The sequence below is a fragment of the Dendrobates tinctorius genome, unplaced genomic scaffold, assembly GCF_039654945.1.
Source record: "Dendrobates tinctorius isolate UK_male_01 unplaced genomic scaffold, ASM3965494v1 ptg000074l, whole genome shotgun sequence".
In the NCBI taxonomy this organism is placed as follows: domain Eukaryota; kingdom Metazoa; phylum Chordata; class Amphibia; order Anura; family Dendrobatidae; genus Dendrobates; species Dendrobates tinctorius.
This window is the reverse complement of record NW_027361742.1, coordinates 833,469-951,711: the sequence shown is the minus strand read 5'-3', so window position 1 is coordinate 951,711 and position 118,243 is coordinate 833,469. Positions and strand designations below refer to the sequence as shown.

Below are 118,243 nucleotides of genomic sequence, written 5' to 3'. Positions count from 1 at the left end.
CGGAAGCACTTCAGCTTTTCATGGAAACTCAAATTTTAACCCCTTCCCGATGTGGCTATTTTCCGTTATTGCATTTTTGCCTTTTTTTTCCTCTCCTTCTTCCAAGAGCCATAACTTTTATTTTTTCCGGCAACATAGCCGTATGAGGGCTTGTTCTTTGCGCAACGAGTTGTACTTATGCACTGGAAAGAGGGAAAAACATTCCAAGTGCAAAGAAATTGTGAACAAAGCGCAATTCCATAACTGTGTTTTGTTTTTTTTTACTTACAGTGTTCAATTTACAGCAGAAATTGCCCAGAAATATGATTTTTTTCATGTCAGTATGATTATGGTGATACCAAACAGGCATAGTTTTTTTTTATTTAAGTGGTGGGAAAAAAATTGGGAAATTTATTTAAAAAAAAAATTTTTTTTTTGCTTGTGTCGCTATATTTTCTGACAACCGTAAAGTTATCACTTTTGTGATCAATGGGGCTGTGTGAGGGCTTGTATTTTGCATCCTGAACCGACTTTCTTATTGATACCATCTTTAGATGGATACAATGGGAGCGATTCAGCAAAGATTTTTCGGTAAAGAAATGCAAGAGTGCAACAGGGTCTTATCTAGGTTCAAAATTATGATGAATAAAGGTAAAACCTTGTAAGGTTGTGTGACACACAACACTTAAAGAAATGCAGAGATGCAGCAGTTTCCCTAGAATATCAAATAAAGGTAACCCTCTCCTCCCACTCTTGACACACTGATAGCAACACCGCAGAAGAAATGCTAGTCTAAGGGGGTCAGATTCCTTGTAGGAATGCTCAGACCTGACACCCATAATATGGTGGTGTACCATCTTGCTGGAAAAACTCAGGGAACGTGCCATCTTCAGTGCATAAAGACAGCAACACATCATCATGTAGCAATTTCACATATCCAGTGGCATTGAGGTTTCCATTGATGAAGAATGGCCCCACTATCTTTGTACCCCATATACCACACCATACCATCAATTTTGGGTGTCAGGTCCGAGCATTCCTACACAAACAGTTTCCTAGAAAGTGGATTGGTCATCGTGGGCCAGTTGAATGGCCACAAAGGTCTCCCGATCTGACGCCCTTAGACTTTTACCTTTGGGGTCATCTGAAAGCAATTGTCTGTGCTGTGAAGATACAAGATGTGCAGCATCTGAAACAACGGATACTGGAAGCCTGTGCTAGCATTTCTTCTGCAGTGTTGCTATCAGTGTGTCAAGAGTGGGAGAAGAGGGTTGCATTGACAATCCAACACAATGGGCAGCACTTTGAACACATTTTATAAGTGGTCATAAACTTGTAAATAACTCATGAAAGAATAAAGTTAAGTTAAAACCAAGCACACCATTGCTTTTCTAGTGAAATTCTCAATAAGTTTGATGTGTCACATGACCCTCTTCCCATTGAAAAAAATAAAGTTGGGTCCAAAATGGCCGACTTCAAAATGGCCACCATGGTCACCACCCATTTTGAAAAGTTTCCCCCTTCCATATACTAATGTGCCATAAACAGGAAGTTGATATCACCAACTATTCACATTTTATTTAGGTGTATCTATATACAGTCATATGTAAAAGTTTGGGCACCCCTATTAATGTTAACCTTTTTTCTTTATAACAATTTTGGTTTTTGCAACAGGTATTTCAGTTTCATATATCTAATAACTGATGGACTCAGTTATATTTCTGGATTCAAATGAGGTTTATTGTACTAACAGAAAATGTGCAATCTGCATTTAAACAAAATTTGACCGGTGCAAAAGTATGGGCACCCTTATCATTTTCTTGATTTGAACACTCCTAACTACTTTTTACTGACTTTCTGAAGCACTAAATTGGTTTTGTAACCTCATTGAGCTTTGAACTTCATAGCCAGGTGTATCAAATCATGAGAAAAGGTATTTAAGGTGGCCACTTGCAAGTAGTTCTCCTATGTGATTCTCCTATGAAGAGTGGCATCATGGGCTCCTCAAAACAACTCTCAAATGATCTGAAAACCGAGATTATTCAACGCAGCTTTTCAGGGGAAGGATACAAAAAGTTGTCTCAGAGATTTAACCTGTCAGTTTCCACTGTGAGGAACATAGTAAGGAAATGGAAGAACACAGGCACAGTTCTTGTTAAGCCCAGAAGTGGCAGGCCAAGAAAAATATCAGAAAGGCAGAGAAGAAGAATGGTGAGAACAGTCAAGGACAATCCACAGACCACCTCCAAAGACCTGCAGCATCATCTTGCTGCAGATGGTGTCACTGTGCATCGGTCAACAATACAGCGCACTTTGCACAAGGAGAAGCTGTATGGGAGAGTGATGCGAAAGATGCCGTTTCTGCAAGCACGCCACAAACAGAGTCGCCTGAGGTATGCAAAAGCACATTTGGACAAGCCAGTTACATTTTGGAAGAAGGTCCTGTGGACTGATGAAACAAAGATTGAGTTGTTTGGTCATACAAAAAGGCGTTATGCATGCGCTGTATTGTTGACCGATGCACAGTGACACCATCTGCAGCAAGATGATGCTGCAGGTCTTTGGAGGTGGTCTGTGGATTGTCCTTGACTGTTCTCACCATTCTTCTTCTCTGCCTTTCTGATATTTTTCTTGACCTGCCACTTCTGGGCTTAACAAGAACTGTACCTGTGTTCTTCCATTTCCTTACTATGTTCCTCACAGTGGAAACTGACTGGTTAAATCTCTGAGACAACTTTTTGTATCCTTCCCCTGAAAAGCTATGTTAAATAATCTTTGTTTTCAGATCATTTGAGAGTTGTTTTGAGGAGCCCATGATGCCACTCTTCATAGGAGAATCAAATAGGAGAACTACTTGCAAGTGGCCACTTTAAATACCTTTTCTCATGATTTGATACACCTGGCTATGAAGTTCAAAGCTCAATGAGGTTACAAAACCAATTTAGTGCTTCAGGAAGTCAGTAAAAAGTAGTTAGGAGTGTTCAAATCAAGAAAATGATAAGGGTGCCCATACTTTTGCACCGGTCAAATTTTGTTTAAATGCAGATTGAGCATTTTCTGTTAGTACAATAAACCTCATTTGAATCCAGAAATATAACTGAGTACAAAATACAAAATACGGAAAAATTATAGCTCTCAATATGTGGTGATGCAAAAACTATTTTTACAATAAAAAGCGTCTTTTAGCGTGCGACAGCTGCCAAAAATAAAAACCGCCATAAATAGTAAATCAAACCCCCCGTTATCACCCCCTTAGTTAGGGAAAAATAATAAAATTAAAAAAATGTATTTATTTCCATTTTTCCGTTAGGGCTAGGGTTAGGGCTAGGGTTAGGGTTAGGGCTAGGGCAAGGGTTAGGGCTTGGGTTAGGGCTGAGATTAGGGTTAGAGGTGTGTTGGGGTTCGGGTTGGAGTTAGAATTGGGGGTTTCCACTGTTTGGGCACATCAGGGGCTCTCCAAATGCAACATTGCGTCTGATCTCAATTCCAGCCAATTCTGAGTTGAAAAAGTCCTATGGTGCTCCTTCCCTTCCAAGCTCTGCCATGCGCCCAAACAGTGTTTTACCCCCACATGTAGGGTATCAGCCTACTCAGGACAAATTGCAAAACAATTTTTGGGGTCCAATTTCTCCTGTTACCCTTAGGAAAATAAAAAATTGGGGGCAAAAATATCATTTTTGTGGAAAAAAATGATTTTTTTATTTTCACGTCCGAGCGTTATAAACTTCTGTGAAGCACTTGGGGGTTCAAAGTGCTCACCACACATCTAGATAAGTTCCGTGGGGGGGTCTAGTGTCCAAAATGGGGTCACTTGTTGGGAGTTTCAATAGTTTAGGTACATCAGGGGCTCTCCAAATGCACATGACACCCGCAGACCATTCCATCAAAGTCTGCATTCCAAAACGTCACTACTTCCCTTCTGAGACCCGACGTGTGCCCATACAGTAGTTTTCTCCCACATATGGGGTGTCAGCGTACTCAGGACAAATTGGACAACAACTTTTGCGGTCCAATTTCTCCTGTTACCCTTGGGAAAATGAAAAAATTGGGGACTAATTGATCATGTTTGTGGAAAAAATACGATTTTTTTATTTTCATGCCCGGGCATTATAAACTTCTGTGAAGCCCTTGGGGGTTCAAAGTGCTCACCTCACATCTAGATAAGTTCCTTAGGGGGTCTAGTTTTCAAAATGGGGTCATTTGTGGGGAGTTTCCACTGTTTAGGTACATTAGGGGCTCTCCAAAGGCAACATGACACCCGCAGACCATTCCATCAAAGTCTGCATTCCAAAACGTCACTACTTCCCTTCCGAGCCCTGACGTGTGTCCATACAGTAGTTTTCTCCCACATATGGGGTGTCAGCTTACTCAGGACAAATTGGACAACAACTTTTGGGGTTCAATTTCTCCTGTTACCCTTGGGAAAATAAAAAAATTGGGGAATAATTGATCATGTTTGTGGAAAAAATACGATTTTTTTATTTTCATGCCCTGGCATTATAAACTTCTGTGAAGCCCTTGGGGGTTCAAAGTGCTCACCTCACATCTAGATAAGTTCCTTAGGGGGTCTAGTTTTCAAAATGGGGTCATTTGTGGGGAGTTTCCACTGTTTAGGTACATTAGGGGCTCTCCAAAGGCAACATGACACCCGCAGACCATTCCATCAATGTCTGCATTCCAAAACGTCACTACTTCCCTTCCGATCCCCGACGTGTGCCCATACAGTAGTTTTCTCCCACATATGGGGTATCAGCATACTCAGGACAAATTGGACAACAACTTTTGGTGTCCAATTTCTCCTGTTACCCTTGGGAAAATAAAAAAATGGTGACTAAAAGATCATGTTTGTGGAAAAAATACGAATTTTTTATTTTCACGCCCGGGCGTTATAAACTTCTGTGAAGCACTGGGGGGTTCAAAGTGCTCACCACACATCTAGATAAGTTCCTTGGGGGGTCTAGTTTCCAAAATGGTGTCATTTGTGGGGGGTTTCCACTGTTTAGGTACATCAGGGGTTTTCCAATCGCGACATGGTGTCCGATCTCAATTCCAGCCAAAAACGTCAAATGGCGCTGCTTCCCTTCCGAGCTCTGCCATGCGCCCAAATAGTGGTTTACCCCCACATGTGGGGTATCAGCGTACTCAGGACAAATTGCACAATAACTTTTAGGGTGCTGTTACCCTTGGAAAAATAAGAATTGAGGGTGAAAAGATCATTTTTGTGGAAAAAATATGATTATTTAATTGTACGGCTTTATGTTATAAACTTCTGTGAAGCCCTTGGGGGTTCAAAGTTCTCACCACACATCTAGATAAGTTCCTTAAGGGGTCTAGTTTCCAAAATGGTGTCATTTGTGGGGGGTTTCCACTGTTTTGGTACATCAGGGGTTTTCCAATCGCGACATGGTGTCCGATCTCAATTCCAGCCAAAAACGTCAAATGGCGCTGCTTCCCTTCCGAGCTCTGCCATGCGCCCAAATAGTGGTTTACCCCCACATGTGGGGTATTAGCATACTCAGGACAAATTGCACAATAACTTTTAGGGTCCTGTTACCCTTGGGAAAATAAAAATTGGGGTGAAAAGATCATTTTTGTGGAAAAAATATGATTTTTTAATTGTACCGCTGTACGTTATAAACTTCTGTAAAGCCCTTGTGGGTTCAAAGTTCTCACCACATATCTAGATAAGTTCCTTGGGGGGTCTAGTTTCCAAAATGGGGTCACTTGTAGGGGGTTTCCACTGTTTAGGTACATCAGGGACTCTCCAAACGTGACATGGCGTCCGATCTGAATTCCAGCCAATTTTGCATTGAAAAAGTCAAACGGCGCTCCTTCCATTCTGAGCTCTGCCATGCGCCAAAACAGTCGTTCCCCCCCACAAATCAGGTATCAGCGTACTCAGGACAAATTGCACAATAACTTTTGCAGTCCAATTTCTCCTGTTACCCTTGGTAAAATAAAAAAATTGAACCTGAAGTATTTTTTTTGTGAAAAAAAGTTAGATGTTCATTTTTTTTTTAAATATTCAAAAAAATTCCTGTGACGCACCTAAAGGGTTAATAAACTTCTTGAATGTGGTTTTGAGCACCTTAAGGGGTGCAGTTTTTAGAATGGTGTCACTTTTGGGTATATTCTATCATATAGACCCCTCAAAGTGGCTTCAAATGTGATGTGGTTCTAAAAATAAAATGGTGTTGTAAAAATGAGAAATCGCTGGTCAACTTTTAACCCTTATAACTTCCTAACAAAAAAAAATTTTGGTTCCAAAATTGTGCTGATGTAAAGTAAACATGTGGGAAATGTTAGTTATCAAGTTTTTTGTGTGCCGTATCTCTGTGATTTAAGGGCATAAAAATTCAAAGTTGGAAAATTGCGAAATTTTCAAAATTTTTGCCAAATTTCCATTTTTTTCACAAATAAACGCAAGTTATTTGAATGAAATTTTACCACTAACATGAAGTACAATATGTCACGAGAAAACAATGTCAGAATCACCGGGATCCATAGAAGCGTTCCAGAGTTATGACCTCATAAAGGTACAGTGGTCAGAATTGTAAAAATTGGCCCGGTCATGAACCTGCAAACCACCCTTGGGGGTGAAGGGGTTAATATATGGAGGGCTATGAGGAGTGTATTATATTATATGGAGGACTATGTGGAGTGTATTATATCATATGGACGACTATAGGGAATGTATTATACTATATGAAGGACTATGGGGCACATTCTATTATATGGAGAACTATGGGGTGTAAACTGTAGATGTGCTGCTGATAAGATGATACTGTATGGTGATCTATGGTGATCCATTACTGATTGTTCTGTCCCCATCATTCTTTCTCAGACGGTGGAAAGAGGCCGGGAAACAAGTGTTGAATGACTTCAATATTGTTGATCACACTCATTTAGCGTCCTGAACTCAGCGCATGTACATACAACTGAAATGCTTCTGTGTGATGTGCAATATGTTGCAGGGGCAGCACGGTGGCTCAGTGGATAGCACTGAAGCCTTGCAGCGCTGGAGTCTGGGGTTCGAATCCCACCAAGGGCAACATCTGCAAGGAGTTTGTATGTTCTCACCGTGTTTGTGTGGGTTTCCTCCCACATTCCAAAGACATACTGATAGGGAATTTAGATTGTGATGATAATGTGCGCAAACTGTAAAGCGCTGCGGAATATGTTATCGCTATATAAAAATAAAGATTATTATTATTAATATGTTAGCATTTGGGGCCCCATTTTAAACTTTGACTAGGGCCCCACTTTGCCTTAAACCGGCCCTGCCTGCAAACCTGGACTGTAATTGCCTGTACTGCAGTAGCTGGGAAGAAGAGGTAACCTGTGAGGGAAGCTGAGTCTGTGTTTCATGTACAAGAGGCCAGAGTGTCTGAGGACTGTGTTTTGTGGGTGAGCTCAGTCAGGACTACCACCCCAGTCGCTACTCTAGGTAAGCACCTGTTCAGATCTGATTTATGTTTGGATGTTCTGGTCAGTTTTTTTTATATTTGTATTAGCCTTCTGACTGAGCAATCCGCCCCTTAGCCTCATGTGTTTTTAACTGCAACAGGATCATACCCCTCCATTGAGATATAGACTTCAGTCTAGGAGAGGATTCACATTAGGTTCCCAGAAGAAATGTAGACTGTGTGAGGTAGCGCTGTCATTCAAGGTTGGGGACAGTCACTTGGCAGCCAAATAATCAGATCTGGCACGGATTTTCCATAAAACTATAACAGTCCATGCGGTTTATTCAGGCATCATAGACCCACAGCAGCAACATAAAGTTCATATCCATAGCATAACGTTCATAACAGAGCTTCCCTCTGTTATCCCTGTGGTCACACAGGTTATGCAATGTCCAGTACTCAGGCTCTTCAGCCTCACAGTTATCTCACCCCATCAGGGTTACCTCATGGTTGCTTCAGACTCCAGACATTCATTCCCTCCCCTAGGAACCCTCAGATACTGGCAGCCATTACACACAGCCACTTCACGTGCTGTCAGGCAGGAAGCCCCATCTCCCAGCAGGACCTTCCACAACGGACCAACCGGGTCCAAACATTCACCCATGTGACCTACCTTGGCCACCTTATATGGTCCGTAGCCACGCCCACCGGGTCACATGGCTATGACCGCATCACAGGTCCTTCACACTCACATAGTCTTTTACTACGAGCGTTTTCAGACACACCCCTGGGTGGATTTGTAGGTAGCTGGTCCTGCCCGTCTCTCCAGCTACCTGAAGACTTCCCTAAGACATTGACACGGAACCTCAGCAGTATCACTGCTGATCAACACATACACAAGTCTTCATCTCAAGGCCACCCACCTTGAGATACTTTACGATCATTCAGCATCCTACTCCTATCAGGACACTGGAAATGCTTATACGCCTGTCCTGGACCACCCACACAGCTCCCCCTAGCGGACACAGTGGTCACTACACCAAAACTGTCAAAGAGAGGATTGGCATTAGGTCCTGGCAAATGAGAATCACCTTAACCTTAACGTGGCTGCCAGGTACACATGAATTGGCCCGTTTATGCTCTAAGCATTCTCAATTTTTCATATTTCCAGTGCAGTAATGCAATTCAATTTCCATATTTCATGTTTGTATGCTATAGCACTACAGAGTGCTGCCTTATTTGTTAAGCACCTTTTCAGACCTGATTTATGTTTGGATGTGACGGTCAGTTTTTTTTAATACATCATATCAGGTGGAGACCATCAAATTGTGTAGGGGCTGTCATACTGTGCAAGGCTGTGTGAACCATCATACTGTGTAGGCCATCATACTGTATGTAGGGAGTGGGTTGCTTTGGGAACAATCATACTCTGTGTGAGTCTATGGGGTACATCATGCTGTGTGTGGGGTGGCTGTAGGAGCCAATCTTACTGTGTGGGAAGCTGTGGAATTATCATACTGCATAGAATGCTGTGGGTGCCATCATACTGTGGTTGTTTTTCCAGATGAAGGAGTTTGTCAACTCTGAAGCGTGTAAATTAAGAAAACTGCTCAACACCATCATCTCCATTGGATATCTTCTTGACCAGCAGCACAGCAGAATAAGGGCTCATACTCACTTGCGAGAGACTCGCACGATTCTCGTGCGAGTCTCTCGCATGAAAACCTGGCACTGCCGCCGGCACTCTAACCGGAGCATGCGGCTACATGTATTTCTATGCCGCCGCACGCTCTGGTCCGAGTGCCGGCGGCAGTGCCATGTTTTCATGTGAGAGACTCGTACGATTCTCGTGCGAGTCTCTCGCAAGTGAGTACAAGCCCTAAGAGTGAGTCTCCACGGTCCGTATTGTCGGCGCTTTGGACGGAAAGGAAACTCCGCTCCGCCCAAAGCGCCACCCCCTTCTGTACGCGCAGTGATTCCGGATGTTCTTGCACAATTTGGAGGTGTGCTTTGGGTCATGGTCCTGTTGTAGGATGAAATTGGCTCCAATCAAGCGCTGTCCACAAGGTATGGCATGGCAATGCACAATGGAGTGATAGCCTTCCTTATTCAAAATCCCTTTTACCTTGTACAAATCTCCCACTTTACCAGCAACCCCAAACCATCACATTACCTCCACCATGCTTGACAGATGGCATCAGGGACTCGTCCAGCATCTTTTCAGTTGTTCTGCGTCTCACAAATGTTTTTCTGTGTGATCCAAACACCTCAAACTTGGATTCATCAGTCCATAACACTTTTTTCCAATCTTCCCCTGTCCAATGTCTGTGTTCTTTTTGCTCATATTAATCTTTTCCTTTTATTAGCCAGTCTCAGATATGGCTTTTTTTTGCCACTCTGCCCTGAAGGCCAGCATCCTGGAGTCACCTCTTCACTGTAGACGTTGACACTGGCATTTTGTGTGTATTATTTAATGAAACTGCCAGTTGAGGACCTGTGAGGCGTCGATTTCTCAAACTACAGACTCTAATGTACTTGTCTTGTTGCTCAGTTGTGCAGCGGGGCCTCCCACTTCTCTTTCAACTCTGGTTAGAGCCTGTTTGTGCTCTCCTCTGAATGGAGTAGTACACACCATTGTAGGAAATCTTCAGTGTCAGAGACACCGCACTACACTTGCTCATAGAGCCAGTGCACGTGTCCTGAGTACAGAAGCAGTGCTAAGAGTTACCTGGGGAGCAGGGCAGCAGAGGTGACAAAGTGTGCTACAAGCTAATAGTGTCAGGGTCCAGTCAGCGCTGGAAAGTAAAGAGGCACGGGACCTGCGGACACTGAAAATGAGCAAGCTTGCACAGGACCTATGGTCATGTGACTGCAAGGGGGCGGGGCTTAGCATCAGAGAAGCCAGAGAACTCAGATTATGGCAAAGCAGAAGTCATGCACAGTACAGACCAGCGAGGTACAGGAGGGATAAACAGACGGGAGGTCAGACAAAGCAAAAGGTCATACACAAGATATCAGTACAGTACCAGGGAGGAGACAGAGCAGATAATCAGGGCCAAGCAGAGATCAAAACCAAACAAACATAGGAGGTACCAGGCAGAATCCAAAGCGATATCCAGGGAACAGACCGAGTCATACACAGAGAATCAAGTAACCAGAACACAGCACTAACACACTCAGGGGTCACCACACAATGCCAAGGGCGAAAGTATAACTGACAGGGATGGGAGCGTCCTGAGGCTATAAGAAGCCTCCCCCAGAACCAGGGAGAGGCCACAATCATAGCCCCAGGTGTGCAGGTAAGCCTGCACCGGGATCACAACCTTTAACCCCAGAAATGCCAGTCATCAGCACTGGTTCCAGACATTAACCCCACGTGTGCGAGTCAAACCCGCACTGAGATCATGACAGTACCCCCCTCTCAACGGGGGGCCTCTGGACCCCCAGGCTTGCCCGGGTACCTAGCATGGAAAGCACACACCAGGCGATCAGCATGCATCAACCGGGCCGGTCCCCAGGACCTGTCTTCCGGTCCATACCCCTTCCAATGAACCAGGTACTGTACCGACCGCCGTACCAACTTGGAATCTACGATATGACCAACCTCATACTCCACCAGCCCCTCGACCAAAACAGGAGCAGCAGACTCGGAGTCTCCCCGGACTGCTTCAAAAGGTTTCAGTAGAGATTTGTGGAAGACGTTAGGGATCTTGAAAGAGGGTGGAAGGCACAGCCTATACGCCACTGGATTGATTTTTTCCACAATCTTGTACGGGCCAATGAATTTGGGTCCCAACTTGGCTGACGGAATCTTTAACTTAATGTTTCGCGTGGAGAGCCAAACTTTCTCTCCCACCCGAAACATGGGACCAGGTGTTCGTTTCCTGTCCGCGAAAAACTTATACCTGCCTTGAGACCTAGATATACTCCGCTGAACTTCTGCCCATGTATCTTTTAACTGCTGAACAGAGTCCTCAGCCCCGCGACACCCCGAATCCAGACGAGAAAACTCACCAAAATGAGGACTGAACCCATAGTTAATCAAGAAAGGGGACCTACCAGTGGATTGACTCACCCGACTATTGAAGGCAAATTCAGCCAACGGCAGTGCATCGCACCAGTCATTCTGTCTAGCAGAGGTTAGACACCTGAGGATCTGTTCCAGGGACTGGTTAGTGCGCTCCGTCTGCCCATTGCTCTCAGGATGGTATGCAGATGAAAAGGACAGAGACATATCTAATTTTTTGCAGAAAGCATGCCAAAACGTAGCCACAAACTGCACACCACGATCAGACACCACATTCAGGGGTACCCCATACAACCGGACCACATGCTGCACAAACAACCTGGACAACGTCTCAGCTGACGGTAGTGCGGACAGGGGTACGAAATGAGCCTGCTTAGAAAACCTGTCCACCACTACCCATACCACTGTATTACCCTTAGATGGAGGGAGATTGGTAACAAAATCCATGGATAAGTGAGTCCATGGCCTTTCGGGCACTGCCAAGGGTATCAGCTCCCCTGCCGGCCGGCTATGAGAGCTTTTAGAACGAGCGCAGACCCCACAACCAGTAATGAATTTTTTTATGTCCGAACCAAGGGTAGGCCAACAAAAGATCCTAGCCACCGCCAGACGTGTGGCTGAAATACCAGGGTGAGCACTCAGCTTGGATTCATGGAACTCCTGCAAGAGTTTCAGACGAAGTTGCTCTGGGACAAACAACTTCCCCTCCGGCTTGGCCGCCGAGGCATGCGACTGGGCCCCCTGAATCTCCCGTTCCAATTCAGATGAGACGTCTGCTATCACAACCCCAGGGTGAAGAATGGAGGACGGTGGCTCAGGGGGCGACACCGGCTGAAAACTGCGTGATAAGGCATCAGCCTTGACATTCTTGGACCCTGGACGAAATGTAATCGTAAACTGAAAACGGGAAAAAAAAGTGACCAACGGGCCTGTCTGGGCGTTAGTCTTTTAGCAGACTCAATGTACGACAAATTTTTGTGATCCGTGATTACCGTAACCGGGTGACTGGCCCCCTCCAAAAAGTGCCTCCATTCTTCAAACCCCAATTTGACCGCAAGAAGCACTCTATTGCCTATGTCGTAATTTCTTTCCGCAGCAGAGAACTTCTTGGAAAAGAAAGCACATGGCCTGAGGTTGGTTAGAGTGGCAGGCCCTTGGGACAACACCGCCTCCACCCCCACCTCAGAGGCGTCCACTTCCACGACGAATGGTTTGGACGGATCTGGCTGCACTAACACAGGAGCAGACATAAAACATTTTTTCAGCGTTGCAAAGGCCTCTTTTGCGAGCGAGGACCAATTTCTCACATCCGCACCTTTGCATGTTAGATCTGTGAGAGGTTTGACCACTTGCGAAAACCCCCGGATAAATTTGCGGTAATAATTGGCGAACCCCAAGAAGCGCTGAAGACCCTTAAGATCTCGGGGTTGCACCCAATCCGCAATGGCCTGCACCTTCTTGGGGTCCATGCGAAAACCCTCACCGGATACAATTAACCCCAAAAAGGACAACTCTTGTACACAGAATACACATTTCTCCAATTTGGCATACAAATGATTTTCTCTAAGCCTTTGGAGCACAGTTCGTACATGTTCCAAATGAGAATACTTGTCGGGGGAATATATCAAAATATCATCTAAGTAGATAACGACAAAACGACCAATGAGATCCGAGCACTAACACACTCCTTTTTTTTTTTTTTCCTTCAGAAAAAGAAAAACTGAAACGGTCAGTTATAATGTCAAGGGCGAAAGTATAACTGACAGGGATGGGAGCGTCCTGAGGCTATAAGAAGCCTCCCCCAGAACCAGGGAGAGGCCACAATCATGGCCCCAGGTGTGCAGGTAAGCCTGCACCGGGATCACAACCTTTAACCCCAGAAATGCCAGTCATCAGCACTGGTTCCAGACATTAACCCCACGTGTGCGAGTCAAACCCGCACTGAGATCATGACATTCAGTTTCTTCTCTATATCTCGCATGGAATAGCCTTCATTTCCAAGAACAAAAATAGACTGTCAAGTTTCATATGAAAGTTCTTTTTTTTTGGCCATTTTGAGAGTTTAATAGAACCAACAAATGTAATGCTCCAGATTCTCAACTAGCTCAAAGGAAGGTCAGGTTTATAGCGTCTCTAATCAGCCAAACTGTTTTCAGCTGTGCTAACATACTTGCACAAGGGTTTTCAAGGGTATTCTAACCATCCATTAGCCTTCTTACACAGTTAGCAAACACAAAGTACCATAAGAACACTGGAGTGATGGTTGTTGGATATGGGCCTCTATACACCTATGAACATATTGCATTAAAAACCAGACGTTTACAGCTAGAATAGTCATTTACCACGTTAACAATATATAGAGTGTATTTCTGAATCATTTAATGTTAGCTTCATTAGAAAAAACTGTGCTTTTCTTTCAAAAATAAGGAAATTTCTAAGTGACCTTAAACTTTTGAACGGTAGTGTAAACAGACATGCTGCGGTCTAAAAAGACGCACCACATGTCCGGTTTGGCGGGTGTGTCACCCACGTATTAAGACGCATAGTGGAGATGGGATTTCATAAAATCCCCTCCATTATGCTGTAACATCAGGAAACTGCGGATTAAACGCTGCGGCTGGATGTAATACTGATCGTGGAAACATACTCTTATCCAAATATACCTTTCTACTATTGTATTTACTGCTGATTTTATTCCAGAAATGGAGCAGCAGCACCGGATATCTACATTTGCATAGGAGTTGTGACTGACACAACCCGGCCAGGTGAGTAATACCATACTATGTACAATGCTTACTGCCCTGGTGATGACCGAATGTGCACTTTTTTGTCACTTTTTAGCCAAACTATGCTTTTGTAGAATGAGTTGTGTGCTTTAGATTGTTGTCTTGCTGCCTTACCTACATTTTCTTGAGATTCAACTTGTAGACAAATATCCTTAAATTTTCCTTTAGAATTTGCTGGCATAATTCCAAATTTCTTTGTCCATCAATTATGGCAACCTGTCCTTGTCCAGACGCAGAAACATAGACCCAAAAACATGACAATACTGTAAGAGGGGGCCAGGACGGTAGTCGTAGCCGAGGACACCGGGGCTCTGCTGTCCTGGCCTCCTCCCACAGAAAAAGAATCAGCTTCTACCGGTGTACCCGTTTGGGGTGCTGGTCCACGGACAGGGATTCCACTGCGGTATGACCCAGCTCCTGCACACTTGGTTCCAGTGCTCAGAGTTTAAATAACATAACGGACACAGATACCGGTTCTGATGCCAAATCTACGATTTTACTTTCGTCTGCCACGGTCCCTGACACATCAATTACATTACAGTCCACACAGCATTCCTCCTGCGCTTTCCTTTGCTTACTTTCTGTATCCTCTCACGTATTACGGGGTAGTAGCGCCCTTGGCTTCATCCGCTTCGCCCTGGAATTTTCAAGCTTCAGCCCTATTAAGGATTTGCCATATGGTGAACACTCTGCGCCCTGCACGACTTTTGGACCACTTCTTCCTTTCAGTTCCTGCTGCTGTCATAAACTGCAATTTCCCCGGGTGCTCCGGTCTTATCCAGCACCCATTTGACTGTGCCCATGCTTCTCTTCTTAAAAACAATGTTGCGTAGCTGCTATGGCGTCCTGGGCTCAGAGCCCTTGTGGACTTGTCGGGCGTGCTCTCCCTTCTGACTCATTCCTATAACCAACACTTGCTTAACCCACAGCAGTACCTCCTGCAGTTAACCCTTATGTGAACTACCTATCGACTATACCTAACAAGGCCCCAAGTATACCCCCATGTAGTGGCCCATAACAAAACTTTGTTACCCAGTCTATGGAAATATATACTAACAGTGTCCTCCACTATTGAACCCGAAGGATGCAATAGCTTACTCTAATCTAAGCATTAATATACAGCATACAATACAATATAATGCAATATATTACATCATGGTAGCACATAATGTGGCAGTACCAATGAACAGGAGGTAATACACCGTAGTGTTGCAGTACCGAAGAATCATAATATATGTACATTTATAATATATATTAATATCAGAACTCCTTAAAGGGGAGGTGGTATTAAAGGGATATTCTGCTCCATCCCCTACACTACCACGGGAGTTCAGATGGTATGAGATTTTTATGTTGTAATGCAGTGTTTTTCTTTCTCCAAATATAACGATTTTCCTAAAAAGCTTAATTTTTGTCTCATGCATAACAAATCTTTGTTCCAATATCCTTGTGTCTTGTCCAGGTGATTTTTTTATTTACACAGCTTAACATTATAAAATTCTGTGAAGCACCCGAAGGGTCAAGGTGCTCAATACACCTTTAGATAAATTCTTTGAGGGGTGTGGTTTTCAAAATGGGGTCACTTGTGGGGGGTTTCCATTGTTTAGGCACAGCTTGGGCTCTGCAAACGCAACATAGCATCCGCTATCTATTATAGCCAATTTTGTAATCCAAAAGGTGAATGAGGCTTCTTCCCTTCCGAGCCCTGCCGTGCATCCAAACAGTAGTTTTGTACCACTTATGGGGTATCGGTGTACTTAGGAGAAACTGCACAAGGATTTTTCCCTTTTGAAAATGCAAAATTTTGGGCTAAAGCAATATTTTTGAGGGAAAAAGTCACATTTTCATTTTTTTCCCTTACAGGTAGCTTTAATTCTAGTGAAGCCTCTAAAAGGTTAATAAACTTTTTGAATGTGGTTTTGAGTCATGCAGTTTTTAAAATTGTGTCATTTTTGGGTATTTTCTGTCACATATAGACTCCTCAAAGTCACTTCAAATGTGATATGGTCCCTAAAAAAATGGTTTTGTAAATTTTGATGGAAAAAATGAGAAATTGCTGATAAATTTAACCCTTCTAATTTCCTAACAAAAAAATGTTTCAAGACTAATGCTGATGTGAAAAGTAAACATGTGGGAAATGTTACTTATTAACTATTTATGTACCAAACAGATCAAGGAAGCATATTGCCATAAAATACACACTGCTTTATTGAAATACGTACAAAAGAAACAGACAATTGTAAAAAGAGATGGATATCCAAATAGATATCACAGGTACATATGTCTTCATAAAGTATTAAAAATACACCAAGGGGTACAGATCATGTATCAAAAAGTCATAGTATAGTACACCTAGTATAGGACATAAGGGGCACAAAAAACATATAACCTATGCAAGGTGTGCACTGCAACAAATATCACCAACATGTGTGTCACCAGCATGGAGATATATAAGTAAATGAATCATAGGCAGAAAGAGAGGATATAATGCACTGCATTGGCAATGATGCTAGGCCAGAGTGCTCTAATGGCATCAAAAGTGTAAAACACTGTGTTTTAAGAATTAAATTTGGCCAGAGCAATGAACATTGAAATAAAGATAAGAAAACTCTCTGCAATCTACGTAAGCATGTCACTAGATTCAGTCTGTATAACTAAATAGATTATGAGCAGAGAGCATATAGTGCAATACACTAGCAATTAATGCTAAGCCATAATGATCTAATGACACAGAAAGTGTCTAACAGTGTGTGCTCAGAGTTAAATGCTGCCAGAACAATACACATAGAGATCATCATTGGTGCTCACATGGCATCAGTCCCCCTGTCCCAAGTGTGTTACAGCAACCCCTAAGAAGTAAGAAATGAGCATATGACCTGTGATACTGCAGTCCCCGACGCACGTTTCGCCTTAGCTTTGTGCTGGGAGGTAAGTGAATGAGGCTACAAGGTACATATGGACATATATAATGGCATAATTACGGAAAATCTCTTACATGTGTAAGATCGCGCAGCGCCCGGCGTGTGACGTCATCATGGCGCACGCCTCCCGGCCATTCAGCCGCTCCCCCATCAGACACGTCATGATGTGGAGGCGGCAGGGTCAGGCCAGGGAGGACGTGTTACCAAGGCGATGCACCACGCTGCAGGATGACGTCGCGGACAGGCAAGCCACTCCTTCGCCCGGCGTGTCAGGGCAGAGAGGCGGTCTTAGCCCATCCAGCGAACGTGTCCACGCAGAGTGTGCACAGTACGCTGAGTGCATTGAGGGAGGGTGTTAGCGTGGGTGGTCAGGAGCGGGAGCTCCGAGAGTGGACCCTCTGGACCGTGGCACCGAGGGACCCCGGGCGAGCTGCCAGGTGGAACCGACCCCTATACAGGGACCGTTAGGAGCAGGCCCAGGGGTTCGAGTACCACGGTAGCCGGTACCGAGAGGGGCGGCTCAGGATGGACCGGAGTAAGACTGAGACTGGAGTAGGACGGCAGGAGCACTGAAGACGGGACTGGAGTAGGACGGCAGGAACACTGAAGGCAGGACTGGAGTAGGACGGCAGGAACACAAGGCAGGGCTGGAGTAGGACGGCAGGAACACTGAAGGCAGGACTGGAGTAGGACGGCAGGAACACAAGGCAGGACTGGAGTAGGACAACAGGAACACGGGTAGCAGGACTGAGAAGCTGCTGTGAGGAGCAGCCGAGACAGGAACTGCAGGAGCAGAGTGTGCACGATGGAGCGAGGCCAGAGTGTCAGGAAACACAACGATCAGGCGCCTCCCTCAGGGGGAAGCAGCCTGATATGGCTCCGTCTGGTCAGCCATTGGTCCAAATGTGCTTCCGGGTCAGGGCACAGCCGGAGCATAAGGAGCAGGAAGGAGGCGCGGCCGCGGCCTATGGCGCATGCGCATAGCATGCAGGGAAGGCATCGGTCGCGGATCTGTCTCAGGTGACCGCCGCGGCCGTCGGGTGGAGAGAGGCTGCGGCGTGGGAGCGGAGGCCAGGTGAGTATGGCGGAACGGTGTAACAGTACCCCCTCCCCTAAGCCGTCCCCCCCGGAGATTAACAAGAAACCTCTTGAGGATACGGGGAGCATTAATATTCTCCCGAGGCTCCCAGGATCTCTCCTCAGGACCAAAGCCCTTCCAATCAACGAGAAAGAAAGTCCTACCTCTAACCCTTTGCACAGCGAGGATGTCCTGCACTTCAAAAACGTTGTCGGCACCCACCGGCTGAGGACCAAGATCAAGCGAGGAATGGAAACGATTCAGCACCACAGGCTTCAGGAGAGAGACGTGAAAGGTGTTCGGGATCCGGAGCGAAGCAGGCAGCCTCAATTTGTAGGCAACTTCGTTAATACGTCCCAGAATTTCAAACGGACCGATGTAGCGTGGACCCAACTTGTAGGAGGGCAGTTTTAGTCGGACGAATTTGGAGGAGAGCCAGACCTTGTCGCCAACACGATACGGAGGAGAATCCAACCTCTTTTTGTCTGCATAGTTCTTCATCTGATCAGCGGATCTCTTGAGTGATGTGTTGGTCTCAGCCCAAATCTTAGAAAATTCCGAGGACAAGGCATTGGCCGCGGGTACCTCAGAGGCAGGGGTTATCGGAAGAGGGACACCAGGATGTCTGCCAAAAACAATGAAAAACGGAGACTTGGCCGAAGACTCACCAGCATGGTTGTTATAAGCGAACTCTGCCCAGGGGAGTAAGTTGACCCAATCGTTCTGGTGGGCGTTAGAGAAGTGGCGTAAGTATCCCGTAAGCGTCTGGTTGGTACGCTCTACTTGTCCGTTGGACTGTGGATGGTAGGCCGAGGAGAAGTCGAGGGAAACGTTCATAAGCTTACAAAGCGAACGCCAGAACTTGGAGGTAAACTGAACCCCTCGGTCAGACACAATGCGTCGAGGTAGTCCATGAAGCCTGAAGACTTGATGAATGAAGATCTCGGCCAGCTCTGGCGCTGAGGGAAGACCGGGCAGAGGGATGAAGTGAGCCATCTTGGAAAAACGATCCACCACCACCAGAATGACTGAGCAGCCCGCAGAGCAGGGTAGGTCGGTGATGAAATCCATGGCGATGTTCTCCCAAGGAACCGTAGGGACAGGCAACGGAAGCAACAAGCCAGACGGAGATCTCCGTGGTACCTTGTTCTTTGCACAGGATGGACAAGAAGCCACAAAATCGAGTACATCTTGGCGAAGCGAGGGCCACCAGTAGTGACGTTTGATAAGATCAAGGGTCTTCTTAGTTCCGGCATGGCCGGCCAGTTTGGAGGAGTGCCCCCATAGAAGAACCTTTTGCTTGAGATTCTCTGGCACAAGCGTCTTGCCAGGCGGAGGAGTAAGCCAGTTCACTGGAGCCACGGTGATCATCCTAGTGGGATCAATGATATGTGACGGTTCCTCCGTGGATTCGTGTGGTTGGAAGACCCTGGACAGGGCGTCGGCTTTGGAATTCTTGTTGCCGGGACGGAATCGGAGCTCGAAATCACATCGGGCAAAAAATAAAGACCATCTGGCCTGGCGAGGGTTTAGTCTCTGGGCAGACTGGAGATAGGCCAGATTCTTGTGGTCCGAGAAGATGACAAAAGGATGGACAGCTCCTTCCAGGAGGTGGCGCCATTCCTCCAAGGCCAACTTGATGGCCAAAAGTTCCCGGTCACCGATCGAGTAGTTACACTCGGATGGAGAAAAGGCCTTCGAGAAGAAGCCACAAGGGTGCAGGCGACCGGAGGCGGTTCTCTGGGACAGCACCGCCCCGGCACCAGTCGAGGAAGCGTCCACCTCGAGTACAAAAGGTCGATCGCTCTCAGGGCGATGCAGGACCGGAGCCGTGGAGAAAGCCCGTTTTAGGGACAGAAAGGCCTCCTCTGACTCAGGAGACCAATCCTTGGAAGTAGACCCTTTACGGGTGAGCACAGAAATGGGTCTTGTGATCGCGGAGAAGTGGGAGACAAATTGCCGGTAATAGTTGGCGAACCCGAGGAATCGTTGTATCGCCTTTAATCCGACGGGGCGAGGCCATTTGAGGATGGCAGACAACTTCTCGGGATCCATCCTTAGACCAGCGTCGGAGATAATGTATCCCAGAAATGGCAGAGAGGTCTGTTCGAAGAGACATTTCTCGATCTTTGCATACAGACGGTTCTCCCGAAGACGCTGAAGCACCAGGCGGACACTCTTTCTGTGGGACGAGAGGTCCGGCGAGAAGACGAGGATGTCGTCTAAGTACACGACCACACAGGAGTACAAGAGATCCCGGAAGATCTCGTTGACGAACTCTTGAAAGACTGCAGGAGCATTGCAAAGACCGAAGGGCATGACCAGGTACTCGTAATGGCCATCTCGAGTGTTGAAAGCGGTCTTCCACTCGTCACCTGCATGGATACGGACCAGATTGTAGGCTCCTCTGAGGTCCAGCTTGGTAAAGACCCGAGCCCCTCTGAGACGATCAAACAGTTCCGGAATGAGTGGAAGAGGGTACCTGTTCTTGATGGTAATCTCATTCAAGCCCCTATAGTCAATGCATGGCCGTAGAGTCCCGTCCTTCTTTTTGACGAAGAAGAACCCGGCTCCCGCGGGCGAAGAGGATTTCCGTATAAAGCCTTTGGCGAGGTTCTCTCGGACGTACTCGGACATGGCGGTGGTCTCCGCGGGAGACAGAGGGTAGATTCTGCCCCTTGGGGGGGTTGAACCAGAAACAAGTTCAATTGGGCAGTCAAACGGCCGGTGTGGAGGGAGGACCTCCGCTTCCTTCTTATCAAAAACATCGGCGTAGGAGCTGTAAGCTGGAGGAAGACCCGGGAGGTCTGGAGGTGACCGTGGAGCGGCCGCCAGGCGGACAGGAGTCAGACAGCGAGCTTGGCACGGGTGCCCCCAGCGGAGTATCTCCCCAGAAGACCAATCGAGAACAGGCTGATGAGTCCTTAACCATGGAAGACCGAGTAGAATGGCGTGAGAGAGCTTAGGTAAAACGTAAAAGGCTATCTTCTCTCGATGTAAGGCTCCGATTTGCAATTCCACCTCTTCAGTGACCAAGGTGACGGTCACCTGTAGCGGTTTGCCATCCACGGTGGCAATCTGAATTGGGTTAGATAGAGTGACTACAGGAATTTGGTATTTGTCTACCTCTTCCGGCCGAATGAAGTTACCCGCTGAGCCCGAATCCACGTAGGCCACCTCGGAACCACGCCTCCCTCCTGAAACCAAAAGCACAGAAATTGTAAGGGGTTGAGAGGAATCATCATCATCACCTAGGAAGGCCTCTCTTACCTGACCTAGGTGGAGTCGTTTCCCTGTCTCTTAGGACAGGTGCGGATATAGTGTGACGAATGACCGCAATAGAGGCACAGACCTTGTGCCCGTCTCTCTCTCTGACGTAACTCGGCCAACCTGAGATGATCTATCTGCATGGGCTCACCCGAAGAGAGGGAAGAAGATCCGACTGAACGTGAGCTGGCCGAGTGAGTGAAAGGAGAAACTGACCTGGAGGAGCGCCTGTCTCTCACTGACTCCCGAGCGCGCTCCAGGAAGCGCAGGTCAATGCGGGTAGCCAGCGAGATAAGGTCCTCTAAGGTGGACGGGGTATCTCGACCAGCGAGTTCATCCTTTATTTTACTAGAAAGACCGCGCCAGAATGCCCCCACCAAAGCTGCGTTATTCCAGCCGAGCTCAGAGGAAATAGTGCGAAAGCGAATAGTGTACTGTCCGACCGTGAGGGAGCCCTGGTGTAAGTTAAAGAGTGACTCAGTGAGAGAGGCTAACCGGCCCGGCTCATCGAAAACCTTACGAAACGTATCCAGGAAAACCGGGAGACTCGAAACGACCGGGTCGTCACGTTCCCAGAGCGGGTTTACCCAAGAAAGGGCCTCTCCCTCCAGATGGGACATGATGAAGGCCACTTTGGCCCGGTCCGAGGGATATTGCTGCGGCAGCCATTCAAAGTGGAGACTACACTGATTTAAGAACCCCCTACAGAGCTTGGGATCCCCGGTGAAACGAGGCGGCTTGGCGAGGCGGGGCGTCGGATGAGCAGCAGACACAGGGGGAGGAGTCGGCACTGCAGCGGCAGCCTGGAGGGCCGACAAGCGACTATCAAAGGAGGCCATGTAGGACAAAATGTGGGTTTGAGTATCTTGCTGCTGACCCAGCTCCTGTTGGAGACTGGCCAGCTGAGTGGCATTTCCAGGATCGGCCACCTGTAAGGCCGACAAACGGGTGTCCATCGACTTCATGATTGACATAATGCGCCCCTGATTCTCCCGTAGGAATAGCAACTCTTTCTGGGTAGCAGCCGTAGTACCGGCGGAGTCCAAGGCCTGATCGTACTGTTAGCGTGGGTGGTCAGGAGCGGGAGCTCCGAGAGTGGACCCTCTGGACCGTGGCACCGAGGGACCCCGGGCGAGCTGCCAGGTGGAACCGACCCCTATACAGGGACCGTTAGGAGCAGGCCCAGGGGTTCGAGTACCACGGTAGCCGGTACCGAGAGGGGCGGCTCAGGATGGACCGGAGTAAGACTGAGACTGGAGTAGGATGGCAGGAGCACTGAAGACGGGACTGGAGTAGGACGGCAGGAACACTGAAGGCAGGACTGGAGTAGGACGGCAGGAACACAAGGCAGGGCTGGAGTAGGACGGCAGGAACACTGAAGGCAGGACTGGAGTAGGACGGCAGGAACACAAGGCAGGACTGGAGTAGGACGACAGGAACACGGGTAGCAGGACTGAGAAGCTGCTGTGAGGAGCAGCCGAGACAGGAACTGCAGGAGCAGAGTGTGCACGATGGAGCGAGGCCAGAGTATCAGGAAACACAACGATCAGGCGCCTCCCTCAGGGGGAAGCAGCCTGATATGGCTCCGTCTGGTCAGCCATTGGTCCAAATGTGCTTCCGGGTCAGGGCACAGCCGGAGCATAAGGAGCAGGAAGGAGGCGCGGCCGCGGCCTATGGCGCATGCGCATAGCATGCAGCGAAGGCATCGGTCGCGGATCTGTCTCAGGTGACCGCCGCGGCCGTCGGGTGGAGAGAGGCTGCGGCGTGGGAGCGGAGGCCGGGTGAGTATGGCGGAGCGGTGTAACAGAGGGACAGTGTGCAAAGGGCTCAATGTCACTATATAATTATACCAACAGATGGAGAATTCTCATACACGGATACATAACATGCACATATGTGTAAGGCACATAAATCACCTTACCATGGTATATAGGAAATCCATACAACCAGTGATCCACCAATTATCAATATATTAAAAAATCTTATCATATAATGTGGCATGGTATAGGGACCAATTCCTGCAAGATTCATATGTGCAATATATATGTTGGAATCCCAAAAGGATAAATTCAATGTTATTATTTCGTTTATGCCAATAATTAAGGATCTCTCCTACATGAGAAATTAATCACATAAACAAGATATATGGGAAATCATTGCAGCCTAAGGTATCCACCGACCCTCAATATATTGCAGACTTCTCAGCACATAATATAACAAAGTATAGGGGCCAATCCCTCCAAAAGATGTACAGTATACATATTAAAGACCCAAAGAAGCAAACATACAAATATATGGAGGTTTCCAATTAAAGATCTCTTGCATTTATACATATAGGGATCCAAAGAAAAAGGCTGCGGATCAATCAGGTTTTCTCTCGATTCCTCATGGATATAGATCAATTCCTTTTGGATATTGTCCAATATGTGATGACACATAGCGATTTCTCCATTGACTTGCTTGAGTCACTGGCATCCCAACCCGTTGTCCATGCATACCATGTAACGATAACAGAATGATAAAAGACGATACACTAAAATGAAACCACAAATAAAAAAGTTAAAAACATGTAGACCAAAAACATACACTTACAGACATCTTACAGAAACAGGGCAAAGCTCAAAACCTCATTGAGTCCTTTTGGTTGAACTGTTCCCAATTTGTATATCCATTCAGTAACCTCGAGATGCAAATCTTAGTGTTAAGTCCTCCACTTGCCCCGATATGCTTCTTCACTTGAACATATACGTTTTGCCCTAAGGAATTGTCCAGTTGGAATTCCTTCCACCAAGGGTTTAGGATGTGAGGAAGCAGTGTGCAGAATAGAATTTACCGCTGTTTCCTTCCGATACATATCAGTGTGTAAAAACCCATCTGGTCCTTTGAAAATTTTGATATCCAAAAAATCAATGTCAGACTGACTGTACTTGCACGTGAGCCTGACATTGATAGAGTTGTTATTAAGTATGTTCAGTCAGCTAAGACAGTCCTGTTCTGTTCCCTGCCATATCATCAGGATGTCATCTATATAGCGGGCCCAGAACAGGACCTTCTCAATAAAGGCAACGGGGCGGGTGAAGAAGATGTCTCTTTCCCACATGCCCAAATATAAGTTGGCGTATGAGGGGGCAATCGCCGCCCTCATGGCCGTTCCTTGTTTTTGCAAATAGATGGTCTGTTTGAACATAAAGTAATTACGTTCAAGGGCAAATCTTAATAGAGTCACCAATAAACTGACAAATTTCTCATCATAATCGGACATCATCAAATATGACTGGCTAGCCCATATACCATCCTGATGTTGAATGGATGTATACAGGGATTCGACATCGAAGCTGACAAGCCACATATCGTCTTCAATAGGAATGCCCTCAATTTTTCTAAGAACGTCACTCGTGTCTTTCACATAAGATGGGAGATCAGAAACCAAGGGTTTTCAATGAAAGTCAAGATACTTTGATACAATCTCGCACAAACTTCCATTACCCGATACAATCGGTCGTCCTGGTGGAGTAGTGCAGTTTTTGTGAATCTTCGGTATAAAATATATGCATGCCACCTTAGGGAATTCAGGTACGAGATTGTCCCTAAGCTCTCGACTAATCAACCCATCCAAAAAGGCTCGTTCCAAAATTGTTTTAATTTCTTGCTGGTATGCTGAGGTAGGGTTGAAGGTCATTTTTTGATAACAACTACTGTCCCTTAGCTGTCTCAAAGCTTCCCTCTCATATGATGTAACGGGCCATACCACCGTCTGTTGGTATAATTACATAGTGATATTGAGCCCTTTGCACACTGTCCCTCCCTCATAGCACTCAGCGTCCTGTGCACACTCTGCGTGGACACGTTCGCTGGATGGGCTAAGACCGCCTCTCTGCCCTGACACGCCGGGCGAAGGAGTGGCTTGCCTGTCTGCGACGTCATCCTGCAGCATGGTGCATCGCCTTGGTAATGCTTCCTCCCTGACCTGACCCTGCCGCCTCCACATCATGACGTGTCTGATGGGGGAGCTGCTGAATGGCCGGGAGGCGTGCGCCATGATGACGTCACACGCCGGGCGCTGCGCGATCTTACACATGTAAGAGATTTTCCATAATTATGCCATTATATATGTCCATATGTACCTTGTAGCCTCATTCACTTACCTCCCAGGACGAAGCTAAGGCGAAACGCGCGTCGGGGACTGCGGTATCACAGGTCATATGCTCGTTTCTTACTTCTTAGGGGTTGCTGTAACACACTTGGGACAGGGGGACTGATGCCATGTGAGCACCAATGATGATCTCTATGTGTATTGTTCTGGCAGCATTTAACTCTGAGCACACACTGTTAGACACTTTCTGTGTCATTAGATCATTATGGCTTAGCATTAATTGTATAACAGCAAGTAAGATAAAATATAACTTTTAATACATAACTCTAAAAATTATCAAACCTAAAGTGTCACCAAAAGTGACTAAAACGAGATGCCCATACATTGGGTAATCCCCAAAGGATAATTGAATGCACCCAAAAGCATCAGATAGGAGTATAGAATGCAGTTAATGTAATAACCAAGCAGCAATCTATATATATTGGATACAGCATAAAAAATAGCAAAATGCCATAGCCAATTGCACTCATATGTTTATATACTGGCTAAACCAAGGAAAGGGGGAAGAGGTTCATAGCCACAAATAGATGAGAATAATAATAAAAGGAACAATCTCACCAATATTTTGCAGACGGTCAGGAGTCTCCAGGGATACTCATCATACATATGGATAGGCAGCAGTGGGAGTACAATACCCTGTCACAACCCTCATAAGCTGACCATTATCTGATCCCCAGACTCCTGCCCTGACAAGGGCAGTCCACAGCTAGCCCTAAATTGTCTGCCAGATAGTATTGAGAGCAGGAGGATGTATCTCTTAGCTTTAGCACTGTGGCACTTTTGAACAAGTTAGTCCCCTGAAGAATTACTTGGATGAAACGCGTTGGGACGCTCCTTGAAGGGAAAGTGTAGGGCTTGTGCAATTTAGGGCTAGCTGTGGACTGCCCTTGTCAGGGCAGGAGTCTGGGGATCAGATAATGGTCAGCTTATGAGGGTTGTGACAGGGTATTGTACTCCCACTGCTGCCTATCCATATGTATGATGAGTATCCCTGGAGACTCCTGACCGTCTGCAAAATATTGGTGAGATTGTTCCTTTTATTATTATTCTCATCTATTTGTGGCTATGAACCTCTTCCCCCTTTCCTTGGTTTAGCCAGTATATAAACATATGAGTGCAATTGGCTATGGCATTTTGCTATTTTTTATGCTGTATCCAATATATATAGATTGCTGCTTGGTTATTACATTAACTGCATTCTATACTCCTATCTGATGCTTTTGGGTGCATTCAATTATCCTTTGGGGATTACCCAATGTATGGGCATCTCGTTTTAATCACTTTTGGTGACACTTTAGGTTTGATTATTTTTAGAGTTATGTATTAAAAGTTATATTTTATCTTACTTGCTGTTATACATTATACATTGTTGGGTGAGAATTCATTGTCAATCCCTGATTACTATTGGCATTTTTGCTGTATACTGACTTAGCATTAATTGCTAGTGTATTGTACTATATGCTGTCTGCTCATAATCTATTTAGTTATACAGACTGAATCTAGTGACATGCTTACGTAGATTGCAGAGAGTTTTCTTATCTTTATTTCAATGTTCATTGCTCTGGCCAAATTTAATTCTTAAAACACAGTGTTTTACACTTTTGATGCCATTAGAGCACTCTGGCCTAGCATCATTGCCAATGCAGTGCATTATATCCTCTCTTTCTGCCTATGATTCATTTACTTATATATCTCCATGCTGGTGACACACATGTTGGTGATATTTGTTGCAGTGCACACCTTGCATAGGTTATATGTTTTTTGTGCCCCTTATGTCCTATACTAGGTGTACTATACTATGACTTTTTGATACATGATCTGTACCCCTTGGTGTATTTTTAATACTTTATGAAGACATATGTACCTGTGATATCTATTTGGATATCCATCTCTTTTTACAATTGTCTGTGTCTTTTGTACGTATTTCAATAAAGCAATGTGTATTTTATGGCAATATGCTTCCTTGATCTGTTTGGTACGTATATTTGTTGGGAAGTGCCATTTTCTTCAGGCCCAAATTGTGGAAATATATTTGTAATTGGTTCCTGTACTTTGTTACAGTGCTGTGTGGCCACTATGGATACTAAAGCTAGAGATCAATGCTGGTTAACCTTTATGGATACTGTTTTTAATGGAGATGGTATATCCAATAGCACTACAGAGAATGGGCAAAGGTCAGACCTCAAAAGTTCTATAAAAATTCTGTTAAAGAAAAGAACCAGGATGTGGTGGACAAAGGCATCATTAGAGAATTACATGTCGAAAAATCTTATACCTCGAGGTTTAAGAGTTAGGATTATGCCATCATATCTAGTGGAGGATTCCACTTTTCGTACAAGATGGGAAGATGCCTGCAATATATGCTCAAGATCCCTCATAGAATTACTTATCGGTGTCATGATCCCAGTGCAGGTTTTTGAGCTGCACACCGGGGGTTAATGTCTGGAGCTCTGTGCAGGTTTTGACCTGCACACTTGGGGTTAATGATTGTGGCCTCTTTCTGGTTCTGGGAGAGCTTCATAAACCACTGGGAAGCTTCAATCCCTGCCAGTTATACTTTTGCCTTTAGCCTAGTGTGCTGACCCCCGTGTGCCTGTTTGTTGCTATAGCTTGTTTATATGGTTGTGACCCGGCTCTGTTTCCCGTTGTGAGTTTGCCTGTTGATTTTGTACTGCGTTATTATCCGTGTATGACTCATTGCCTGTGACCTGACTACTCTCTGCTCGCCCCCTTTGGTACCTTGCAGCTATCTCTGTGTGTGACCCATTGGCTACGTCTTGACTATTCTCCCTGTCTATGCCCCCTGGTAACTTTGTCTTGCAGTTACTCTGCTAGGAATTGTCTTGCAGCTCCTAGCTCTGTGGAGTTTAAGCCACGCCTCTAGCAGTCACGTGCTTCAGGTCCTGCGGCTCTGAAGTACGCATCTACTCGACTGCTGCCCGCTCCACAGGTAGCTTTGAGCACGCTTTCGCTTTACTCAGGACACGCGCACTGGCTCAGTGAGCAAGTTCAGTGCGGTGTCTCTGACATTATAACTGGCCTACAATTTTTTTTTTCTCTCCTCACTTCTGCAGCATGGACCCAATGTGTGCTTTATCTGAGCAGCAATGTGTGCTTTATCTGAGCAGGTGAAATGCTTGACTCAGTCGCTGCAGAAGCTTAGTTTGGAACACCAAGCTCTGGCTCAGTCCCAACGGCGGGTTGAGGACTCAGTTCAGGGGGTGCTTTCCGCAGGCTTCCAGCAGGTGGGGAATAGAGATGTCATTTTAGTCCCACCTGAATCCCCGGTTAAATTGCCAGTTATATTTTCTGGTAACAAGGATGATTTCAGGGCACTTATGGAAGGCTGTAAGCTTTTTTTTTCTTTGAGACCCCGCTCCTCTGGGGATGAGAAAAAGAGGGTGGGGGTGGTGATGTCTCTGCTTAGGGGGTCCCCACAAGCCTGGACATTCTCGCTTTCCTCTTCTGCCCCTGAGAGAATGTCTGTGGATGCATTTTTTGAAGCCTTAGGGCTTATTTATGATGAGCCTGATAGAGTGCGTTTGGCTGAGGACAAAGTGATGAGTGTCTGTCAGGGGGAGCACTCGGCCGAATGGTTCTGTACTGAATTCAGACGTTGGGCAGCGGAGATTTCATGGAGTGATGCCGCCCTTCAGGGGCTATTCCACAGAGGCCTGTGTGAACGTCTGAAGGATGCTTTGGCACTTCATCCTCCGCCTGACTCCCTGGAGGATGCCATGGACCAAGCGGTTCGCATGGATCGCAGGCTGTGGGCTAGAGGCATTATGCAACAGGAAACGCCCTTATTCTTCAGTGGAGATGAGACCCGGACTCTTCCTATGGCTATGGAGGTGAGCGCTGTCACCTGTGAGGGAAAGGAAAGAAGACGCCGCTGGGAAAAGCAGTTGTGCTTCTATTGTGGGGAATCTGGACATTGGAAGAAGGACTGCCCCTCCTGTCCGCCATCCTCCAAGATGGCGGGAAACGACTAGGTCTGGGTAGTAATCGAGGAGGCTACCCAGACCTTCAGGTACAATTTTCCTCATGTGCAAAAATGGTGCTGCAGGTGGAACTGGAACTTGGTTATGGTCCTGTTCAGACTACTGCTTTTATTGACTGCGGTTCTGCTGTGAACCTGATTGATACCAAGGTTATGACTCTTAATAAGATAGGGACAGTCAGGCTTCACGATCCTGTTAAACTTGTGGCAATTGACTCATCTCCTCTTACCCAAGACGGTATCTGTTGCAGGTCTGAACTTTTTTCTCTAAAAGTGGGTTCCACTCATGTGGAGAAACTAAGTTGTCTGGTGCTAGATAACTTGCCTGCAGGACTGGTACTGGGGATGCCTTGGCTTCAACGCCATAATCCTACCATTGATTGGGTTACAGGGGAAATCACTCAATGGGGATGCAATAATAAATGTGGTAACCGGGGACATCTTGTTAACGCTGTTAAATCCGTGTCTGTGTCGTCTGTCGATCTGGAAGGTATTCCGGAGTACCTGAAGGATTTCGAAGACGTTTTTTCCGAAAGTGAGGCTGAGGCGCTGCCACCACATAGACCCTATGATTGTGCCATTGATTTAGTACCCGGAGCCAAGTTACCTAAGGCTCGATTGTTCAATTTGTCTGGGCCTGAGCGCCAAGCCATGAAGGGTACATAGCTCAGAGTCTCCGCAAAGGGCATATCAGGCCTTCTGTGTCACCTGTGGCAGCAGGGTTCTTCTTTGTGAAGAAAAAAGATGGTGGTTTGTGGCCGTGCCTCGACTTTCGGGAACTGAACAAGATAACAGTTAGGAACTCTTACCCGCTTCCCCTCATCCCAGACTTATGTAACCAGTTAGCTGGGGCCCAATGGTTCTCCAAGTTAGATCTGTGGGGGGCCTACAATCTGATAAGGGTTCGGGAAGGGGACGAGTGGAAAACGGCATTCCTCACATCAGAAGGACTCTTTGAGAACCTGGTAATGCCATTTGGGTTAACTAATGCACCCGCTATTTTCCAAAATTTCATCAATGTTGTGTTTTCTGATCTGATAGGCTGTTTTGTTATTATTTATTTGGATGATATTTTGGTGTATTCCCCGGACAGTCAATCTCACTTGCAACATCTAAAGACAGTTCTCCAGAGACTCAGGGAGAACCAATTGTTCGCTAAATTGGAAAAATGTTCGTTTTTTGTACAGGAGCTGTCTTTTTTGGGGTTGATTGTGTCCTGTGAGGGGTTTCGTATGGATCCTAAGAAGGTGCTGGCGATCGCTGACTGGGTTCAGCCTCGAGATCTCAAGGGGCTCCAGCGCTTCTTAGGATTTGCAAACTATTACCGGAGATTCATTAAAGGTTTCTCACAAGTGGTTAAACCACTCACGGATCTTACCCAGAAGGAAGCTGATGTAAAAAATTGGTCTGTACTCGCTAAGGAATCCTTCTCAGCGATTAAAAAATGTTTCATGTCTGCCCTGGTGTTGGTGCAACCTGACCCGTCCAAACCATTCATTGTGGAGGTGGATGCTTCTGAAGTGGGGGTGGGGGCTGTGCTGTCCCAGGGTCCGGCCACCCTTACCAATCTCAAACCCTGTGCCTTCTTCTCCAAGAAGTTCTCTTCAGCTGAGAAAAACTATGATGTAGGCAATAGAGAACTTCCTGCGATCAAGCTGGCGTTTGAGGAATGGAGGCACTTTTTGGAAGGGGCGGCTCACCCTATCACGGTTGTCACGGATCACAAAAATTTGGCATACCTTGAATCTGCTAAGAGGCTTACTCCTAGACAGGCCCGTTGGTTACTTTTTTTTTCACGATTTCAGTTCTCAATTACTTTTCGACCGGGGTCCAAAAATGTTAAAGCGGATGCCCTGTCCAGAAGTTTTGATCCAGTGTCTCCCCCTGAGCCGCCGTCCTCCATTCTTCCCCCAGGGGTGGTAGTGGCGGGGGTCTCAACTGAGTTGGAACAAGAAATCCTAAGGGCTCAGGCCCTAGCTCCGGCAACCAGGCCAAGCGATAAACTGTTTGTTCCAGATTCATTGCAGCCTAGATTTCTGCAGGAGTTTCATGATTCTAGGCTGAGTGCTCATCCAGGTATCACGGCCACTAGAGAGGCAGTAGCCAGGGGTTTTTGGTGGCCTTCATTAAGATCTGATGTCATGGAATTTGTTTCTGCTTGTGGCATGTGTGCCCGTTCCAAAAGCTCGTATAACCGACCGGCTGGGGAACTCATACCTTTACCGGTTCCTGATAGGCCATGGACTCATCTTTCCATGGATTTTATTACCGGCCTTCCACCTTCCAGGGGCAATACCGTGATCTGGGTGGTGGTGGATAGGTTTTCTAACCAGGCCCATTTCATTCCCTTGGCAGCATTACCTTCAGCAGAAACATTGTCAAGGTTGTTTGTGCAGCATGTGGTCCGATTGCATGGGGTACCCCTGAATGTTGTGTCTGACAGAGGTGTGCAGTTTGTGGCCAAATTTTGGAGGGCGTTCTGTATGAAATTGGGCATCTCACTCTCCTTCTCGTCGGCATATCACCCGGAGAGCAATGGTCAGACAGAACGCACCAATCAATCCCTGGAACAAATTCTCAGGTGTCTGACCTCCGCCAGACAGGAGGATTGGTGTGATGCGTTACTGTTGGCTGAATTCGCTTTTAACAACCGGGTGAGTCAGTCCACCAACATGTCCCCATTCCTGATTAACTATGGCTTTAATCCACATTTTGGGGAGTTTTCTCGGGTGGATTTCGGTTGTCCAGGAGCTGAGGGGTCCGTTCAACGGTTAAAAAACCTCTGGGCTGAAGTCCGGCGTAATATCTCTCGGGCCCAGGGGAGATACAAATATTTTGCGGACAAAAAGAGAGCCTCGGGAGACATGTTTCAGGTGGGAGAGAAGGTTTGGCTCTCCACGCGTAACATCAACTTAAAGGTACCATCAGTTAAGTTGGGACCAAAGTTCATTGGTCCGTACGAGATTATGGAGATAGTCAACCCTGTGGCATATAGGTTGCGTCTCCCGCCTCCTTAAAAATATCTAATGTGTTCCATAAGTCTCTGTTGAAACCAGCAGGATCTGTCAAAGAGAACTATGAGACTGTTGTTCCTCCAGTGCTGGTGGAGGGTCAATTGGAGTATGAGGTCGGACATATTGTGGACTCTCGGCGGGTGCGCCGCTCTTTGCAGTACCTGGTCCACTGGAAGGGATATGGACCAGAAGAGCGCTCATGGGTCCCTGCTCGCTCGGTACATGCAGATCGCCTGGTTCGGGCGTTCCATGCCAAGTGCCCGGGGAAGCCTGGGGGTCCAGAGGCCCCCCGTTGAGAGGGGGGTACTGTCATGATCCCAGTGCAGGTTTTTGAGCTGCACACCGGGGGTTAATGTCTGGAGCGCTGTGCAGGTTTTGACCTGCACACTTGGGGTTAATGATTGTGGCCTCTTTCTGGTTCTGGGAGAGCTTCATAAACCCCTGGGAAGCTTCAATCCCTGCCAGTTATACTTTTCCCTTTGGCCTAGTGTGCTGACCCCCGTGTGCCTGTTTGTTGCTATAGCTTGTTTATATGGTTCTGACCCGGCTCTGTTTCTCGTTGTGAGTTTGCCTGTTGATTTTGTACTGCGTTATTATCTGTGTATGACTCATTGCCTGTGACCTGACTACTCTCTGCTCGCCCCCTTTGGTACCTTGCAGCTATCTCTGTGTGTGACTCATTGGCTACGTCTTGACTATTCTCCCTGTCTATGCCCCCTGGTAATTTTGTCTTGCAGTTACTCTGCTAGGAATTGTCTTGCAGCTCCTAGCTCTGTGGAGTTTAAGCCACGCCTCTAGCAGTCACGTGCTTCAGGTCCTGCGGCTCTGAAGTACGCATCTACTCGACTTCTGCCCGCTCCACAGGTAGCTTTGAGCACGCTTTCGCTTTACTCAGGACACGCGCACTGGCTCAGTGAGCAAGTTCAGTGCGGTGTCTCTGACAATCGGTAACAACAAAAAGAGTCTGGATAAAATAGATTCTGAGATTGAACAGATTCAAATTAAATTACTTGAAAAACTATCAGGATCAGAGGTGGAAACCTTTAACAAGGAGATAGATGCCCAATTGAACATATGGGAGAAAGAAGTAAAAGATACAAAAGCTAAGAAGTTCCAGAGGGATCTAAATGACTAAAAGTGGTCAGATCTACAGGTGTCAATCAGCTACCAGAGATGGATTGGAGACCTCCAGGTCATCTTCTATATCTTCCATCTCTTCCAGAGAAGATGAGAATAGATCTAGCAATCGGGTATATAATTTAAGGTAAAATATCAATAAGAGAAGAAATGAATATTAGAGAAAGGGACAAAAGGATGGATACATTGACATCCTCCAGACTTCAGGTAATAAACCTTTCTGAGTTACAACTAACCCAACCACAGATGGAAGTTTTAAGTTTAGGACTCTCTTTTTCACCTACGGCTCCATTTAATTGTTTTACAGCAATAAAAGACCTTCTGTTGTGAGCTCATTTTCGGGTTTGCCTCTGGCTTCCGGTGAGGGTTATGGAGCTGGCTGTGCTGACAGAGGAGTAGTGAGTTCTCTATCTGGACTCCCTCTGTTGGTGAAGGGAGGTAATGAAGCTGATCTAAATGGCAGAGATCGGCCACCTGAGGAAGAGGACTGCGATTGAACATAAGGAGTTTCTGATTGGATTTAAGACAGCCGACTCCCTAGTTTCTTGCTGGTGATTTTTCCTGACTGTGGCTTCTGGTTTCCAGTTTGGTTCCTGCCTTCCTAAAGCTAAGTTTTCTCTGCTATTGTTCATATGAGTTTTGTCTGGTTTACTTAGTTTTTGTGTTCAGCCAGCCCTGGCTGGGACTGGGCTGAATCCCTATTTTGTCTCTGATCAGTTGATCTCTTTTGCTCTGTCTTCAGAATATACCTGAGTGCTAATATAGTGATTTGAAGTCTAGCGACTTCAGGGCCTTTTTCTATCAGACGTGTTGGACATTTTTTTGGCAGCGTTTTTTGCGTGATTGCAGACAGCAGCTTTTCTTTCCTGTCCTTTCTAGTTAGTGAGGGCCCCATCATTTGCTCAGCCTATCTTTCTATCTGTGTCTGTGTTTTCATCTTGTTTCACCGACAATACATGTTGGGGGCTGTCTATTGCTTTGGGGTCTGCTCTGGGGCAGTTTAGATTTTCCCTTTCTTTCTTTAGGCTTATTTAGCTCTCTGGCCATGACGAGGCGTCTAGGACCACCGTAGGCACGTTTCATGGCTACTGCTAGTTGTTGTGGATAGGATCAGGGGTCTGCAATCCGCTAGTTACCAACCTCTCCGGTTTTCTGGGCTTAGAATGCTTTTTGTTTTTTCCTCCTCGGTGACTCATTCATAACAACTTCACTTGTTTGCGTGAAAATTAATACTTAAAAAATTACATGATAAGGGTAATAATGGAGACATATGGAGTCCTAAAGAAATGGATGCCATTGCCATCTTGGAGGAACTTATTGAGGAAAATAAAGGACCTGCCAATAGGGGTAAGTTCAGACCTCCTGTGCCAAAAAAATCTCCCCCTTTTAACCTATACTCGAATGTCCGATTAGTTACTGATGAATTTTGAGACACATCTCACATGGTAATCTTTCCTTTGCTCAAAGGGAAGCGCTCAAAGAACTCAGTAATCTTAAAGAAGTAGTGATAAAACCTGCGGACAAAGGGGGAAATGTTGTGGTATGGCCCATTACATCATATGAGAGGGAAGCTTTGAGACAGCTAAGGGACAGTAGTTGTGATCAAAAAATGACCTTCAACCCTACCTCAGCATACCAGCAAGAAATTAAAATAATTTTGGAACGAGCCTTTTTGGATGGGTTGATTAGTCGAGAGCTTAGGGACAATCTCGTACCTGAATTCCCTAAGGTGGCGTGCATATATTTTATACCGAAGATTCACAAAAACTGCACTACTCCACCAGGACGACCGATCGCATCGCGTAATGGAAGTTTGTGCGAGATTGTGTCAAAGTATCTTGACTTTCATTTAAAACCCTTAGTTTCTGATCTCCCATCTTATGTGAAAGACACAAGTGACGTTCTTAGAAAAATTGAGGGCATTCCTATTGAAGACGATATGTGGGTTGTCAGCTTCGATGTCGAATCCCTGTATACATCCATTCAACATCAGGATGGCATATGGGCTAGCCAGTCATATTTGATGATGTCCGATTATGATGAGAAATTTGTTAGTTTATTGGTGACTCTATTAAGATTTGCCCTTGAACATAATTACTTTATGTTCAAAGAGACCATCTACTTTCAAAAACAAGGAACAACCATGGGGGCGGCGTTTGCCCCCTCGTACACCAACTTATTTTTGGGCATGTGGGAAAGGGACATCTTCTTCACCCGCCCCGTTGCCTTTATTAAAAAGGTCCTGTTCTGGGCCCGCTATATAGATGACATCCTGATGATACGGCAGGGAACAGAACAGGACCTTCTTAGCTGACTGAACATACTTAATAACAACTCCATCAATGTCAGGCTCACGTGCAAGTACAGTCAGTCTGACATTGATTTTTTGGATATCAAAATTTTCAAAGGACCAGATGGGTTTTTACACACTGATATGTATCGGAAGGAAACAGCGGCAAATTCTATTCTGCACGCTGCTTCCTCACATCCTAAACCCTTGGTGGAAGGAATTCCAACTGGACAATTCCTTAGGGCAAAACGTATATGTTCAAGTGAAGAAGCATATCGGGGCAAGTGGAGGACTTAACACTAAGATTTGCATCTAGAGGTTACTCTAGACGCAGTATCAACAGAGGAATGCGAAAAGCCAGTCGGGCAACCAAAGGTTGGAGACCACCAGAGACCCCATCTGCCTGTATGTCCTTATTCATTCTTTTTTCTGTCCGATTTTAAGAATTTCCAATAAATGATGAATTTTTAACTGAAGTCCAGCGCTGGAGATTCCATCCTTTAAAAACTAGAGTAAGAGAACATTACAGGGACATTAAAAATGCCTCTGAAACTGAGGATAATACCACTCTGAAACCAGTTCCGAGACATTTTAAGTTGTTCCATGAGAGTAATCCAAAATTACTAAGGGTCTGTGGTATAGATAAGGTCCATATTGACCAGCGTGGTGGAAATTGGAGGAAAAAACTGGCCCAAATAGAAGCGGAATGGATATACAAGTTGGGAACAGTTCAACCAAAAGGACTCAATGAGGTTTTGAGCTTTGCCCCGTTTCTGTAAGATGTCTGTAAGTATGTTTTTGGTCTACATGTTTTTAACTTTTTTATTTGTAGTTTCATTTTAGTGTATCGTCTTTTATCATTCTGTTATCGTTACATGGTATGCATGGACAACGGGTTGGGATGCCAATGACTCAAGCAAGTCGATGGAGAAATCACTATGTGTCATCACATATTGGACAATATCCGAAAGGAATTGATCTATATCCATGAGGAATCGAGAGAAAACCTGATTGATCCGTGGCCTTTTTCTTTGGATCCCTATATGTATAAATGCAAGAGATCTTTAATTGGAAACCTCCATATATTTGTATGTTTGCTTCTTTGGGTCTTTAATATGTATACTGTACATCTTTTGGAGGGATTGGCCCCTATACTTTGTTATATTATGTGCTGAGAAGTCTGCAATATATTGAGGGTCGGTGGATACCTTAGACTGCAATGATTTCCCATATATCTTGCTTATGTGATTAATTTCTCATGTAGGAGAGATCCTTAATTATTGGCATAAATGAAATAATAACGTTGAATTTATCCTTTTGGGATTCCAACATATATATTGCACATATGAATCTTGCAGGAATTGGTCCCTATACCATGCCACATTATATGGTAAGATTTTTTAATCTATTGATAATTGGTGGATCACGGGTTGTATGGATCTCCTATATACCATGGTAAGGTGATTTATGTGCCTTACACATATGTGCACGTTATGTATCAGTGTATGAGAATTCTCCATCTGTTGGTATAATTATATAGTGACATTGAGCCCTTTGCAAACTGTCACTCCCTCATACCACTCTGCGTACTGTGCACACTCTGCGTGGACACGTTCGCTGGATGGGCTAAGAACGCCTCTCTGCCCTGACACGCCGGGCGAAGGAGTGGCTTGCCTGTCCGCGACGTCATCCTGCAGTGTGGTGCATCGCCTTGGTAACGCGTCCTCCCTGGCCTGACCCTGCCGCCTCCACATCATGACGTGACTGATGGGGGAGCGGCTGAATGGCCAGGAGGCGTGCGCTATGATGACGTCACACGCCGGGCGCTGCGCGATCTTACACATGTAAGAGATTTTCCGTAATTATGCCATTATATATGTCCATATGTACCTTGTAGCCTCATTCACTTACCTCCCAGCACAAAGCTAAGGTGAAACGCGCGTCGGGGACTGCAGTATCACAGGTCATATGCTCGTTTCTTACTTCTTAGGGGTTGCTGTAACACACTTGGGACAGGGGGACTGATGCCATGTGAGCACCAATGATGATCTTTATGTGTATTATTCTGGCAGCATTTAACTCTGAGCACACACTGTTAGACACTTTCTGTGTCATTAGATCATTATGGTTTAGCATTAATTGCTAGTGTATTGTACTATATGCTCTCTGCTCATAATCTATTTAGTTATACAGACTGAATCTAGTGACATGCTTACGTAGATTGCAGAGAGTTTTCTTATCTTTATTTCAATGTTTATTGCTCTGGCCAAATTTAATTCTTAAAACACACTGTTTTACACTTTTGATGCCATTAGAGCACTCTGGCCTAGCATCATTGCCAATGCAGTGCATTATATCCTCTCTCTCTGCCTATGATTCATTTACTTACAGTATATATCTCCATGCTGGTGACACACATGTTGGTGATATTTGTTGCAGTGCACACCATAGGTTATATGTTTTTTGTGCCCCTTATGTCCTATACTAGGTGTACTATACTATGACTTTTTGATACATGATCTGTACCCCTTGGTGTATTTTTAATACTTTATGAAGACATATGTACCTGTGATATCTATTTGGATATCCATCTCTTTTTACAATTGTCTGTGTCTTTTGTACGTATTTCAATAAAGCAATGTGTATTTTATGGCAATATGCTTCCTTGATCTGTTTGGTACATATATTTGTTGGGAAGTGCCATTTTCTTCAGGCCCAAATTGTGGAAATTTATTAACTATTTAGTGTGACATAATTATCTGGATTAAGGGCAGATTCAAAATCTGAAAATTGCAAATTTTCAATATTTTCATAAATAAACACAAATCATATCAACTAAAATTTACTAGTAACATGAAGTAAAACGTGTCACAAAAAAAACAATCTCAGAATCACTGGGATATGTTAAAGTGTCAAACAGTTATAACCTCATAAAGTGACAATGGTCAGCATTGAAAAAAAATTGACCTGGTCAGGAAAGTGAAAACCGGTTTGGGTATTATTTTATTATTAGCTGTGAAACCGTTAAGCTTGCATCTGTCCAAATTGGAAGCATTAGTAGATTGGACGCCAGGAGTAATTTGTTCCATTGTAATGATAGTCATAAATCTGGTGGCCCAGAGGCATGACACAGGCCTGAGGAGGGCTGTCCAAAGTATTTTTCCGCTTTACAGGGCCAATCTCTAAGAAGTGAGGAAGTGAATTGTTTGACTGCTCCACTGTCCAAGGTCTGGAGGGCTGATCGGAGAGGATAGTAGGCGAACAAGTGGCAGCCTGTAACTAGCATGTATGGAGGCCGGCTGTTGCGGAGAGCGGTTTATAGAATATTGTCCCCAATTCATCATTGCCTTTGCGACAATTTTTTTAATCAAATTTTGGGTATTTTTCACTTTTTCTTGGTTGCACCCAATTCATTATTTTATGTCTAATTTATATATGATCGCCTCTATTTTTCTGCGATGCGAGCAGAGGTTGTGATGAGCGTCAGCTTACGCTGAGTCGTTTTCCTTTTGAATAAGTGGAACCTCTGGGCCGTGGCACCCACCCACCTAGGGCGAGCTGATCTAGTGAGGAACCACCCCCTATACAGGGAGTGTCAGGGGCAGGAGCGAGGAATTGGACTCCAGAAGACTGGCAAGGGCTGACAGGGTCCAGGCATCAGAGTGTAGACATCTGGCTCTAGACCTCCGGCAGTAGTCAGCTGGCTTCAGGAATCCGGAAGACAAACTAGGAGACAAAACAGGGTGCGTGCAAGGAGGCACGCCAGGATCAGATTCACAGAACAGAGACCTGCGCATGCCGAGGGGCATGCCAGGGACGGGTACAAGGACAGAGGCCTGCGCGTGCGAGGGCACGCCAGAGAGGAGCACAAGGACAGTGGCCTGCGCGTGCGAGGGCATGCCAGGGACGGATTCAATGGCATCGGAATCCGGGGTGCTGGCATCGACCAACAGGGTCCAGGAATCAGGCTACGGACATCAGCTCCGGACATCAGGCAGCAGTCATCTAGGTCTGGACCTCTGGCAGCGGTCGGCAGGTTACGGAACCTGACAGGCAAACTAGGATTCAGAGCAGAGCAAAAGAGGCAAAAGGCTTTGTGCAAGAGTAGGAAGGAAAGGGACGTGCGAGAACCAGCGTGCGTACAAGGGAGCATGGAAACCACGACTGAGGCACCGGCAGGTGGTACCGACGGTGGCATAAGCAGGCGGGCACGACTAGAGGCGGCACCGCTGTGGCTCACGCAGCCAGTAACCACTATAGCACTGGACGGGGGCACGGCTGAGGCACACAGGCGAGCATGGCTAGAGGCGGCATGGCTGAAGCACACCAGGCAGGCACAGACGACCAGGCACGTGCACGGAGGCACGGAGCCACAAGGCAGGGCTAGACAAAGATACAGGACACAGACGCGTGCAGACACCACAGCAAAGCCTAGTACGAAAAGTGCAAGAGCGCACGAAGTATCAGAGACAAGGCATAGAGTAGTAGACAGGACCCTGCGCATGCAAAGGACATGCCAGGGGCAATGTACAAGGCAAGGCCTGCGCGTACTGAGGGGCACGCCAGGATCAGAGCACAGAACGGAGGCCTGCACGTGTAGACAGACACGTCAGGGACAGAGTCTAGCAGTGGAGCGTAGGCCGAAGCCCAGAGCCGGGCCAAGGGAGAACCTTGGGACTAGACAGGGTACAGAGCGGAGGCCTGCACGTGTAGGGAGACACGCCAGGGACAGGGTACAGAACGGACATAACAAGAAGACATAGCGAGGACAAACAGAGCACAACACGAGACAAAGCACAAGTCAAGAGACGGAATACGAGCACGGAGCGTGTGCAGAGACGCACGACAGAGCAGAGTGCAAGGGCACAGAATAGAGGGAGCAACCCCACAGACCAAGCAGCCATGCAGAGAAGCAACACAATACTCAGGCCCTGAGCATAGGAAGGGGCGGTCTGATATAGGGCATAGCACCACCACTTCCGGGTCAGGACCAGGGAAGAGCTTCCAGTTCAGTCCTCTAGGATCACAGAGCGCAGTCACATGATCAGGATTCCAGACATGCAGGGATGATTGCAGAATCGGACAGTGCAGGATCCTAGGAAAGGTCACATGATCAGGGTTTCAGACATGCAGAAACGATTGCAGAACCGGACAATGCAGGATCCTAGGAAAGGTCACATGATCAGGGTTTCAGACATGCAGAGACGAATGCAGAACCAGCCTATGCTGGAACATAGGAAGGACACATGATCAGGGATTCTAGACATGACGAGATGATCACAGAAGGCAGAGCAGAAACGCAGGCATCCTGCAGCTCAACAGACATGAGGTGAGTGTGTATACTGCTCTAGGGAACATGCAGGATAGCAGACACGTGATGTGCATGCACACCGCTCCAGGGGTTCTTGAGGCAAAACAGACAAGGCAGACATGGCGGACATGAGAGACATGGTGAGCCTGACAGAGGTTAACTATTTCACTACAGCCTGCATTTGTATATTTATTTCCTATTGCTATGAGGTGCTTGTCAATTTCTTTTTTTCATTTACATTATTTCTGTTTTGCTTCAGCACAGTGAAGCTTTTATCTATACCAACCTTTATAGTGAGCGGATAATAGCTATAGCTGGTGTAATGTGGGAAATCACCCCAGGTGCTTCCTGTACATTGAGCATAGCTAGAATCGTGCCATTGTTTAGAAGTAACAGAGATCAAAAATTATTACTTGTGTGTCCTATATATGAAATGTCAAACTTCCCAGAAATGTCCTTTCCTTTAGAAAACAAATGTAAATGGAGCAATAAAACAAAAGCACCTGAAACAAGATATTCCACATCTCCCCCCTACTAGTTGGTATAATATCTGGTATTTGCCTAAAAATCCCCAATATCGAATACAAGGGCGAAGGAAGGCAACACTAATGTGACATCATGCAACTAGGTTTATTTCTGCAAACTACAAAACATTTCTAAAAATTTCCAATACAGCTTTGAACCAACTCGACAAGACTTTATTTGACTCTTCATGGTTTGCTAAGTGATGAATTAGGTGTAAATGTGCATTAACGGCATATAAAAACAGAGCGTTCCGGTAATAAAATAGTGCGGTCAAGGTCAAATGACACACTTACTTTAGATTAGAATCAATGGCCAAAGCTGCAGTGATCTCCAGGATTAGGGAATGTGTCATCAGGAAATCACCTAATCAGTCAATCAAGTTTTTATGTTACAGTAAATGGTTTTTTTTCTTACATTTTTCAAAAAAAAAAAAATTTTTATGTATCACGATCTATATTGCATATAGAAAGTATACACATCCTTGTTAAAAATGGCAGGTTTTTGTCATGTAAAAAAAATCATACAATTGTTTCAGAACATTTTCCACCTGTCACCTATAATCCGTGCAATTCAAATGAAAAACATAAACTGAAATCTTTTAAATAACCCTTAAACTATGGTAATAGTTTTTGAAGTACCCTATGAATTTAAGTAAACATTCTGTCTTATTGGGTAGACGTTTATCAGCACAGCACATCTAGAATTGGCAATCTTTGCCCACTTTTCCTTGAAACAGCGCTCCAAATCTGTCAGATTGTGAGGGCATCTCCTATGTATCTTTAGGTCAATCCACAGAGTTTTAAGAAGATTTAGGTCTGGGCTTTGGCTCATTAAAATAAAATTCTGACGTCTTTGTTTTTGTAGAATTATCTGACAAAAATTATTAAGATATTATGGGTAATACATTCCCTTAAAGTCCTTCTGCCTCATGGATGAGGATCCAGATGCAGATTTTGCATGGTGTCTATGATGGCTCCAGTTAGGAATATGCAAGCAGATTAAGACTCCTCTGTGACGGTAACTTTATTGATCTGTGTGATCCATGCTATCCAATATTTATAGTGGTCAATACCTTACACTCAATCTGAAACCATCTACAATTACATAACCATGATCAAGGCCAATATAATGTTGCTCCAAACGGTTTTTGAACATGCTGCTGCTGCGCCATCTCTGCACATTTATCCATACTGTTGTATATGTATTTGTTTTCCGTGTCCAGCTTTGTTCATAAGTTCTATAATGGAAATAACATGAAGATCTGGAAAATAAAAGAAAAGAATGTCAGTAACTCCATCACATTGATAGTGTTTATGTAATAAAAACATCAAGAAGGATACACTGTCCTCGCATTATTTTATGCCGCACTACAGCTTTTCCATATTATTCCACTTTTATCTGTTTTAGTGGTACTATTGTCAGTGTTATAAAAATGACACAACCAACCTACACACAATATCAAACATGAGAGACGGTGTGTATATGTCGCAGGACCGAGTCCAGCAGCCATATCATTGATCTGCTGCCGCCAGATGGGAACCAGGTGAACCGCCTATACCTGATCGCCTGGCCTGGCGTAATGTCATTGTCATTGTGTGAGGCACAAGCAAAGTCACACCTGGCTGGTTAATTAAAAGAAAAGCCACTGATACTGGCAGGTAAGGAGCGATTTGCAGAGCTTCTTCCAATGGCCACAGAATACCGATTTGACAGCTGGACTGGGTCCTGCTAATCAATTGTCACCATCTCTGTTAAAGGGAATCTGTCAGCAGGCTTTTGCTGTGCTGTTGCTTACTTGCACTGAAGGTTTTATTACCTTGTGATTATCATTGTCCGGACTACCTCTTGGTCCAACTCCGCCCCTTTCTGTGATAAGCAGCTCACTGTCTATAGCCACTGTATATACTGAGCATGGTGGGGGGCGGGGTTAGCTTTCTCAGCTCTGCTGCAATGCTAAATGTAAAAATTCTGATTGTGTCAGAACAGCTGCACCCAGTAATCTAAGCGATACATCGTTGGATTCAGGGTCTCTTTGCCTTCATCATGCTGTTCTCATATGAGGTAGCAAACACCTACTGACAGAATCCCTTTAAAGACCATTGCCTGAATAAGTTCTGTATATACATTGGGTATGGAAAGTATTCAGACCTCTTTAAATTTTTCACTCTTTGTTTCATTGCATCCATTTGGTAAATTCAAAAAAGTTCTTTTTTTTCTCACTAATGTACACTCTGTACCTCATCTTGACTGAAAAAAAACAGAAATCTAGACATTTTTGCAAATTTATTAAAAAAGAAAAACTGGAATATCACATGGTCATAAGTATTCAGACCCTTTGCTCAGTATAGAGTAGAAGCACGGTGTACAGTGAATGTTGGTGGACAGCCATTTTCAGGTCTCTCCAGAGATGCTCAATTGGGTTTAGGTCAGGGCTCTTGCTGGGCCAGTCAAGAATGGTCACAGAGTTGTTCTGAAGCCACTCCTTTGTTATTTTAGCTATGTGCTTAGGGTCATTGTCTTGTTGGAAGGTGAACCTTCGGCCAAGGCTAAGGTCCAGAGCACTCTAGAAGAGGATTTAATCCAGGATATCTCTGTACTTGGCCGCATTCATGTTTCCTTCAAATGCATCCAGTCATCCTGTCCCTGCAGCTGAAAAACACCCCTATAGTACGGTGCCACCACCATGTTTCACTGTTGGGATTGTATTGGGCAGGTGATGAGCAGTGCCTGGTTTTCTCCACAAATACCGCTTAGAATTATCACCAAAAAGTTCTATTTGTTGACTTTGTGGAACTTTCTCCCATCTCATATTGCATCTGTGGAGCTCAGCCACAATGATCTTGGGGTTCTTTACCTCTCTCACCAAGGCTCTTTGTTAGGGCTGGTGGAATGCACCAAATATTAAAAGATGGTAATAAGGTGCGTTCGCAGCCCGGGGTCCACTGTGCAGGGGTGGTAAACTGCTGCTCAGTAATGGCGGACACTATATGGCAGTATAATTGAAAAACACACGTGGGTTATCGTCACCCAGTGTGTACAGGGGCGGACTCCGTTGCTTCACAGAGTCGCACTACCGCAGAACATAAATGCCAGAGCCTGTTTAAAGCTCACAGAGCTCGGCAAGGGAGCGCACAGAATGCGGTCACAGAACTCTGCCACAAGGACACAGGGTCAGAGTCCCTCTATACCTTCTGGGCGCGTGGCGTCGCACCTGTGGACACCACTATAGACGCTGACTATGGTGGAGTGTCGAGCATGTGCACCGTGGCGTACAGAGCCAGTGGTGGACACTGATGCCAGTCTCAGACACTGCCTCTATCTACACCTAAGCCTGGTTGCTTAACAGGCTAGGCTGCACAACATATGCGTACCAAGGGTAGGGGTTTCTTAATGAGTCATTAACCAGAGACATTCATACATGCATACAACACTCACTCCTCATAGTCTGGTAATGCAGTCTATACTAGCGCATGGCCGAGCGGCCATGCGAACCTTTTATAGCAGCGTCCTTCCGGGACCTTCCTGACCTTTCTGATGGTCCAATCCGAGCTGGAGAAGGACCTGAGCATGTGACCTCCGATCTCCAATGAGAGATCGTCCCACGGGCATGCTCAGTGGACCGAAAGGAGGACTTAGTCCCTGGAGTAGCTCGCTGCTGACCAGCATGCGTTGCTATAGCTGGACCAGAGGTGGCAGCAGCCACCAAACCTACAGAGCAGGTCTGAGCAGAGCGCCGGGATCGACGAGTCTGCTGAGCAGCCTCCTCTGCGGCCGGAGAGGAATGGGAGACTGCCGAATGCAAGGCTCGGGATTCCTGCTGTGCAGCGACAAGAACCCGACGCTTAACATTACCCCCCCTCCTAGGGCCCCCTCCTCTCTGAGCCTCGCTACGCTCAAATGCCACAATGAGTAGTGGAGTGCGGATGTTCTCCACTGGCTCCCAGGTCCGAGCCTCTGGACCATGACCCTTCCAGTCCACCAAATAACATTTTTTACCACGCACCACCCTGCATCCCACAATGGCATTAACCTCAAACTCGTCCGAGGACAGGTCAGATGTCTCGGCAGATGACTCGGAGAATCGGGAGGACAGGCTTAAGGAGGGACACGTGGAAGGTGTCAGAGCTAGCCAAATGTAGTGGAAGGGCCAGACGGTAGGCCACAGGGTTGATCTGCTCAAGGAACTTGAAGGGGCCAATGTAGCAAGGTGCGAATTTTGTGGACTCGACTCGCAGCCTGATGTTACGGGCGGAGAGCCATACCAAGTCACCAGAAGCAAAGGTTGGAGCGGGGTGCCGGTGCGTGTCGGCGAAGGCCCTCATTCTCGCCTTGGAGGCCCAGATAGCATCCTGAGTGCGATCCCAAATGTCACGTGCCTCCACCGCCCAGTCTGCCACCCTGGAATCGGTGGACGACACGGGCATGGGCACAGGGACGCGCGGATCCTGGCTGTAATTTGGAGGAATGGGGTCTGGCCGGTGGAGCCGGCCACAGCGTTGTTCAAAGCTAACTCCGCCCACAGCAGCAAACATGCCCAGTTATCCTGCCTGGCCAAGACAAAATGTCGTAGATATGTGACCAGGGTCTGGTTAGCTCTCTCTACCGACCCGTTCATCTCGGGATGATAGGCCAAGGAGAGATTTAGCTCAATGCTGAGCAGGCTACAGAGCTCTCTCCAAAACTGAGACGCAAACTGGGAACCCCAGTCGCTGACAATATTGTCCGGCATGCCGTGCAGGCAGAAAACGTGCTTAAAGAACAATGCTGCCAGGCCCCGTGCAGAAGGTAACCGGGAGAGAGGTACCAGTTGCACCATCTTGGAGAAATGGTCAGTGACAACCCAAATGACCGTGCTGCCACTGGACTTGGGTAGCCCCACCACAAAGTCCATACCGACCATCTCCCAGGGCTTGTCAGCTACCGGGGGGGGGGTAAAGTAGCCCAGCGGGCCACTGCCGAGAGGACCTATTCTGGGCGCAAGAGACACACGCCTGAATATAGTCCCTGACGTCACGGGCCATATGTGGCCACCAGTACGTCCTCCCCTGAAGCTCAGACATCCGTTTTGTCCCGAAATGTCCACCCAACCTGGACGAATGAGCCCAAGAGAGGACCTCCGGTCGCAGACGGGCAGGGACAAATGTCTTGCCAGGAGGTACTGACTCAAGGGCAACCGGAGTCACAGTCCTCAGGCTCTCGGATGGGACGATCAGCCGAAGCTCCTCCTCCTCTGATGACACCACGGAGCGGGAGAGAGCATCGGCCCGGACGTTCTTCTCCCTGGAGAGAAAATGGAGGGTGAAGTGGAACCGGGAGAAGAACAAGGACCATCTGGCCTGGCGAGAATTTAGCCGCTGGGCTGTTTGCAAATACACCAAGTTCTTGTGGTCGGTGAACACCTGGAAAGGGTGGCGAGCCCTCTCCAGGAGGTGTCTCCACTCCAAGAAGGCCAACTTCATCACTAGCAACTCCCTGTCCCCGATGGAATAATTCCTCTCCGCCGGTGAGAAGGTCTTGGAGAAAAAGAAGCATGGGTGCTTCCGACCTTGCGTGTCCCTCTGAAACAGGACCGCTCCAACACCGACGGAAGAGGCATCCACTTCCAGAATGAAGGGTTTGTCTACATCGGGGCGATGTAGAATGGGAGTGCTAGTGAAATGGGACTTAATGGAGGAGAAGGCCTTGGAGACAGGTTCCGACCACAACTTGGAATTTGCACCCTTCTTGGTGAGGTCCACCAAGGGGGGCTACCAACGTCGAAAAGTGGGGGATGAATTGGCAGTAATAATTTACGAACCCCATAAAGCGCTGCACCGCTTTGAGAGAATGGGGCTCCTGCCAATCCATCACTGCCTGTAGCTTGGCAGGATCCATGGCCAATCCCTGGGCGGAAATGATATAGCCCAGGAAAGGCAAGGACTCCTGCTCAAACACACACTTCTCCAACTTGGCGTAGAGGGAGTTTGCCAGTAGGAGGTTGAAAACTTTGCAAACATCTCTCCGGTGAGAGTCAATATCTGGAGAGTAGATGAGGATATCATCCAGATAGACTATAACTGAGGTGGTGAGCATACCCCGGAAGATGTCGTTTACAAAGCCTTGGAAGACAGCTGGAGCGTTACAGAGCCCAAAGGGCATCACCAGGTATTCATAGTGCCCATCCCTGGTGTTAAAAGCTGTCTTCCATTCATCCCCCTCACGGATGCAAATCAGGTTGTAAACCCCCCGCAGATCAAGCTTAGTTGACACTCTCGCTCCCCGTAGCCTATCGAACAGTTCCAATATCAGGAGCAGATGATACTTATTCATAACGGTGATGGCGTTAAGACCCCTGTAATCGATGCAGGGACGTAATTCTCCATTCTTCTTCTGGATGAAGAAGAATCCCGCCCCGCTGGTGACACCGATTTCCTAATGAATCTTCTTGCCAGATTCTCCCTGATATACTGAGACATGGCCTCTGTCTCCGGGAGAGATAGGGGATAGACTCGACCCCGGGGAGGCTCAGCAGCAGGCAAGAGGTCAATAGGACAATCGTAGGGGCGGTGAGACGGAAGGGTTTCCGCCGCCTTCTTGGAGAATACGTCTGCATACTGTCGATAGCATTTGGGGAGAGAGGAAAGATCTGCGGGGACTTCAGTGGAGGCAACCTGAACGCACTCCCTCTGACATCTACCCTCACAGGATTTACTCCACCCAAGAATTCTCCCTGAGGACAACTCTATATGGTGAGAGTGATGACGCAACCAGGAGACCCCTAAGAGGACCTGGTCGATACCCTCGGGCATGACAAGGAGAGATAGGGTCTCCTGATGGGGAGGAGACAGCAAGAGTATCAGCGGGGTGGTCTGGAAGGTGATCTGAGAGGGTAGTGTCGCTCCATTCACCACTCTGATGGTGACTGGCTGAGGTAGTACAACCAGAGGAATAGCGTGCCGTTGGGCGAAGGCAGACTACATGAAATTTCCCTCCGCCCCGGAACCCACACAAACCTCCACCGTCAGAGTGGAAGAGCCAAACTCAAGCGTGCTGTAAGGACTGGGACTGTGTACCTGTTATATCTGCTCTTGCCCTTAGTTCGGTTGGATTCTACCCTTAATCAAAATGGAGATGCTGGCTTCACGGGGGCCATCTTGTTTCCTGTCTGATACTCCTTGTTTTCCTGTCTGCTGTATATATAAGGGAACTCTGCACACTATGCCTTGCTTGTGTATCTTGTTCTTTACTTGCTGCCAAGCTGGAAGGACTAGCAACCTGCTTGCCTCTTCTACTCTTCGGGATACCCCGCTTGTTTCTGGAACTACGTACCACGGAAGGACTCTGCTGCTATACCTGCTCTGCACCCACCTCTGCTACGGTCTGCCCTCCCTTAGGAGCCGGCCCGGGCTCTGGGTCCTGGATTCCGCATTGCTGGACTGGTATTCGCACCCTCGGTCTGTGCTACTACTTGTGCATACTACTGAGACTGTCTTATTGCCTGCTTTGCATCTGTCAGCTGAAGTGCATATTTCTTCAATAGATATATACATCTTGAACTGTGATATACCATGTTTTGTCTTCATTTCTGACCCACGTCATCGGGCTTCATAGAACTCTAGTATAAACTTATAACACGTGCCCTCAAAGGACAGCTTGGAGGAAAACGTTGCAGTATCTAGTAGGCCTCCTCCAACAGCCACTAGATGCGAGCATTTTCCTGGCCGCTGTGGGCACCTGTTGACAGGGTGACCAGACTGCCGGCAAATGCGACAGATCACAGGTGCTCGCGCGGACCGGGACCTGGATCCCACGCAAGAATTCCCCATGGCCTCTTGGGGATCGGACGCCCGATCGTGAGGTTCCGGAGGTTTAGTAAAACTAGGTGCCAAGCTAAACATCTGCCTACACTGGGACCGCTCCAACCTTCGCTCCGAAAAACGAAAGTCTATGCAGGTGGAGATGATGATAAGCTCCTCCAGTGTGGCGGGAATCTCCCTGGTGGCCAGGGCGTCCTTTACATGGCCAGCCAGACCTCTCCAGAACCCTGGAATGAGGGTCTTATCTGACCACTCCAGTTCTGAAGCCAGCGTCCAGAACTGGATGGCATAATGGCTGACCAGAGACGAGCCCTGCGATAATGCCAACAGCTGGAGCACGGTATCATGGGTGACTCGTGGTCCCAAAAAGACCTGCTTCAGAGTGCCCAAGAACCGTGATTCACTCTGCACCACATGATCACCACGTTCCCACAGCGGTGTGGCCCACTCCAGAACCCTGCCCGACAAGAGGGAAATAACAAATCCCACTTTAGCCCGCTCGGAGGGGAATCGTGCAGCTAGCAGCTCCAGCTGTATGGTACACTGGCTCATGACACCCCTACAAGAAGCACTATCGCCCAAGAACTTTTTGGGCAATGGGAGGCGGAACAAAGTCGGGGCAGGGATGGCAGGGGACACACGGGAGACAGCCTCTGTGGCTGCCTGAACAGCGACTGCGGTAAAATCCACAGCTGAGGCTGAGCGCTCAAGAGCCGCCAGCCTACCCTCCAGCTGCTGGATGTACCTCTGCAGTCGTTCTTCGTCCGCCATTACTAGCTAGACCCTGGCGCTAGTATAATGCTAGGGCTGGTGGAACCAAATATTAAAAGATGGTAATAAGGTGCTTTCGCAGCCCGGGGTCCACCGTGCAGGGGTGGTAAACTGCTGCTCAGTAATGGCGGAGGCTATATGGTGGTATAATAGAAAAACACACGCGGGTTAGCGTCACCCGGTGTGTACAGGGGCGGACTCTGTTGCTTCACAGAGCCGCACTACCGCAGAACATAAATGCCGGAGCCTGTTTAAAGCTCACAGAGCTCAGTAAGGGAGTGCACAGAATGCGGTCACAGAATCTCTGCCCCAAGGACACGGGGTCAGAGTCCCTCTAGACCTTCTAGGCGCGTGGCATCGCACCTGCGGACGCCACTATAGACGCTGACTATGGTGGAGTGTCGAGCACGTGCACCGTGGCTTGCAGAGCCAGTGGTGGACACTGATGCCAGTCTCATACTCTGCCTCTATCTACACTTTAGCCTGGGCGCTTAACAGGCTAGGCTGCACAACACATACGTACCAAGGGTAGGGGTTTCTTAATGAGTCATTCACCAGAGACATTCATACATGCCTACAACACTCACTCCTCATAGTCTGGTAATGCAGTCTATACTAGCGAATGGCCGAGCGGCCATGCAAACCTTTTATAGCAGCGTCCTTCCGGGACCTTCCTGACCTTTCTGATGGTCCAATCCGAGCTGGAGAAGGACCTGAGCATGTGACCTCCGATCTCCAATGAGAGATCGTCCCACGGGCATGCTCAGTGGACCGAAAGGAGGACTTAGTCGCTGGACTAGCTCGCTGCTGACCAGCATTCATTGCTATAGCGGGACCAAAGGTGGCAGCAGCAACCAAACCCACAGAGCTGGTCTGAGCAGAGCGCTGGGATCTAGAAGTATGCTGAGCAGCCTCCTCTGCGGCCGGAGAGGAATGGGAGACTGCCGAATGCAAGGCTCGGGATTCCTGCTGTGCAGTGACAAGAACCCAACGCCTAACACTCTTCTAACACGATTGCTCAGTTTGACTGGATGGCCAGGTCTAGGAAGACTTCTGGTGGTCCCAAACTTCTTCCATTTAAGGATTATTGAGGCCACTGTGCTCATAGGAACCTTGAGTACTGCAGAAATTCTTTTGTTACCTTGGCCAGATCTGTGCCTTGCCACAATTCTGTCTCTGAGCTCCTTGGCCAATTCCTTTGACCTCATGATTCTCATTTGGTCTGATATGTACTGTGAGCTGTGAGGTCTTATATAGACAGGTGTGTGCCGTTAAATATCAAGTCCTATCAGTTTAATTAAATATAGCTGGACTCCAATGAAGGAGTAGAACAATCTCAAGGAGGATCACAAGGAAATGAACAGCATGTGACTTAAATATGAGTGTCTGAGCAAAGGGTCTGAATATTTACGACCATGTGATATTTAAGTTTTTATTTAATAAATTTGCAAAAATTTCTACATTTCTGTTTTTTTCAGTCAAAATGGGATGCAGAGTGCACATTAATGAGAAAAATTAACTTTTTTGAATTTAACAAATGGCTGCAATGAAACAAAGAGTGTAAAATTTAAAGGGGTCTGAATACTTTCCATACCCACTGTACAATAATTTATGTAAGTAATAGTTAAGTATTGGTATGTTTAGGAAAGCACAAAGAAGAGTCAAGCCCATCACTGAAGAAGAACAGAGCCAGCATTGACAACAAGAACAAACCGGGGAAGATATCAGGGCTCATCGGGCATTGTCAGCTGAATACTATGACCCCGATTCATCAAGGTGTTTATGCAAGGGATCTTCCATAAAGTCCTCAGCTCTTTCTATTAAATATTTTCCCTGAATCCATATCCAAGAGATCCATTAGATTGCTTTTACATATGTTAACAGCAGCACCCTTGATTGCCTACCATTGAAAGCAAACCTCTCCACCTTCCGAAGGTAGATCTATGTTCTCGTATCAAGGATATCAGGAACTTTGAATACCGGGCACTTGGCGGGCAGCCCTTAATGACAATACTGTAGAGAGATTTAACCTTGTTTGGTCTCCTTGGGATTCCTTTTGGGCCATTTTAAATATATGACCTCTATGAGATGGCTATAACTAGGTCATACAGCTAAAAGAGAAAAAGCGCAATAGGGTCTTACCCGAGTAGAGATTGATATAAATCAGATCATTAAACTCACCTTATGCAGGGGAGATTCAGACATATAGGAACAGAAAGTCAGGCTGCTGCACATCCAAATGGCCACTCCGTGACCACGAATCATCAGATTACAAAGGAGAAGGTTTATGGATTGAACGTGCGCTGCTTGACAGATCACTCCTTCCAGATTGTGTTTAATAGTACTTTAATTTCCCAACGCGTTTCGAAGTTTACACTTCTTCCTCAGGGGATGACATGTACAGGTTTTTTACCTGCGGAAAAGCTGCAGGTTTTTTTCCGCAGCATGTCGTTTCTGCGGATTCTACTGCGGTTTCACACCTTTAACATGCTGCTGCTCTTTCATACGGGGGACTACACTTCTCTCATACCCCAAGATCAGACAATAGAGCAGGTGGAGGCGTTGATCTGCTCCTATCATCAAAATGTACCTTTCAGGTTATCCCTCAAGTACCCTCACTTGTCTTTCCTTCTTTTGAGGTCCATGCCGTCAGACTCTACACCCCCTTCTCCATGCGAGTGGCGGTGGTATATCGTCCTCCCGGCCCCTCCCATCAGTTCCTGGATCATTTTGCCACTTGGCTTCCACATTTTCTCTCCTGTGACATCCCTACCCTCATCATGGGCGATTTCTCCATCCCCATTGCTCTTCCACTCTCCCCATCTGCTACTCACCTTTTATCTCTAACCTCCTTGTTTGGCCTTTTGCAGCTTACTAATTCTCCAAGGCATGAAGACGGGAACTCCCTCGACTTGGTCTTCTCTCAGCTTTGTGCAGTGGATGATTTTGCTAACTCCCCTCTCCCGCTCTCTGACCACAACCTTCTTTCATTCTCTATCAAGAACTGCCAGGCTGCTCAGGTCACCCCCACTGCCCATATTTATAGAAACATACAGGCCATTAACACCCAGAAACTTATGAAGAACTTGCACACTTCATTGGCCCCTATCTCCTCCCTTTCATGTCTTGATTCTGTATTGAAGCATTACAATGAAACACTTCAAAGTGCCCTGGATGAATTTGCTCCTCCTATACATAGAACACCACAACACAGACGGCGACAACCCTGGCACACCCTCCAAACACGTTTCCTGCAGCGGTGCTCCAGGTGCGCCGAACGTCTGTGGAGAAAAGCCAACCTACCCGAAGATTTCATCCATTATAAGTTTATGCTTCGAACATACAACACTGCCCTTCACCTCTCAAAAAAACCTATTTCAACACCCTCATCACCTCACTGTCCAATAACCCGAAACGTCTCTTTGACACTTTTCATTCTCAATTCAACCCAAGAGTGCGGGCCCCTACCATGGAGCTTCGAGCTGATGATCTGGCCAATTACTTCAAAGAAAAAATTGACCAGATCCGACAGGAAATTATCTTCCAATCACCTCATACCATGCACTGTCCTCCCTCCCCCACTGCATCTAGCTCACGCTCTGACTTTGAACCAGTCACAGAAGAAGTAAGCAGGCTCCTTGCATCTTCTCGCCCAACCACTTGCACCAGTGACCCATTTCCGTCACATCTACTCCAGACCCTTTCCCCTGCTGTCACCCCTCACCTAACTAAAATATTTAACCTCTCTCTCTCTTCTGGTATCTTTCCCTCCTCATTTAAGCATGTCATCATACATCCACTACTTAAAAAAACATCCCTCGACCAAAACTGTGCCGCTAACTATAGACCTGTTTCTAATCTTCCCTTCATCTCTAAACTCCTGGAACGCCTGGTCCACTCCCGTCTTATCCGCTATCTCTCAGAAAACTCTCTTCACTACCCTCTCCAATCCGGTTTCCGCTCTTTACATTCTACTGAAACTGCCCTCACTAAAGTCTCTAATGATCTACTAACAGCTAAATCAAATGGTCATTACTCCATGCTAATTCTCTTGGATCTCTCTGCAGCATTCGACACTGTGGATCATCAGCTCCTCCTCACTATGCTCCGTTCTATTGGCCTCAAGGACAACGTTCTCTCCTGGTTCTCCTCCTATCTCTCTGACCGCTCCTTTACTGTATCTTTTGCTGGCTCCTCCTCCTCTCACCTTTCCCTTACTGTTGGGGTTCCTCAAGGATCAGTCCTAGGCCCCCTCCTCTTCTCTTTGTACACTGCCCCTATTGGTCAAACAATCAGTAGATTTGGTTTCCAGTACCATCTCTATGCTGACGACACCCAATTATACGCTTCCTCTCCTGACATCACTTCAGCCTTTCTAGAAAACACCGGCAATTGTCTAAACGCTGTGTCTAACATCATGTCCTCACTATATCTGAAACTGAACCTGTCAAAGACTGAACTCCTTGTGTTTCCTCCCGCTACTAATGTACCTATACCCGACATTGCCATTTCCGTGTGTGGTTCTACTATTACTCCCCGGCAACATGCCCGCTGTCTTGGGGTCATACTTGACTCTGAGCTTTCCTTTGTCCCCCACATCCGATCACTGGCTCGCTCTTGTTATCTGCACCTCAATAACATTTCTAGAATTCGACCTTTTTTTACTTTTGACTCTGCAAAAACTCTTACTGTTTCTCTTATTCATTCTCGTCTCGACTATTGTAACTCCCTTCTAATCGGTCTCCCTCTTACCAAACTCTCCCCCCTCCAATCTGACTTGAATGCAGCTGCCAGGATCATATTCCTCGCCAATCGTTACACCGATGCCTCTACCTTGTGCCAGTCATTACACTGGCTATCCATCCACTCCAGAATCCAGTACAACCTTATTACCCTCACCCACAAAGCCCTCCATGGCTCAGCACCACCCTACATCACCTCCCTTGTTTCAGTATACCATCCTACCCGCGCCCTCCGTTCTGCTGATGACCTGAGGTTAGCATCCTCAATAATCAGAACCTCCCACTCCCGTCTTCAAGACTATACACGTGCTGCGCCAATTCTTTGGAATACACTTCTCAGGTCAAAACGATTAGTCCCCAATCCCCACAATTTTAAGCGTGCCCTGAAAACGCATTTATTCAGACTGGCCTATCGCCTCAACATATTAACCTAATCTATCCCTGTGTGGCACAGCCAAAAGTCTTTTTACCATAACCAGGTTCCCCGCATCATGTTCCCACATGCTTTATGCATCCATTAGCCCTCTGCATCCGTACTGTTACACACTTATTATGGCTGGTCCATACAATCAGGGCAACTGTTACCACCCACCTTTCGTGTCTCCCCTTTTTCCTCATAGATTGTAAGCTTGCAAGCAGGGCCCTCATTCCTCTTGGTATCTGTTATGATCTATGTGATTATTGTTATGCTGTAATGTATATTGTCTGTACAAGTCCCCTCTGAAATGTAAAGTGCTGCGGAATATGTCAGTGCTATAGAAATAAAATTTATTATTATTATTATTAGATAAGCCCCCTATGGAACCTGAAAGAGAAGAAAAACAAGTTTGATTATACTCACCCAGGGGTGGTCCGGTGCGGTCCGGGTCCGATGGGTTTCGCAGGTCCGGGTCCGGCGCCTCCCATCTTCATGCGATGACGTCCTCTTCCTTGCTTCGTGCCGCGCTCCTGCGCAGGCGTAATTCTCTGCCCTGTTGAGGGCAGAGCAAAGTACTGCAGTGCGCAGGTGCCGGGAAAGGTCAGAGAGGCCCGGCGCCTGCGCACTACAGTACTTTACTCTGCCCTCAACAGGGCAAATTAGTTTGCCTGCGCAGGAGCTGCGACAGAAGGAAGAGGACGTAATCGCATGAAGATGGGAGGCACCGGACCGGGACCTGCGACACCCATCGGACCAGACCGCCCCCCAGGTGAGTATAATCTAACTTGTTTTTCTTATCTTTCAGATAACATCGGGGGCTTATCTACAGGATTATAGAATGCTGTAGATAAGCCCCTAATGGCGGTGGCCGCAGCTTATATGCGAAAAATGAGGTGACAGATTCCCTTTAACCTACAAATGATAGTGAAAAATCTAAAATGCCTAATTATTTTTCTTTTCCTGTAAAATTTGAAAAATTTCAATAAAAATTACAATTTTAAAAAAAGTGTATATGATAGAATTTAGGCATAAAACACCCTGAAAAGTCACTTTCAGCTATCTCCACCAAAGTGAACAGATGGGGAGGAGCCGCGGCAGGACGGAGTGTGGCAAGACCCGCCTTGTACATTCATCAAAAGAGGCGGAGTACATTACAGGAGAAATTATGTCCTGTTTGAGAACGGTGATGGCAATTTCAAGGCCTGAGTTGGTCTCTGTTCTCATTGTTTACAGCGTTCTCTCCTTTTCAATGCGCACTGACAATGTGCTCTCTTGATGGCTAGTCACTTCTCTTTACACCCAGAAGGGAAGTGCTATGTCAATGCACATTAAAAGAAATATCATGCAGGAAGTGCATCCTGACCATTCGTCGGAATGGACAACCGGTTCATTCCAAGTAGACTAGGGACTAGCCCAGCCCCTGAAACGGAGGTCACTGATGAGACTTCGTTTCAGGGTGGTTCAGCAGCTGCAGCAGTGACTGCAGCGCCAGCCCTCTGATGACATCCCATTTGAGAATCGCCAATGCACGCTGAGGTACAGGAAGTAGGGTAGAGAGAGAATGGTAGGGAATTTTTAATTGAGGTACCTCAGTGAAGTGGTTACATTAACAAATTGGTGTGGTATGGCACTTTTTTAAATTTTGGATTCAGAAAAATTATGACTACTATGAAATAAAATGTAGTCTGCATGTGATTTACTTACCTAGATAGAGAATGTTCATTATTTTATGTGATGCTTCTCTTTCCTCTATAGATCACTGATAAAAAATCATGAACAATATAACTTTTTTAGTTTGACATCGGCGTAGCATACAAGGTGTTTTTTTTGGCGAAATGAATTGCACTTTTGAAAAAACAGCAATCATTTTTATCATGCAATGCACTGAAAACAAAAAAATTGCAGCAAATAACTGAAAAAACTGCAATTTTCCCTCCATGAGTCTCCAGGTCAGTATGATTACTGCTATAGAAAACGTATCATTTTTTTAATATTATCTAAGTGGTTAAACTAGTCTAGAACTTTATAAGAAAGATAAAATTTGGTTTGTGTCCCCATTACATCAGATTCATACTTCTTCATTTTATCTGAATAGAGCTGTTGGAAGACTTAGATTTTGGAGTGATGAGGTTTCGTTTTTATGGGTACTATGCGGGGTTAATACCATTTTCAATTGCAAGTTTGGGGGAGGAATTTTGGAGAGCCTGAAAAAATACAATTCTGGAGTTAGTTTGTTCGTTATGATATTTATCCTATCGGATACATAATTTTCTACACTGATTGCTCGCCAGTTTTGTGGACATGGTGATACAAAATATGTTTTTTTCTCTTCATTTCTTTATTTTAGCTGGAAAAAGGGGTGTGATTAGAAGTTGAATTGAGGTGGGTTTTTTATCTTCTCTTTTTTTTTTTTTAAAAGGAATGGTACACTTTATTTTTTTAGTCTCATTAGACAACTTGAATCTGTGTCTAGGCTTCTCAAGAGTATCAAGATGGTGGCCATAGGGTCCTTCAGCAGGTCCATTTGCACCCAGGGACCAAGGGGGGCGGTAGATATCCGAACATGGATCCTGAGACATTAATACCATTTTCAGAGACTGACTGTGGCATCTAAGGGTGAGTTTCCACATAGCGCATTCCTTGCGCTTTGGATGGAGCGGAAAGCCCGCTCCGCCCAAATCCCTGCCCCCTTCTGTACGCGCGGTGATTCCGGATGTGCTCATTGAACACATGCGGTATCACCGCATCGTATACATAGAGTAGGCTATTTACTCGGCAGAGACTGAGCATCTCCGCAAGGTAAACAGACATGCTGTGTTCTAAAAAGACGTGCCGCATGTCCGGTTTCGTGGGTGTGTCACCCGCGTATTAGGACGCATAGTGGAGACGGGATTTCATAAAATCCCCTCCACTATGCTGTAATATCTGGAAGCTGTGGATTAAACGCTGCGGCTATACGCAGTGTTCAATCCGCAGCAAATCCGAATGTAATACGCCATGTGGAAACATACCTTAAGTGGTTCAACAGTGATTAACAGTAACTTGGATCACTGCTGTTAGAGGCAGGCGCTTGCTGTATAACACAGCCAACTCCTGACCTGTGGAGACGGCTCAGCAACTGAGCCAACTAAATACACCCATATCTCTCATGTTGGAAAGGGATAAAATAAAGAATGGCAGCCAACAGACCTCTTACAATATGTTTAAATGGGCAGCTTTTTTTCATACTAATTTCTGTGACGGTTCCCGATACCTGAATAGGGATTGTAAAATTATCGACGTGCAGTACCAAACACTTCATTCAGATATGTGGAATTGATTTTCAGTTGTGGAATCTGAAGCAGAATACAGCTGCTCAGCTGATGATCCAGTTACATTTCTTTCATGCCAAACAGTCTGAAAAACTATATAAAAAGGCGTCTTACCCATTCCGAGAGAGCTGCCCGAGCATGTAACTGGAATATAATAGGGGAAGCATTAATACATGCTATAAAGGTTCTACCTAAAAGTGTATAAATATGCTTAGTATGTACAGTATCTCTGCTGCCTTATAGATAGTATCATGTCAAACACATCCCAATTAAATGATTATTTTGATGGTAAAAGAGGATCCATTGCACAAAATTAATTTTAAAATAAGTTTATTGAATCATATTAAAATAATGTTAAAAATTCAAGCAGATAGAACATTAGTGGCTTACTTACAAAAATTGAGTGAATGCATCCTGTATAGAGCCTTCATATTAGGGCAGAATATTTAATATTGCACTATCCTAGATTCCATACTACAAAGCTGTTTAATCATAAATGTATGAAGAGGCTAATATAAAGTGCAAGTGCATAATTCATAAGGCTATATAAAGTCAAAGTGCTTCAGGCATTTAGAATAGAGTGCATCGTTTTAGGTAAATCAAGCCACAAAGAGCAAACATACTTACAAAGTGCCCAGTGCTTTTAGGTATAGGTGCATTAAGCCACCACCCCTGACAACGCTGTTTCACCAAATGCTTTCTCAAAAGGTGCCTGAAGCACTTTGACTTTATATATAGCCTTATGAATTATGCACTTGCACTTTATATTAGGCTTTTAACTATCATGTGGGTCGCCCTCCCAGGGCCGTGGGGTACTCGGTACCAGGCCGGTATCGGTGGGACGTGTCACAGCGGCGGTGACCCGGACCGTGGCCCTGGGCACCCAAGTAATAGGAAGATGTGTATGGTGGAATGTAGTTGAATGAATAGTTCGTGACGCCACCTGTGGTGTTCGGCAAGGGAGGTGTTAAGCCGACGCTGCAGACAGATCTTCCGGGACAGATGGTGTGGTGCAGCAATGATGCTATAGCCCTCCACAGGCAGGGCTGTTGTCCCAGGGCAGTGTAGATGTGGAGACATTTAGATGGTGTAGTGTTTGGCGCAGGGGATGTAGCAGTGCCAGGTGGACGGACGCAGGAAGGAATGGAGGACACCAGGGCATGTAGTTCCAAAGCTTTACTCACAGTCTGTAGTGCCCGCTTCTGTGCCGTGTCCTCCGGGTCAGGGACTCAGTCAACCTCCAGGCAAGATGGAATGTTCCCTTCCACACTCCGCCAACTTATGTGCCTTTTCTGAACGTCTCCTCTATAGCGCCTTTAAGTGTGAAGATCTCCTAGTACTGTGTTACACTGGAGTTCCTCCTGACAGATGTTCCCAAGAACTCTACTTGCACGGCAGACAGCTGTAGCCTGCTTCGGGGACTCTCTACTCCTAAGTCCCGGCTCTCTATCCGTGTTGCTGTTGTGCCCTCAAGTCTTAGATGGAAGTAGTGCATTTACAGTCCACTACTCCACCGGTGCAGTCTGCTGCAGAACCATTAGTGTTCATACAACCTCGGGGACCGGGCCCCGGTCATGCGCTTAGAACTTCTAGGCAGGGTTCTTCCTCTAACCCACGTCCTCTATGTTCCCTTTTACTCCTACGTTCCGTACTTGTCTTTTCCCTTCTATGGAAGCTCAGGCTTCGATTCAATGTCCTCCTCCTTCTTTCCTTTCCCGTGCCAGCTGGCTCAGATCACTGAGGCAGCTGCAGCACTCCTTCCTCCATCCCTCCTCCAGGGATCCCCACTCCTCTCCGAGTGGCTTCCTCTCGCTGACTCTCCGTCTGACTGAACCTCAATCCTGGAACCGTCCCGCTCTTTTCTATGTATTCTAAACTCCACCCACCTCCCAGTTTAGTGTTCCAAGCAGGGAACCACCAAAGGTGCTCTGCCTCTCTCTAAGCAAGGAGCCGCAATGTGATTTTGCTGAACTACTCTATTGTGTGGGGTGCGAGTGTTGGAGCGTGGTCAGGAGCCTCCAACTTACCTGGATGGTGGGGCACCACACCTTAGAAGGTGCAGTACCTCTGTGGCAACTGAGCCTCTGGGGCGCCACACATATGCATTTATGATTAAACAGCTTTGTGGTATGGAATCTATGGGTATGTTAAGCCAGGATAGTGCAATATTTAATATTCTGCCCTACTATGAAGGCTTTATACAGGATGCATTCACTCAATTTATGTAAGTAAGCCACTAATGTTCTATATGCTTGAATTTGTAACATTATTTTAATATGATTCAATAAACTTATTTTAAAATTAATTTTGTGCAGTGGATCCTCTTTTTCCCTCAAAATAATCATTTAATTGGGGATGTGTTTAATATGATATCTAAATTGGAGGTAGTTTTTTACTTTATCAAACAATTTTTGGACTGTGTTTCAGACTCATAGGTAGTATGTAAGGTTTCCCATTAGTAACCATTACTGCCACTATTAAAATAAGTTACACATCGCTGGAATCAGGGTCTTTGCCCCCTACATTATGCAATGGGGTATGCAAAAACCTAGTGACGGATTAGTTTTAAAGATACTGTATTTGATACAAAACCATTAAAGGGGATTTTCTGGCTATAAAAACTATTGACTATCCACTCAGCTAAACCCACTGATAATGATGGGTTTGGCCAACAGTCTAATGGTTATGGTAACCAAGGACAATTAATTGTCGGGGAACTAAGGATCAGCATGTCCAATTTCACACTGCCGATCCTTCTGTTCTCCCTGAGATAAGCCCCCGCCAGTCACGTCTGGCAGCAGCTCCCATAGAGAACACAAAAGTGAGTGCTCGCTCTGGAAGAGATGGCTGACGGCTGAGTGATCAGGCCAACCATCGTTTGGCCAACAGCTATCTTATGTGAAAGGGGAGCCTATGTTACTTAGAACAGAATTCACATTTGCTTACTACTGTAGCCAACCCAGTTCATAATATCACTTGCTCCATAATACCAAACCTTTGTCCTACTGTGTACTCCATTATTTAAGTAGACCATAGTGGGACATTTCTGTGGCAGGGAAAATTTACTACAACAGATGCTCTCAGAATATTACCAGAATATATTTTTTGGGGACAGAGCAAAATTTGGTTGTTTTCGTCACTGATAGGGGAAACCACCAGGGTGTATACATCTCCACATGGTATTTCGGTGACATCACAGTAACTGAAGCTACTGTTTGGACTACAGGTAAAATTTCCTTTTGTTCCATAGATGTTGACTGTGTAGTTATCTGGAGTGGCTGAGGCTCGCCAAGTGACTCGGATGCCAGTGTTAGACAGTCTATATAGCTTCACTCCTGATGGGCAGCAGGCACCTGTGGAATACAGAGAAACTCGTGTATGGCTCGTCAACAATATCTTATAGTAATTCTTCTGTCTTATCAAATACTAAGGGTGTGTGCACACGCTGCGGATTCTGCTGCGGTTCCGCAGCGGATCCGCAGCACTTTTTGCTGCGGTGTACAGTACCATAATATCCTATGGATATTAAAAACCGCAGTGCAGACGGTGCGTATTTTTCCATGCGGTTTTCCAAACCGCAGAAAGAATTGACATGTCAATTTTTTCTGCGGATTCCAATGCGGTTTGTCATCTCCTCCATTGTGGAGATGAAAAACCGCAGGGCAAAACCGCAGGTAAAACTGCAGGTCTTTTGACCTGCAGATTTACCTGCGGATTTTACAAAATCCGCGCGGCCAAATCCGCACCCCAATCCGCAGTGTGTGCACATACCCTAAAGCTCAATGGAACTGAGTTTGTGGTGGAAAGGAAAAAAAACAGCAATCCTGTTATTGGATTTTGGATTTAATTTTTACTGCTTTACTGTGCATTGACATATTAACTTTATTCTGCAAATTTATTCCTAAAACTAAATTTATGCTTTCCTAGCTTTTAAAATAAAAAACTGTGCATAGGCATATGCTGAGACCAATAATATTCATATTGTTTTCATGAAGGAGCCTTGTGAGGCCTTGGTTTTTGAAGGATGAGATGTCGCCTTTATTAAACAAAATGTCATTTGTCACTTTTTTTTTTCTGAAAGCAAGGTGACCAAAAAGCAGCAATTCTGGCTTTTTTATTTACTTACTACCTGAAGAGCCCGGGCTCTGGGCATAGAAACCAACTGTGGTTAGTTATAACAAATTATAATGATTATATTGCACATGAAAACATTTCACATCATATATTCAACACTACAGATTTGCAACACAAATTAACTAAATGATTACCCAAGTATTGATAGTATTTTATTTTCAACTCATTCAAGAGCCTTTTGATAAACAACATGTGTATCTGTGTATCTAACCCTATCCTGTGTGATAATGTCTGCTGAGCTGTGTACCTAATCCTCTCCTGTGTGATACTTTCTGCTGAGCTGTGTATCTAATCCTATCGTGTGTTACTGACTGCTCAGCCGTGTATCTAATCCTATCATGTGTGTTACTGACTGCTCAGCCGTGTATCTATTCCTATCCTGTGTGATCCTGACTGCAGAGCCGTGTATCTAATCCTATTCTGTGTAATACTGTCTGCTGAGCTGTGTATCTAATCCTATTCTGTGTGATAATGACTGCTGAGCTGTGTATCTAATCCTATCCTGTGTGATACTGACTGCTGAGCTGTGTATCTAATCCTATCCTGTGTGATACTGACTGCTGAGCTGTGTATCTAATCCTATCCTGTGATACTGACTGCTGAGCTGTGTATCTAATCCTATGCTGTGTGATACTGACTGCTGAGCTGTGTATCTAATCCTATGCTGTGTGATACTGACTGCTGAGCCGTGTATCTAATCCTATCCTGTGTAATACCATCTGCTGAGCCGTGTATCTAACCCTATCCTGTGTGATACTGACTTCTGAGCTGTGTATCTAATCCTATGCTGTGATACTGACTGCTGAGCTGTGTATCTAATCTTATCCTGTGTGATACCATCTGCTGAGCCATGTATCTAACCCTATCCTGTGTGATACAGACTGCTGAGCCATGTAGCTAATACTATTCTGTGTGATACTGTGTGCTGAGCTGTGTATCTAATACTATTCTGTGTGAAACTGTGTGCTGAGCCGTGTATCTATTCCTATCCTGTGTGATACTGACTGCTGAGCCATGTTTCTAATCCTCTCCTGTGTGATTCTGACTGCCGAGCTGTGTATCTAATCCTATGCTGTGTGATACTGACTGCTGAGCCGTGTATCTAATCCTATCCTGTGTAATACCATCTGCTGAGCCGTGTATCTAACCCTATCCTGTGTGATACTGACTTCTGAGCTGTGTATCTAATCCTATGCTGTGATACTGACTGCTGAGCTGTGTATCTAATCTTATCCTGTGTGATACCATCTGCTGAGCCATGTATCTAACCCTATCCTGTGTGATACAGACTGCTGAGCCGTGTACCTAATCCTATCATGTGTGTTACTGACTGCTCAGCCATGTATCTAATCCTATCCTGTGTGAGACAGTATCTGCTGAGCCGTGTATCTAATACTATTCTGTGTGATACTGTGTGCTGAGCTGTGTATCTAATACTATTCTGTGTGATACTGTGTGCTGAGCCGTGTATCTATTCCTATCCTGTGTGATACTGACTGCTGAGCCATGTTTCTAATCCTCTCCTGTGTGATTCTGACTGCCGAGCCGTGTATCTAATCCTATCCTGTGTGATACTGGGCTCCCCCTGCAGTCTGTGTCAGAGGGTGGTCTGTGTTGGCACGGTAATAAATTGTGTTATTTCCAGCTTTACAGAAGGACGATAACACCATAGTAATGATAAGAATAACAGGCAAAATTGTTTGGTGAATTGGAACGCGCGGGGTTAAAATTTCGCCTCACAACATAGCCTATGATGCTCTCGGGGTCCACACGTGTGACTGTGCCAAATTTTGTGGCTGTAGCTGCGACGGTGCAGATGCCAATCCCGGACATACACACACACATACACATTGAGCTTTATATATTAGATTTTAGCATATGGGATAAATAATATTGATGGTATGAATACTGTGTCGTATTTTAATTGTTACAGAAACAGCAACACCAAATATGTTTTTTTTAATTGCGTCTGTAACAAATAGGAAACTAGAAATAATTTAAACCCTTGCCTTTTGTGGGGCTTATATATTTTTGGAATAAAACAGGTTACTTGAATATATGATCCTTTGATCATTGATGCAATACTCAGTATTGTGTTATCCTGTCAGCATTTTCCTGTTGGCACTTCCAGAACTTAATAATAATAGGTGGCAGGCGTGAGGACCTTCATGCGGCCGGTGCCTTCCATGGCAACCCACCGCCACCCAGTGATCACGCTGTGTGGGAACAATGGGGTGACATTGTGTAGAGTCGATGCTTAGATGCCATGGGCATTATAGAATGCAGCTTCTTCGGGGGTTAGACTGTTGGTATCGGGGTCATTGCAGACTCTAGCACAGTGTTCCCCACCTTCAGTCCTTAGGGACCACCAACAGATCATGATTTCCTTTGTATTGCACAGGTGATGCAATTATCACCTGGGCAATACTAAGGAAATCCTAAAAACATGACCAGTTGGTGGGCCATGAGAACAGGAGTTGGGGAACACTGCTCTTGCACTATGCTTGCCATCAAAAAGTCCTGAAAACTGGTGGACATCGTCATTAATAGGACCGACTGTTAGTCAAAGCAAGGTTTCATAACATAGGAGATCTAGGGAAGAAATACAAATGGACTGACTTACTGGATGAGTAGCCATGATAAGTACACTGTGACATAAGACCCGTCTGGCTCACTGCTTCCAGGGACACCGAATAGCTGGTTCCACATGTGATACATCCCAGCAGACAGTGCTCCTCTAGGGTGTGGCACTTGGCCTGTCCTCTCGGTGATTCCAGCATTGTAGTGTATGTCTGGGCTCCTGTGGCTCTGGACCAGCTGACATTGGTCACAGACTGCGTGACTTGGACAACACTAAGATTTGTTGGACAGCAGGGAGCTTCAAAAGAAATAGACGAGCTTCGTAAAGAGCAGCAGATCAAACACTGAAGCGATCGTTGTTACCCCCGCACTATGAAGAGCTACAATGTGGTGCCATGTGGCAGAATACATTACCTGTTTCCAGAGGCACACTGTAGCTGGGCAGGCTTATTCCTTCCGCTGTCAATGCCACTGCACTGACCATATACATTGAGCCACATGGCAGGCTTCCCAGAGCACAAGAGGTGCCCCCGCTGGTGCAGTTCCATGACTTATTCTCCCCTCTGACAGTCACGGAGTACACGGCGTTATAGTTAATGGAATCCCAGTGTATTCTATATGTGCTGGCATCAGCTGTGATATTTATGATTTCAGGGCTACATGGGGCTGGAATTAAACAAAAAGTTAGCTGGCATGTTATAAAGACAAAGCCTAAATGATAAAAAAAAAATGCAGCATTTTACAGTTAGAGCACATTGACTAAGTCAGCTAAAATCTTATTCACACAGTGTTTTTTTTCCCTAGCATTTTTTATTTTACTTGTGCTGCTTTTTTCTTTTAAAGTAGTATGCTAATTATTTCACTGCATTTTTTCCCATTAAGATAAAAAATGGCCTAAAAGCAATCTGTCAGTAGCCTTTTGCTACACTGTCTGAGTACAACATGATGCATTTATGTGTCACTTACTCGGCTGTTTGCTGTTGTTTTTCTAAAATCACAGTTTTCTCTGCTGTAGAGCTACCAGTTTCAGTTCTCTGAATGCTGAGCTTTGTATAACCCCGCCCACACCACTGATTGGTAGATTTCTGCATACACTGTGCATAGACAAAAAGCTGCCAATCAGTGGTGAGGGCGGGGTTATACAGATCTCGTGAATATGGAGGACTACATCACTGCAGGTTTACTAGTCCTCTAGTGGTAATCTGCTGCTGATAAAACAAGGATTTTTTGAAAACTACAACAAGCAGCCCAGTAACTGACACATGGCTGGAATCAGAATCTCTGTCTCTACATTACACTGCTCTCCAATTAGGTAGCAAAAGCCTACTGACAGATCCATTTAAGTTAACAACAAAAAGACATAAAAAAATACATTAAAAAACAAATAGAAAGTAATATTTTTTTGCTGTGAATTTCAGGTACTAGCATATAGGAAAAAAAATGCATTAAAAATACTAAATGTGAACATACCCAGCTAAGATACTGAATACATTATTTTTTAATATAATAAAATAACAATAATACACAATGTATGCAGACAAATCTCTGACATAACTCGGGGGCTGCATACCGATGAATGTCACAATATTAAGATTTATATTTTTTAAATATTTAGAAAACAATGTATCATTTCCTTTAGGCTGTGTGCACACGCTGCGGATTAGGTGCGGATTCATCCGCACGGATTTTGTAAAATCCGCAGGTGAAACCGCAGGTCAAAAGACCTGCGGTTTTACCTGCGGATTGCTCTGCGGTTTTGCCCTGCGGTTTTTCATCTCCTCAAATGGAGGAGATGGCAAACCGCAGGAGAATCCGCAGAAAGAATTGACATGTCAATTCTTTCTGCGGATTGAAAACCGCAGATAATCCGCACGGAAAATTCCACACCGTCTGCACTGCGGTTTTTGATTCCCATAGGGAATCATGGTACTGTACACCGCAGCAAAAACTGCTGCGGGTCCGCAGCGGCCAAAACCGCTGCGGAACCGCAGCAAAATCCGCAGCGTGTGCACACAGCCTAACAGTTTCACCAATACTTTCTACCTTGTGTTGGGATATTGCATAAAATCCCAATAAAATACATTTAGGTTTGTGGGTATAATGTGAAAAAAATGTGGAAAATTTCACAGGGGGGATGAACTTGTTCAAGCCACTATAGATGTCTACATAGAAACTAAAAGGCTATAAATTGAACATGAAAGGGTCGTTTTTATTGCAGAAACGTCTGATAATGACTCATGGCGGACTCATCTCTATAATGAAGGCTTTATTAGTCAAAGCAGAGATCCTCTGGCGAGGAGACTATATAACTTGGCAACTACATACCTGTCCTCATGTACTTTGATGAGCAGGAGGTGTTACTGCCTGTGCTCTCACTGTATGAATACACGGTGACATTGTACTGTGTGTCACACTGCAGACCGGACAGTGCACACACTGTAGCCGTGTCGTTACACAGGATTACGCTGGTGCCATCACTAGCCTTGGTTTCATACATTTCTGCACCTCGTACGGTAGACCAGACAATCTCCAGTGTATCACTCGACACATAAGCTGGGCTGAAATCGCTGGGGCAGCAGGGTGCTGTAGGCAAAACCACGAACAAGGAGAAATAGTTCAATACGTTATTGTAGAGATGTCACAGTACTGAGAATGAAGGTCAGAACATCAGTCTTATATGTGTAGTTTACGGATTATATATTTGTTTAATCCTCCACTTAAGGATCGCTATGAGCAAATCTACAAAACCTAAGGGTATGTGCACATGTTGAGTTTTAGTTGTGTTTATCCCCGTAAAAAAAACGCAGTGTTTGACAGAACAAACAAAGTGACTGAGATTTCTGAAATATAATGCACACGCTGCTTATTTTTTCCTCAATTTTCAAACCTGCAGAATGTCAATTCTTTCAGCGTTTTACAGAGATTTCACCCATTCCAAGGAATGGAGAAAAAATGCATTGAAAATACGCCTATTTTACAAGTTTTTCCTGCCAAGAGACGTGTTTTTTTTTTGTAGAATTATCTGCATGAAATACTTAATGTGTGCACATACCCTAAAGTTATTTACACAGACAAAGATTTTGTCCAGGGTTTCCCTGACCCTAGAAATTGTAGCTGGCTCTTCTTGGGCAACATTTATACAAGCACTTAGCCCAAACAGCCCTGCACAACTTATCAATCTACTAGGATAATATCATGCACCAGTTGCAATTTTTTGCACAAAAATAAAGATATATACACACACATTGGCCCCAAAAAATAAAACAAGTCCAATGCCAGGAGATCAAGAATGAGGTGCAAATTGTGCATGCGCCCTTCCACTATGTTCGAGTCTATGGCACTGATGAAGACAGCTGAAAGCAGCACAGCACTCGGCTATTTTCATATCTAAGGCCTGTTTCACACATCCGTTTGTCACCATCAGTCAAAATCTGCCGATTTGCAAAAAAAACGGATCCGCCATTTATCTTGGCGGATCCGTTTTTTTCTCCATTGACTTTCATTATCGGCGGATTTTGACTGAGGATCGTCCGTTGCATACGTATTTCTGCGGATCCGCCAAAATTTTGGCGTCCGCTGAGATCACCGAACGGACAATGCAATGTTTTTTTTGTTGTCCGGATCCGTATTTTCCTCTTTTGCTACATGTTTAACCCTAAATCCAATCTGGCTGCTGGATAAAAAAATCTCTCTCTCCTCCACTCACCGCCTCATCGCCCGAAATCTCGCTTCATCGCCAGAGATCTCGCCTCCACTCACCGCGACATCGCCCGAGATCTCGCCTCCTCTGACTGCTACATCGCCGGTAGTCATTTTTTCTTTTCAGCCGTGGTTCCTTTAAAATTCCAAAATCGGCGGATCCTGGCGCGCCAACGGTCCGGTGGCTCCCGTTGGTGTTTCATCGCCCACGGATCCGTTGTCCGCCATTTTAGTGGCTGCCAACGTACAGGAAAAACGTAAGTGTGAAACAGGCCTTAGTGCCTGGAGAGAAGTGCTGGGACAGATCCAATCATCAGAGCAGAAGACGTCCCCCATTTCCTTCTGGCTACAAGGTCACAGCCTGGAAGGATTAAATAGTGCAACAAGTCACGCATGCGGCCCGCGCTTCTCTATCCAAGTCTGCTCTATTCTAGTGTATCATGAAGTTAGCGCTTAACTATCTTAGCATATTCAGCACCACAAACTTCAATTAGAGCAGCAGGAGACAGTGAGGCCACAGCGATCTGACAGCTCTAATCTACCCAGCGGATGGGTGATTCCTTGCTTACACCGGAATGCCCCATTAATTATATTTTGCTTTCAAATCTGGGAATCATTTGACGTCTATGTTGGTGACAATTACCTGTGGTGTAGTTAAGAAGCTCAACCAGAGGGCTTTGTCCTGCCTTATTATACGCAAACACACTCATGAAGTAAATAAATCCACACTCGGCTGGGAAGTAGCACGGTGACTGGGTTGTGTTGCAGTGAACCTCAAAGCCGTCATCACTTTTCACAAATACAACGTAATACTCAGAGAGATTTCCACCAGACCACGAAACTGTCAGGTTGCCAGGGTTTTCTTCCACAAAAGAGATTCCACTAGGGGCACAGGGAACTAAGAGGACAGTTTAGATGCTAGAGTCAGATATATGCAACGAAGACAACAATAAGATAAGGTCAAATTGGTTCCATGAAAATGTGGTTAGAGCTTAGGAAGATTATCACTTACCAGCTGGGTCTTTCACGAGTATCAGTACAACAAGCCTCCATATAGTAACCATCAGCTGCATCACATTTGAAGGGACATATATGACCTATTAATATGGGCATACAGGTAGTAGAAATGTTACACTAGTCCTACCTGTCTGCCTCACGTTAGTGGTCTTTTTTGCTGAGAAATGTTATATTATCTCTATATGTTAATGATTTCTTCCAGGCTCCGGGGCGTGCTGTGCTGTAAGAAATCCTTGCCTCCTGTCCTCATTATAATACTACCCCCTTCCCATGCACATAAGTGTAAGGTTCTCAGTCTCTTTGGACATGTTTTTGAAACTTAGGTTTTTCCGTCGGCCATTTTGCTTGACTTAGAAAAGTCTGACTGACGGCTTCACTGTAATGACCCCTCCCAAAACCCCACTTACCCCTTCTTAACTTAAATAAGACACGACTGCGTGACATTGGATGTAAAAGGCCACAGCAGCCCCGTTTATTAACACCAAACAAGCAATAACATTTTATCCATAAACATAACCACCAGCAAAAGGAGGGGGGTAAATGAAGAGTCCATTGTACATGATTGCAACACCAGCTCCACCACGTGCACTCAGCCGCACCACACCGGCTCGAGGACACCCAGCCGAGTGTTGCCCAACCAATGTCCTGCTGGGACCCAGCCCAGCAGGGATCCACATTAACATGCCCCGCTGTGACCCAACACAGCAGGGTCCCACGTTAACATGTCCCGCTGTGACCCAGCACAGCTGGGACCCACGTTAACATGTCCCGCTGTGACCCAGCACAGCTGGGACCCGCCTTAACCAAGTATACCATTGCACCACCAGGGGTAACCCGCTCCTGCACTGGGTTCACCCCCCCGCTCTTTGTGCAATCCACCGACTTCAAATACCCCCCTCCTTTCCGCCGACTGCTGCGACAACGTCAAACCTCTTCTTCTCTTCACCATGTCGATCTCCAGAAGATCCTAAAATTAGGGCGGGACGATTCCGGACGTCTGCAAGGTAAGGAATGACCATCCCCCCACAGTTCTGCCCTATATATCCATCCCACAACTGACCACTCCCTGCCAACTCACATTGCACAATAAGCCCCATAGCTCCAACCCACACCTTCCCCACAAACACAAAGCACTACTGACCACTCTCTGCCAACTCACATTGCACCATAAGCCCCATAGCTCCAACCCACACCTTCCCCACAAACACAAAAGCACTACACCTTACCCTTCACTAACCCTCAGGCCTAGCATCCCTCCTTAGTCATGTGCGCCCTCCCTGTAGCCCCTTTGGGGCAGGCGTCCGGGCTTGCCTTGACTTAGGAAAGTCTGACTGACGGCTTCACTGTAATGACCCCTCCCAAAACCCCACTTACCCCTTCTTAACTTAAATAAGACACAACTGCGTGACATTGGATGTAAAAGGCCACAGCAGCCCCGTTTATTAACACCAAACAAGCAATAACATTTTATCCATAAACGTAGAAATATTCCATAAACATAACCACCAGCAAAAGGAGGGGGGGTAAATGAAGAGTCCATTGTACATGATTGCAACAACAGCTCCACCACGTGCACTCAGCCGCACCACACAGCGGAGTGTTGCCCAACCAATGTCCTGCTGGGACCCAGCCCAGCAGGGATCCACGTTAACATGCCCCGCTGTGACCCAACACAGCAGGGTCCCACGTTAACATGTCCCGTTGTGACCCAGCACAGCTGGGACCCGCCTTAACCAAGTATACCATTGCACCACCAGGGGTAACCCGCTCCTGCACTGAGTTCACCCCCCCCGCTCTTTGTGCAATCCACCGACTTCAAATACCCCCCTCCTTTCCGCCACCGCGAGCACGTATGACACCTTGTACGTGCAAGTACCACCACCAAAAAAACCCAACCCGAGCCGACTCTGCGGCTCGAGTAACCAATGTTTCTGTACCAAGACCAATCGATCAAAACTGATCCCCATTAGACCTCACAATGCCAACCTACACCAAAATACCAGTACAACAAGGTCAGCCACACTCAAGACCTGCAACTAGCCAACCGCATCGTCCAATCCTATGCACCGCCTGCACGACCAGTCCCCAACCTGAGCCGCCGCCTCTGCCTCGTTGAGACCGCAACATTGCAGGCGCCTCCGAAAATTGTACTTCACCTAATAATTAATCAAAGCCAACCATTATTGCCGTGAACAAAAGAACCTACATTGGTTCCCCAAACCTCCGATAGATTCTTGAAAATGTGCCCAGTAAAACCCACAATGTAGTCATTCCAAACAGGAGCCCCTATGGACACCAACACGAGCACGGCTCCCAGGCAGAAAATTGCACTTCACCTGATAATAATCAAAGCCAACCATTATAGACGTAACGACAGAACCTACACTGGTTCCCCAACCTCCGACAGATTCTTGAAAAACGTGCCCCACTATATAGTCATGAACAACAACACGAGCATGGCTCCCAGGCAGGAGCATTCAGGCCCGATGTCTCAGATCAAACCCCTTGACGCCCCAGCGACCAAGTCTCCACCACACACGTGCAGTACCAAAACGCTGTTGGTCCCGTCAACCCTGCGTGATAGCATCTATCTTAAAATATCCACCCAACTAGAAAACATAAACCAATCCACCCCGTAATCACCACGACCCGGAACGAATTAATTGTGTGCATCACCCGTGCACTTCGAACCCAGAATCACAACACTATTGTTGCCACCCTCTTACCAAAAGTGAGATGTACTCCGCACCCATTTCCCGCTGAACTGCGGATTCGACACTACTCACAAAAGAAAGAAAAGCGACTCCACACCACCTGAAGTCCAGGAAAACTCAGACACACATCACGTCTCCCGAAAACCCCAGACACCATAAACCCGGGCCATCCGTCAAAATATTGCACTCACCGGTGCCCGATGATTGTCCACCACTCAGCCTTAAAGCACCGCAAAAATCACCCCCAAACGGAGCACAGCCCCAGACGAATACCAGGTCCTTAGAATCATTAAAAGTCAATGCACATCGCACTAGCTTCCCCTGCCACAGCGTACCACCAGCCCGACATTAATGAAAGTAATGTTATAGTTGCAACCTGCTCACCCACTACCTAAAGTACACCTCCCCCGCAGCAGCGCTGCATCACAACCGTGTCCCCATAATACCAGCCGGTCCTGACAAGTGCGCATAACGGAATAAATGACATAGCCATGTATTGCCGGACGGGCTACACCCACGCGGGAGACCATTCACACGGCCATCGAAACAACATGTCCTGCCTCATGCTCTATACAGAATTCCTGACAAATGGAACAACACCCGCTGGATAAACAAACCGTTCACCAACCAGGACCCCCAAGACCAGTAAAGCACACACTGGGTTACCCAACTCAAATGTTGCATCATCCTTGCGCAACACTTCACCCTGGCCCCCCCGTCCGGGGGCACCCAAAAAGAAAAGACTCTAAGGAGCGCTGTATACCCAGAAGGCAAAGCAGGACCAGCTGCACCCACAATAAACCTCCTAGCCCATCGTAACGAAAAACTATCCACTCTGTATAATAAACTCCTACGTAGCTGCAATCAACGGCTGTAACAAATACCACCCGATACAGTCTGCCAAAAGCTCAATCGGCAACCCTAAAGAACCACAGTGAGAACCCACCAGTCCTTACGTACAAAAGTTGTTAAAACTGCCCCAGGGCAGCCACGACCAGCAAATTACCGTAAGAACGCCATATGACTGCAGATCATGCAAAAACCCCCAGTGGATCGTAGCCCCACGTATTCAATAACCAAAATCAACCCCCCAAAACAGCAGCGCGATATACACGGGAACCTAATAACGACCCCCGACCTGACACGATGTACTCGTTAACCTAACCTGACTTAGACATAGGGCCCCAGGTGAATCAAACACTTTGACTTATCCAAACACATGATAACCGCAACTACGCCCTGAGCATGAAGAAACCCAAAGTAGTCAAGGGTTGGACCATGAACAGAAAATAAGCACTGCACCATCCCTAATACCAGATAATCCCCGACTACCACACAGAAACCAAACCACGGACCTCAACAACCGGACATTGACCAACCATAAAACCCCAGCTCCACGCCATATCTACGTACCCCCAGAAATTAACCAGGAAAACAAATCCAGTAAAAGGTCAACTCCAAGCCCCCCGGGGGAAATGTCATCCATTGCTGCCAGAAAGGCAGGTTCCCAAAAGATCTGCCGTCCCAAGCATCTCGACCTCACCAGAACGTCTGCCGCAACAAACCAAAATGCCCCTAGAAAACATGAAAACCCTTAGTACACTCAAAGCCCCTATTGGAGAACCGAACCCGGCATATAAATAAAACACACCGTAATGAAAACTCGACCACCTACCCCCTCACCTCTGACCAGCAATAGAACACACCCCACTGTAACGTGAAAGATTTAGCCGCCCGATGCACTACCCAAACAGATCACCACGTCAGTGAACTGCCATCCAACCCTTGTCAAATACTAGGCGCGGCGATAAAACTGCTCACCACATCAGTGAACTACCATCAAGCCCTTATCAAATACTAGGCGCGGCGATAAAACTGCTCACCACATCAGTGAACTACCATCAAACCCTTATCAAATACTAGGCGCGGCGATAAAACTGCTCACCACATCAATGAACTAACATCAACCCTTATCAAATACTAGGCGCGGCGATAAAACTGCTCACCACATCAGTGAACTAACATCAACCCTTATCAAATACTAGGCGCGGCGATAAAACAGCTCACCACATCAGTGAACTACCATCAAACCCTTATCAAATACTAGGCGCGGCGATAATCCTCCAGCCCAAAGACCCCATGCCTATAAAAATAAACCATAAAACCGGCATGCATATGGCTATTCACCACCGCTCTGCCAATATCCGTATCACCACCTGAATTACTCACAAACCGCCATGGAATCACCACCATACACAAACACCCAGAGAATGCAAGCACAATTATACTAACCAAAATAAAATGATGTCGTCACCTATAGATATACCCACTATCATAAAAGCAAACTAGCATGAAATTAAAAAATACCTCCCAACACTCATGAAGTGCACAAAACAGCCTCCTGGACCACAAAGCAACCATTCCCTCACAGATTCGAACGCTGTCCACATGGACCAGCCGCGCATCTTTCCGAACCCCCAGACAAACACCCGAAACCATACGTAGCAACACCCTTCCCAACCAATATAATCTAGACATTAATAAAGGTTTAAGTGTGCCTTAGTGAGCCTTACTTACTATAGATATACCCACTATCATGAAAACAAACTAGCATGAAAATAAAAAACCACCCAACACTCATGAAGTGCACAAAACGGCCTCCTGGACCACAAAGCAACCATTCCCTCGCAGATTTGAACGCTGGCTACATGGACCAGCCGTGCATCGTTCCGAAACCCCGTGACAAACCAACTACTACTCTAGTGCGAAACCATACGTAGCAACACCCTTCCCAACCAATATAATCTAGACATTAATAAAGGTTTAAGTGAGCCTTACTTACTAGGCTGACTCCGCAGAACCCCACGGAACAGCCGTCACGTGTCCTCCGCGTCGAGCACCGCAACTGCGATCTTCTCCATGGATCTACGCCGACTGCAGCCCTCCTGGGCCACAGCGCCAGCGCCCAGACCGACTGTCCGTCCGGGAACGCATGGCAAAAAGTCACCGGCTCGGAGCCTCAAACAGGGGGGGGGGGGAGGTTGGCGCTCCAGCCGCAGGCAACACCTCCTGAATCTGGCACCCAACGCCGGGGGAACGCGACGCCGGACCACATGACCTGTGGCCCTTGGCAGCTGAAGGGTGGCCACATGACCGAGCCACCGCCCGCTTCCCCCCAGCGCCGCGAGAAAGGAAATGAGGCCGGTGAAGTCACACACCACCTCGCCACCGGGCTCCTTGCCGCGTCACGTCACCGCCGTCCACCGATGCCGATGACCGCGCCGGGTCAGGTGACCACGCTGGGTAACGTGGCCGCGACGTGCACGTCACCACTGTGTGGCGCGATCCGAAATGGAGGGGAGGCCGGCCACGTCCCTCACCGCCCCGTTACCTTGCTGCCTGCTTCGACTTCTGGCTCCGGCCCCGCAATATCTTCTGCAACAGGTCTGCTAATGGGGCTCATCCTCCGCTGCAAACTTAACTCCGGGCTGAGGTGCTCAGGAGGCCGTGATCGTCGCTGCCGCTTCGGAGGCAGAGGGGTCCCATCTTCTCCGCCGTCGCCATCACCAGACCATCGCTGCAGCTGTTCCTTCATCCACTGCTGGCCGCGCTGCTCCATCATCCTCTTCATCTGTGCCACGAGATATTCCATCTTCTGGATCCAAAGATTCAAGCTGAAGTCCCAGATGTGAGGAGCTGACGATTCCGGACGTCTGCAAGGTAAGGAATGACCATCCTCCCACAGTTCTGCCCTATATATCCATCCCACAACTGACCACTCCCTGCCAACTCACATTGCACCATAAGCCCCATAGCTCCAACCCACACCTTCCCCACAAACACAAAAGCACTACACCTTACCCTTCACTAACCCTCAGGCCTAGCATCCCTCCTTAGTCATGTGCGCCCTCCCTGTAGCCCCTTTGGGGCAGGCGTCCGGGCTTGCCTTTCTGTCCTGCTGCAGCTATCTTGCCCTCAGTTAGTATGGAGTTTCCAGCTTTTATGTTCCCGCCCTGATTCTCTCTCTGTTACTTCCCTTGTAACTGTGAATTTAGCAGGCAGCAAGTTTCCAGTGTCCACAAGTTCATCAGCAGGCGGTGGATGGAGTACCAAGTCCAAGGCTTCCAGGAGCCAGGTCACAGGCTAACAGCAGACTTGATTCTGAAGCACAGATTGATCACCTGAGGCCGCTTAAAAGGCAAGAGGGAGAGAATCAGGGCGGGAACATAAAAGCTGGAAACTCCATATTAACTGAGGGCAAGATAGCTGCAACAGGACAGAAAGCAAAATGTCCGATGGAAAAACCTAAGTTTCAAAAACATGTCCAAAGAGACTGAGAACCTTACAATCAGTTATGACCCCAGAATCTGGCGCCCTACACTCCCTCAAGAATATGTACCTCATCCGCCCTTCTGTGGGCGCTGCATTCAGGGATCTTCTGCGCAGTCGCTGGTGACTTCCGCTCCAGTGAACTCTGGTGTGCACGCTGATATGATGTTCTCCCCATTTCCTCCCTGCATAGTCATCACCATGTACCCATGGTTCCTAGCGATGACTGCAGGGAGGAAGTGGGGAGAGCATATCATCGGCGCGCACACTGGAGGTCACAATGACTCGCCTGCGCAGAAGATCAATGAATGCAGAGCCCACAGAAGGGAGAATGAGGTTCATATTGTGGTGACTCAAAGGCACGGGATTCTGGGGCCATAGCTTACATATATGGGAGGGGGGTAGTATTATAATGAGGACAGGAGGCAGGGATTTCTTACAGCACCGCACGCCCCGGAGCCTTGGAAGAAATCATTAACATAAAGAATGAGTATAAGATTTCTCAGCAACAAGACCATTAATATGAGGCAGACAGGTAGGACTAGTGTAACATTTCTTTTACCTGTGTGCCCAAATTAATAGGTCATATACATCCCAGAGGGTGACAGATTCCCCTTAAAGCACCACTCCAGCATTTATTTTATTTTCACCGCTGGAGTGGCGCCTTAAAATCCAAGACCTCTACCGACTGTCTGATACTCACCTTCTGGCGTTTTCATCTATTTTCGCCGCTGCTCATCTCCATCTCCTGCACTTTGTGACCTGTCCACTGCTCCAGTGTTTCATGGAGCGGTGCAGAGGTCTCTAATTAACGTGAGTCTATGAGATCCTCGCTCTGGCCCCGTTCTTGCCTCTTTCTGGCTCTCATAGACTTACGTTGAGCGCTTGTGACGTAGCTTCTAACTTCTGGCCAGTCAGAAGCTGCGCTCAATAGTTTGAGCCATGGGACTGGAGCAGTGCCAAAAACGGTGAATACGCCAGATGATGAGTGTATGACCGGGGCAGGGGACTTGCGCCTAAAGCACCACTCTAGCAGTGAGAAAAAAAACACAGCTGGAGTGGTGCTTTAATAATAAGCAATATATTATTATAGTTAATTATGGCTTGGAATAAATGTCTGCATTGACTTTATGTGACTGCAGACTGCCAAATCATGAGAGGGACCACCTGTTGCATGCGTCCCCAATATCACTGGTGTTATCAGATGGTCATGGACCCCATGTTTGCTATGTGCACATGTCCACGAAAAAGGTTTGATTTCTCTCAATAGAAGAGAATTGAGAGAAGCCAAAAGAGTCATCATATGACTGCCTGCTGACATCAGCGATGCTACGGCCATTGTTACTGTACATGGGGGGATTCAGAGGACATTATTAAATGTTAAGTGGGTGGGTCGCCCTCCCAGGGCTGTGGGGTACTCTGTACCGGGCCAGGCCAGTGTCAGCGGGATGTGTCACAGCAGCAGTGACCCGGTCCGTGGCCATGGGCGCCCAAGTAATAGGGAAGATGGAATGGTGGAATGTAGTTAATGGAATAGTTTGTGACGCCACCTGTGGTGTTCGGCAAGTGAGATGTTAAGCCGACGCTGCATGCAGATCCACTGGGACTGATGGTATGGTTCAGCAAAGATGTAAAAGCTCCCCACAGGTGAAGCTGTAGTCCCAGGGCAGTGTAGATGTGATTGGCACGGGGATGTAGCAGTGCCGGAAGGGTAGGAAGCAGACAAAGACACAGCAGGGTGCAATTTCTGTACCTTTACTTGATAAGTGCAGTCCAGGGTCCTGATTACAGACGTAGCGGAGCAAGCTAGCATGGAAGCAGCTCAGGGATTCTCTCTCAGCAGATGGGCTGTGCAGTCTCCTTCCTAGCGCTTATTTGAGTGAAGTACTCCTAGTACTGAGTTACACTGAAGTTCCTCCTAATTCTCTTCTACTAGCACTCCTCGTATGGCAGACAGCTGTAGCCACTATTCCTCTCTTGGCTCACTCTGCGCTGTTGTGCCTCTGAGTCTTAGATGGGGGTAGGGCATTTACAGCCTCCTACTCCTCTGGTGTCTGTTGCAGGACCATTAGTATCCATACAACCGTGGAGACCAGGCTCCAGTTCATGCGCTCTCACTGGAGATGAGCCTTTCCTCTCCGCTCGATCTCCGCGCTTCTCCCTCACGTCTGCACTCTTGGCCCTCAGAGAGCACTACTCCCCTCAATTCTGGTTCAGAGTCCCCCTTGCTGGCCTGGAGTGGAACTGTGTTGCATGTACAGGTTAACTGCGAAAGAGACCCTTCACTGCTTCCAAGCCTAGCATTACCCTCCCTGGAGGAAGGCAAAGCCACTGTGGCGGCCTTACTCCTGGGGGCGCCACATGAGCACTTAAGCATTATTGTTATAGGGGCACTCAGAGTATTGTGACCATCAAAGTTGCATATGGGGTATTATTTTTAGGGACAAAATGTGGAGGGAACTAGCACAGGCCGTTAATATTTTTTAGGGGGGAATTTTACTGTCTAGAGAGCATAAAGGGGTAATTATTACTATGTAAGGGGCACAATGGTGGCAGTATTATGTGGGGCGGTAAGAGGAGCAGTTATTGTACTACACAGCAGGTGCTGTAGGACACACGTGTACGTGCAGTGCATGTCAGGACGTCTCTCAGGTTAGTGTATAGAAACTGCAGCGCTGACAGGTTCTATGGCATGCAGATCTGCATGCTATAGAAGTGATCAGCCTGCACAAAATGAGTGTCCCATAGTGCGACAAAGTGTAAAACTTAGAATGAAATAAAAAAAAGTTAAAATAATTGTAAAAATATATAAAAAAAAAATAAAAAAAAAATCAATATTTATTTGATCACTAAATAAATATTTGAATGAAAAAAAAAATCTAAACAATAAAAGTGTTACGCTCTGTCCCGGTCCTGCTGCACACAGCCCCAGTCCCATACCTCCGCGAGGTCCCCATCGGGACTTGCGCCGTCCTGCCGCAGCCTCTGCTTTTTCCTTCCCCTCTGCTTCCTGGCGTGCTGTCAGCAAGTCCCCGGGGAGAGTGGTTAGGTCGCGCGCATGCTCCCGGTCTCTTAAAGGGACAGCACACATTTTTCAAAAATGTCTCTGACCAATAGCGTGGTACTGATTACTATTTCTGGCCCCTCAGCCATAGGGAGGGCGCCGAAGCAACAAGTATCTTCTGTTGCTAGCTTCCGGTTCTGCTGTTGTTATGCCTGTGCTTCTGCAGTGTTCTGCCAAGTACTCTGCTTACACTGTTTGTCTCTGCAGACTGTCAGTTACCTGTTACCCAGCTGTCCAGGACGACGCCCATACCGTCTACGCCAGTTCCGTCGTCATTCCGCTACTCAGCCATCCGAACACATCTGGACAATGTCAGTGCCAGCTTATACCCACGTACCCGGAACCCATCGGTCAGCTCCACCATACCTGTCAAACTTTTTATCCGTCTGTCCCGCTGTGATAGTTGCCACATGTCCGGGGTCTAACTGGAGGTAGCACCGATGTTCTCCAGACATTCCATTCTGACCTTGTTCGAGGGGACTTACTACAGGTGTCTGGGACACTTAGTCATGCCCCCTTCGGAGCCCCCCGGACCGTGGTCCTGAGGTTCCACAAATATCGCAATAAACAACGAATGTGAACTTCACCATCTGCATCTCCGCTTCCATTCATTATAAAAAGTATACATATTTGGTACTGCCACGTCTGTAACAACCCGACCTATAAAACTGTCCCAATAGTTAACCCCTTTAGTGAACACAATAAAAAAAAATTAAAAAAGGCAAAAAAACAATGCTTTATCATCATACTGCCGAGCATAAAGTGAAATAACACGCAATCAAAATGACATATATATATATATATATATATATATATATATATATATATATATGGTACCGCTGAAAACGTCATCTTGTCCCGCAAACAAAGAGCTGCCATACAGTGTCATCAACGAAAAAATAAAAAAGTTATAGCTGTCAAAATAAAGTGATAAAAACAATTATTTTTTCTATAAAATAGTTTTTAGCGCCAAAACATAAAAAAAGATATAAATGAGGTATCACTGTAATCGTACTGACCCGAAGAATAAAGCTACCAATAAAAACATCAACTTGTCCCGAAGAAAACAAGACCTTATATGACTCTGTGAGCCAAAATATGGAAAATTATAGCTCTCAAAATGTGGTGATGCAAAAATTATTTTTTTGCAATAAAAAGTCTTTTAGCGTGTGACAGCTGCCAAACATAGAAACCTGCTATAAATAGTAAATCAAACCCCCCTCCTTTATCACCCCCTTAGTTAGGGAAAAATAATAAAATTAAAAGAGTATTTTCCATTTTTCGGTTAGGGTTAAAGTTAAGGTTAGGGTTGGGGCTAAAGTTAGGATTACAGTTACGGTTGGTAATAACAGTGTTGTTAGTATTGTGGTTTGTATTCATGATCAATATTGTAGTAGTCAGTCACTATGTGATGGTAATATGTGGTCTGGTCATGGTGTAGTGGTATTTATCCCCTATATGTGGTATTATTCGGTCACTATGAGGTGGAATGTGTAGTCTAGTTATGGCGTGGCGGTAGTACTCCTTGTATGCGGTATTATTTGGTGCCTATATGCTGGTAATATGTAGTATTATTCGGTCACTATGTGATCTGTTCATGGTGTGGTGGTATTTCTTATCTGTATGGGGTATTATTGGTCTTGGTATAGTGGATTGTGTTGTATATGGCAGTCATCTGTTCTCTCTGATATTAATTAGAAGATATTTTATTTCCATTTGAGATTAGGTACTTGGATCACAGCGTCAGATATGCTGCAAGGGTTCTCCTGTGAAAAAGTAATCACCTCACCACAGGATTAGTGATAACGTATTGATTGGTGGTAGTGGGAGGGTCTGACTACTGGGACACAGTCGGCAGAATGTGAAATTTTTATCCCTATTAAGCTGGAGCAGTATGTTCGACCTGACCACTGATCCATTCATTCATTCTGTGGCTTAGAGCACTGCTCTTATTTTTTTCTGGAAGCCTCAAAGAGAATGAATGGAACTGCGATCAGACTTCTGAACTGCTGCTGCATTTTAAAATGGAGATAAGTGTCCTGTCGTGGATAAAACTTCCCCATTTTTCCAATCGGTGCAGTTTCTAATGGTCGGACCTAAACCATCACCTATCTTGTGAAGCCCATTGATCGGTGATAACTTGTTTTAACCATAGAACCTTTAAAGTAAACTACCGTAATTATACATCCAAGTTATGGGGGTGCACAGTAGATGTGCAGGATCCCCCTGTGCATTACATTACAGTCGATGCTCCACTATAATGGGGATAACGACTTACAGATATCTGCATATAGCTGTAGGTTGGGCCCCTAGAGTCCATTCCCCTAGTGGACCCCAGACACCCCAGTCCGACCCTGATTATGATCACAGGGGGGATTTACAAAGACTGCCATTTTAGATGCCAGTCTTGATGTACAATAGCAAATAATATTGTGGTACCGTGTTAGCCAGAAAAATCGATGCGAATACTTTTCTGAACGGTACACATTGGGGTAATCATGCCTGAAGAAGGAGCCTCTGTGCTCTGAAAGCTTGCAAACATATTATTTTCTGGTTAGCCAATAAAGGTATTACTCTGAGAATACTTTTGTCATCACTGGGCAGAAAAGTATTCACATTGACATGCCAGTCTTATAATGATTCTCACAGTAGGTAAGATATGCTAAAAAAGTTAAGAGGTGCAAGCTCCATAAAGGGAACCTGACAGCTGATTCATTCTGCTCCAACCATGGACAGCATGAATCTGATACTGGCTCTATCACATCAGCCAGATCCACTATGCATTAGGCCACCTTCACACATTCAGTATTTGGTCAGTTTTTTACATCAGTATTTGTAAGCCAAAACCAGGAGTGGGCGATAACTACAGATGTGGGGATGTGTTTCTAGTATATTTTACCTCTGATTGTTCCTCTCCGCGCTTTGGCTTACCATTACTGATGTCAAATATTGACCCAATACTAAATGTGTGAACATGCCCTTACTCTGAAACACTGCAGCACTTCATAAAAAACAAACATTTATAAAAGCCGGCCAGGAACTATGCCACAAGAGTGACTAGTCCAAAAGGCTAGTTTCCGATGGCTACCTCCCATCCACTCTCCTTGACTGACAGGGGTTTCCCTACATGTGTGTATAGGGAGAGACCTGTCAATTATGGCCTCTTGGACTAGTGGTATGGTACCTGGCTGCAGCAATTCAGAATGAAACATTTATGGATGAAATGATGGAGCCAAACTTGGATTCATGCAGTCTGTGATTTGGGTAACATGAATCTGCTGTCAAGATCCCTTTTAATAATTTTAATGCAGCTTGGTCAGTTCTTATGAAAAAAGGATAGACAGACAGACAGATAGATAGAAAGATATGAGATAGATAGATAAGATATTAGATAGATAGCTATGCCTGTCATGAGCAAATATATACTGTATATGAAGTGTCAATGTGAAATCCAGAATTGTTGGCCTTGTCCACTTTTTCACCATTTTTGAAAAGTGGTGTGAAGGGGAAAAGTTATAAATGTTAGCCCAAATATGGTGTAGGACAAACTATATGTAAACCAGGAAACTGCTGCAAAGCTGGTAATAGGTCTCCCCCAATATTTGGAGGTTCATAATGTGTAATGATGTCTCCAGGATAGCTTGTGTGATCTGTATTATTGAAACAAATACCGTCCATACCTGACATGAGATTCCAGGTCTTTGCAGATGGAGTAGATCCAGCTTCATTGCTTGCTACCAAAGACACTGTATATTCTATGCCACAAAGCAGAGAGGAGATTGTACAGGGAGACACTGACATTGTGCAGGTGGCACTGGCCTCAGTGGTGGCTCCACTGGAAAGAAGCACGGTGTAGTTGGTCGTGGCTTCACCCCTGGATACAGAGAATGTAGCTTCCAAAGATCCACTGTTGAATGTAATCTGAACATCAGTTGGAGCAAGTGGACCTAAAAAAAACAAACCACCATAAAAATATAACCTTGAAATACAAAATACATTATTTGCAAAGGTGAGGCTTGAAGTATTACTTATATGCCATGGCAGGTTAGAAACTAAAGACATACCTGATGTCTAGAAATGAGTTGGACTGACTTATAGTAAGAGTGATCCACATACTGTGACATGAATAAATGACGATAGATAAGTTACCTAGCATAAAAATGGCATTGATATTGTCCTTACGTGTTATTTGGTTGTAGGTAGTATCATCTCCTGGAATCCCTCTGGAATCCCACGCATGAACTTTAATTGTATATATAGTGCCCGGATCCAAAGAGGTGAAGTTGAGGGACAGAGCCGTGGAGTTTTGGTTCCATCTGCTGCCAGATCCATCTGATCTCATCACAGAAACGGAGTACAAAACAGCAGATGGCACTGGCTGCCAGCTCACACCGATCGAGTCACTGCCAGAAGATTCCACGGTGACAGATGGAGATGCCAGCACTAGATTATTGGAAAAACAGTGAGTCATAAAAAAATGTGACTTATTTACGCGTATCACACCAACATGGCTACCAAAATAGCTAAAGAGATGCACAACTAGTACTCCGTACATTATTGCAGATGTTGCCTGGTTTCCGCTTATGTGACACACATACTGTGATATATGTATTGTGCTTTCTGAGCTACAGTATATTTTAGAGACCGCCTATGGCCAAAATGGGCAGATAAGCACCTTTTCACTGTACAGACTCTACTAAGAATACCTCTGCTTCCTGTAACCCCACAGAATGTCAGAGGAATAATGAGGCATTGGTTATACATGACTTAAGGCCCCGTTACGCGTAACGATGTCCCAGCGATCCCACCAATGATCTGACATGATGGTATCGCTGGGACATCGTTAGGCTGATCGCTGGTGAGCTGTCACACAGACAGCCCCTCCAGCGATCAGGACCAGCGACGCCGGTTTCTAATGTAAACATCAGGTATCCAGGAGCCACGGCTCCTGGATACCCGATGTTTACATTAGAAACCAGCCTCGCTGATCGCTGGTCTCTTGCTGCCACATGCAGCGATGCGTGCTGGCCAGTGGGAGACAAGCGATCGAAAAACGGCCCAGGCTGATAGAGCAAGATCAGCGATAAGCGGCAGGGAGGCCGGTCGCTGATCCCCGTCACACACAGCGAGATCGCTCGCGAGATCGCTGTGTGTGACGGGGCCTTTATACACAACTAGAATTTCAGGATTTAAAGGGACGCCATCATCAGACAATGTTCTCTTGATTAGATCACATTTTTGTGTTAAATCTACTTTTTAAATATTTTTGGAATTTTTTTTTACGTGTACCAATTGTTATTAAAAAATAAAAAACAGAAATCTTGAAATTTTCACCTGGCCACTGGGACTTTTTTGACTCCAACTTTCTGTTGTTTCAGGAGACGATACATGTACATTAGCCACAATGGTAAGACTCATCCCTTCTTTTGTATTGAAGAATCTAATGAGCGTGTGCAAAGATCATTGTGAAGGGACAGGGAGACCACATATTATGAATGGTTAATCCCATGTTATCAGCTGTGTATAGAGGTGATACCACTCATTCTAATCCTAGCTCTGATGATAAGGAGACTGCTGAAAACTCAGCCTGAAAGGACAGGAAGTACGAGTCTCAAAAGGTGGCCAGAGTAAAAATGACATTTTTTTTTCTTTTTTGGGGGGGGTTGTTTGTTTTTTTAAATAAAAATCATGACATGAAAAATAGCATTATCAAAAGTAAATTAAAAATACATGTAACATAAAGACCTAATTTAAACAATAGGTCAATTTCCGATTATAGCTTCCCTTTAAGTGAAGTAGTGCTTTATCTGTCTGTTTTGGTGCCTTAATCAGCTTCTAATATTAACAATTTCCTTTTTGCTTTTCAGTCAAAGACTGTTCAAATTGATTATTTTTGTTTTCTTGAGCTGAGCAAACTCTCTTCAAAGCCCCCTTAAAGAGGTTTTCCCATGAATAAAAGTTCATTTTAATGAACAGATCTTGGAATAATAATTTCCACAATTGGATGTGTTTAAATAAAATGTTCCAGTGCTGAGATTAACCTTATAAATGTGCCCCTGCAGTGTACTGTGTAATGGCTGTGTCTGACCGTGCAGGAACTTGTGACGTTATAGCGATATTGCTAGCGATATCGCTGTTTCTGATACTTACCTACGACCCGCTCCCCCGCTGGTTATCGCTGATCGCGCGAGAACGTCCAGGACTGTTTCTCGTCGTCAACTTCCTGCGGCGCTTCCTGTGGAGAGACGAGCGACGAGGGAGGACGCATGATCGCCTAGTGTGACAGGTAAGTAGCGACCCCCGTCCCCAGCGATGTCGCTGGTGAGATCTGCCTGTGTGGCAGCTCACTAGCGACCACTTAGCGATGTACCAGCGATCCTAACCGCGTCATATCGCTGGTCGGGATCACTGGTACATCACTAAGTGTGACTGTACCTTTAATCAATCTTTTACTTCAAACAAAGAATCCGCTGTGATTCCATGCGATTGTAATGTCTTTATACTCTTTTCCTTCCTCCCCTGCCCAGGACCTGTAGTATGATCAGACCATGTTCCTGCACAGTAAGACACAGCCATTACACAGTACACAGCAGGGACACATTTATAAGGCTAGTTTCACACTTGCTTTTTTTTGCAGCGCGTTTTTCCCGCAAAAAAACGCATTGAAAAAACGCATAAAAAAGCATACAACTGCTGCGTTTTTTTCAAGCATTTTTATGAGCATGCATGAAAAAAACGCAGCGTTTTTATGCGTTTGTATGCGTTTTTAGTGCGTTTTTACCGCGTTTGCGTTTTTTTCCAACATTAGGTGGCCCCTCACACTAACCCAAACCATGACTTTACTAACCCTAACCCTAACCCTTAACCAAACCATACTTAACCCTAACCCAAACCCTAAACCCTAACTAACCCTAACCCTGACCTTAACCCTGACCCTAACCCTAACCCTAACCCTGACCCTAAACCTTAACCAAACCATACTTAACCCTAACCCAAACCCTAAACCCTAACTAACCCTAACCCTGACCTTAACCCTGACCCTAACCCTAACCCTTAACCAAACCATACTTAACCCTAACCCTGACCCTAACCCTAAACCCCCTTAACTAACCCTAACTCTAACCCAAACCCCTAAATTCCATGGTTAACAAAAAAAAACGCATGTGCAAAAAAACGCATACATGAGCATGCCAGTGCGCACGTATGCGCATCCATAGGCTATAATGGCCATTTTTAGCGCAAAACGTGCGCATACGTGCGCATGCGCTTTTTTGCAGGGCCAAAAAATGCAACATGCTGCGTCTGGAAAATACAAACGCACACCCCAAAAAAACGCAGCGCATGAAAATCGCATACGTGCGCTTACCAGCACGCAGGTATGCGCACCCATGTTAAATATAGGGGAAAAAACGCATGCCCACGTATGCGTTTTTTTCCAGCGCAAAAAAACGCAAATGTGAAACCAGCCTAAGATTATCTCAGCACAGGAACATTTTCTTTAAACACATCCAATTGTGGAAATTATTATTCCAAGATCTATGGATTAAATGTAATTTTGTTAATGGGAAAACCCCTTTTAAAAACTGCTTCAAAAATGCATAGATGACTCATCCTATTAATTTTAATGGGAAATTCACTTTGCTATTTTATACATGGAGTTTTTGAAGCATTGTTTTTATAGCTGCAGAAGTTTTGATAAAGAATCTAGTGGGGAAAAAGGTGCATGCCAAATTTTTGATGAATTCTGTTACAAGTCAGGTATTGACAACTGAAAAGGCTGACAAAAAAAAACACTTCATAAAAAATATCTTCAAAAACTCTTCTGGAACCACTCCAGAAAAAGAACCGGGCTGGATCCTGAAATCTTAGCCAGAGTTGAAAGCATGCAAAATTTCATCCTTCACGTTAGAAATCTTCTCCTTCATTACACAGGCAATCCCTTGACTTGGGCACTGACTTGTGCTATGTATAATGCTTCATTTCCTTTGTAATGTTCATCACTATGAGATTTACCAGGGGGATGGTTTCTGATCAGATCTTTCCTGATAAATATTCATGTTGACTGATGCACATTTATATGATTGTTACCTCGATGTTGCTGAGACATAATACGTTTTTTTTTGTAACAGTATTACCAGCATTTTGTCCATACAGCAATTACCTGTAGTTGCCCACTTAGGAGGAGAAGGTTGACTCTTTCCAGCTGAGTTGATGGAGTTCACCATGATTTTGTAGGATGTAGCAGCTTGTAAACCAGTGACTGTTCCTGGGGAATTGCTGACAAAGGACTCAAAGAACAGCTGTCCAGCCTGAGCGATGACCTGGTAGCCAGTAGCTCCAGACACCTCTGCCCATTCCACTGTGATACTATTACTCAGCTTAGAATATGCTTGGTCAATAACAGGGACGTCTGGAGCTGCAAGAAATGAGAACCGGAGGTAATCAAGTCAATATATAGAAGTTTAAGAGGAAGAACAACTGGAAAGTCGCTAACCTGTAAGCTGTAGAGTCTGCGCGTGAGCGAGAGTATTTCCATCTTTGTCCATGGCTTCTACAATTACTGTATAATTAGTGTTAGGAAGCAAGGTGGTTACAGTTCCCATAATTGTTGTGGGATTGAATACAGCAAATGCAGACTGTGATGCTGACATTAAAGGTGATGCTGTAATGCCATATGATGTGGCACCAGCAACTTTCGTCCATTTAACATATATACTTCTCGATGTGACATCATATGTGGATATTGAGAAGTCTGCAAAACAAATGATGAAGAAGACATGGTGGGCATGGTGAACAGAGAGGAAACGGCTTAGTTTCAGTAAGTACCAGGATGGTTTGGGGGTAGAACACCATAAGGTGAATGTGTAGCGCCCCTGCAGATTCAGTTGCCACAGAGGTACTGCACCTTCTTCTGAGGTGTGGTACCCCACCATCCAGGTAGGTTGGAGGCTCCTGACCACGCTGAAACACTTGCATCCCACACAACACAGTAGTTCAGCAAAGCCACATTGCGGCTCCCTGCTTGGAGTGTAGCAGAGCACCTTTGGTGGCTCCCTGCTTGGAACACGAAACGTGCTGGAAGGTGGGTGGAGTTAGAATACATAAAGAACGGGAAGGTGTAGGATTTCAGGAGTCAGTAGTGAGTAGAGAGTTAGAGTCAGGAGGGTGAGGAGAGAAGATCCCTGAGAGAGGGATGGAGGAAGGAGGTGCTGCAGCAGATCTCAGTGATCTGAGTCTGCTGGCACGGGAAAGGAAAGAAGAAGAAAGACTTTGAACAGAAACCTGATCTTCCATAAGAAGGAAAGACAAGTACGGAACGTAGGAGAAAAAGGGAACAGAGGACGTGGGTTAGGAGAGGACCCTGCTGAGAAGTTCTAAGTGCAAGGCCGGGGACCGGTCCCTGAGGTTGTATGGATACTAATGGTCCTACAGCAGACACCGGTGGAGTAGTGAGCTGTAAATGCACTACTCCCATCTAAGACTTGAGGGCACAACAGCAACTTGGATAGTGAGCCGAGACTCAGGAGAGAGGAGTCCCCGAAGCAGGCTACAGCTGTCTGCCGTACAAGTAAGGTTCTTGGGAACATCTGTCAGGAGGAACTCCAGTGTAACTCAGTACTAGGAGTACTTCACTTAAAGGCGCTATAAGAGGAGACGTTCAGGAAGGTACATGTTGGCGGAGTGTTGGAAGGGAGCATTCCATCTGATCTGGAGGTTGACTGAGTCCCTGACCCGGAGGACACGGCACGGAGGCAGGCATCTGTGTGTGCTACAGACTGTGAGTAAAGCTTTCGAACTACAGGCCCTGGTGTCCTCCAATTATTCCTGCACCAACACACCCTGTGCCATTACATCTGGGTACCAGCTTCCACACCGCCTGCACCTTTCCTCTGCCCCTACATCTACACTGCCCTGGGACTACAGCTCCGCCTGTGGGGAGCTTCACCATCTTGGCTGCAACATACCATCAGTCCCAGTGGATCTGCATGCAGCGTCGGCTCAACATCTCACTTGCCGAACACCACAGGTGGCGTCACGAACTATTCCATTAACTACATTCCACCATTCGATTCCCTTATTATTTGGGCGCCCAGGGCCACGGACCGGGTCACTGCTGCTGTGACACATCCCGCTGACACCGGCCCGGTACCGAGTACCCCACAGCCCTGAGTGTGAGGGCGACCCAAATGGACCTCAAAAATCCCAAAGGGCAAGTGTTTTGTTCCTACTGTATAGCTTACAAAACCACCATGTTTGAATAGCCACTTGTTTTCAGCGAGTGAAAACTGGTTATAATCAGAGGCTGACTTGACTCTTACTGACTTGGCTCTACTCACAAAATTGCATCTTTTTACGATGAATCAATGAAGGTAAAAAGAGAAACATTTATAAAAGTTGTCCTTTTCTTTTGAAAAAAAAAAAGCACAATAATTCAATAAATTGCACAAGATCGCTGTATAGAGAATATATTTTCAGTGTATAACTGTCCTGATTTAGGCCTCATTCAGACATCTGTTTTTTTTTTTTAACTTTTGAGGAAAAAAACAGATTTTCATCAGTGTTCTGAATCACATTTTCATAATTTTTATCATCAGTAATTGCAAAGTTTCTCCTACCTACCACAAATTTAAAAAAAAATGGACACCACATAGATTGTACATGGATTACAGTACTGTTAATGAGTTTTCTGAACCCATAGACTTCCATAAGTAAGTTTGATATGTGACTTAGATAAAAAAAATGTACCTATTTCCAAGACACAGACTTAGGCCCCGATTAATAAAAGCAAATTATTCAGAATTCTGATATAAACTGCTTTGAAAAGGAGCAAAAAATTTGCCCAACTCGAAGTTGTGCAAAATTTTTGCAATTTTTGGAGTTTTTATTCCCATTTCTCCCTGCATCAAAATCGATGGAGCTGAGTTGTTACATTACTTACATCAGAAATTTCCCTCAAGTGGCGCATGGAGGCATATATATCTTGTCACAACCTCCTATAGTGTTCAGAGATCTCCTACTTACAATACAGCAATACACTTGAATAGAGTCGAATTAGAGTGTTTTAAAATATACAGAAATAGAGTATGGTAAGTAGAAATGGGTATGATATGCCGACTATTGTAGCCAAGCCAAGTAGGACAGGCTTAAATCCCAGCACTGTTGGTCTTGATTAGATGCACCTGTCTAGTTTTGACTAAGAAACAGGGCCTGTGATCACTAGGTGTGTCAATCTGCTGGATGTTGAGCAGTGTTAAGTGTGCTCCTGGTGAATGACCAGCCAAAATGTGAGCTATAGCTGGGATAGAGACATGCCAGGGTCTCTCTCTGAATGGAGACTGCATGGGTCAGCTGGGAAAGCTGAGCAGTCTGTGTGTTGGAGCTGCAGAGAACCATGTAGAGATGCTGCAGCCTGTTCAGTGTGAACTATACCCAGAGTTGAACACTTCTGTTTGGCACTGGAAGCTGCTGGAGCTAGGTCTGATGGGGATGCTGAGAGTGGTGGGATCATACTCTTCTGTCCAAGAAGTTTGCTCTGGGAGAAAGGACCGTAATCTGTTCAGGTAAGCCTGCACTGACATACAGTATGTGCCCTGCTAAATGAACTGTTTATTTGCTGTGATACCTTTGTGGTCAGAATAGGCTGTTTTGGGTTTTGAATCCCTTGGAATTTTATGAAAGCAATAAAACTGTACCTGTTTGGACCAAACCACATTGCCTGTGTGAACCCTACCTAATGCCTACCTGAGAGAGTAAATCCTTACACTATATGCTACTGCACAGCTAGATAGACAGATAGATAGTTTGATAGATTTACCTGTGCTCAAAGAAGCCATCTGGAAAAAAAAGAATATAAAACAATCAGTAGAGCATAATCAGAATGGCAAGTTTACTGCACTTTATTCAGATCTTACATCATAGCTGTATTGACAGTAAGCTGAGCTGTCATATTATATACAGTTCAGCTTTAAATTTTTCACTCTTTGTTTCATTGCAGCCATTTGGTAAATTCAAAAAAGTTCATTTTTTTATCATTAATGTACACTCTGCACCCCATCTTGACTGAAAAATAGAAGTGTAGAAATGTTTGCAAATTTCTTAAAAAAGAAAAACTGAAATATCACATGGTCATAAATATTCAGGCCCTTTGCTCAGTAATGAGTAGAAGCACCCTGTTGAGCTAGTACAGCCATGAGTTTTTCACCCCTGGATTTGGGAATCCTCTACCCTTCTTCCTTGCAGATCCTCTCCAGTTCTGTCAGTTTGGATGGTGAATGTTGGTGGACAGCCATTTTCAGGTCTCTCCAGCGATGCTCAATTGGGTTTAGGTCAAGGCTCTGGCTTGGCCAGTCAAGAATGGTCACAGGGTTGTTCTGAAGACACTCCTTTGTTATTTTAGCTGTGTGTAAGGTTAATTTTCTTGTTGGAAGGTGAACATTCGGTCAAATCGGAGTTCCAGAGCACTCTGGAAGAGGTTTTCATCCCGGATATCTCTGTACTTGGCCGCATTCATGTTTCCTTCAATTGCAACCAGTCATCCTGTCCCTGCAGCTGAAAAACAACCCCTTAGCATAATGCTGCCACCACCATGTTTCACTGTTGGGATTATATTTGACAGGTGATGAGCAGTGCCTGGTTTTCGTCACACATACCGCTTTGAATTATTACCAAAAATTTCTGTCTTTGTCTCATCAGACCAGAGAATCTTATGTCTCATAGTCTAGGAGTCCTTCATATGTTTTTTCAGCAAACTCTATGTTGGCTTTCATATGTCTTGCACTGAGGAGAGGCTTCTGTCAGGCCACTCTGCCATAAAAGCCTGACTGGTGGAGGGCTGCAGTGATAGTTGACTTTGTGACATCTCTATACTGCATCTGCGGAGCTCAGCCACAGTGATCTTAGGGTTCTTCTTTCCCTCTCTTATCAAGACTCCTCTCCTACGATTGCTCAGTTTGACTGGACAACCAGGTCTAGGAAGACTTCTGGTGGTCCAAAACTTCTTCCGTTTAAGGATTATGTAGACCATTGTGCTCTTAGGAACCTTGAGTCTGCAGAAATTCTTTTGTAACCTTGGTCAGATTTGTGCTTTGCCACAATTCTGTCTCTGAGCTCCTTGGCCAGCTCCTCATGATTCTCATTTGGTCTGACATGCATTGTGTGAGCTGTGAGGTCTTATATAGACAGGTGTGTGCCTTTACAAATCAAGTCCTATCAGTTTAATTAAACACAGCTGGACTCCAATGAAGGAGTAGAACCATCTCAAAGAGTTTCACAAGGATGTGGACAGCATGTGACTTAAATATGAGTGTCTGATCAAAGCATCTGAATACTTATGACCATGTGATATTTCAGTTTTTCTTTTATAATAAATTATTGCACCTGTGTTGCCGCCATCTTAATTATATGGGTCCACTGCATCCTGATAGTGCATTTGTTTGGAGGCCTTGGCAGGTAAGCATCTCTGCCTTTTTTGCTGCATTTTTTAATTTTTGGAGGATTTTCAAGACCTCTTTTTGTGCTATTGCTGTTTAGTGTTAGGGACTCGTAAACGTGGGGATCCGTGACGAGGATTACGAGCTTATGTATTTTGGCTAAAATATGAACTAATACCTCACATTTTTTAATGTGTTTTTTGCACTTTTTTATTCGGGGTGCAGTTGGGCCCATTTGGTCTTGTAAACTGTGGTGTCTGTTCATATGGGATGCATCTTGATAGCGCTGGGCAGCCCGCCTGATCTAATAGAAGGGCGTAACTAATAGGCTGTTAACCTGGATGCTGTGCATTGCCATAGTGTGAACAGCGCCACATACAGTTAGGTCCATATATATTTGGACAGAGACAACATTTTTCTAATTTTGGTTCTATACATTTTGGAAGTGCATTAAGCAGCAAGGTGGTGTGCTGGTAAAAGGGGAAAAAAAAAAAACTCTTAAATCTTCTTCCTGAGCGAGTGTGAACGAGCTGAGTGTGACCTGAGCGTAAGTGCGAACTGTGGTAAGTGTGTGACTTGAAATTCAGTGAAGAGGTATTTGGAAAACCTTTAACAAATACCTGTGTGAGTTGCTGAATTGTAAGTTGCTGAGTGCTTTCTACCTGCTCAATTTTTGCGGGGCTTTGGGGGCTTGTTTAACCTATATTTTCTCTCTTCAGGGTTAATCTCTTATTTTACTATCTGTGTTTTTAAGGGTAAACTATATTGCATTTAAATCTTGAGGTGTAACTATATTCACAAGGGGTTAATTAAGGGTGGGAGTTCATACAGTAATTAAGGGTTTATAAGGGGCAGCTGGTTGGGGCTCAACTCCTTTTGGAAGTGCATTGAGCAGCAAGGTGGTGTGCTGGTAAAAAGTGAAAAAAAAAAAAAAACTCTTTTAAATCTTCTTCCTGAGCGAGTGTGAACGAGCTGAGTGTGACCTGAGCGTAAGTGCGAACTGTGGTAAGTGTGTGACTTGAAATTCAGTGACTTTGGATTCAGGGAGTTTCCAAGGGAGGTCTTACTGAATTGCTGTTATATTAATACTTTTTTTTTTTTTTTAATTTATTTTTGCTTATCTTATTGTCTGGTGCAATCCCCATTAGGATGTGCTCCACTATTGCCAATGCCATCCAGTGCACGTCTTGCCGCATGTATGAAATCCTTGAACAGCCGGTCGAGGGTGCATACTGCTGTGCAAGATGTGAGCACGTTGTGCATTTGGAAGCCCAGATACTGGATCTAAATGTGCAGCTGGCAACACTGAGATCCATAGACAATATGGAAAGGAGTCTTCTGCTCACTGAGCAGACACTCAATGGGATAGATGAGGGGGGGGGGATGCTAGGTTGGAGCTGCAGGACAATGAAGCAGCTAGCTGGGTGACAGTTAGAAGACGGGGTAGAGGGAAGAGCACCAGGGAGGCTAGTCCTGATCTGGCACTCCCCAATAAGTTTGCTAAGTTGGCAGATGAGGGGAGTGTTAGTGCAGGAGTAGCACTGCTGCAGCAAGGCATGTCCTCTGAAAGCCGGAGGAGTGTCTGCTCCAGTAAGGGGGGAAATAGGAGAGCAGGGCAGGCCAGACAGGTTCTGGTAGTGGGAGATTCAATTATTAGGGGAACAGATAGGGCAATCTGTCACAAAGACAGGGATCGTCGAACGGTGTGCTGCCTACCTGGCGCTCGAGTCCGACACATCACTGATCGGGTTGTCAGATTACTGGGAGGGGCTGGAGAGGATCCAGCGGTCATGGTGCACATTGGCACAAATGACAAAGTTAGAGGTAGGTGGAAGGTCCTTAAAGATGATTTCAGGGAAGTAGGCTGTAAGCTTAAAGCAAGGACCTCCAAGGTGGTATTTTTGGAAATACTTCCTGTACCACGTGCCACGCCAGAGAGGCAACGGGAGATTAGGGAGGTTAATAAGTGGCTCAGGAATTGGTGTAGGAAGGAGGGGTTTGGGTTCCTGCAGAACTGGGCCGACTTCTCAGTTGGCTACAGGTTCTACGCTAGGGACGGGCTGCACCTCAATGGGGAGGGTGCCGCTGTGCTGGGGGAGAAAATGGCTAGAAGGTTGGAGGAGTGTTTAAACTAGGGACGGGGGGGGAGGGTATTCCTTTTATAGGAGGGGAAGACAGTGCAGATAGAGACCTGGGCACAAATAATGACATTGGGGGTGGAGGTGGCATGGGGGGTGGGGTTAGAACAGTTAATAATTTAAGAAAGAATAGAGGTACAGAGAGATACATAAAGTGCATGTATACTAATGCCAGAAGTCTCGCCAACAAAATGGAGGAATTGGAGTTAATGTTGTTGGAACATAATTATGACATGGTGGGGATATCTGAGACATGGCTGGACGAGAGCTGTTAATTTACAGGGCTATAGTCCGTTCAGAAATGACCGAACAAATAAGCGAGGGGGAGGTGTGTGTTTATATGTAAAATCATCCTTAAAACCCATCCTTCGTGATAATATATATGAATCTAATGAAAATGTAGAGTCCCTGTGGGTAGAGATAAGGGGAGGGGGGAAAAATAATAAATTACTGATAGGGGTTTGTTATAAATCTCCAAAAATAATGGAAGCTACAGAGAATATCCTCATAAAGCAAATAGATGAAGCAGCGACTCAAGGAGAAGTCATTATTATGGGGGACTTCAACTACCCTGAAATACATTGGGGAACCGAAACCTGCAGTTCCAGCAAGGGTAATAGGTTTCTGACAACGATGAGAGACAATTACCTTTCACAACTGGTTCAGGACCCAACAAGAGGGGGGGCACTGCTAGACCTAATATTAACCAACAGGCCAGACCGCATATCAAATGTAAGGGTTGAGGGTCACTTGGGTAATAGTGATCACAAATTAATAAGTTTTCATGTATCCTTTAATAAGATGTGTAGTAGAGGGGTTACAAGGACACTAAACTTCAGGAAGGCAAATTTCCAACGGATGAGAGATGATCTTTGTGCAATTAACTGGGACGATATCCTGAGACATAAAAATACACAAAGAAAATGGGAGACATTTATTAGCATCCTGAATAGGACCTGTGCACAATATATACCGTGTGGGAATAAACATGTGAGAAATAGGAGGAAACCACTATGGCTAAATAGAGCTGTAAGGGGCGCAATAAGAGATAAAAATAAAGCATTTAGAGAATTAAAGCAAGTAGGTAGTGATGAGGCATTAAATAAATACAGAAGATTAAATAAATTCTGTAAAAAGCAAATCAAGACAGCAAAGATTGAGACAGAGAGACTCATTACCAGAGAAAGTAAAAATAATCCCAAAATATTCTTTAACTACATAAATAGTAAGAAGCTAAAAAATGATAGTGTTGGTCCCCTTAAAAATAGTCTGGGTGAAATGGTGGATGAGGATGAGGAAAAAGCCAATATGCTAAATAACTTTTTTTCAACAGTATTTACACAAGAAAATCCCATGACGGATAACATGATCAGGGATAAAAATTCTCCATTAAATGTCACCTACTTAACCCAGCAGGAAGTACGGCGGCGTCTACAAATCACTAAAATTGACAAATCCCCGGGCCCGGATGGGATACACCCCCGAGTACTGCAGGAATTAAGCACAGTCATAGATAGACCACTATTTTTAATCTTTAAAGATTCCATAATAACAGGGTCTGTACCACAGGACTGGCGTATAGCAAATGTGGTGCCAATATTCAAAAAGGGGACAAAAACTGAACTTGGAAATTATAGGCCAGTAAGTTTAACCTCAACTGTGGGTAAAATCCTGGAGGGTTTTCTAAGAGATACTATACTGGAGTATCTGGAGAAGAATAACCTTATGACCCAATATCAACATGGGTTTACAAGAGACCGTTCCTGTCAGACTAATCTGATAAGCTTTTATGAAGAGGTAAGTTCCGGACTGGACCAAGGGAATGCAGTGGACGTGGTGTACATGGACTTTTCAAAAGCTTTTGATAAGGTGCCACACAAAAGGTTGATACATAAAATGAGAACAATGGGGATAGGGGAAAATATGTGTAGGTGGGTTAAGAGCTGGCTCAGGGATAGGAAACATAGGGTGGTTATTAATGGAGCACACTCGGACTGGGTCACGGTTAGCAGTGGGGTACCACAGGGGTCAGTTTTGGGCCCGCTTCTTTTTAACATATTTATTAATGACCTTGTAGGGGGCATAGAGAGTAGAATTTCAATATTTGCAGATGACACTAAACTCTGCAGGGTAATTAATACAGAGGAGGACAATTTTATATTACAGGAGGATTTATGTAAACTAGAAGCTTGGGCTGATAAATGGCAAATGAGCTTTAATGGGGATAAATGTAAGGTCATGCACTTGGGTAGAACGAACAAGTTGTATAATTATGTGCTTAATTGTAAAACACTGGGCAAAACAGTCACTGAAAAAGACCTGGGTGTATGGGTGGACGACAAACTCACATTTAGTGGCCAGAGTCAAGCAGCTGCTGCAAAGGCAAGTAAAATAATGGGATGCATTAAAAGAGGCATAGATGCTCATGAGGAGAACATAATTTTACCTCTATATAAGTCACTAGTGCGACCACACTTAGAATACTGTGTACAGTTCTGGTCTCCGGTGTATAAGAAAGACATAGCTGAACTGGAGCGGGTGCAGAGAAGAGCGACCAAGGTTATTAGGGAACTAAGGGGTCTGCAATACCAAGACAGGTTATTACACTTGGGGTTATTTAGTTTGGAGAATCGAAGGCTTAGGAGTGATCTTATTACAATGTATAAATATATGTGGGGACAATACAAAGACCTTTCTAATGATCTTTTTACTCTTAGACCTGTGACGGGGACAAGGGGGCATCCTCTACGTCTGGAGGAAAGAAGGTTTAAGCATACTCACAGACGCGGATTCTTTACTGTAAGAGCAGTGAGACTATGGAACTCTCTGCCATATGATGTTGAAATGAGTGATTCACTACTAAAATTTAAGAAGGGACTGGATGCCTTTCTTGAAAAGTATATTACAGGGTATATACACTAGTCTCCTTAATATTGCGTTCATCCAGGGAGCTAGTCTGATTGCCGTATGTGGAGTCGGGAAGGAATTTTTTTCCCCAATGTGAAGCTTACTGTTGCCACATGGGTTTTTTTTGCCTTTCTCTGGATCAACATGTTAGGGCAAGTTAGGATAGGATATGGGTTGAACTAGATGGACTTAAAGTCTCCCTTCAACCTTAATAACTATGTTACTTTGTTACTATGTTACATTACAACAATGAATTTTAAACAAAACAATTCAGATGCAGTTGAAGTTCAGACTTTCAGCTTTCATTTGAGGGTATCCACATTAAAATTGGATGAAGGGTTTAGGAGTTTCAGCTCCTTAACATGTGCCACCCTGTTTTTAAAGGGACCAAAAGTATTTGGACAGATTAAATAATTGTAAATAAAATGTTCATTTCTAGTACTTGGTTGAAAACCCTTTGTTGGCAATGACTGCCTGAAGTCTTGAACTCATGGACATCACCAGACGCTGTGTTTCCTCCTTTTTGATGCTCTGCCAGGCCTTCACTGCGGTGGTTTTCAGTTGCTGTTTGTTTGTGGGCCTTTCTGTCTGAAGTTTAGTCTTTAACAAGTGAAATGCATGCTCAATTGGGTTGAGATCAGGTGACTGACTTGGCCATTCAAGAATATTCCACTTCTTTGCTTTAATAAACCCCTGGGTTGCTTTGGCTTTATGTTTTGGGTCATTGTCCATCTGTAGTATGAAACGACGACCAATCAGTTTGGTTGCATTTGGCTGGATCTGAGCACACAGTATGGCTCTTGAAAACCTCAGAATTCATTCGGCTGCTTCTGTCCTGTGTCACATCATCAATAAACACTAGTGACCCAGTGCCACTGGCAGCCATGCATGCCCAAGCCATCACACTGCCTCCGCCGTGTTTTACAAATGATGTGGTATGCTTTGGATCATGAGCTGTACCACGCCTTCGCCATACTTTTGTCTTTCCATCATTATGGTAGAGGTTGATCTTGGTTTCATCTGTCCAAAGAATGTTCTGACAGAACTGTGCTGGCTTTTTTAGATTTTTTTTTAGCAAAGTCCAGTCTAGCCTTTTGATTCTTGATGCTTATGAGTGGCTTGCACCGCGCAGGGAACCCTCTGTATTTACTTTCATGCAGTCTTCTCTTTATGGTAGATTTGGATATTGATACGCCTACCTCCAGGAAAGTGTTGTTCACTTGGTTGGCTGTTGTGAAGGGGTTTCTCTTCACCATGGAGACTATTCTGCGATCATCCACCGCTGTTATCTTCTGTTGGCGCCCAGGTCTTTTTGCATTGATGAGTTCACCAGTGCTTTTTCTTTCTTTCTCAGGATGTACCAAACTGTAGATTTTGCCACTTCTAATGTTGTAGCAATTTCTCGGATGGGTTTTTTCTGTTTTTGCAGCTTAAGGATGGCTTGTTTCACCTGCATGGAGAGCTCCTTTGACCACATGTTTCCTTCACAGCAAAACCTTCCAAATGCAAGCACCACACCTCAAGTCAACTCCAGGCCTTTTATCTGCTTAATTGAGAATGACATAACGAAGGGATTGCCCACACCTGTCCATGAAATAGCCTTGGAGTCAATTGTCCAATTACTTTTGGTCCCTTTAAAAACAGGGTGGCACATGTTAAGGAGCGGAAACTCCGAAACCCTTCATCCAATTTTAATGTGGATACCCTCAAATGAAAGCTGAAAGTCTGAACTTCAACTGCATCTGAATTGTTTTGTTTAAAATTCATTGTGGTAATGTCTAGAACCAAAATTAGAAAAATGTTGTCTCTGTCCAAATATATATGGACCTAACTGTACAAGTCTTCATTGTGCATTTATATACCAAGCAGCCGCCCCCTGAATGGATTCGTAGGATGTGAGCGGTTGTCTCATCGGTATTCTTGCACCTGTATTGCCACCATCTTAAATATATGGGTCCACTGCATCCTGATAGTGCATTTGTTTGGAGACCTTGGCAGGTAAGCATCTCTGCCTTTTTTGCTGCATTTTTGAATTTTTGAAGGATTTTCAAGTCCTCTTTTTGTGCTGTTGCTGTTTTGTGTTAGGTACTCGTAAATGTGAGGATCCGTGATGAGGATTACGAGCTTACGTATTTTGGCCAAAATATCAACTAATATCTCACATTTTTTAATGTGTTTTTTGCACTTTTTTATTTGGGGTGCAGTTGGGCCCATTTGGTCTTGTAAACTGTGGTGTCTGTTCACATGGGATGCATCTTGATAGCGCTGGGCAGCCCGCCTGATCTAATAGAAGGGCGTAACTAATAGGCTGTTAACCTGGATGCTGTGCATTGCCATAATGTGAACAGCGCCACATACAAGTCTTCATTGTACATTTATAATACCAAGCAGCCGCCCCCCTCCATGGATTGGTAGGATGTGAGCGGTTGTCTCATCAGTATTCTTGCACCTGTGTTGCCGCCGTCTTAACTATATGGGTCCACTGCATTCTGATAGTGCATTTGTTTGGAGGCCTTGGCAGGTAAGCATCTCTGCCTTTTTTGCTGTATGTTCCTAATAAATTTGAAAAAATTTCTACATTTCTGATTTGATTTTTTTTTTCAGTCAAGATGGGGTGCAGAGTGTACATTAAAGAGAGAAAAAAAAACTTTTTTGAATTTACCAAATGGCTGCAATGAAACAAAGAGAAAAATTTAAAGGGGTCTGAATACTTTCCGTACCCACTGTATACTTCATCTTTACACTACACATGCTAACAAGCAGAATATTAAACTATCTGAATTTGCATTTTACAAAATATACAGCTAAAAAGGATGTCTCACTTTCTATTTTCAGGAGTGCACCTCACTCCAGCCTCTTGGTTACTTCCATGCCAGGAGCGATACACTTGTAAAGCAGGTAAACGGATGCAGTAACACAGAGGCGCAGAGCAAGGGCTAACAAGGGTGTGGTTTAATTAACACAGTAGGGGTTCTTCTTATGAATGGGTCACCGAGGAGGAGAGCAGGCCCAGGCTAAGCCACAGAAAACCAGAGAGGTTGGTACCTAAGCGAAGCGGATTGCAGACCCCTGATCCTATCCACACAACTAGCAGTAGCCGTGGAGCATACCTACGATGATCCTAGACGCCTCAGCATAGCCGGAGAGCTAACTAAGCCTAAAGCAAGAAAGGGGAAATCTAAACTGCCCAAGAACAGACCCCAAAGGAATAGATAGCCCCCAAACATATATTGTCGGTGAGACAAGATGAAAACACAAACACAGGCAGGAAAATAGACTGAGCAAATGATGGGGCCCGAACTGACTAGACAGGACAGGAAAGGAAAGACACTGTCTGCAATCACGCAAAAAAAACTGCAAAAAGTCCAACACATGCAAAAAACACTGAAGTCACACAACTTAGCCCCCACTATTATCAGCACTCTGGTATATTCTGAAAGCAGAGCAAAAAGAGACCAATCTAACAGGGGATGAAACAAACTGGCACAAGCAGTAATATATGGGCGGTGATTCAGCACAGCCCCAGCCGGAGCTGGCTGACCCGCACCAAGAAGAGACAGACAAAACCAGATCAAATGCAAACAGAATAGCAAGTAAACCACTTAGCTTAACATGCAGGGACAGAGCTGGAGAAATCAGACCTCAGGAGGAACAGGAAGCAAATCACCAGCAGGGATAGAGGGAGTCGGCTGTCTTAAATCCCAATCTGAAACCCCAGATCTCCAATCGTCATCATCATTATCAGGTGGCAAGCCTCTGTCAATCAGATCAGCTCCATTACCTCCAGTAACCACCAGAGGAGCCCAGAAAGAGAACTCGCAACCCCTCTGTCGATCTGACCAGCTCCACTACCTTCAGTAATAACCAGAGGGAGGCCAGAAAGCGAATTCACAACAGGTTAAACAATTTAAACAGTGTAAGGGTTATTTTAAACTCAAAAGTCTTTTTCATCAGGTTCAACTTATCGTGACTCTGCTGTCCTTTACACATTTGCGGTCCGATGGATGATGGGATGCCGGCAGAGGCACATGGTCCCGTTTCTGGCAGCAGCAGGCGGTCATCGGTTTTGCCTGCTGAGCTCCTAGTCCATTGAACTGCAGAGCTGAAGAGTGCAGCTCTGCACAAGTCTCTACTCGGTGTGTGCTTTCCTGTGCACCCACCAATACCCGGATGCCTGCACAGCAATGCTTCACTTGGCGCCTGACTCTCGGTACGCCCGCTGGTATCTGGTTAGCCACACCGCGATGCTTCCCTCGGCGCCCGTCTCTCTGCACACTCACTGGTACCCAGGAGTCCCCCCTGCGCCTGTCATGGGTCTTTGCTCTGCAGTCTGTCTCTCTCCACAGCATGCAGAAGGTCCCTGCTCTCTCTTCCAAGCCGCATTGATGCAGTAATTGATGCCAAAGGAGCCCCGACCAAGTATTGAGTGCATTTACTGAACATACATTTCAGTAGGCCAACATTTCAGATTTTAAAATCATTTTTCAAGCTGGTGTTATAAATTATTCTAATTTACTGGGACAATGACTTTGGGTTTTCATTGGCTGTAAGCCATAATCATCAACAATAACAGAAATAAACACTTGAAATAGATCACTCTGTTTGTAATGACTCTATATAATATATGAATTTCATTTTTTGTATTGAAGAACTGAAATAAGTCTACTTTTTGGTGATATTCTAATTTCATGAGAAGCACCTGTACATCCTGCTGATCGGTGGGGGTTCAGAGTGTCTGAACCCCAGTGTTCTGATACTGATGAACTGTCTGACCTATCTCATAAGCCTGGAAAACTCCACTAAAAGAATCTTAGTAAAAATGCTGAAACAGAGGAGGCAGTTGTACCCTATTAATCAGCTTCATATGTGGCTGGTCAGAGGTTTTGGGAAATGGTGTTTTTGCACCTGCAGAGGTCTTTCAGCAGAGTCTAGTTCTAAAGGGCTGAGTTGTGTGGGCTCATTCTGCCCAAACACAGGCACGTTGGGGACCATTTGACCTGCAAGTTAATACCATTGAAATATTTTGATTACTAATCCATTTTTATCTCTCTGCAAAACCAGATATACTTAGATTATGCTTGTTTTAATTATGGCTTTTTATTTATTTTTTTAAGTTAAAATAATACTTACACTAGTGTGTATGTGTCTAATCTACATTACCATATCCTGCTAGACATGCAACTGTGTGATAGCAGTAATACTGCCAGGAATGGTAAATCTCGCCTGCTTGACTAAGATGTAGACAAGGTATTGAATAAATATTTCCGCTGCATAGTCATGTTCTGAATCTGCTCATTCATAAAAATGAGAAAAGTCCTATCTGGTGACAGAGCAGATAATGCAGATTTGGCTCAGTATTAACAAATGACCTTTCCACCTTCCTACTGTAATTTGTAACAAACGAAGCCTTGATATGCACCAATACTTCCAATAATGCAGGTTTTATCAGTGAAGGTATATGTCTCAGTATATATATATCTTGGGAAGCACAGATAACCTTTCTCTTAGGATCACTCAAATTCCTGGCAAATCTTTCTCCACCTTATTTGTTCAGCAAATTTGTCATTAATGAGATTCTGCCAACAAATGAGACACCTAAATGGATAATATTGTAGCCAATCTGATTCTTTCATTGCTGTATATATAGTGTTTTTGAAATTCACAAGAACTCTGTTTAAACAATTTTTCTAGCTGAACAACAGCATAACATATAGTTTCCATTGAAGGGGTTGACCAAAATACTTAAGGCTAGTTTCACACTAGCGTTAGGAGGCGCAGCGCAGGGCCGCCACTAAGCTCCGGCCGCACATCCTCCGGTCCTCCTATGGGCGCATGACGCTGCATGCGACCGGCACACCCTATATTTAGCGTTGGGTATGCTGGCCATGCGCTGGTATAAACACATCACAGAAAATAGCCTCACCAAACCTTGTCTAATGACTAATGCACTAGCAGGATGCAGGGGGCTCCAAAGATAAAGGCTGGAGCAGCGCAGGTGCCCACCGCTGATGAAAGCAGCAACCCTATCACTATAACAGTGATGATGAAGGTGTTAGCTGCCTAGTGGAAAAAAGCACACAGATGGAGCTTGCAAGGAAAGTGCAATGCATAGTGTCTGAATGACAGCCTATTTAAATACGCCTAAAATGGAAAGCGGGATGTACAGCACTATATATGCACCACACAGAAAAAACAGCCATCAAAAGGAGCCCAGCTGCATCCTGCAAAAAATGATAAAAAGTGCAATAAAAAGATACAAAAAAATGCATATAATAAATGCATTCAATGAGGTATTGGTTACTATTTTGGCCAAAACATGGTATGTTTTTGCCGGCGCATGTGACCTTTTTGCGTTGCGCCAATGTGCGACAAATGCACAGTGTTGCATTTTTGTGCGCTCGGTGCAGCGCAAAAAGGGCGCATGCGCCGGCAAAAACATACCAGTGCACGGCCAGCGCACCCAACGCTAAATATAGGGTATGCCAGTCGCATGCAGCGTCATGCGACCATAGGAGGAGCTGACCGGAGGAGGCGCGGCCGGGGTGAAGCTTATCGGCGGCCCTGCGCCGTGCCTCCTAACACTAGTGTGAAACTAGCCTTACCTGCTCCAAATTAGGAGCAGGAGCAGTAAAGAAATCACTCTCTGTTCCAATCACTAGCATCAGTGGAATACAATCTGGTAATTATAGTTAATATGATAACCTGTTTCCCCGTAAATAGGGCGCCCCCCGAAAGTAAGGCATGCTAGGGGAGAGCGCTGTGCCTGCTAATATAAGGCACCCCCCAAAAAAAAAATAAGGTATACCTTGTTCTGTGCATGGGGCATGCAGTTGTGTCTCGCTCTCGCTATTCGGTGCCCGCCACTGCAGCCGCACTGTTCGCAGGAGTTAATCACAGCCTCGGAGCTGTGTGCCGATCTCCGCCCATGAGCCCTGCGCCAATCACAGCACAGGAACCATGGGCCAGCTGACGTCATCCATAGCCTCTGATTGTTCCTGGGCTGTGATTGGCCCAGGGCTCCTGCGCTCTGATTGGCCCAGGGCTCCCGCGCTCTGATTGGCCCAGGGCTCCTGCACCACCAAAGCACTGAAAGCAGCACCGCGGAGGAAACCAGTAAGAAAGTGAAAGTGTGTGTGTGTCTGTGTATGGGTGTGTGTGTGTGTCTGTGTTTGGGTGTGTGTGTGTGTGTGTCTGTGTGTGTACAGTACACACATGGGAGGCTGCAGTGGGATGCTGTGATAATGGGAGGCTGCAGTGGGATACTGGGATGATGGGAGGCTGCAATACTGTACTGTTACTGTACTGAATGATGGGGGGTGTAATGGAATGATGGGGTTGCTGTATTGGGGACTGTAAAAGGATGATGAGGGCTGCAATGGGATGATGGGAATATTTGGGGCTGCTACGGTAAAGGAACTGCTGTGGATGATTGTTACGGTAGCGGTACAGTGTCCAGAAAGTGTGTGGGAGTCATTTTAGAGCCCTTATGTTTTGTGGCCCTGTGTGGGAGTCAGGCAATTACAGTACCGTACCGTGTTACCTTGATTTGTTCTCTGCTTTTCTGCTGAACGGTCTATATGTCTGACTACTGGTTTTACGCTACAGAACGTTCCTTATGTAAGGGTAGAGCGCGCTGGAATGTTTCTCATGAAAATAAGACACCCCCCCCCCGAAAATAAGACATGGTGCAACTTTTGGAGCAAAAATTAATATAAGACGGTGTCTTATTTTCGGGGAAACAGGGTAGCTATCTTATGTGAATGGCCAGTTTAACTACTTGCGGACCAACCAACAACTTAAAACGTTAGGTTGCAGTGACATTTTAGAATGTGATGACAGTGTCAGCAGCTGCCAGATGGATGGGCAGCCGGCTGTCAGGGACACAATGAATTCCCACACAGAAGGCAGGGGTGGTTATTTACAATTTCTGCCTTCCTAATTGTATACTCAGAACTGAGCAAACACTGTGCAGACAGTATAGGAAGCACTAACAGTGCTACCTTCTCCCACCCAGTAAACATGTGATCAGTGGCGTATCTAGGGGGGGGCAGCCGGGGCACCTAATGCAGCGGTCCACAGTGTCCTCCCTGGCGGCTGCGTTCTGCCGCCCCACGCCTGAGAGTCGGCGGTTCTCTGTGTCAGCTGTCAAGCTGACAGCCGGCGCAGAGAAGGAGGCCGTGCCAGCTCCCAGGGAACAATTGTACTGGCGTCTATACAGACGCCTGTACAATTGAAGCTCTGACCGCCGGGCCAGAGCGACGTCAGCAGCGTGATCAGGTCATGTGATCACGCTGCTGACGTCACTCCCCGGCGCCCAAAGCAAACGCTGGTGGTAAGTGTGCTCCACTGTGTGGAGCTGAAGAACCACCGAAGATGGGAGATGAGGGGGAGTTAATGAGTGGAGATGGGGGGGATTTGTAGAGGGGATGGCGGTTAATGTGTGGGGGTATTTAGAGCGGGGATGGGGGTTAATGAGTGGGGATGCCATGGGGTTAATGTGTGGGGGGATTTGGAGAGGAGATGGGGGTTATTTAATGTGATGGGGTTAATGAGTGGGGATTGGGTTAATGTGTGCGGGGGTTAATGAATGGGGATTAATGTGTGGGGGCGTTAATGAGTGGGGATGGGGGTTAATGTGTGTGTGGGTTAATGAATGGGGATGGGGGTTAATGTGTGGGGGTATTTGGAGTGCAGATGGTTATTTAATGTGTGGGGGGATTTGGAGTGGTGATGGGGTTAATGAGTGGGGATTGGGTTAATGTGTGCGGGGGTTAATGAATGGGGATGGGGTTAATGTATGGGGGCGTTAATGAGTGGGGTTGGGGTTAATGTGTGGGGGTATTTGGAGTGCTGATGGGGGTTAATGAGTGGGGATTGGGTTAATGTGTGGGGGGATTTGGAGTGGGGATGGGGGGTTATTTAATGTGTGGGGGGGATTGGGGATGGGGGGATTTAATGTGTGGGGAGATTTGAGGACACAAAATAAAGAGTATGTATGAGGAAACAGTATGGGGGATTGGTGCAGACAGTATGGGGAGCGAATGGGTTAATGTATGTGGATGGACACAGTATGGGGAGTCGGGGATATGTGTGAGCAGACAGTATAGAGAGTGAGGGGGTAAATATATGAGGAGACAGTATGGTGAACAGGTGGGATGCTAGAGGGGAATAGTGTGAGGGGACAGTATATTGCAGATATTTTTATTCGGGAGCATTATAATGACACTTCTATCTTTAAGGGCGTCGTGTGGAGATTTGCTGCAGAAGACCGGAGAAGATGGAAGTCTACAGAGACGAGATGTGGATGAGAAAACTCATCATGGGGTCTAGAAGAAAAGGTGACTGACTGCAGAGACGTCATCTATAAGGTACTTGGATGTAAATGTTATTTGTGACACTAATTCTCATGTTTTTATTTGTTAGGAACATTAAAGGGTTTGTCCAGGTTTGTGCTGAGTCTGCAGTCATTCTATGTGACTGCAGACGTCTGAATTCTCACAGTGCTCACTGAACGCTGTCAGGATTCTCTCATGCCGGTAATTTACATACATGCGGTCACATGCTGACTAGACATGCGTGGCCTCACTCAATGAAAATGAACGGAGCGAGGCCGGGCACGTCTAGTCGGAATGTGGCCAGAAGTATATAAATCACATACTTGTGCTGACATGACTGTACATCGGCAAGGGAGAATCCTAAAAGTGTGCAGTGCATTCGTTGTGAGAATTCAGAAGCTGCAGTGTCAGGATTCAGCTCTGCAGGTTGCCGTAGTCATCACATGGACACTTCACTCATATGCGATTTTCATAGGTATGGTCCTGTGACAACGAGCTTCTCTTCCTGCTTCTCTCAGTTTTTTACTGAACATTGAGAGCATTAGGAGGAGCAGCTCGTGGGTACATGGCTAAGTGTGCAAGTCGCATATGTACTTGGGGGGGGCGCCGAACCGAATTCTTGCTCCGGGTGCCAGAAAGCCTAGATACGCCTCTGCGTGTGATCGTCGGATGCAAAGGCAGAGCAGTAGCAGCTGTTTCTTAGCAAACCCAGGGCTAAAATGCTACCCCCAGTTAACAGGTTTAGCAATAATAAAAAAAAATTAAATGCTGAAATGCCCCGCCACCCCAAAGGTCTTTCAAGACAGCCTTATGGGGACAATATGAGTGAACTAAATGGAAAAAAAAAATCTGAATCACTGTTTTTGCCCATCCCTGTCGCAATAAGCTTAAATGGCCAATATATAAAAATGATTTCTACAGAAAAGGAAACACAATTGTAAATGTATTTTAGTGGTCCTTTGTAGTCGTGAAACAAAGAAAGAAAAAATGTGAAAAAGACACATATTTACTTTTTTTTTCTCTTTACAGTTTCACCGATATCGTAAAAAAAAAAAAAAAAAAAGAATATACAAATGACCTAAAAATTATGCCGCACCTATCACACATAAAGAAAAATTATTTACGGTACTTATTTCAATAACCAAATAATAAATTTCGGTTCCAATAAAAACACCAATGGCATTTATACCCTACTTACTCTATCCGACCAACTTTTAATATTGTTCCTATAATTCTACCAATATTATTTTAAAGAAAAATATGTGAATATCAATTGACGAAAAACACCGCGTGCGGATTCCTGGTACCAACAGACTTTACTCGTGAGGCTGGGTCTACATGGTCACTTTGGCCGTGACATAGGGCGAGTGGCAAAAGTTCGATATGTGTTGTTGCTACTTCACAGTGCAAGACGAGTAAATGGGGTCGCATAGCAAATCCAACGGTACAGCGGCCACAACAAGTAAGTCGCTCAGCTATCTCCTGCTGTCCCAAAGGCAGAGCCATGTTCTTGGGACCATGGGGGTGTCAGAGCGATCACAACTCCGGTGATCAGTAATTTATCCAATATTATGAATAGGTGATAACTTTAAAATATAAGGTGAACCATTGTAGTAGTTTAACTTCACATCATCTTTAAAGTAGAAGTTTTTATTTATATTTTTTCTAATTTCTCCATGTTTGTGTAGTCATAAAAAAAAAAATCATATATTAATCTTTATGACAAAAGTTTAGCAAAATGCCACCATGTAAAGATTCAACTCCAATAGAGATTACAGGACAATTTGGGAGATGTTAATAACTGAGCAAAGGTAGGATCACATGAGCGCATAAAAAATTGTTCAGCGTTTCATCCAGACAAGTGAGTCGATGTTTTTTCTTACTTGTCATCCGTGTGCAATCCGTTATATTACAGTACAAGCTATTAATCATTTACAGGACCATTTACAGTTTCCGGTTACAGAATTGCAGCGTATCAGTAAAATATGGATGCTGAACGATTTTTTGCATTTTTTGCACACCCATAGACTTGAATGTGTGAGTCTCATACTAAAACTAGTGCATGCTGCGATTTTTTAACACACAGATTCGGTTGGTGAAAAAAAAAAAATCGCTCATCTGCACTGCCCCAATGAATAATATTGTCCAAGTGCAATCCGTTTTTTCTGCAGACAGCGTTTGGTCCGAAAATACATTTGATTGAATGAGCACTTATAGTAAGGAAACATTGGCGCTTGTGGCAGAATGTAAATCAAGAATACCACACACCTTAAGAAGGCAAGCCGCTAGCCCACGGTGGAAGATTTGCCCAGTGGAAATCTCCAGATTTCCTCTACATTGCCCAACTGACAGAGCAGAACATGATAAGTTATCCGTGTGATCAATTTAGAAACAGAAAATGAATTTCTTTTGGCACTCATCAGGGCTGGACTGGCCATCTGGCAATTCTGGCAAATGCCAGAAGGGCCTGTCTGGACGTGGGCCACCTTGTCTGCTACTTTGTTAACAGAATCAGTGTTCTCAAGACACTCATACTGTTAAGAGATGTGACAAAACACAAAGTTGCTGACTTCATCACTTCCCAGCAGGCCACGGATATCATTAGAAATATTGGTCTTGTAGTAAATCTTGCTTTCTTCTATCTGAGGTAATATTAGTAATATATCCCATCTGGTGCTTGGGGACAGTGACAGCATAGGCATGTGTGATTTCAAATGCCAAGGCTGAATTTCATTACCAGTCCGTACCTGGCACTGATGTCCTCTCTTGGGAAAACCCGTACAGGGAAAGCTGTAACGGAGTGCTCCATACACAATACAATTTTTTCTAGATAATACAAATTTTTGGATAGTGCCCCTAAATTTATGTCTGATCCAAGAATCATTTAGGAGATGATATTGTACTAAGGATACTAAATTAATGGGTGATTAATTCTTCCAAATGCTCAACATAATACGGAAGGTGCAACTGATTGTATAGGAAGAAACAAAAAAGTTGTAATACTGTGTCCAAAGCTAAATGAAGTCCTTGTAATATTTATAGATATCAACACTTATTTTCACTTGCAGAACAAACCCCCATACAATTAAAACTGTGGCTATATATACTTTGCTTATACAATTTTATACTTGCACTCATGTGCTAAATGTGTAATGTTCACCTATTGATAGTTCTTACATAGTGCACATAGTAAATATTCAAGGTAACGCTTCTCTTCCTTTGTGTTACAGCAATTTAGCAGACTTTCAATGTGGAGCTGCAATATATTGTAGTATATATAACGCTATAATACATCTTATTGTCAGACAAATATGAAGGGAGTCACTTACCGCCGTAGATACATGCAGCAGAAGATGAAGGAGGGAGCGATAAGGTGAGGTTCTTGTTACCATTTTCATCTATTCCCTCCTAGATCGCCGCTCACAGCTGCTATAAAGAATGCTCTCCGAGTTTCAGATCCTGCTCTAAGGTTGTTGATAGAATGTGGGTGGAGGCAGAAAAGGTATATTCTGTGGGATTCTGTATCCTAAGGGGAACAAACCTCTTTTGACGAGAAAATCAAGCTATTGTGTAGGCAAAAAAAAAAGAGACTACAGCAAGTGTCCACATTCAAGAGATCCACATCATGCACATAAAAGTCATACATTGTAGCCAAATCTGAATATAAATCCAATAAAACTAATCCTGACAACCTTATTGCTTATATTGGCTGTGATGATTTTTTACAATTTGTTTTTTTTTTATTGATCTGTAATATTGCACATAATGTTATGATAGATATATTTGCACATGCACACCCCACATTATCCAAGTCTGTGTATGTGCACATTCTGTCAAGAACACCGCACTGCACTTGTTCACTGAGCCAGTGCGCGTGTCCTGAGTACAAAGACTGTGCACAAAGATACCTGCGGAGGGGGCAGCAGTGGTGACAATGCATGCTCCAGGACCTGAATCACATGACTGCTGGGGGTGTGGCCTAAGCTCCACAGAGCTAGGAGCTGCAGGGAAACTCCTAGAAAGGTAACTACAGGACAACCAAGGGGCATAGACAGAGACAGAAACCAGATCAAGCCGAGGTCAAAGCACGAGATAGCAATACAGTACCAAAGGATTAGACAGAATGGATAGTCAGGATGTAGCAATAGATCAGAGAACCAGAACGGGCATTAGACTGTACAATAGGGGTAAACTGTAACAGAGTAACGATAGCCAAGCCAGGAGGTCAGAACCAGAAAAGACAATGGTACCAAAACGAGAGACGGAGTACAGAGTGAAGGAACAAGCCGGGTCATACACGGGAAGCAAACAAATAACGCAGAGTACACGCACACCAGGGGTCAGACACACCAGAACAGCAGTATAACTGACAGAGAATGCTAGTTTGGAGTGAGTATAAATACCCCTCCCAGATCCAAAGAGAGGCCGGCAAAAGTTAACCCTCTGAGAACAGGACATTAACCATGTCCTAACCATGACACATTCTTGTGTACCAGACAAAGGGACTGGACGATAGAAATAGGTTGTCTCATGAAGATCTTTTACCATATGTATTAATGACATCATAAGGAGGTCCTCGCTCTGGCGATCTTGGTTCCGTCTAAAAGATTATGGTACGTTATAAATGTGGATGGTCAGCATATGATCTTACATTTCTCTATTGCTGCAGGAGAAATATAAGGCCAGTAGCATATTTTACCAACAACAACCAATGAGCTCTGGGGTTTCTGACATCAGACCCCCATAGATCAGCTGGCTACAAAAGGGGTTGCTAAGGCTGGTTTCACATTTGCGCTTTTGTGCGCTGCGCATCGTGCGCACCCGTGCGCATGCGCACTGCGCACCTATGTTTAACATGACGTGCGCATGGTCTTGCGCACACTTGCGTTTTCGTGCACATGCGTTTTTTTGTCTTTTGCGCCAGGCGCGCCAGACGCAACATGTTGGATTTTTTGGTGCGCCCTGTCTCGGCAAAAAAACGCATGTGCACGCTTGCGCACGGAATGCGCAAAAACAACACATTGAAGTCTATGGGAACGCATGCGTGCGCATGGTCTTGCGCACGGTTGCGTTTTTTTGCGCATGCGTTTTTGAGTGAAACAAGTCTAGAATGTTCTCTAGACAATGGAAAAAACGTCACACCTAAAAACGCATGTGCATAAAAAAACGCAAACGCATGCAAAAACGCATGTAAAACGCAAGCAACGCTGCGTTTTTTTGACACATCAGCGTGCGCATGATGTTAAAAAAACGCGCGTTTGTTTTGCGTTTTTCTTTGCGTTTTTTATGCGCACGATGCGCTGCGCAAAAAAACGCTAATGTGAAACTAGCCTTAGTTATCGTAAGTTCCCACAATGAGTGTTTGATGCAGCATATTTTCGTTGCACAAAAAATGTAGCGTCTTACAGTTCCTGCAAAGTGGATGGGATATATAGAAATCGAATGCTCACTGTGCTTTTTTTCTTATACTGCATAAACTGACCTGCAGTGCGTTTTTAATTCTATATGTCAATTTCTCTCATAGTAAATACGTGTTTTATTTCTGGATTTTCCCCATACAGTTGAATGAATGAGGAAAATCCGAAGGAAAAGTGGCATATATGCTCTTAGTACGATACTTTAGCAGAAACGCACTAAAAATGCATATAATCTGCTCATGACTTTGTCAATAACGTTTTATCAAAGCTGAGAAACAGATAGTATCTAAAACAAAGCAGGGTTACTTAAAATGACATACCAAGAGGAGAGAAAAAAAGCACAGCAGAAAAAAACCTGAAAAAATACACGTCAAAAAACACACTAAAAAATGCAATGAAATAATGAAAGTAACTTAATTTAGGTAATAGGCCCAGAACAGCGGCAACATCAAAAACTCACCAAATACTCATTGTGGGAACGTAGTTTTATGGTGAGAAAACCCTTGGAAAGTTGACACCTGAGATGTCTAAAGTCTCTTGTATGAGAATTCTCAGCTATTAACATATCTTTTCTTTTCTAACAGGAACATCTAGCAATTCTCTAAGAAACTTTAAGGGGATTTTCACAGCACAGCCCTATTCACATGATTTAAGCTATAGTATATTGCAATTCCCTACTAAGTGTGTGGCTTTTGTGGATGGTAAACTGTGGAAAGGCTGTATTACTCAGCTGACACAGCAACCTATCTATTACCAGGATCATTTTCTATGATGACGCCCCCTTCATATTGTTTGGGACACATAGAAGAATGATTGTCTGAAGAAGAAAAGGTGAGTCTGTCCTACCGTGAGTCCTGTGTCATGCCAATAGTAAGGCATCCTACGACCAATCATATATGGAGGCTTTTCATCCATGGAGGGAGCTTGCTCACAAATTTGTCTAAAAACACGACCATTAATATAGAATTGTATCCAAACATCTTCCAAAGGCAACTTCTCCCAATGGTTCAGGAGCAATTTGGTGACGAACAATGCTTTTTGCAGTATGATGGATATCATATCACAAGGCCAAAGTGGTAACCAAGTGGGTGGATGAACAAAGCATTGACATTTTGGATCTACGACAAGGAAAGTGCCCAAATCTTAATCTCATTGATAACCTGGGGTCAATTCCACAAAAATTGGATGGACAAACAAAAATACAGAAATTGTGATAAGTTCCAATCACTGATCAGGCAAGAATGGGCGGTCATCAGTTAGGATTTGACCCAGAAGCCGATATCCAAGGAGAAGATGGAAAATAAGGGACAACACTGTAAATATTTTGTCCTTGCATAAACTTGATATATTTGTCAATAAGTGTAAAAACGTATGAAATGCTGATAATTGTGCTGTAGTAACCATAGAAACATTTGACTAAATGATCAAAAAACACTGAAACATCAAACGGTTACAGCCAAAATTTCTGTCAGTCTCAAAACTTTTGGCCACGACTGTATCGTCATGATTTCACCACTCACGGTGTCCTAAAGATGCTGTGATGACAGATCTGCCGCCCTATGGGATCGAGGGCTGGCTGAGCTGTGAGGATTGTGAGTGACAGCTCTACCGCTCAATCTGAAGCAGGTGTGAATATTGTGAATGGCATCTCAGCCATCCTATCTGGCTGGGTCTGTGGCATCTCCTCTAGGTGTCATCTATTCTGGGTGATCTCAGGGCTATTTAGCCCCCTGACAATTGTCAGATCTTGCCAATTGTAGCTTTGCTCAAGTGGTGTGTGTTTGCTTTGTAGTCTGAGTTGTGTTTCAATCTCTTTTGATGTTTTTGGCTTTACCTTTTTGATCATCCGTTTGACTAACCTCTTTGTCTTGATCCGCTACCTTCCTGATATTCTGACCTAGGACTGTTACTTGATTACGCTTTTGTTTTTTCCCTTTGTCTATTACGAGCCCTCTTAGTACTGACACCGAACCTCACAGTAAGTTAGTGAGTAGTGAGTAGCATCACATGTATCCTGCCTAATTAATTTACACTGTACTGGGCTAACAATTTATTGGGTGCATTGAACTGACCACAGTATCTCAGCAGACAGCTTGGTACAATCATGAAATCCCTTCAAAGCATAAAATTCCTCAACTGCTAATATCCTGGTTTTGATGTACACTGATTTCTAAAAGTGAAACTGAGATTTGCATATTATGCTTACTTGTAAACTTATAACAGCATATAAGATGGCCAGAATTTTCCGCAAAAGACTTTTATTTACAGGGGATTGTCCACTTCTAAAAGTTATCTGTGATGTTACGTGTGACTGGATACCCCGCCTCCAGCAGGGCGAATTTCTAAGACACTCGTGACCCTGAATACACCGCCTCCAGCAGGGTGAATTTAAACAATATCACGTGCAGCACGATACACCGCCTCCAGCAGGGCGAATTTCAATAATTACACATGTAGCTGGATACACCGCCTCCAGCAGGGTGAATTTACAGAGTAAAGGGGAACACCGGGGAAAACAGTTACAACGGTGGGCCCTGCTCTAGGGAACGGGGACGTGGAGACCTCCTGCACTCCCTTGAGCCAGTGTCCCTGCACTCCTCACGTTCCCTATACAGGCTCCTCACCTGTCACCGAGCAGGATACCATTAAACCCTAGCTCACCCTGCACCTATCCCTTACTAGTGAGCTGGATGGTGCAGAGACTAATCCCACCGCTGCACTAATACACACACAAGGAAAAATACACAAACAGGGAAAACACAACTTAGCTTTGCTCTGTTGCTATTGCTCCCAGCAACAGACTCCAGCACCTCAGTACAGCTTTCCTCCTGAATAGCTGCTACTTCTCCAAGGCTTTGTCAGAGCTGCAAGGAACTCCACTCTGTAGCTCCTTCCACACCAGGACTCTGAGTAAGCTGCAAGGAACTCCTCTCAAGCTCCTTCCTTCACCAAGGATGGCTGGAAATGACCAATGTCAACAACAGTGAGTGAGACCACCTGACTCTCATTTATAGGCAAGAGCCAGAGCAATCACACCTGCTAGTGATTCCCGTGTAATAATACTAGCCACCACCGGAGGCAAAACTAGAACTAAAGACACCACTGTGTAAAGACCCTAATGGCCACCGGGGGCAAAACCTACTTTAAGCAACAGCTTAAAGGAAAAAAGGTTACATGTGCTTTTATCTGTCACAATCCAGCATGGATCATGACAGTACCCTCCCTCAATGAGGGGCCTCTGGACCCTCAAGACCGCTCCTCATCAGGGAATCACCTACAGAGGGGATGCCCAGATCCAGAGTTCACCCCAGACTACCTGAACTTCAGGTTTATGACGAATGAGTACCACTGGTATTGGCAATGTATGTTCTGGAGGCACCACACATCTCCAAAGCGCCGACCTGGGGAACAAGTTGAGTATGTGCATGTTTGGGGGTAACTTGAGCTGTTTTTAGTGATTGAATTAAAAGCTATATTTTAGGGGGTTTTCTGTGTTGCTTCTGGTGTTTCAATTGATTCTACAATCCCATCTGAAATTCTTTTTGAGGTCTGTTTTTTGATTAGTATGGCTGGGTTTCTGTCGGGACCCATTGATACAAATAAATGGTTGGATGATGCAAGGAAGGTCTTTACCGAAGCAGTATCTGACTCTCTATCTGCTGCGGGTTCTTCTCTTAAAACACTCTTCTCTGAATTATTGGAGGCATTCAAGGAGAATATTAAGTCTTGGTGGGAGGTACAATCACTTGAAAACTATATCAAACAAAAAATTGTCCCATGGGGTCTGAGGATACCCTTGATACCAGCCCCCAGGTGTAGGACTCCATCTCTGCTTGCAAGGTGGGAGCAGGAAGTAACTGCATCATCTGTACGGTTGATGCAGATATTATTGGATGAAAAGAAAAAAACATTGGAAAAAACTTTGTTGAGAGTTAAGGAACTCACTGAGGTGACCCTTAAATTGAAGACAGCTGATGATTTTGTAACAAAGGAAGAAAATCTCAAGAATACGGTTGAGAAATACCAACTTTTTATCAAAGAAAGGAAACATAAACAATTTGTAAGGGATTCAACAGAGTTTAGGGAAAAACGAGCATACCCTGCCCTTACTTTTAGGGTTAATCCTGGTGACATTTCATCTTCAGATATTGAATCCTCAGACACTGAAGGGGGCCCCAAATTTTATACTTCCAGGCCTTATTTCAAAAACAAGGGACGAGGACGTAGGGGTAGTTTTAGAAGATGGCAGGATACCGATCGCTAATCCATGAGAACTTTCTCCAAAAAGCAGGAAACAAATTCTCCAGCAAATATAAATACTTCCTCCTCTTCAGCCTGCTCTTCAGCATCTTTTTTAGAAACCAGGGGCTTGGCACCATACAAACTACGGGAGCGGACAAATCAAACGAACTCCAAATGAGTGTCCTGGCGGAAAAGGGCAATGAGAATCAGATAATTAACTTGTCCTCGCATAATCTGTCAGATATAGAAAAGAGGGTTCTTGAGCGGGGTCATTTGTTCCAACGACTAGGTTTGACCCATTTGTA

At 45.3% G+C, this 118,243-nt stretch overlaps 1 protein-coding gene across 1 annotated transcript; it reads right to left on the bottom strand.

Annotated features, from left to right (window-relative positions):
• Nucleotides 1–41,796: 41,796 nt before the first annotated feature.
• FNDC7 (fibronectin type III domain containing 7) lies at nucleotides 41,797–111,858 on the bottom strand. The gene is made up of 14 exons (XM_073582862.1): nucleotides 111,609–111,858; nucleotides 92,285–92,303; nucleotides 88,964–89,221; nucleotides 88,631–88,885; nucleotides 84,652–84,912; nucleotides 84,150–84,416; nucleotides 69,989–70,243; nucleotides 67,972–68,229; nucleotides 66,061–66,312; nucleotides 65,690–65,944; nucleotides 62,025–62,285; nucleotides 59,047–59,076; nucleotides 57,326–57,380; nucleotides 41,797–43,155 (listed from the first exon to the last, which is right to left on the bottom strand). Exons 1-13 carry the CDS (start codon nucleotides 111,675–111,677, stop codon nucleotides 57,349–57,351), a joined length of 2,472 nt encoding a protein of 823 aa, XP_073438963.1. The 5' UTR covers nucleotides 111,678–111,858; the 3' UTR covers nucleotides 41,797–43,155; nucleotides 57,326–57,348.
• Nucleotides 111,859–118,243: the final 6,385 nt, after the last annotated feature.

Excerpts from the sequence above, each read along its gene's own strand:
- FNDC7 (XM_073582862.1), bottom strand. The coding sequence starts at position 111,677 with ATGAAAATGGTAACAAGAACCTCACCTTATCGCTCCCTCCTTCATCTT. Across the intron at positions 59,077-62,024 it reads TCCCCAAAAAATATATTCTG|TTACATGCTCGGGCAGCTCT; the intron begins GTAATATTCTGA and ends ATTATATTCCAG. Across the intron at positions 57,381-59,046 it reads GGGCAGCTCTCTCGGAATGG|TGATCTATAGAGGAAAGAGA; the intron begins GTAAGACGCCTT and ends ATTTTTTATCAG.